This window comes from Giraffa tippelskirchi, chromosome 8 (genome assembly GCF_054371585.1).
Source record: "Giraffa tippelskirchi isolate mGirTip1 chromosome 8, T2T-mGirTip1v1.2.pri, whole genome shotgun sequence".
NCBI classification, from domain to species: domain Eukaryota; kingdom Metazoa; phylum Chordata; class Mammalia; order Artiodactyla; family Giraffidae; genus Giraffa; species Giraffa tippelskirchi.
In genome coordinates, this window is record NC_137282.1 from 141,626,513 (window position 1) to 141,745,510 (window position 118,998).

The window sequence follows — 118,998 nt, forward strand, 5'->3', positions numbered from 1 at the left end:
AACTTCGAGGTGTCAGGTACTATGCACACTTTTCCTTGTCTTACATTCTTGGAAGAAATCTCTCTGGTGGTGTTATATCCACTGTGTGTTCTTTTTCCCATGTCTCCTGTGTTCACTATACTAAAATATCTATTGCTACTCATCTCTATCTCCCAACCTAAAACTTCTAAATTTAGAAGCCTTTTAGAACATATCTTTCCTCACTTTAAAAAAGGCAAAATAATATAATCTCATGTACATTCTTTTGAAGAAAAATTCATTCTTATAAATTAAATAACACAATAGGAATAGAGCAGAGGTGTTATGTGGAAGTAAAGAGAGATCTAAGTCAAGGAAGTCTATCCTGGAGGCAACTGACAGAATTTCAAAATACCCAAATGTGACACACATCTTAGTGGTAGCATTCTATTCATAGAAAGGTTCTGTCTCCTTGATTGCAATGACTAGAAATATGAAAGAGGCAAAAATGGCATAAATGAATAGCAAATGAAGATAGGTAACCTGAGTTGGGAGGGTTACTGACATAAAACATGTAAAGACATGTCTCTGTTTGAGTTAAGGCAGGTGATCACCAAGAGTTTCAAGGTTAAGCGTTTCAAGGATACAAGAAACAGATGAGAGAATAACAAGGTACACAATGCAAGACATTATTGGTATTTACCTTTTTCCTGTCCACTCTTCTCTGAAAAGTAAAAAGAAGAAATAAACAATTCATTCCAAACAAAAGCATAATGTCAGGAAGGAAGAACAAAATTTAGACTCCAGTTTACTCTGTGGTACAACTTGACCATATTTGGGAAAACTGAAACCACAAGGTTCCAAAAGATATTTCATCAATCAGAAACAACATAGTTTTCTACATCCCTCCACCCCTAGTGCAAAAGGAACTAAATTAGGAAATGAAATCATAAGAAGAGGTAGGGTGGGAACTCCTCTGGAATGCACAATATCCATCTTTCCTCTTTCATTGGGCCATACTTTTGCACCTTAAAAGGCAAATGTACACACATGCACAAGACAGGTACTTAAAAAGTGATGAGGAAGTATACAGTGCAGGCACCCATCTGTGCAAATTGTACCTGCAGCAGTGATCATACATGCTGTTGGGCTAAATCACTTCAGTCGTGTCCAACTCTTTAGACCCTATGGACTATAGTCCACCAGGCTCCTCTGTCCATGGGATTCTCCAGGCAAGAATACTGGAGTGGGTTTCCATGCCCTCCCCCAGGGGATCCTCCTAACCCAGGGATCGAACTCACGTCTCTTACGTCCCCTGCATGTTTCTGCTGTACAATGCAGTAAAGCAGTTATGGCCCTCCCTCCCACCTATATAGGTCATCACAGAGCACCAAACTGAGCTTCCTATGCTTTATAGCAAGTTCCCACTAGCTACCTACTTTATTCATGGTAGTTTATATATGTCAGGAGCTTCCCTGGAGAAGGGAAAGACTACCCACTCCAGTATTCTGGCCTAGAGAATTCCATGGACTGCATAGTCCACGGGGTCGCAAAGAGTCAGACATGACTGAGCAACTTTCACTTCACTTCACTTCCCAGGTGGCACAAGTGGTAAAGAACCTGCCTGTCAATGCAGGAGGCATAAGAGACATAGGTTCAATCCCTGGGGCTGGAAGATCACCTGGAGGAGGGCATGGCAACTCACTTCAGTATTCTTGCCTGGAGAATTTCATGGACAGAGGAGCCTGGCGGGCTATAGTCCATGGGATCACAAAGAGTCGGACACAACTGAAGCTACTCAGCACATATGTATGTCAATTCTAATCTCCCATTCATCCCACTATCCCCTCCACCTTCACCAACTTTCTAAAGAAATCATAGCAAGTCCCTGCAAGGAAGAAGAAGCCAGTCTTTAAAAGGAAGTCATGATACAAAGTGAAAAAGGAAGAAATGGAAAAGTAGAGAAGGTAGGGAAATAGAAATGGACAGAATTAAGATGAGAGAAGCCTAACAAGAAAATACTTGGGTGGAACTAGCAGACATGCAAGAGAAAGATATGCCACCAAAAGGCATATAGGCTAAAAGTCAGGCAATGTTAAATGTTGAACCAGTCATTTTAAAGAGGATCTAGAGTAATGGGATATCACAAAATTTACCAAGTTTTTCCTGAAGTTCTTCTGAAAAAAAAAAAAGATAAACATAAGCGTCCTATGAAAGAACTACAAAGAGAATTCAAATTTACTGAAAAACTCATATTTAAAATTAAGCCTAGGCAGTTTTAGATGAACACACACACACACACACACACACACACAAGACACGCTATAGTAAATGAAAAAAGGGGAACTGGAGTTAATTTATTTGACAAATTTTTAAGGAATATTATATATTAATATAAATATTAATATTTATTAATTTGTAGAAGTGTTCTTGATCCCTTGGACAATATTTAGGCTCCCATTGTTCTGTTTGTTAGCTTTAAAATGATCACTGGCTACTGTTACATATACAGTTATCATTGTTGTAGCAACAATGTATTAAAAAGCTGCCACAAACACTGCATAAGGAAATACTGAAACTGTTGGTATAGGTAATACACTGTCAGGTTTCTGGATGCCTCTTTTCACAACATTCTTGCCACTGACTAATTCTCAATCTTTTTGTATTTGAGTTTGTTTTAACTCATGCATGAATGAAACTATGATAACTATTACACACTATTGTGTTACCTTCTGAATCCAGGAGAGAGGAATGGGCTGTCTGAGAGAGGTTCTATTTCCCACCAACCAACTGCCTCCTCCTCTCTGAGAGAAAATACCTCAGCATACAAATAAGAGATAGGTCTCTGTACACTATAAAGAAGCTTCAACCAAAGTTCTACATCTTCTAATGATTGTTTCTGCAACATTTTCCAGTCACAGTCATCATTATTATGGGTTTCCATGCCCTCCTCCAGGGTATCTTCCCAACCCAGGAATCGAACCAGGGTCTTCTGCATTGAAGATAGATTCTTTACCAGCTGAGCTGCCAAGGAAGCCCCTCCATTATTATTAGAATGAACTAATACTGCATGCATTATGTGATACAAGAATGCTGTAATACATGCACTAATCTAGTGGAATATCCACATTACAATGCTGAATTAATAAAGAAAAGTACCAATCATTGGGCATAAAATTATCAATTCCATAAGGATTAAAAAAAGTGTATGTAATCATCAAACAAGTATTCTTTATAAGCACAGAAAATGCCTGAAGATTACACAATAAACTGTTAACAGGAATTATTCTCTTCTAAAGACAGTAATTAGGAGTTAGGAAATAGGGGAAGATTTTTGCTTTTTAACTTCATGTGGTTCAGTTTGGTTGAATACTTTGCATTATGCATAAACCTTTTATGTAACCAAAATAAACAATGACAAAGAACCCCGAAATGACTCGGGAGTGTACACCCTGCAAATCTAAACCTATGAACAGGCAGCAAATCTCACATATCAGTTGTGCTACATAGGATCCACCCCACCAACCATCTCTGTGAATAATTCTACCAAGCAAACACAACTTCCTTTTAGAATGTGCAAAATGGGCACAGTCTGTTTGGATAATGATTTTTGCTATTGTTAAAGTTATGCTTTCTAACAGAGTGCATTCTCTGACAATATTAACTACTCACAGAAAAGCCTCAGCTACATTTCTTTTACTTGACCCTAAAAATTAGGAGAAAAAAGTGCAGTGTAGTACATATTAGTAGTACAGTGCAGAATAGTATAGTGTAATAGTTATTAATATCATAGGCATGGAGGTTGAATGAGATTGTATCTGGATAGTTCTCAGGATATGATTGTCTTTCTTCACAGAATTTCCCTTACTACCTGACACATTCTTACATTCTTACTACCTGACAGAACTAAAGGAAGTGACTGCATAATGGGACAAAGTCAAGAATAAAGTCATAGTGCCTTTATAAATGAGAACTTAAGAGTTGAAGTTTGAATATAGAAGATGGGAGAGGATTTTCTGGTTGCATGTCAGATTCATGTTTCTTATTACTGGAAAAAAGGTTGAGTGATAAAGAAATGCATGTAAAAATAAGCAAGAAAAAGAGATGAGAAAGAGGGAAAGCAGATGTGACTATCTAATTTAAATAATGTCATTCAAAATAGTGTCATAAATTTTTACAGAAAGACTGGGTATGAAACTGTATTCAAGTAATCATGGTATATAAACAACACTTATTACTATTATTATTTTGAAGGTCATCACATTTTCCCTTAAAACCTGAGATCTCAAAGCACTTACACTCTATTCCCTGCACCGTTTTTAACTCCTAGAGCCACAGCATGAATTGCATTTTCCCATGATTTCTTACTTATCTTTTTGTCCTTTCTCCAGATTTTGTAGATCAGCAAAGCCAGTGTGGGTCCCAAAATGTAAAGCTTAATTTTATTTAGGACTTGCATCCTTGCAGTTGTCTGAAAGGAAAGTCCACAAGTACATTCATCTAGATCTACATTGTACCACCATTATTTTAATGCTCTGCTTACATTTAACTTGCTCTTCTTTTTTAGCTTATTAATATATAAGTTTAGATGGTTGATTTTAGATCTTTCTTCTTTTCTAATACAAGCATTCAATGATATAAAGTTTCCTTTTTAAACACTGCTTTCACTGAACTCTCAAGTTTTAATAAGTTGTATTTTCATTTTTAAATAAATTCAAAATATTTCTTAATTTCTCTTGAGATTTTTTTTTTTGAACTATATGCTATTGGGGAACTAAGATTCCACATGCCATGTGGCATGGCTAAAAAAAAATTATATACACATGTATAGTCACAATTAGAATATTATGTGAACTATATTACCATATCATATTCTCCTTTACTCTCCCAACCTTGTTTGTGATAACTTGTACAGAAATCTCAAAGCTAGTGGCACCCCCATACTTCCCTAATCCATGAGCTCTCTCTTAAGCCCACTTCCTTCCCTGCTAACTTGAAACTTTTGCCAATGCTTGAATGAACACCTCTAAATTTCACTGTCTCATCCATCTCTGCTACTAATTCACAAAACTAAATCAATGCAACTTATTCTGAGCATGCAGTATACTATTCTTCCTGGAAACGAGAGAACTGAAAGGCTTTTAAAGTTATCCAAGACAGAAAAAACGTGGACTTTATTAATCTAGGAGACCAATATACACATCATGGGAGTCCCAAAAGAAAGAGAAAAAGGGAGTTCAGGAATATAAGATCAAAGGGATATACTTTTTAAGCTATTCCATAACAACATATAGACTTCCAGTGCTGACCAAGATGGAGTAAGATCACTACACCTATGTCTCCCGCTGGTTACAACGGAAATATCTGGATAAAATGCCGAAATAGACTAGTTGAGAACTTTGAAAAATAAACAATAGCAAGCTGATTATGGGGAGAAATCAAAAGAAGCCTGAATTGTAAGATGGTTCTTTGGGACTAGTACAGCATCTTCTCAGTCTTCTGACTTTCCAAAAGTTGCTATTCCTTGCCCCAACATTTCCTCCTCTTTGTTGTCCTGACATGCACCAGGCAATATGAGCTTGGACTTGGTGACAATCAGTCCCAATGTATCTTATTCAAACAGATTCTAACTTACTGAAACTTTTCTTTATGAATTAATTTTGGAGAGTTCAGTCATCTATTTCTGTTAATATATGAGTTAATCAAATATAGCTCCTGAGCTACCAAAGTTTAAAAAAACAAAACCAGACAAATAAACTACACAGGAGATACAGAAAACTATGACAACTCTATTTATCACTGGGTGCAAAAAGAGAAAAATACAAGTCATTTATAGTTCAGGCAATTGCATTGCCTCCAGATTTTCTATACTTTTCAACTTCAGAAGCTCAGAAGCTCTAAATCTGATAGATACGAAGTACTAAATTATTAACAAAGTTAAAACTACTTCAGGTCTTAGACAATAAAGAAGATAAGCATAGCTTAATATTTCTTTCTTCTTTTCCTGCTCATTACAAGTAGTTCTTCCCTGTGGTTGGAAATAGACCCATAGGCTTACCATACATAGAATTAATTTCTAAAGAGAAAATATTTCTGAGAATGGCCTAAACCTTTATACAGTTAAAAAGAAAATCATGCCACCTTTCAGCTAATAAATGTCCCATTTACTCACATGGTCAAAGTCCTTACATATCTCTGTTTTCCATGCCATAATTTTTGCCCTTCTCTCTGATTCAGTATATTCTAAATTATAACCAATTCTCTACTCACATTTTTGACGAAGAATCTAATTTGTTTCCAAGTCATTAAAAACTCATTTGAGAATAAATCTTGACTCCAGAGTTGCCTGATTCTGGTTTTCTACCTGTTAGCAGTAAAACTCAAATGAGAGAGTGGAGCAGAGCTGAGTCTATACTGGTTGAGATCCTAGCAGTTCAAGACCTTTGCACTGGGTGTGATTCTCAGAAAGACACATTTCATATTCTGAAATTCTGAAAAAGAAAGTAGATTTAGCTCAAGGTCTCCACAGTCTTTAAAAAATAAAATCTTCACGTGCATGGAGAATGCTCTGTTGACATACATAATGCAATGTTGATTACAAGTGCTGAGCTGAGGAAACATAACTTAGATGTGTGATAAACTATGCCCAGTTACAACACTGTAATTCTGTAAAGACTTCAAGGTTAAACTTGAATCATATAAGCATGGGAAAATAATATACATGTGAAGTGAAGTCACTCAGTCGTGTCCAACTCTTTGTGGCCCCATGAACTGTAGCATACCAGGTTCCTCCAACCATGGGATTTTCCAGGCAAGAATACTGGGGTGGGTTGCCATTTCCTTCTCCAGGAGATCTTCCCGACCCAGGGATTGAACCCAGGTCTCCAGCATAGTAGGCAAACACTTTACTGTCTGAACCACAAGGGAAGTTCATTGATAATTTAAGTGAAAAGTGTTAGTCACTCAGTCGTGTCTGACTCTTTGTGACCCTCTGAACGTAGCCTGCCAGGCTCCTCTGTCCATGGGATTCTCCAGGCAAGAATACTGGAGTGGGTTGCCATTCCAACCTCCAGGGGATCTTCCCAACCTAGGAATCAAACTCAGGTCTCCTGCATTGCAGGCAGATTCTTTACCATCTGAGCCACCGATAATTTCAGTAGACCACATCTAAAATGGACCTAATAGGGACTTCCCTGGAGGTCCAGCAGAGAAGGCAATGGCACCCACTCCAGTATTCTTGCCTGGAAAATCCCATGGACGGAGGAGCCTGGTAGGCTGCAGTCCATGGGGTCGCTAAGAGTATGACACAACTGAGCATCCTTGCTTTCACTTTTCACTTTCATGCATTGGAGAAGGAAATGGCAACCCTCTCCAGTGTTCTTGCCTGGGGAATCCCAGGGACGGGGGAACCTGGAGGGCTGCAGTCTATGGGGTCGCACCGAGTCAGACACGACTGAAGTGACTTAGCAACAGCAGCAGCAGCAGCTGGAGGTCCAGTGGCTAAGGCTCCATGATCCCAGTGCAGAGAGACCAGGTTCAATTCTCCGTCAGGTAACTAGATCCCACATGCCCCAACTAACAGTTTACATGTCACAATAAAGATCCTGGGTTCTTCAACAAACATCAAAGATCCTGTATGACACAACCAAGACCTAGAACAGTCAAATAAATAAGATAAATAAATATTTTAAAATGAAATGGACCTAATAATCCCCAATTCCTGTTCTTCATACCTTCAAGCAGTCTCCTCCCACATCATACCAAGATTGGTTTATCACTTACAAGATCTGACTTTATTTTTTTTTTCTTTTTAATGTATTTATTTTAATTGCAGGCTAATTATTTTACAATATTGTGGTGGTTTCTGTCATACATTCACATGAATCAGCCATGGGTGTACATGTGTTCCCCATCCTGAACCCCCCTCCCACCTTTCTCCCCATCCCATCCCTCACAGTAATCCCAGGGGACCTGCCCTGAGCACCCTGTCTCATGCATCGAACCTGCACTGGCAATCTATTTCACATATGATAATATACGTGTTTCAATGCTATTCTCTCAAATCATCCCACCCTTGCCTTCTCCCACAGAGTCCAAAAGTTTGTTCTTCACATCTGTGTCACTACTGTGGTCTTGCATACAGGGTCTTCATTACCATCTTTCTAAATTCCATATATATGCATTAATATACTGCATTGGTGTTTTTCTTTCTGACTTACTTCACTCTGTATAATAGGCTCCAGTTTCATCCACCTCATTAGAACTGATTCAAAGGCATCCTTTTTAATGGCTGAATAATATTCCATTGTGTGTATGTACCACAGCTTTCTTATCCATTCACCTGCCAATGGACATCTAGGATGATTCCATGCCCTGGCTATTGTAAACAGTGCTGCAATGAACATTGAGATACACTTGTCTCTTTCAATTCTGGTTTCCTCAGTGTGTATGCCCAGCAGTGGGATTGCTGGGTCGTATGGCAGTTCTATTTTCAGTTTTTTAAGGAATCTCCACACTGTTCTCCATAGTGGCTGTACTAGTTAGCATTCCCACCAACAGTGTAAGAGGGTTCCCATTTCTCCACACCCTCTCCAGCATTTATTGTTTGTAGACTTTTGGATAGCAGCTATTCTGACCGGCATGAGATGGTACCTCATTGTGGTTTCGATTTGCATTTCTCTAATAATGAGTGATGTTGAGCATCTTTTCATGTTTGTTAGCCATCTGTATGTCTTCTTTGAAGAAATGTCTGTTTAGTTCTTTGGCCCATTTTTTGACTGGGTTGCTTATTTTTCTGGACTTGAGCTGCAGGAGTTGCTTGTATATTTTTGAGATTAATTCTTTGTCAGTTGCTTCGTTTGCTATTATTTTCTTCCATTCTGAAGGCTGTCTTTTCACCTTGCTCAGAGTTTCCTTCATTGTGCAAAAGCTTTTAAGTTTAACTAGGTCCCATTTGTTTATTTTTGCTTTTATTTCCATTACTCTGGGAGGTGGGTCACAGAGGATCCTACTATGATTTACATCAGAGAATGTTTTGCCTATGTTTTCCTCTAGGAGTTTTATAGTTTCTAGACTTACGTTTAAATCTTTAATCCATTTTGAGTTTATTTTTGTGTATGGTGTTAGAAAGTGTTCTAGTTTCACTCTTTTACAAGTGGTTGACCAGTTTTCCCAGCACCACTTGTTAAAGAGATTGTCTTTTCTCCATTGTATATTCTTGCCTCATTTGTCGAACATAAGGTGTCCATAGGTACATGGATTTATCTCTGGGCTTTCTATTTTGTTCCATTGATCTATATTTGTGTCTTTGTACGAGTACCATACTGTTTTGATGACTGTTGCTTTGTAGTAGAGCCTGAAGTCAGGGAGGTTGATTCCTCCAGTTGCATTCTTCTTTCTCAAGATTGCTTTGGCTATTCGAGGTTTTTTTGTATTTCCATACAAATTGTGAAATTATTTGTTCTTGTTCTGCAAAAAATACCGTTGGTAGCTTGATAGGCATTGCACTGAATCTATAGATTGCTTTGGGTAGTATACTCATTTTCACTATATTGATTCTTCCGATCCATGAACATGGTATATTTCTCCATCTATTTGTGTCCTTTTTGATTTCTTTCACCAGTGTTTTATAGTTTTCTGTATATAGGTCTTTTGTTTCTTTAGGTAGATTCATTCCTAAGTATTTTATTCTTTTCGTTGCAATGGTGAATGGAATTGTTTCCTTAATTTCTCTTTCTGTTTTCTCGTTGTTAGTGTATAGGAATGCAAGGGATTTTTGTGTGTTGATTTTATATCCTGCAACTTTACTATATTCATTGATTAGCTCTAGTAATTTTCTGGTAGGGTCTTTAGGGTTTTCTATGGAGAGGATCATGTCATCTGCAAACAGTGAGACTTTTGCTTCTTCTTTTCCCATCTGGATTCCTTTTATTTATTTTTCTTCTCTGATTGCTGTGGCTAAGACTTCCAAAACTATGTTGAATAGTAGTGGTGAGAATGGGCACCCTTGTCTTGTTCCTGACTTTAGGGGAAATGCTTTCAATTTTTCAGCATTGAGGATAATGTTTGCTGTGGGTTTATCATATATAGCTTTTATTATGTTGAGGTATGTTCCTACTATGCCTGCTTTCTGGAGGGTTTTTATCATAAATGGATGTTGAATTTTGTCAAAGGCTTTCGCTGCATCTATTGAGATAATCATATGGTTTTTATCTTTCAATTTGTTAATGTGGTGTATTACATTGATTGATTTGCGACTATTGAAGAATCCTTGCATCCCTGGGATAAAGCCCACTTGGTCATGATGTATGATCTTTTCAATATGTTGTTGGATTCTGTTTGCTAGGATTTTGTTAAGGATTTTTGCATCTATGTTCATCAGTGATATTCGCCTGTAGTTTTCTTTTTTGTGGCCTCTTTGTCTGATTTTGGTATTAGAGTGATGGTGGCCTCATAGAATGAGTTTGGCAGTTTACCTTCCTCTGCAATTTTCTGGAAGAGTTTGAGTAGGATTGGTGTTAGCTCTTCTCTAAATTTTTGGTAGAATTCAGCTGTGAAGCCGTCTGGTCCTGGGCTTTTGTTTGCTGGAAGATTTCTGATTACAGTTTCAATTTCCGTGCTTGTGATGGGTCTGTTAAGATTTTCTATTTATTCCTGGTTCACTTTTGGAAAGTTGTACTTTTCTAAGAATTTGTCCATTTCTTCCAAGTTGTCTATTTTATTGGCATATAGTTGCTGATAGTAGTCTCTTATGATCCTTTGTGTTTCTGTGTTGTCTGTTATAACTTCTCCATTTTCATTTCTACTTTTGTTGATTTGATTCTTCTCCCTTTTTTTCTTGATGAGTCTGGCTAATGGTTTGTCAATTTTATTTATCTTCTCAAAGAACCAGCTTTTAGCTTTGTTGATTTTGGCTATGGTCTCCTTTGTTTCTTTTGCATTTATTTCTGCCCTAATTTTTATGATTTCTTTCCTTCTAGTAACCATGGGGTGCTTCATTTCTTCGTTTCCTAGTTGCTTTAGGTGTAGAGTTAGGTTATTTATTTGATCTTTCTCCTGTTTCTTGAGGTAGGCTTGTATTGCTATGAACCTTCCCCTTAGTACTGCTTTTACTGAGTCTCCTAGGTTTTGGGTTATTGTGTTTTCATTTTCATTCGTTTCTATGCATATTTTGATTTCTTTTTGATTTCTTCTGTGATTTTCTGGTTATCCAGAAGTGTGTTTTTTAGCCTCTATGTGTTTGTATTTTTCATTGTTTTGGGGTGAAATGTACTATAGATATCAATTATGTCTAACTGGTCCATTGTATCATTTAAAGTTTGTGTTTCCTTGCTAATTTTCTATTTAGTTGATCTATCCATAGGTGTGAGTGGGGTATTAAAGTCTCCCATTATTATTGTGTGACTGTTAATTTCCCCTTTCATACTTGTTAGCATTTGCCTTACATATCGTGGTGCTCCTATGTTGGGTACATATATATTTATAATTGTTATATCTTTTCTTGGATTGATCCTTTGATCATTATGTAGTGTCTTTCTTTGTCTCTTTTCACGGCCTTTATTTCAAAGCCTGTTTTATCTGATATGAGTATTGTTACTCCAGCTTTCTTTTGGTCTCCATTTGCGTGAAATATGTTTTTCCAGCCCTTCACTTTCAGTCTGTATGTGTCCCCAGGTTTGAGGTGGGTCTCTTGTAGACAGCATATATAGGGGTCTTGTTTTCTTATCCATTCAGCCAGTCTTTGTCTTTTGGTTGGGATATTCAACCCATTTACATTTAAGGTAATTATTAATAAACATGATTCTGTTGCCATTTACTTTGTTGTTTCAGGTTTGAGTTTTTAAACCTTTTATTTGTTTCCTGTCTAGAGAAGATCCTTTAGCATTTATTGAAGAGCTGGTTTGGTGGTGCTGAATTCTCTGAGTTTTTTCATGTCTGTAAAGCTTTTGATTTCTCCTTCATATTTGAATGAGATCCTTGCTGGGTACAGTAATCTAGGTTGTAGGTTTTTCTCTTTCATCACTTTAAGTATGTCCTGCCATTCCCTTCTGGCCTGAAGAGTTTCTGTTGAAAGATCAGCTGTTACCCTTATGGGAATCCCCTTGTGAGTTATTTGTTGTTTTTCCCTTGCTGCTTTTAATATTTGTTCTTTATGTTTGATCTTCATTAATTGATTAATATGTGTCTTGGTTGTTTTGACTTGGGTTTATCCTGTTTGGGACCCTCTGGGTTTCTTGGACTTGGGTGGCTATTTCCTTCCCCATTTTAGTCAAGTTTCAACTATTATCTCCTCAAGTATTTTCTCATGGTCTTTCTTTTTGTCTTCTTCTTCTGGGACTCCTATGATTTGAATGTTGAGGAGTTTGACATTGTCCCAGAGGTCTCTGAGGTTGTCCTCACTTCTTTTAATTCTTTTTTCTTTTTTCCTCTCTGCTTCATTTATTTCCACCATTCTATCTTCCACCTCACTTATTCTATCTTCTGCCTCAGTTATTCTACTGTTGGTTCCCTCCAGAGTGCTTCTGATCTCAGTTATTGTATTATTCATTGTTGATTGACTCTTTTTTATTTCTCTAGGTCCTTGTTAAACTTTTCTTGCATCTTCTCAATCCTTGTCTCCAGACTATTTATCTGTAACTCCATTTTGTTTTCAAGATTTTGGATCATTTTTACTATCATTATTGTGAATTCTTTTCAGGTAGACTCCCTATCTCCTCCTCTTTTGTTTGGTTTGGTGTACTTTTATCATGTCCCTTTACTTGCTGAATATTTCTCTTCTTTTTCAACTTGTTTAGGTTGCTGTGTTTGGGGTGGCCTTTCTGTATGCTGGAAGTTTGTAGTTCCTCTTTATTGTGGAGGTTCCTCCCTGTGGGTGGGGTTGGATGAGTGCCTTATCAAGGTTTCCTGGTTAGGGACGCTTGTGTCAGTGTTCTGGTGGATAGAGCTGGATCTCTTCTCTCTGGAGTGCAATGAAGTGTCAAGTAGTGAGTTTTGAGGTGTCTATGGGTTTGGTGTGACTTTTGGCCACCTGCATTTTTGTGCTCAGGGTTATGTTCCTGTTTTGTTGGAGAATTAGCTTGGTATGTCTTGCTCTGAAACTTGTTGGTTCTTGGGTGGAGCTTGGTTTCATTGTAGGTATGGAGGCTCCTGGATGAGCCTTTGTCAATTAATGTTCCCTGGAGTCAGGAGTTTTCTGGTGTTCTCAAGTTTTGGATTTAAGCCTCCTGCCTCTGGCTTTCAGTATTATTCTTACAGTAGCTTCAAGACTTTTCCATCCATACAGCACTGATGATAAAACATCTAGGTTAGTGGTGAAAAGATTCTCCACAGCGAGGGACACCCAGAGAGGTTCACAGAGTTACATGGAGAATAGAAGAGAGAGGAGGGAGATAGAGGTGACCAAGAGGAGAAGAACGGAAATCAAAAGGGGAGAGAGCAATCTAGCCAGTTCAATTCTCTATTTGGTCTCCACAGTCTGGAACACTCAAAGAGGTTCACAGAGTTCCACAGAGGAGAGAAGAGTTCCACAGAGGAGAGAAGAGGGAGGAAGGAGATAGAGGTGACCAGGAGGAGAAGAGGGGGAATCGAAAGGAGAGAGACCAATCTAGCTAGTGATCAGTTCCCTAAGTGTTCTCCACAGCCTAGAACACCCAAAGAGATTCACAGGGTTAGGTAGAGAAGAGAAGAAGGAGTGAGGAGATAGAGGTGACCTGGGGGAGAAAAAGGAGAGTCAAAAGGGGAGAGAGCAATCAAGCCAGTAATCACACTCCTACATAAAAATGAGTACTGAAGATTGGATTCTTAAAAGTGCAAAATTGATAACAAATACCAAAAAGCAAAGATTAAAAATCTAGAGTAGAGGTTAGATTCTCAAACATACAATAAAAACAAAACAAAACAAAATCGCAAAAGTTATAAAAAATATATATATGAAATTTGCTTTAAAAATCAGGTCTTTTTTTTTGCAAGGTAATAGTTGGTTTTAAAAATGAAAATTAAAGGAGTAATAAAGAACTTAAAAATTAAAAAACTTAAAAAATTAAAACATGATAATAGTAAAATATATCTAGGAATTTCTCTGGAACTGTTGAGGGCAGTGTGTGGTCAGTTCAGTTTCAGATAGTTCCTTGTTCCAACTTATACTTCTTCTCAAGGTCTATAGGTCCCTTCCAATGTAGTCAACGCTAACTACAGGGTTTTAATCTGTTGCACCGGTCACTTTCAAAGCAGTTCCCTCTTCTTTGTTTATTTTGGCTTCCTCTGTTTGCAAGTCTGTTCAGTATCTAACTTCTGCCCTGACACAAGGGGCAAAGGTGGTCATTTATTTAGGCTCACTTGTTCAATTGTGCTGTGGGGAGGGAGGAACACTGCAAACAAATATCACTGGCATGTGGGGGGAGTGCTCGCAGTGTCTGGGCCACAGTGGGTTTGCCCCCGCTCCCCGCATGTGTGCTTTCCCCGTCAACACTGCTCAGGCTCCAGGTTGCTCTTCAGGGGAACTGTCTAAAGCGGGCCCTGGGTTGTGTGCACTTCCCAGGTCTAAGCCACTCAGGTTCAGGTTTCTGAGTACTCCACAAAGGCCCAGACTTGGTTTGGCCTGCGTTTTGTGCCCTTCCCAGATCTGAGCAGCTCAGGTGACCAGGTGTTTGGTGAGCTCACTCTCCTCAAGTGCGTCTTATCACCTTCTGGTCCCAGCCGCTTGGTTTCCCAGGTGCACAGTGGGATCACCGTCTCAAGTGTGTCATGTGTCTCCTCTGGGGAGCTGATCTCTGGCTGCGATCCTCCTGGTGGATGTCAATCGTCCAGGATCCCAGGAAGACTTGGTTAGCAACTGGGAGCCTGCTCGCAGTTTGGTAGAGGATGCCATCTCTGGGGCCGAGTTTGCCCTTTGCCTTCCAGCCCAGCTCTGGCTGTCGCTTGCCTGCCTCTCTGCCTCTGTCGGAGGATGGGCCGGTCCACTGCCAGCTAGCTCTCCTCTGGTATTCGCTCATTCCTTTGTTCTGTGAGCTGCCCAGCAGTGCCTTAGGTTAGAGCTTTTCATGGGAAAGTTCTCTCTCTCTCTCTTTCTTCTCTCTCTCTCTCTCTTTTTTTTTCCCTCTTTCTCTCTGGCTATCCCACAGTTTGGGTTGCTTTCTCACATTAGCTCCCTCAGATTTCCTCAGGGCATTCAGGCCCGGTCCTTACCCTAAGCAATGCAGTCCACACCTCCCTGTTCAGCCCCCACTTGCTGGTGGCAGACGTGAGCATCTGGGCTACTTCTCCACTGGGAGTTGCAGTTAGGCACATAATCTGTAGGTTTCTTGGGGTTTTTTTTGTCCTTCTGGTTATGTTGCCCTCTGAGATTCCAAAACTCCCCACAGACACATTGGTGAGAGGGTTTCCTGGTGTTTGGAAACTTCTCCTCCTTTACGACTCCCTCCCCGGGTGGGTCTCCGTCCCTAACTCTTTTGTCTCTCTTTTTATAGTTTATATTTTGTCCTTCCTCCTTTCGAAGACAACGGGCTGCCTTTCTGGGTGCCTGGTGTCCTCCGCCAACGTTCAGAAGTTGTTTTGTGGTATTTACTCAGTGTTCAAATGATCTTTCGATGAATTTGTTGGGGAGAAAGTGGTCTCCACGTTCTATTCCTCCACCATCTTAGGACCGCCTGCCCCACCCAAGATTTATTTTTAAAAGACAGTGAGGCCTTTGTCTTATTGCTCTCTTAGTCTCTCTCTTGGATCACTCACAGAAGAAAACTAGCTCTCATGTCATGAGCAGCCCTCCTAAGGAAGCCCACATGGCAAGGAATCAAAGCCTTCTGCCAACAGCCATGAGTAAGATATCTTGGAAACACATCTTTCAGCCCTGATCAAGCCTTCAAATGACTACAACCCCAGTCAACAGCCTGACTGCAATTTCATAAAAGACCTTCAACAAGAACCACCCAGCTAAGCTACTCTTACCCTCAGAAAAATGTTTTTGACCCTCAGAAAATAAGTGAGATAATAAATGTTTGTTGTCTTGAGCTGCTAAATTTTGAGGTAATTTGTTTCTTATCAACAGATGTGATAATAAGACCAGACTGTCAGATAAAATAGTTAAGTAAGTTCACAATGAGTGAAGTCAGTTCAGTTCGGTTCAGTTGCTCAGTAGTGTACAACTCTTTGCAACCCCATGAACTGCAGCACACCAGGCCTCTGTCCATCACCAAATCCCAGAGCCTGCTCAAACTCTGTCCATTGAGTCAGTGATGCCATCCAACAATCTCGTCCTCTGTCATCTCCTTCTCCTCCTGTCCTCAATCTTTCCCAGCATCAGGGTCTTTTCCAATGAGTCAGTTGTTTGCATCAGGTGGCCAAAGAATTGGAGCTTCAGCTTCAGCATCAATCCTTCCAATGAATGTTCAGGACTGATTTCCTTTAGGATTGACTGGTTTGATTTCCTTGCAGTTCAAGGGACTCTCAAGAGTCTTATCCTACACCACATTTCAAAGGCATCAATTCTTTGGCACTCAGCTTTCTTTATGGTCCAAGTCAATCATCTTTAATGTCATACCCTCTAAGCACTACCTCATAATCCAACAACAGCATTTTCAAAGAATACATGCAGCTAGAACTCTTATACACTGCCTGTGGGAGTGTAAATTATTGTAGCCACTTTTGAAAACTATTTGGCAAGTATCTATTTAAGCTAAACATAGCCTAGCTATGACCCAGCAATGTCACTCCAAGATAAATACTGAACAGAAATTGGTGCAAATACTTATCAAACAATATGTATGAGTGCTCATAGAAACTTTGTTTATAAGAACCAAACATTATATATAACTCAAATGTTCATGCACAGAAGAATAGATAAATAAGTTGTAGTATATTTCTAAAATGGAATATTATGCAGCAATGAAAAAGAATAAACTACAGCTGCAAGCACAACAACATGGATGAATTTCACCTCATAATTTTAAGTTAAAGAAGCCAGACAGCAAAGAGTATATAATCTATAATTACATTTATATAAAGTCTAAGAACAGAGAAAACCAACCTTTGCATAAAAATCAAACCATAGGTACTTTTGGTGGGGGTGATATGGAAAGGGAACAAAAAAAGAGCTTTCTGGAGGGCTAGAAGTGTTCTATATCTTGATCTAGGTGGAGTCTAACTGATATACCTTCACATAAAAATACATTAAGCTGTGCACTTAAGGTTTGTGCACTTTTCTGCACATATATTAGATTTAACAACAAACTCTGAACTTTTAACATAGTTAAGATCCAGTTCCAGAATTACCAAAAGGAAATTTTTTTCTTTTCAGCTTTATGATTGTCTATAATTTTTATTTTTATAACAAGTATGCATCTTTTTTAATTTAAAAATGTCAGTTCAAAAAAACTGTACATTACAATTTAGCTGTCATTTATTACAACTATGAAATAGCCAAAAGACTAAGAGAAAATACACTGAAATGTTAAATGATTTTTCTCTCCAGAAAAAGGAATAATTAATTTTTTCTTATTTTTCTGTTTCTCTATTTTAAGCATGCAGTGTTGAGCATGAATTCCTTTAATAAGAGGGAAAAATATTTAAAGGTTGACTGGCAGAGCTGTCCTTTGCCATAACTGTTACCAGGAGCACCAGGACAGGAAGATGAGCCAAAACATAGTATTTCTGAGGAACTTTGGAAGGGTTTACTGACAGAGGGTTACATTTTTCAAGGTTTGTATTAGATTTTAAAATATGTTATTTCATGTCATTTTAAACAGGTATTACTTGACCTATAGGACATTGTATGCAGTAAGTATGGAATAAATGTTTACTTTATGAACAAACAGGAGCATTAAAGAAGTCTGTTGGCTCATGTGCATAATATATATTATGTACTAGTATAATCGACCAAAATGGTAAAGTCAACTGTTGTAGCCTAGTGAACCACTGTGAATAGAGTCTCCCAAGGCCATTCATCTCAGAGCATCCTTCTTATGCAATGAGACTTTCCCTGCAACACTCTAGGCAACTTTGGCCTATCCAGGCAGATACAAAACACAAAATCAAGCAGAGAAGACTATAAATGTTTCCCTATGAGAAATTTTATGTATCTCTCTTTACTTATGTATCTATCTATGTACTACTTTTATGATTTAAAAGGCAAAGCAAAATCACTGTGCAAACACAGAAAATATTAGAAAATACAAAAAATTAATTCTTCATAATACCACAGTGAAAGATCATTATAATTAATTTAATGCATGTTTTGACTTTCAGATTAATTTGTATTTTAACTTATTTGAGCTTCTTTTTTCCATGTAACTAATTATATCATGTGCTCTTCCCATGTCATTAAAAATTCTATAAAAACATGCTTTTCTGTGTTATGTAATATATTCAAGTATACAATAATTTATCTAATAATCCCTCTGTTTTAGCACATTTAGGTTTCTCTTTCTTTTCTTTAATTTCCCACACTGTACACTTCACCCTTCTGACTCATTTTGTAACTAGAAGCTTGTACCTCTTAATTTCACTCATCCCCACATCCTCTTTCCCTCCAGCAACCACTTGTTTTTCCTCTGTATCTGTTCCTGTTTCTATTTTCATATGTTTGTTCATTTGTTTTGTATTTTAGATTTCACATATAAATGAAATGATATGGTATTTTTCTTTCTCTGCATGACATTTCACTTAGCATAATACCCTCTAGTATTATGAGGCTAGTGAAAACCCTGGCTTAAAACTCATCATTCAAAAAACTAGATCATGGCATCCAGTCCCATCACTTCATGGCAAATAGATGGGGAAACAATGGAAATAGTGACAGACTTTATTTTCTTGGGCTCCAAAATCACTGTAGATGGTGACTGCAGCTATAAAATTAAAAGACACTTGCTCCTTGGAAGAAAAGCTATGACCAACCTAGACAGCATGTTAAAAAGCAGAGATTGCTTTGCTGACAAAGATCCATCTAGTCAAAGCTATGGCTTTCCCAGTAGTCATGTATGGATGTGACAGTTGGATCATAAAGAAAGCTGAGAGCCAAAGTATTGATGTTTTTGAACTGTGGTGTTGGAGAAGACTCTTGAGAGTCCCTTGGACTGCAAGAAGATCAAACCAGTCCATCCTAAAGGAAATCAGTCCTGAATATTCACTGGAAGGATTGATGCTGAAGCTGAAGATCCAATTCTTTGGCTACCTGATGTGAAGAACTGACTCATTGGAAAAGACCCTGATGCTGGGAAGGACTGAAGGCAGGAGGAGAAGGGGACAACAGAGGATGCGATGGTTGGGTGGCATCACCAACTCAATGGACATGAGTTTGAGCAAGCTCCAGGAGTTTGTGTTGGACAGAGAAGCCTGGCCTGCTGCAATCCATGGGACTGCAAAGAGCTGGACACGACTGAGTGACTGAACTGACTGAATACCCTCTAGGTCAATCCAGTTGTTGAAAATGGAAAAATTTCATTCTTTTACATGGTTGAGTAATAGTCCACTGTATATATGTATACCACATCTTCATTATCCATCTATCAATGAATAACAACTTAGATTGTCTCTCATAGCTTAGCTTATTGTGAACAATGTTACAATGAACTTGAGTGCATATACCATCTCGAATTACTGTTCAATCTCTGGGTTGGGACATGTCTCCTGCATTGGCAGGCAAGTTCTTTGCCACTGCACCATCTGGGAAGGGGTGGCAATAGTAACATTAAATTTTCTCATCTCATCCAAATGCCTAAAGTAAAGAACAAGTATCCCTTTAAGAAGTAATCTTTGATTATCAGGGTTAGGCTAACAAAGTGTACAGATCAAAGGTGACACTTGTTATTCATTACTGTACATTTCTTAAACTGCAAACTCTAACAAATGAAACCCATTGAAAGTTACATATCTGAACTCTTTCCACATTATTTCTTTCTCCTTGTTTGTATTTTAGAATTCCTTTTGTGTGTGGTCAGTTTTCTAAAATAGATCAAATGCTCCCCACCCCCACTGGAAGTATACAAAGGGCCCATATGTAATTTTTCTAACATGTACACTACATCATATTGACAATAATGAGACATTTAGCACAGGGGTGTATTAGTTAGGATTCTCCAGAGAAACAGAACAAATAAAGTATTAATACATCTAGAAAAAGAGATTTATTGTAAGGTATTGGCTCACAATTGTGACAGCTTGCAAGTCTGAAATCTATAGGGCTGGTGAGTAGGCTATAAGAGCACAAGAGAGTTGATATTTCAGTCTTGAGCTTGAAATCCACAGGGAAGGCCAAGCAAGTTGGAAACCCAGGCAAAGTTTCTATGATGCATTCTTGAGGCATAATTCTTCTTTCTTTAGGAAATCTCAGCCTTTGCTTTTAAGGCCTTCAGCTGATTGGATGAGTTCCAGCCATATTATGAAGAGTAACCTGCTTTACTTAAAGTCTTGTGATTGTAAATGCTTATCACATCTAAAATATACCTTCATAGCAACATCTAGACTACTCTTTGACCAAATAACTGGCACATAGCCTAGCCAAGTTGATATATAACATTAACCATCACAGGGGGTGTTTAGGTTTGTTTGGTTTAGTTGAGTTTGGGTTCAGATTTATGATGGTGGTAGTAGTTATAATGGTAATATCAAGTAACTATAATATTTCCTCCATTAGAATTTTTCTGCATGTTCACATTTAGGCTATGGTAAAATAGCTACAATTCAGAAACTAGGCTGCTGAGATATTAAGCTATTTTGCAAAATGTTATGCAATCAAATTCTACATAATTCTATTATGGTGTGCTATTAACATAGTCAAAATTATATGGTTAATATTTGTAGTTGACTATTGGATTTACAGTGATTCTAATAACTTTGTGATATAACTAGAATTAATCTATGTCAATAGATGAGTCAAAATATGGAGTAATTATTTAAATACTAGTAATTTAAATTTATATATGTAAAAATTTTAAATGACTCCTTCCTCATCAGTCTAGGTCATAAAAATAGGCTAAATAAGGATATCAACTATCAAAGTCAATCTTAGAAGACAAAGTAGTTAGGTGGAGAATCCTATAACTGGAGAGCATTGCTCTCTTCCTCTTGCACCTCACTGCTTAGTCTAAATTATATCACCATGGACAGTAGGCCTCCAAAACTAAAATGAAATGTGGCTTTGTAAACAGAATATGGACTCTGGAGTCAGAAACTCTGTTTGCTGGTTGGGCAGTTTCAGATGTCTCAGTCTTAAGGGATTTCAATGTGAAGGTTATTGGGAATTAAAAGTGTTGGTCCTTGGAAATTATCTACTACAGAGCTATATTGGGGAAGGAAATGGCAACCCACTACAATATTCTTGCCTGTGAAATCTCATGGAGAGATGAGCCTGGCAGGCTACAGTCCATGGGGTTGCAAGTCAGGTACTACTTAACTACTAAACCACCACAGAGCCTTATGGTTCCTAAACACTTAGTAAAAGGGGATTTTACTGCTCTCTTTGTCCTCCACAATGGCTTGTGAAATCCCATTCACTGGCTCATTCTTCCTCACACCGCAGATCTCTTAGCTTTCTCTTATTACATTTAACTCCATTGCCTCAGTTTCATGATTCACCCTTCATTTGTTTCAAGGAATCTATTTTAAAATATAGAAATGTTTTTCACTTTTAATCAGCAAACATTTATTAAGTCCCTAACTGCCTCAAGAGTTACAAAGATGAATGAAACACAATCTCTGGTCTCAAAATCCCTGGAAAATTAGAAAGTATTCCAGAGCCCAGACAGAGTAAGTTCCCTTCCAGTATCCTAAGTTTAAGAACCTCCAAAGTATTCTGAAATCTTTACAGCCTCTTGGTTCCCCTCTTCCTTTCCTCCTGCCTCTAAGTTCTAGTTCTTTGTTATGACACACATTCCAGAACTTTAACAGGCCATACTCCTGTAGTCTGCTTAGGTCTGATCAACCTGAGCCACACAATTCCTCTGTGACTCTCTGCATCCTTGTTTACAAGGGCCTCCCCCACATCCAAGTTCATACTGCTCAGAAACACTGAGCTTGGGGTATTTGTTTCATCTTGATTGCCCTCTGACAAAGAAATCCAGATGACACAGAACCCACTGAAGACAATACCTGGAACATGGCAGTCTTGGGTATGGACTGACGCCTTCTCTGAGGCCTCCTTGACCCTATTGGCTCACGAGTCTTTTCTTTGGGAACTTTAATACAACTGCTTTCCCTTCCTTGCCTGCTTTCTTTCAAATTCAATATCCTTTCTTTCACTCTCATTGATTCCTCTGGAAGCCTGAGGAAAACAAACCCACATTCAACCTGTAGAGTGAGTGCTGATTTCTCCTTCAGTTCCTGGAGATGGAATTGGTCAAAGAAAATAACTGTTTTCTGGAGAAACAGGAAGGTTCCTCAGTCTTTTATCTCACTGCCTATAATATTGCTCACTTTATAATCTTCCTCAATTCTTCCTCTTATTTTCTTCAGGAAGAGAGAGGAGCATTTTCTTAGTGGTCTAACATAAGAACATTCCAGGCACCATTCAAGAGGCTTGATCGAGTATCCTACATGTTTATTCCTTCCTCCCCTAAGGATTATTTCATATCAGATATGAAATTGTTACTTTCATGATAGAGGCCAAACTATTTGCTCTTCATTTTAGTGGTCTATTAAGAGTAAATCTCTGAAGGTTATTTGGTAAGAGAATTTTCTCTTCTGACCTAATACCTAAGAAGACTCAGCAGACATTTTCCTAATTTGCCCTAATTGGAAGTATATTGCTACATCTTGAGGTGAATTCACATATCGCTTTTTTGCAGTATCCTTAATCTTGGTGTAATTTTCTTAGCCCTTCAGAGTCCACTTTTCTTCAGCATTTTTCACAGTCATAGGCAGATTTTCAGTTGGTTCTTTAATTCATTCATTCCTCCCATTTTTTCTCCAATCCTTCCTCATTCCTACATTTGTTTTCTCTCTCTCTTTCCATCTTTCCTTCCTTTTTTTTCTTCTCCCAAAGCCTCCACAGTCTATGTTCTTCATAACCACAGCAATATAATCTAGTTAAGATTCTCTCTCTAGTGACACATAAACGCACACTAAGGTTAGAAAGTCTCACTGTGCTCTCTCCTACTGACCACAGTAGCAACCCTCATAAATATCTTATAATGAGGGACTTGGTAAGTGATGTTTGAAGGGTCTTTTTCAATAATAAATTTCTGTCCTCTGCTGTGACTTGCATTAATATGAACTGAATGACCTACAGTCAAATTTTTTAATCACGCATGAAAAAACTTTGAGCATTCATTTCTTATATATGTATAATGCAAATTTTATGAACATACTACTCTACTAATACATAAAGAAAGCAGAAAGTCTATAAAAATTTTTATAGACTTTAAAACAGAAAGCCTATAAAATTTTAAGTTATAAGTTACATAAAAATAAAGCTAATATTTCTTTCTAACATCCCAATGGATTTCTTTACATGCCACTAGTTCCCGCTAACCATCTCTTGCCCACTGAGTAAGGCATTCAATGAGGAGGAAATCTGTCAGATTTCCCACTCTAAACCAAGGGTACAAGCATCTGAGGGTCTTAGTATCTGACCAAAAGGACCAACAGAAAAGCCAAGAAATGGGAGGGAAAATATGTGGGGACAATAAGATGATAAAAAGGAAGAACAGAGTTGAGGTAGCACAGAAGAGGATGAAGGGGAAATGTCTATCTGTACGTAAGAGGTGCCCAGAAATTGTCTCTGATAATGACCAGGTCTAAATAAACAGGCTACAGGTGAGTTTTCATTTCAGAAATAGTTTTGGCTGTTATCCTGACTCTACTGGGATTTGCCATTCTCGCTATTTTGTTAACAAGATGGACACGGCGCAAGCAAAATGGTGAGTAACAATGAGTGAAAATGGAGATTCTCTATGAAAGCCACAGAGGTAGGAATGTCAAGATTCAGTCTGAGTTTGTTTCTATTTACCAGATATCTAGAGACTTTGCCAATATTCTGGAAATCCATTTCAATACATGAAATCTCTGACCTATTAGTGATTCCCCCTGCATCTCACATTACAGGAAAAAAAGATCACTTTGAGTTTAACAAGAGAAATAACATGAATAGTCTAAAAGAAAGTTATCTGAGCTCCAAGGGAAATTACCTTTGGAAAAGAAAACAGAAGAGAGAAGGCACTACACTAGTAGATACCACTGGTTAACATTATATGGAAAGAATTCAATATTTTTAGTGATCAGAGAGCTGATAAGAAGAAACAAATATAGAGTAATAGTTGTCAGTGAAACAGAGATATGGCTTAGATCTACATTGACCTATTCCTGTGCCATGAGACATCTTCAGGAATTTTCTTAGCATCTTTCCCACTTCCTTCTAGTCAGCTGCATCCCCTCCTTATTTCTCATATTCAATGCCTATAAGCTCTCAGAGAATAGTAAGTCATATGGAAGAATAAACAAAACAAGGCTGACTGGAGGCATGGGAAAAAGGTAGGAACCAGTAACGCATGATGTCAAGACCATTTGGGGAGCAAAGAAGCATGGTTTAGAGTGAGGAGAGTTGGAACAGGATAAAGAACACCTCTCACAAGTGGCTAATAGAAATATTTTTGCTTAATTCTTCCACAGAAATTGATATCTCAAGATACAGTTCTGAACAAAGTAAGTACTTATACCCATGAGAAAAAGAAAGTAAGCATTTATGAAATTTCCATAAATCAGGGACCAAATCTGTCTTGTTTACCATTGCATTTCCAGTACTTCGCATAGTGCATCATTCCGTGAACTGAACTTCTAAGTTACTGGGAGAATTTCACCAAGAGGAAAAAGCAACTTTAAGACCCCTTTTGATTATTATTCAGCCCAGATAATATTATGAAAATGGTGACTGGCATGGTCAGTTAGCATAATCTACTTCTGCTACTTATGCACAGTCCTTAGTTTCTGCAAAGTAAATTAATTCCCCATCGTTACCTGTTATCAGAAGTTCATGTCTACATTAGGTCTCAGAGTCTTAAAGCCCCACTAATTTTCAAGAAGCAAAATCATGGAGCTCTCTCTCCTTTTTCTTCCAGGTGCTGGTCTGCTGGACTATGAGGATGACAGAGGTAAATAAACTAGGAAATACTAGAGAAAAACTAGGAAAGTGTTCCTGAGGGAATAAAATGGACTCATCTCCCTTTGAGCATGATTTATTACATAACACATCTTTTGTTGTTATAATTTCCAACTGCCAAATCGCCTCCTTCTGCATATACAAATATGTGAAAGATTATATATTTTTTTCTGAGAAAAGACAAATATGTTCCCTTCTTAAGACCACTAAAAGAATTCTTTTCAGTTCCTGTTAATCCCAAGATCTTGGAAAGGTTAATGAACTTTTGAAATGAAACAATTACCTGGATGTGTAAAATGAGAATAAAATACATAATTCATGAGCTGTCATGAAGCAGCATACATGAGAATACTTTATAAGGTATAAAGTATAAGAGGTGAGCACAACTTATATTATTATCTTCATATTAGAAGATAAAATTGATACACAAAGGGTTAAGATACTTTTCCAAATTCACCTAGCAAAGGAAGGAGTTGAATAGTGAAGCCAATTTGTGGCCCTGAACTCAATATTCACACTCTTATATCATACTATGCCAAATTGATTTAAGACAAAAAAAGGCTTATTTTATACTGAGTATTTATTATTATAGAGTTACACTCTGTCCCTCAAATCAGAACATGTGGTCTGACATGAGTGATAAAATGAAATGATAAAGCTTATTTGAAATAAAACATTCAAAAATCCAATGATTCTAAAGAGATTCCAAGGCACACTCTACCTCTTTGTAGGGACACACAACACACACACACACACACACACACACACACACACACACACTACAAGCACATAGATTCATATCCCTAAGAGGAAAGAAAAGAGAAGGTAACTTGGTCACTTTGCTTGTCCCACATTTGGACTCTTGGCCCATTTCACCTCTTCTTATCTCTATGATTCATCTGTCTCAACCAACAAGATTGAGGAGCAAGGGGCCCTGACAATTTCCTCTTTCTTTTTTGAAACAGAATCCAAAGAAAATGAGAATATCTAGGAAACTAGAAAAATCTCTTAGGAGCTAGATTTAAACTAATGATGAAACATTTCTTGATGGGCTGTTAGTTAACTTAATCTGTTTTTCCCCCCAAAAGATTTTTCTTCTCCAAGATCTAAAAGAGGAAGAGGTAAATACATTTTCACCTAATAAGAAAATAATGTAGACATAGTTGTCAAGGTAGAATCTCATTATATTTTCCTCTTCTTTTTTAGGATTCCGGAATTTATACTCAACAGAAAGTGGTAAATAAATTAGATCCCAGCTTGCTAAGAAATTAATACAGAAATTGTTTATGAGAAATTAAGAATCTTTATTTTTTGCCCTCAATCCTCTAGATATTTCATATGATGATCGAGGTAAGTCTATTTAGAGATTATGGTAAAATTAAAGGAAAATCTATACTTGTTTCCTGTTGTATATGAAGGGCTATAAAACCTACCCAGGTAAAAGATAAGAAACCAAAGTAACATATAGAAGATTGTGACATTCAGAAATGTTCACCTTCACACTGTGAGACACTTTTTCCCAAGTGCTATTCAATTCCTCGCCTATTTACTTCCTAATTAGTTTAACAAAAGTAATCTGAGTAACTCAGGAGAAATTCAGTATCTTAGAGCTCAGAAATGCTAAATATTCAGTGAGACTTTCTTAATATAAATGCTAAGAAACAAAGGAATAAACCCCTGGAAATTCATCACATTAGAGTATGATCTGTGCATGGAATGCACTGAATTTATTTTTAATGTTATTAACTTCTACAGCAAATGTAGTGAATTTTCTATCTTTAAAATATCCATAGAACCATAAGAAACAAGTAGCATTAATGGAAAGCAGAGATTTTGTGTGTTTTAGTCTTAATTCACATTACAAAGACAACCAAGTATCTCCTCCAACAAATGAGCTCATACAAGTGCTCATACAAATGAGCAAAGCACTCATTTTCAGAAAAAGAGCTTGGAAAAAAAATACATGCTGTCTTCACAGTTCTGGGTGGATCTTTAACTACTTTAGTAAAATAACAAATGATCCCATTAAGCAACATAATTTAAGTCACTTCCAGAGTGCCAGTATTCTTTATTTTTACATTTATGAAAATAACTGATAATATGACAAGTTTTTGTGTAATAGTGATAACACGTCAAGCTTTGTATGTCTCTGGAGCTTTCATAGGAAGTCTGTTTCTATGAAGTCACTAAAAAACAAGTTTTAGATGAAAGGATATACATCCAATCACAATAAGTATATGCATATAGATTCATTATAATTTGCCATATCATCATTGAACTTGAATTTTCAATCAGCTGAGTAAATCTTTTTCCATTTTTTCTCTTATTTGGCCTCAACTTATTTTATAGCTAGTATGTACTGTTTCAGTGTTTCCATGTATATAGTTCATTATTTCTTCTCACTACACTTATTTACCTTAATTAACCTTTGCTGCCCTTTTTTTTTTTTCTTTTGGCTTGTTATTTGGCTCATAAACTAAGGCATGAAGAGATTTTGCCTTAGTTTCTTGCTTACTTGGATACTGAGGGTGTTGATTGAGTAATCCTCCATAATGATGTCAAAACTATAGAAACAGAAAATTCAAAATGACTTTTCTTTGTTTTGTGTTTTTAGAGAGATATAACAGAAATTACAGTGAGTATCCTCTTATTTCTCAACAAAAGTGTGTTTCCCATTAAGCAACATTTCCCTGGTTGTTAAAGGTTTGGGGAAAGAGAAATCCTATCGGTTTATATGACTACCAAGCATTAGACAAGATCACCCAGTGCTGGTTTAGGATAATCTGTCAGTAACACGTTTCCAAACTGACTGAAAGGAAAGGAAAAAAAATTAGAGAAAATGTTGAGTGTGAGAAAAAGGAAGTGATAGAAATAAACAGGGAGAAGAGAAAAAGAGAAAGGAGAATAGAAAAAAATGCAAGCCACAAGTTTCATAGGAATAGCATCCGTCTACTAAAACATGAAACCCTTTACAGAGATTGAAGGGATGAGAGATCGGCTGGACACAGTACCCACCACCAAGTCAGTGGATCTCCCTCAGCCAGGGCTTCATCTCCTGGAAGGCTGCAATGACTGAAGCTAATAGGCAAAGGTTAGGGATCCAAATTCTGATGATTTGCCTCCTGTGTCCCTGTGTTGTGTGTGTTTTAGCGCCATCAACCAGCTCCCTCGGTAAGTTCTTTGTGGCTTTCTTTCAATTCTACTGTCATCTGGTTTGCAAGTCCTGAAGTTCCTGTATTTGATTTTTTCTTTCTCTTAAAGAAGTTTTAAAAATAAAGTACAAAAATAATTAACACTTGTAAACCCATACCCTAAATTTGATAACTGGCATTATTTTTGTCATAATTCTTAACTGTCAGGTAGAAATCTTCTGTCCCCATTTGTAGATCTATTCTACTCTCTCCTCTTCCCAAAGAGTTATAAGTGTATTATAAATCCTTTGTTTATTTTCACGTATTTATATAATCTCTCTGTAACACTTAGCAACATATAGTATTGTCTTGTATACATTTTTAAAAATTTTACTAAAATGGCATCATTCTAAAACCATCATTACAACCTGTTTTTTTTCCCCAAAAAACATGGTAATATTGAGATGTATAGGAATCCAAATTACATATTTTAATCATTGAATGATATTCTAACTTACAAATATACATTATTTTTTATTTTTTCCCCTACTGATACATTCTTAATGTTTCCAATTTCTTCTGTCACAAATAATACAATAAAATGTCCTTCAGTAAGTGGAAAATAGTTTATTCAAGGTACCTACCCTGAAGTGAGATGAATGAATCACACTGTGTATGAATATTTACGTAAGTTAGGGACATTTTAAGTTTACTATTGTGTGAGTTCCATGGTAGTTACACAGGAAGCATAGCAAAATATATACAAGTTTCCCATTTCCCTGCATCAATTCAAACCTAGATTTTTGTCATACTTTTACACTACTGCCACTTTGATAAGTTAAATTACTTTTTTACAGTCATAGATGTATATAAATGTTTGGGCATTTTTTCTGTTTATCATTGTTTGCTTCATCCTGTGCCTTTCTTCTTTTACTTTGGCCCAAAGACAATCCCTCAGTGGTTCTTTAAGCCCCATGTGTGTGTAAAAAATTTTCTAAGCCTTTGTATGACAGAAAATAATTTTACTTCACCCTCAGCCTTAAACGAGAGTTAAGCTGAGTAAATAATTAACAATTATTTTTTTCTCACACTTTTAAGATTTATTCCATTGTCTTCTGTCATTTACTATTGTTGATAAGAATATGCTACTATTTTAATGACTGTACCTAAGAAAATATGGTTTAAAGATTGTATCCTTACAGTCTGCATTTTAATTTATATATATATATAAATTAAATATATATATATGAGCCATTGGCTTCCCCAGTGGCTCAGCAGCAAAGTATTTGCCTACAATGTAGCAGCTGCATCTATCTAACAAACTATAATCTCTTCTTCTAAAATAACTGTCAAATATGTGTAAAGATTCTCCTCACAGCTTCAGGTCTGGTAACTTCTCTTTCATATTCTTCATTTGCATTAGTTAACTCCAGCTTCTGTAATAGATAAATCTTAAAATTTCAGTGATTCTATTCATAAAATCCCTTTATTCTGTAATATCAAATATGCCTGGTTGATGCTTAGCTCTTCTGTCAGCAATGACTTAAGCATTCAAGTTCATCTTATATCTCCACCATCTCTACCTAATGGCTTCTAAGTTCATCTTGCCTGCCTTAAGTGAGCAGAGGGGGGAAAGCTTTTAGATCATGAGTGGGAGACTTTTATGGATAAGCCCGGATGTTGTCTCACACATCATTTCCAAATAATTGGCTAGAATTCAATCATATGGCTACACTTAATGGCAAAGGAATCTGGGGGCAATAGTCTAACTATGTTGTATTAATTTTCTATTGCTACTATAACAAATTGCCACAAACTTAACGGCTGAAAACAATACAAATTTATTATTTTATAGTTCTATAGATTAGAAATCTGACATGTCTCACTTGACTAAAATTCAAGGTGTTAGCAAGGCTGTGCTCTTTCTGGAAATTCTAGGAGTCAATCTGTTTCCTTGCTTTTTCAGCCTCTACAGGCTGCCCACATTCCTTGGCTTACAGTCCCCTTCCTCCACCTTCAAAGCTAGTTAAAATAAGCTAAACGTTCACATCATATCACTCTGAACTTTGTTCATTATTACATCTCTTTCTTTGACTCCCTTCAACTTCCTGCTTCTGCTTTTAACACTTCTTAATATTACACTGGGCCCATACAGATCATACAGAATAATCTCCCTTTTTTAAGATTAACTGATTAGCAACATTAACTCCATTTGCAACCTTGATTCCCTTTCTCCATGTAATCTAACATATTCACAGATTCTGGGCATTAGGATGTGACCATGGAGGACAGGGGAGTGGAGGGGTTCTATATCATTTCCTTATTTCTCAATGCTTGACCCTGGATATTTTCCTCAGATTATATCATTCACTAATTCTTTCTTTGTTGTTGTTGCTTAGTCATCAAGTTGTGTCCGACTCTTTTGCTACCCCATGGACTGTAGCCCGCCAGGCTCCTCTGTTCATGGAGATTTCCCAGGCAAGAATATTGAAGTGGGTTGCCATTTCCTTCTCTAGGGGCTCCTCCTGACCCAGGAATTTAACCTACATCTCCTGCATTGCAGGCGGATTCTTTACCACTGAGCCACTGAGGAAGCCCAATTCTTTCTCTGAGTCTCTTCTCTTTGTTTACCCACCTAATGATTTTTATAATTTAATGACTACATTTTCTACATTTGCTCATTCCATTTTATTCTTTATCAAATATAGCTTCTTCTGAATTAATGTTATTCTTGCTTTATGGATTCTATCCTTTATTAACTTCCCTTGTGGCTCAGCTGGTAAAGAATCCACCTGCAATGTGGGAGACCCTAGGTTCAATCCCTGGATTGGGAAGATCCCCTGAAGAAGGGAAAGGCTACCCACTCCAGTATACTGGCCTGGAGAATTCCATGGACACAGTCCATGGGGTCGCAAAGAGTTGGACATGACTGAGCGATTTCCACTTCACTTCACTATTTAAAAATTTCTTTTGAATTCCTCTTCCTTCATGTGTTGTCCCATTTGTTGTGGCTACTGTCTATCACAACAGTAGGTTTCCTCAGATGTATTCTGACTTCTGTCTGTGAGCTCACTGGTTATCATCTGTTTGAGTTTCTCATAAATCTTTGTTGTATAATAATCCTATTACTGCACAGACTTTATAGGCCAGTTTTTATAATAGTTTCTACATGCATAGTTTCTTCCCTACATGAGGGATTCAAATGTGGGCTCTATACCTGAACTCAGCTTACACTGAGGTTCTACCATTGCTGATGACTCTGTTTCCAACCATGGCCTAGTGCAAACAGGTCGCTTCCTGGCATACACCGCCTGATCAACAGATGAGAATTAATGGTTCCCTTTTCACAGATTGAGCTTTTGTGAGTCTTAGATATACAAGAAGACTAGTCCCAGGCTCTTATAATGCATAAAGCATATGGCCTTCATTTTTGTTTCTGATTGGCTGTTGACATCCCAGCCTCCTATTAAGATACACGAGTGATGAAACTTCCCATTCACTATCCAAAGTATGGATTACATCTTGATATATTATTCTAGGAGATTTTTTTCCTAGTTTTCAAGCTCAGCTCTACATTTTAAATTTTTAAGAAATATCATGCCCAACTTTTCCAAGTGATTACAGAAGAGGGTAAAATATCCATCTTGACAGTGAGCCTTGACATTTTATTTTCTAACGTTCAGGTACATCCTGTTTTTTCTTGTTATTCAACATTCCCATAGGACACAAGTGATTTTGAAATGGAAACCCTTTGTTGAAGCAGTTATATAGTAATAATTTGGTGCAACAAAGGATCTTTCAAAGGAGAAAATAAGACAAAGAAAATTAAGGAGAGGGAAAAGGAAGAAGATGAGAGACAAGAAGGAACAGGGGAAAGGACAAAAGCAGCAGGATCAGACATGAAAGAAGACATGGAGGCAGGAAAGTTTCCACAGTCTGAGAAGCTATTAATCCCCGGAACAGTGTTATTCCTTTAATAAAAGAAATTAAATGATGGATTGCATAGATCTTGCAATGCTGCCCTATCTTAAGACTATTACTGGTAGAATAAATAAAATCTGAAGTTCATAACCAAAAAGTAATCCATAGATGGATATCCATCTTCCCACCAGACTGCACTGCAACTGATAATAGAAAAGGGAATGTAACCTCTTTCCATAACCTTTTCCTAATATAGTAGCTAGAGAATCTAAGTTCTCCCTGAGACACACAGATCTTCTTTTTCTGTTTTCTTTTAGCACTGTCTCAATACAATATTAGTAAGTTTCTTTCAGTTTAGTTGCTCAGTCATGTCCAACTGTTTGCAACCTCATGGATTGCAGCACACCAGGCTTCCCTGTCCATCACCAAATCCTGGAGCTTACTCAAACTCATGTCCATCGAGTGGGTGATGCATCCAGCCGTCTCATCCTCTGTTGTCCCCTTTTCCTCCCGTCTTCAATCTTTCCCAGCATCAGGGTCTTTTCCAATGAGTCAGTTCTTCATATCATGTGGCCAAAGTATTGGAGTTTCACCTTCAGCATCAGCCCTTCTAATGAATATTCAGGACTGATTTTCTTTAGGATGGACTAGTTGGATCTCCTTGCAGTCCAAGGGACTCTCAAGAGTCTTCTCCAACACCACAGTTCAAAAGCATCAATTCTTCAGCGCTCAACTTTCTTTAGAGTCCAACTTTCACATCCATACAAGACTACTGGAAAAACCATAGCTTTGACTAGACAGGCCTTTGTTGGCAAAGTGGTATCTCTGCTTTTTAATATGTTGTCTAGGTTGGTCATAGCTTTTCTTCCAAGGAGTAAGTGTCTTTTAATTTCATGGCTGCAGTTACCAACTGCAGTGATTTTGGAGCCCCCCAACAAACAAAGTCTGTCACTGTTTCCACTGTTTCCCCATCTATTTGCCATGAAGTGATGGGACCGGACGCCATGATCTTAGTTTTCTGAATGTTGAATTTTAAGCCAACTTTTTCACTCTCCTCTCTCACTTTCATCAAGAGGCTCTTTAGTTCTTCTTCGCTTTCTGCCATAAGGGTGGTGTCATCTGCATATCTGAGGTTATTGATATTTCTCCCGGCAATCTTGATTCCAGCTTGTGCTTCATCCAGCCCAGCATTTCACATGATGTACTCTGCTTATAAGTTAAATAAGCAGTTTACATTTTCTTTACATCTACCATTTACATTTACCAGGTACTTTACATCTTCTTAATAATCCTATGAAGTAGATATTATTACAAAAGTTGTATTTTAAATGAACAAACTTAGGTGCAAAAAAAGAGTTAAGCAATTTGTGCAGGGTCACATAGCTAGCAAGTAAAAGAATGAGGACATAAATTCAAGCATTCTAGCACCTGATCCCCCACAGTACCTAAAGAGAACTAATTAGGGACCCATTTTAAAGAGTTTCATGAGAATTATGTGCTTTTTAAATCAATTAATTCAGACTTTAGTGGATTTTTATTATTCCTCATTGTCTATTCCAGGAATCTTCTTTAAGTCTTCTTTCTATTTCTCAGTTCAGGAAAGAGAAATGAGAGCAACTGAGTAAAAACAAAGGAGAACATAGGGCAACTAAAGAAAGTTTAGCTAAGACTAAGGTCTTCCAAGCTCCCTGAAGAGTTTCAACCTTTACAAAGGCTGAGAAGAAAGAGTAAATGGCCTCCATGCTCATCACTTGTCCTAAACATTTTTCTGGGCTTCAGTTACAGCACCAAAGCGTAGGATCTTTAAAAATCTGTGACCAAATCTCACCACAGATGGAACAGAGAATTGGGCCCTCCCTCAGGAGGGGAGGGTGAGAGTCTTTTTCTCATGCTTCTCATCAAAAGGGGAATTAACTCTGACGTTTTTAAGGAGTTGGCCTCAAGGATTTATCTGTGTGTCCATTTAACAGAGCTCAGGGATTGAGCATGTTCCCAGTTGTTGCTCCACCATGAGAGAAACAACCCTTTTGCTTCTCCATTATCTTAGATTTTATCAGTTAACGATGAAAGGCTCAGGAATATAGGACTTCAGTCTGTGAATTCAGACTAACTAAATGATTAAAAGTTGAGCCAAAAAGTGTTGTTAAACCCTATTATTTTAGAGATTCGTTAAATAAGGTCCTGAAAGATAATGAAAATTATCAAACTTCATATAGCAATTTAAAATTTAACAAGGCAAGTAAGACAAATGCTCATCTTTTCTGCACTGAATATAGTGGGGATTCATGCTACAGAAGTTTGTATGTTACTATTACTGTCATAATTATTATCATTAATAATTATCACAAGCTTTCTCTATAACTTATTTTATAAGAACACTACAAAGATCAATGGAAAAGAACAGAAAAAAATTGAGTTTATAAGTAGGAAAGAAATTACTTTTTAAAAGAATATTCCAGGAAGAATAGAAAGAGGAGAAAATTGAGTGGGGTACAGAGGAAAGTGCACTAACTTAGAGTCAGAGACACTGGAGGCTAAGACTGCCTATAATTTTTTGGATATTCAGGCACAGACCTTTGCCTCTCTCAGTCTTGGTTTTCTTTTTTATAAAAGTAACATGGCCTTTCTTTGGTTCTTGAAGCTATCACATTTTGGAGAGGATACTCTCCAAATTGAAAAGAAAAGGGTAAGGAACGGAAAATAGGGAAAATAACAAGTGCTGAATATTATCATTACATTGGGAATATAGTAAGTTTGAATTCTCTCCCAAAAATTTCCACTCCTGGATAGTGTCCAAGAGGAAAGAAGATTTGAGACTTACAGATTCCAGAGGTGTGTTAACTTGTACCTACTGGAGAATGGAGGGTCTAATGTAGTTTCTGGAAATACTTGGGAAATAGGTGGATTATTTAAATAATTAACTCTAGACTGATTTGAATATTTTCTATTGTTCTTTAGTTTTGCCTCAAGAATCTGTGAGTAAGTTTTCTTTTTGTTTCAAAATCTGGTTTGTAAGAATTCTATATAAAATGAGAGGAGATAAAATCATGTGAACTGAATTGCATCCTAGAGAATTTAGTGAACCTGTGATTTTAAAATGTTGTTCTGGGGACTTCCCTGGTGGTCCAGTGGTTAAGACTCTGCACTTTCACTGCAGGGGACACAGGTTCGATCCCTGGTCAGGGAATTAAGATCTTGCATGCCATGCAGCACAGTAAAAGAAAAAATTTAAACAAAAATAAAATTTTTAAAAAAATCTGGTTTGTAGGGTTCCTATACTAGGCAGAGGTAATCTCCCTGTCTTATTTGTTCTCTGCTTTGTCAGAGTGACCAGGCTTGAGGCTCACAATTCTCCGCCTTCTCTTTCATTAATTATCTTACCTATGTCACATAAAATGCCACCTGTAGATGTATTTTGTTTGAACAGCATAGCACTAAGTTTTGTATTTTGTGTTTTTAGATAGGGTGTGCATTTTTCAAATGGCCAACATCCCCACTAGCCCCATAACTAACATTCATAATTCATGAGAACTGCAAGCTCCTAACAGCAACTAAGTTTGTGATACCCACAAAGATAACCAGTATTGTGATTTCTGTCGAGTACTGAAAATTGAGTACTTTCTAAAAGAACTAATCCTGACATTTTCATTAAGAAGAGTAACCATTCTCAAACCGCATTCTTAATACAAAAAAGCACATAGTAGTACTTAGGCAAGATACTCATGTCATTTTTTAGCTGCTTCTCCACTCCGAAAGTCAGTAAGTGGTTATCTTTCACTGTCCTACTTATTGTCTTCATCTAGACAAGGCCACAAAACTCTGTTTAAAATTTTCCTGTCCTCATTATTCTATAGTACTTTAGGTCAGGAATAGAAAATATATGATATGCATGCCACCTCTGTTCACACTTTTGCCGGTGGCAGACTTCAATAATGGATCATAGTTCTCTTTCCTGCTCATTCCTGCTCACCCACATGCAACCTAAAATTCTCCCAATCTCCAGGGAGTTGCTATTTAGAATTAGCATACAACTCAAATGTGTTTGTCATTCTTAACAATATATCTATTTTTAAACTACCTTTATTTGGTAGTGGGCATGACATGTTACTTCAATTTACACCATTTAGAAAAACTGACATCTCTTCCCAAATGCTGAAGTAGATCTCATCATTTATGGAAAAAGCTTTTATTTTCCACCTAACATAAAAAACAAACAAAAACAGAGTCATAAATATGCAAATTAAAACAAAGATTTACTACATAGCACTGAGGATTATAGCCATTATCTTGTAATAACTTTTAATGGAGCATAATATGTAAAATACTGAGTCACTATGCCATACACCTGAAACTAATGTATTTTAAATCAACTATACTTCAATAAGTGTAGTTGGGCTTCCTTGGTGGCTCAGACGGTAAAGCATCTGCCTGCAACGCGGGAGACCTGGGTTCGATCCCTGGATCAGAATGATCCCCTGGAGAAGGAAATGGCAATCCACTCTAGTATTCTTTCCTGGAAAATGGAAATGGCAATCCACTCCAGTACTCTTGCCTGGAAAATTCCATGGACAGAGAAGCCTGGCATGATACAGTCAATGGGATCACAAAGAGTCGTACATGACTAAGCAACTTCACTTTATACTTCAATAAAAAAAGAAAAAGAAATTGTAAACTTTGCAACTCACAATATTTCCTACTAAATATAATTGTTTAAATAAAACTTCAGCACTCAAACAGTGATAAACAAAGAGAAATAAAAATACATAAAAAACAAAGAGCTGAATAGGTTTAAAAAAAAAAAAAGGACAAGGTGAGGAAAGTAATAGGGAGCAAGAATTTCAGTGAAAAACTCTAAAACAGGAAAGTTAAAGACCAAAGTAGGTTCTAAGTCTAAGTCATAATTTTATATATATGCAAAACCTTGGGGGGAAAAAAAAAAACCTTGGGAATTCCATGAGAAAATTAACTCATTTCATTAAAAAAAAAAAAAAAACTTGGTTCAGTAAAGAGACTTTTGGCATCTGAAAATAAGATGGGTTTTTCAAGCCAGAAACAACAGTTAAGAGACTGCAAGGTACTAAGGAAAACAAAAGGATAGTTTTTTTAAGAGTAAAATCACACAGATTAATAAATCAGAAAAACATACTGAAATGCTCATAATTATGTCCTGTCACCAACATTCAGAACTTTCCAAATGACAGTAAGAAATAAAAGAGAGAAACAAGAAAGTAGAAGAAAAGTAAAATAAAGCAGAGTACCTTAAATGCAGTGAAAACGTACTATTTTGCAGAAGAATTTCATTCCTTATAGTCACTGAATATTTCTTTCCATAACATTTCTATTAGAACTTTTCAGCTTTCCTATCCATTATTATGCTTGCTTTTTCACTGCAACATTGCAATGTAAGTAAGACAGGAGATATGATTTCCATTTTAAAGATTAGAAAATTAATGTTTCAAAGGTTTAGTGACTTACCCAGTCAAAGAGCTAGAAAGTAGCAAAGCTAGGACTCTCTAATATTGGATCTTTAACCTCAAGGGTATTTGTACCTCATGTCCTTTGAAAGTCTAAATCTAAGTGGGATTATATTTGTCAATTTTCTTTCTCTTTTAGTTAAACAGCAAACATTTATTTCTCAAAGTTCTTGTCAATTTTCATCACAGGTGATACAAATGACTTAAAAGCAACTCCAGAACTTTTATGTAAGTTTCCTCTCAACTCAGTTGTTTCCATCTTTTACAAAGTGCCTACTACTGTGGGACTGGGCTGGGGGCAGGGGGAGTGCCTACTACTGGGGGACTGCAGGGGATGGAGTTGAGGAGGCACATAAAGATGGAAGAAAGAGAACAATTACTCATTATTTTATTGCTCTCCTTTACTGGTATGACGAACTTGTTGATTTCAGAATCCCCCTAAGTAACTAATGATTTTCTTATTTTGCAAAGTGGAAATTCCACTAATAAAAAATAAAGTAATTAACCAAAAAGTAAAATAAAATCCCTAGTTCAATGGGTCATTTGGCAAAAACAAACTTTTAGAAGGATCTGACAGCAAGACGACTATAAAAATTGAGAATACAAAAAATAATTGGAGAGAATATGATCTTATTGGATTCCTAAGGAAAGGGGGGTGGGGGGGTGAGATGCAGATTCAACCTTCTCACTGCCCTCCATGTAAATCTGATATGTAGTAAATGCTTATTCTGAAACTCCATGAAATGTACATTCTTCAGTCAAACTTGTTTATGTTTACATTTTAGCTGGCACTGTAGGACCCATAAGTAAGTTCTTTTTCTATATTTTAATCCTCCTGTGTTTTGCATCAATATACTGTTAGAATACGTAAGATACTCCTATCCCTGGATGTTTTTAACCCCTCCTGCACAACTTGTCAATTCTTTTCTCTATATTCTCTAATATTATCTTAACAAGCTAGGTTCCTCTGTGAGGAAGTACTGTCAAGTTTTAATTATATAAAATTTTTGAGATTCGGTGGCAGAGGGAAGTGTTAGAAAAGCAGGAAGTTTCCTTTCTAGAAATCCCAGTAACACTCAGAGGATGAGGATAGTGAGTTCCAACTGGCTGACCTAGGATACCCAGGATATTGTTGACAGTTGTGTGGAATTTATATTCCCTGCTATTATTAAAGAGTAAATCTGGAAGAAGTGTCCAGATAGCATTTTAAATGATATAACCAAACATTTCTGGTAGAAGCACTGGGGGAGAATAAAGAGTGAAAGATGAGTGACAGGCAGTTGATTTAGAAATTAAAAAAAAAAAAAGGTAAAAGGAGAGAGCAACGTACAAATGCTCTGAAATTTTACCAGTCCTTTACAGGCTTGCTGTATACCTGTGTTGGCAACACCTTGGAGTTTATGAGAAATGCAGAATCTCAGCCTAACACCCATTCTCAGAACTATTAGATCAGAATCTGCTTTTTAACAAGATCCCCAAGTGATTTGTGTGCACAGTAAAGTTTAGAACTATTGCTTTACAGAGTTTCAATCCTTTTGCATTTGGCAAGGAAATAAAAAGTTGAGTGTACCTGACCTTAGTTTAACTAGTTCCTCTATTTCTAAAGATTCTCCACACAAAGAGTAGCCTTAAAGCCAATAATAATAAAGATGAAACTCAGAGAGGTTTGATTAATTTCCTAACACATCTCTATCCATCACTCCTGAAGATGTTCAGAACTTGAGCACTTGGGCAAGGAAAACCCTGAAGGGAGGAGGAAGAAGAACAATTTGAGGAGTTAGGGCTCATGGCAAATCACATCCTGTGTCTACTCCTCGTGGAGTGCTTATGCGCATGAAACATGATTAAGATAATCAAAATTCAAACTTCAAGCATAAATATTGGAGAGGTGCTACAAAAGTGCACCTAGGAGGTATAGAGGGGTACGTGTGTATGTGTGTAAAGAAAGTTCAGTTCAGTCGCTCAGTCATGTCCGACTCTTTGCGACCCCATGAATTGCAGCACGCCAGGCCTCTCTGTCCATCACCAACTCCCGGAGTCTACTCAAACCCATGTCCATCGAGTCAGTGATGCCATCCAACCATCTCATCCTCTGTCGTCCCCTTCTCCTCCTGCCCTCAATCCTACCCAGCATTAGGGTCTTTTCCAATGAGTCAACTCTTCGCGTGAAGTGGCCAAAGTATTGGAGTTTCAGCTTCAACATCAGTCCTTCCAAGGAACACCCAGGATTGATCTCCTTTACGATGGATTGATTGGATCTCCTTGCAGTCCAAGGGACTCTCAAGAGTCTTCTCCAATACCACAGTTCAAAAGCATCAATTCTGCGGCGCTCAGCTTTCTTCACCATCCAACTCTCACATCCATACATGACCACTGGAAAAACCATAGCCTTGACTAGACGGACTTTTGTTGGCAAAGTAATGTCTCTGCTTTTAAATATGCTATCTAGGTTGGCCATAACCTTCCTTCCAAGGAGTAAGCGTCTTTTAATTTCATGGCTGCAATCACCATCTGCAGTGATTTTGGAGCCCAAAAAAATAAAGTCTGACACTGTTTCCACTGTTTCTCCATGTAAAGAAAGAGAAGGCTGTTATTGCTAAGCATGGGTATGTCATGACTCAATCTATTTAGCCCCCAACTATACCTATGAATATCTTGAGTCTATCTAGAAGTTTCTATTCCCTCTTAGACACTAAGATATTGAAGACTAAGTTAATCTGTTGAATAAAGGAACCAAGGTCAATTAAAAGAGACAGAAATTTCCACTTCCTCCTTCAGAAGATGAGGCTATGGTTTCTAGCTAAACAAGCTCAAATTAACCCAGCTGGAGGAAGGACAATGGCCTGTAATCTACAGAGCTACAAATAGGGCACCCACTAGGGAAGGAACACTTACCACTGCACCCTTGAAGCTCCAGATGCCAGAGCCGGTAGTGCCAGGATCCTCCAAGATGGAAAATGAAGAATAAACTTCATTTACTTTTCCAGTGAAGTGGAAATTTTAGTCCTGGTGTCTGTACTTCTGATGTTTTCCCAGAAATAATTTCAATGAAAATTGCATTTTCCTATGCCAAAGAAACTTTCTAATTAGTTCTATCTTGTTTTTCTCATATTTTAGCTGGAACTATTGGCCCAATAAGTGAGTTCCTTTTCTGTTTCCTAATTCTGACACTCTTTGGTCTTCTGTGGGATAGGGGACCCTCTCTTCACCCTGTTTCCATTTCTACATTTCTAGGCTTTCCCAGTCATGCTTCTTGATTGCATTTGAATCTCCTGATGCCTAAGCTATCAGAAATAGATACCCTGAATTGTAACTGAGTTTAAGACAAGGGAAAGCCAAATAATTTGTATTAAAAATAATGACCAGGAAAAAATTCTCTGAGTTATGATAAAAATAATCAAAACTGTTATTTATGGGCTTTTCCTAAATTGAGGGAAGAACTACAAGAAAAACAAGTAGTTCTAGGAGAAGGCAAAAGAATAAGCATGGTGAAGACAAAGGAAGAGACAGTGATGAAAAAAAGATAAAGGAACTGACATCTACCAACTCCTAAAAAGTTAGAATCCTTTGAGACAGCTGAAAGGTAGAGAAAAGAGGAGAACAGAAGAGGGAAAGGGATGAGGGTGAAGGAGAAGAGATAACGACCTTCAGACTAGGTTCTATACATTCTCTACCATAGATTTATCACTTAAGATGAATGCTGAAAGATTTGATCCAGTGGGTGGATTATGGGTCTTCCTGGGCTCTTAAAAATAGTATTAGTGGCATAAGAATTCAGTTAATATCAAACCACACCAATTTTCTTCCTCTTTGTATTTCAGTGCAATTCACAGCACCTATTCGTAAGTACTGAACTTGTTTATCTACTCTGGTTCCTTTGACGTCTTTAGAACTACAGGTCTTTAGAACTGATCTGCCCTTTTTCTTGATATCATGCTTCTTGACTCCCTTAGTATTCTTATCACAGTTTCCAAAAAAGCTCTGAATGAAGTAGAGCTTCTATGGGCTAATGTAAAAAAGTAGAAAAGAAAAGAACCCTCTTAGAAGCAGTCCTAATGCCGTCAGCAAGGGAAGGTTCACTTTTCAAATAACAGTAAGTCCCTAAAGGAATGAGGAAAACAAGAAAAAATTGTAAGAAAAAAAGAAGCATTAGAAATTAGCAGGAATGAGTCTTTCCAAATTCTCTAAAGAGTTTCGATCATCACTGAAAAGGGAAGGCCTCCATTCCTGTAGGTCTCCTAGGTTGTGCAACAGGAACCCCTATCCAAGGACTGCCATACACGCAAACCTTTGATCTTCCTGGGGTTTTCATTATGACACTCCCTCTAGAGTAAGTGTTGGAGAATGAGTATCTCTTTCACAATTGTGCAACATACTGATCTCTCTCTCGCTCTCACTCTCTCTCTGTTTCTCAGCTGGAACTACAGGACCTATCAGTAAGTTTGCTGTCTAATTCTTCACTGTAGAGACTTTTAATTACCTTCAGTATATTAAGAATCTTCCCTTGGATTCCACCTTGGGACTTCAGGGGTTTGAGGGTCGACATTTTCTTGACCTTTCAATTTTCTTCTACCAAGTATTTCCGCAAGTCATTAATGATTCTGTGAATGTAAATTCCACTGCTAAATACAAGCTATAAAGTAAAAGACAAACACTTGTAGAAGGTTTCCAAAGACTTGTCAACATCATACAAAGGACTTTTAAAACCAGAATGATATGAAATGAAATGAAACAAGGGAGAAAGCAAGATAACCAAGTTTAAATGGAGAAGAATTTTTCCAGTCCTCTACAGAGATTTTAATGGACCACCAGGGTAATCTCTCTTTACTACTTATCCTATCAGTGGATCCATTAGATGAGGAGCTCTTATATGTAATCGATTTTCTTACCATTCCAGCAAGAAAGGCAACAGCCCCACTACCCAACTGCAGCTTTCCCCAAGTTTGGTGGTACAGAGTCTTACTAGGGAACACAAACCAGAACCTGAAAGCACTTCCTCAGTTTTTTTCACTTCTTTTCTTCTTTTTTATCCTTTTGTAGAGCTCTCTCAAAAGACCATCGGTAAGTCACCTAAGTCTCAAATTATAACACCTTTTAATCCTTTATAATGCTTAAAACATCAGTCTATTTTTATTTCAATGATTCATGCCCACAGACTCCAGGACCAAGTGTTTCCACTGCCTCATTATCACACCCAGAATTCCTAAAGGTTGGATTCACCCAGGTTCTGCAATAAAAGATACTAACTATGAAGCTGAAAAACAACTTAAAAAAAAAAAAAAGTCCCCTAAGGATGGTCTTCTGTGAGCTGTTCCCACTTAGTACATAATCTAGCTCTTTAAAACCAATATGTAGTAAAAATTTAGAACACAGCTTCTAAACTTCTTGCTTTCTGTGCATGTAATCTTTCATTATATAATCTTCATTTTGTTAAAAAAAAAAAAAAAGAAATTTTAAGATTCTTTTCATTTCTAACTACTCTGAACCTACTCCAGGATAGGCAGGTTCTATTTCACCAACTTTTAGCAACTTACCCTGTTGCATTTTTCCATGGAAACATTATAAGTAATGGTTAGGCTTCAAGATACAATCATCCATAATTATATGCTTATAAACAAGAGCAAACAGTCATAGCTTCACACACTGGATTATAGTATTCCTAGAGAAAACTGAAAATATTCTTAAATTATGAAATTAAAGAAATATGATTTTAGGTTCCTCTATGCTCATTTGACAAAATGAATATGAGTCTTGTATTTGTATCTAGTCACATTCTTTGAATGATTCTTATAATGCTTTATGACTTTTCTAAATCTCAAATGCATTATGTTGTTGAATTCAATGGTGGTGGGTAAAGCAGATATTATACCCATTCCTCTTCTGCTAGAGTAATCTTGACAATGGTCCATGCAGATGTCTAAAGCGATCCCATAAGAAAATGCCTAAACACATGGGCACTACACTTAAGGAAGCCCAAAGCCATGGCTTTCTAATAGGTATTTATAGTTCTTCCAGTTCAGATGCAGTTCAGTGTTCAAGGATCATCTTTATGTAAAACCAATGTTGCCAAGTAACATGGCAGATTTACAATTTTATCAGGTCACCAAAGGATCAGAGCTAGAAAATCAACTGAAGGCTAAATTCTCATTAAAAACTGAAGACTTTGTTGACCCTTTGTCCACAGACACTAAAGCTAATCAAAGCAGTCTTTGATCCTTTATCAGTCCCCAGTAAGCTGGAAGCTGTGAGAAGACAGGACCCTTATCTTCCTACCCTAATACCTACTCCTAGAATATATTAGCTGGTCAGAAATACTTTAGTACAGGGTGGTCCCTTTAAAAAGCAGTATCTTCTGTTACTGATAGGAAAGAAAAGTATAAAGTTTCACATTTCTCTACTGTCTCCTTGGTTGACAAGGATCCTAGGAAACCCTTACCTCAGGCTGAAATATTGCAGTATATTTGAATATCCCTTTTGTTCTATAGTTAACCAAGCTCCCTGATGTTCTCATTACTGATACAGCTTCCTCTCCCATACTACCTCTCCAAGTCTCATCCCTAAATAAAATTCATTAAAAGATGTATTCTTCATCTGAACACCCATTCTCATTTGTCAATTTGGATTTCTTTTTAGTGCAAACTCCAGGACCTATTGGTAAGTTGCCCATATGTATGTATATATATTAATAAGTTACATATGTACATTAATAAGATACATATGTTCCACTCTTACATATTACTCAAATTAATAACAGTGATAATTGTAATAGTGATAATAGTGGTTTGTCAATAATTATTAGAAGACCATTCCAAAGAAAATATGTAACAGACAGAATCTGGAGGAAGATGATGTAAGAAATGACAAAGAAGACAATAGAAAGATGGCTCAGAGAGAGATAAATAATGATGTGAAGAAAAAAAATGAGGCAAATGGAGAGAAGAGAATATAACTAAGATTTTACCTTAAACACTTGGAAAGGCAACAATGAAGTGGTTATCATTCCAACTAAAACAGGGTTACAAATCTCCTAGAGGAAGATGCGATTCAGCAGCAGTGCAGTAAAAAATATTTAATCTTGAAAATTGGGATTTAGTTATTCCAGGGAAACCATTTTCATTGCTCTCCTTTGGAAAACATCAATGGTACACATGTGTTTTTCATGTTTAACAAGTACAATAATTGATGTTTATTTCTGTTTTTAGTACAGTATACTGGACCCAGTGGTAAGTCCATTACCTATTTCTTTCCTCTGGTGTTCTACAATGTCTAAAGGGCCTGTTTCCTGTCTTAAATGTATCTATTGCCAGAAGGATGGTGGTTTTAGGCATGTTTTCATGCTTCCCAGTTTCTACCTGCCTAGAATTTTCCAGGGCTATTTTTTATAGAAAAAGAATAAGAAAATTCCCTCAATAATGATCAGTAATGGCTTCTAAAACAATATAAAATTTTCTAATGTGACAGAGGAAGAATAATAAGGATGACTTTCCAGTTCTGAAGTGCTTTGTAGTTTATTAAGGGCCTACTCAAAGAGAATGGAGACAATGAGAAAAGGCAGGCAATATTCGAAAAAAAATGTAAAAGAGGGAAAAGACAATCAAATGTAAACAGACAGAGGTCTTACCAGATTCCTTCTGGTTTCCAGGAATATTGCTCAGAATCTAGTCTACCCTGGGATCACTCATCTTTTCCCCCAAGACCTTTTTCTTTCTCAAGTCCCATCCTGCCCAATCACCTCCAAACAACCCTCAACACACACACACACACACACACACACACACACACACACAAGCTCAAAGAACAGGATATGACAGTAGTTGAGCTGCAATTACAGGAACTGACAGATTCATCAGGTACCTACAAACCGCAAGTAGAAGAAAGTGGAAGGTTAAGTTTGTACTGGAACTAGAAAGAGCAAAGTTGGTGTCAAAATCTGGAGTGTCAAAACCAACACCATGTGATAGAAAATTTTTAGTATGGAAATTAAGTAATAGCATCCCAAAGTTTAAGCCAAACAGGAAAAAATTATCAGCAGGCAAATCGGGTGTACTCAGACATTACTTCAACTAGCTGAGCTTCTACCATGTATCAGAAACTGATGAGCACCAGGGATAAAGTCATGAATAAGAGAGAGAAAGATGTGGTTGACCTGTGGTGCTGTGGAGTTTACAGTCCTCCAGGATGTCTTGGAAAAGGGAACTCAAAACATGGTGACTACAGGCGGTCTCCCACACAATCATACTATGACTGCTGAAATGGACGTTACCTGCCCTAAATGCTTCTTGTTGTGGATGAATACCAGCCATCATTTACTGACTGTTCCCCTAAATCAAGGCTGCCTTTCTCAGTACTTTTTACTATCACCAAGACTTACAGTCCTGAAAGTTCTCATAATTCTTATAGGGGGAAAAAAGTTATGAATCAGTTCACCTCAGAGGATCCCACTGTGGCTAAAGGAAGGGCTCCATTGGTCCAGAGTCCCCTAATGGTCACGTGTGCCAGAGAATCTATATAGGTACATCAATTCCCTTTCCCTTCTTTTGCTCCCTGCTTAATTCCCTCTCCCTATGTGTAAACACTTTTAAATATAGAGTAATGTTTAAATGAATTATATTGCTACATTCATTCCTTCCAAAGCTTTCCCCTAGATTACACATGATTTGGAGAATGCACAAAACACATTGATTAATTTTTTAATTAACAAAAACAAGTGTTTTTTTTGTTAATGGGACTAGGAAAGAGAAGCATTTGGAAGAAAACTTTTCAAATCAATTAAAACATCAGGAAGGAAAAAGACTAGTGAAAATAAGAATGGCAAAAGTATACAGAAGTGTAGAAACACAAGTTTAAGAGTTTATGAACATCTGGAAGTGTTTCTTCTATTTACAAGACCCAAAAGGAATGGAAAGGATGGCCACTTTTCTGTCCCAGGCAGGAGATACAGACCTGAGGATACAAAGCACAGGGGTGGGTGCTTAAGCCCAGACCCTCAGCTAACAGGCAGGTTTCAGAGCTCCCTGCATCCTCTCTGCAATTACTCTTTTTAAGCCCATAATGTGAAAACTGAGTTCTCTTGGTTCTACAAACTGATTTCTCTTTTTTTTTTTCCTTCCATCTTTCTACCAGCTGAAACTTCAGAAATGACCTGTAAGTTCCATGCCTGTTCTTACAGTTGCTTTCAGCTTCCTACAGGGTCTGAGTATAGAAATTTACGTTTCCCTGTCCCTTGCTCATTCCACTATCTAGTTGCACCTCACCCCAAGAATAAATGAATTGAAGGGACTACAATCCCACTTAATAACCCAAAATATATAATGTAATATATACATATATGTACATATATTATGGGCTTCTCCGGTGGCTCAGACAGTAAAGAATCCACCTGCAATGCAGAAGACCCAGGTTCGATCCTGGGGTAGGGAAGATCCCCTGGAGCAGGGGATCGTAACCCACTCCAGTATTCTTACCTGGAGAATTCCATGGACAAAGGAGCCTGACAGGTTACAGTCCATGGGATCACAAAGAGACATGACTGAGCAACTAACACATACACACACACATACATTATATACAAATATATACGTATATAAGGTGTATATATATATATATATATATATTATATTTCAAAATAGAGGGAACTATCTGAAGTTTACTGTGACTTGTCAGCAAGGGAGGAAGTATATTTATATGAGTGAAGGAGACCTTGAGAAGCCTGCAGAAAAAGGGAGAAGAAAAGTAAAGGCAATACAGTTTAAATTACCAACTCGACTGTAAGATTTTAAGCAGATGACCAGCCACTGCAAAAAGGGAAGAGATAAGTCATCTCCCTTTCCTGCAGCCTCCCAGACTAAGCAGAAGGCAGAATCCTACAAGTCAACCTACAAGGTATGATGGCAATTGTATTCCCCACCACAGTGTGCTTCAACACCTACAAGGATTTGATTCTATCTCCACAGATATTTCTGATATTCTCTCTCAGAATAGTAAGAGGAAAACTAGTTCTTATTTCATCAGCCTTTCCACACTGATTTCTCTCTTTGCTTTTCAGCTTCAAGATCACCCTGTAAGTCTGAATATCTCGCTTTCTAAAGGAACTCAGTTGTCTCCTGCAGTACCTAACAGATCTACCTGAACCAAAATTTATTCATCCTTATTGGGATTGCAATAACTTAAAACTCCCACTTCCTTGACCTTTTATTTTTCCATTATTCAGAATTCCACTAAGTTATTATTATTAATAAGTTTCCAGAATGTTCACCGAGTCATATAAAAATTAAAGAGCAGAAAAAAAAAATTCTCCATAGTTCTAAAGATTGTTAGTTAGGGACTTTCCATGCAGAAGTGAAAAATGAGTGGGAGAAAAAGATACAGATAATATTTCTATTTTCCAGCTAAGTCATTTACATCAGCAATTAGTAAATTGTTTATTTCTCTGCTGTGCACTTATCAAGGTCCAGCAATGTCTACTGGAACTTGAGTTCTGGTATAGGAATTTGAAACTCCTATTTTATTTTCCCTTTTGCTTCTCCATTAACCAGTATTCCATTAGCTGATTATAATTTTTCTGGAAAGTTCAAATGTCTGATCAGAAAAGCTTTTTCTGTCTCTGACAGAAAAAAATGAACAGAAGAGTAGACAAGAAAGGAGTAATAAAAAAAAATCTCTCTGCTTGTTTTCAGCGGGATCAACTCCTCATGCAGTAGATAAGTGTGTGTATTCATTTGATTGTTTGCCCCAGAGTTAAACTGATTTCTAATGGGGTCCAAAATTCTTTACCTGGCCATACTGGGGTACAAAGGCTTGAGGTACATCTTGGTCTCTTGCTACCTGGCTATCAAAATGCCGCTGGGTTATTTTGACCAGGAAAGGTCTGACACTACTAATTTATGTAAAAATGAAGAGGGGAGAAAAAAGTTTTGCTTAGTTATAAAGACCAACAAGAGACTACCGACAGACAATGAAAAAATGATGAGAGAGAAAGGAGGGGATAAGAACTTTCTAAGACAGTTTTCATTTGGACCTCCTGCCCTTTAGTCTGTTTTTCCAAATTTGAATGCCAAGATACTTGAGGAAACTTCCCTGACCATATAGGTATTTCAAAGGTTAGAAGTAACTGTTTCCTTCATGTCTCACATTCATATTTTCAATAAGTCTCTCAGCTTTTTAATAACTTTGTGGAAAAAAAAACAAACTTCACTGATTCACGTATAAAATAAAGAGCAGAGAGGAAGGTTCCCAGCAGTTAAAAGTGGTATGCTACGAGGGACTTCACAAAATGAAAAACATATTGAATGGGGAAAAAGTGGGGGGAAAGATAAAAATCCTCTCGGTTGTGTTTTCTAGATGGACCAGCTCCACAAGCCCTCAGTAAGCCGCTCCGTGTTTCTGCCGCTGCGGGGTCCTATGTCTCCTTCCCCCAGCTGTGCTGACATTTCTGGGCATAGGGTGCATGCTGCTTTAACTAACCACTTACCCTCTCATGGTCAAAATTCCATTGTTATAAATGATTTTTTGAAAAGTCCAAATCCTGCTGACTTATGTCAAAAGCAAATAAAGACCAAAGGTAACATTTTTTCCTATTGTTATAATGACCTACCAAGAAGGAACTCTCTTTTAAAAAGCAGAGGGAAATACAGTGGGAGAGAAAAGAGTTGTGACGATATTTTTCTGTCTTTCAGCTTGTCCACCTTCAATGCCCAGGGGTAAGTTTCCTCTGTTTTTCCACTATTTCCTATTGTTATTGTTCTCTACAAGGCCTAGGGACCTGACCCCGTCCTCCTGATTTCTAATTCTGTGTAGCGACCTAAGACTCATAGCTCTCAATTCCCTCTGCCTTCTGCTTATCCAGCTTCTTTCTCTGGGAAGTCAACTTATAGTTACTTAATTGCAAACATGTATTTTACTTTGCATCGCCTATGTGATCAGTATTATATAAGTGCTTTAATTATTAATACTTTACGCCATTTAACTCTTAGAGTAACTCCACTGACCTCTCTGTAAAGACTAAGAAAGTGAGGCCACATCCTGGCCCAAGAATACATAGTCATAGAACCATAATTTAAACAAAGAGCTATGGGACAAATAAGTTTCTCCCCTACACAAATATAATTCCTTAAAAAGAAAGTTGTTTTTTTCAAACAAATATCCACTGATATCTAATTTGTTTTTTAGGTCTGCCCCTGGCACCCATAAGTAAGTATAACATCTCTTTCTCTACTTTGGTTCTCTTTGGTCTTCAAAGTCTGAGGGACTTTTTTCTGTTATAGTGATTTGATTTTCTCATTGCTCTCTTATTTTCTTATTACTCAGCTTCCCCTACATTATTTTATGGGCATTATTATTAAGGGCTTCCCTGGTGGCTCATTCAGTAAAGAGCGTGCCTGCAATGTGAGAGAACCATGTTTGATCCCAGGGTCAGTAAGATCCCCTGGAGAAGGAAATGGCAACCCACTCCAGTATTCTAGCCTGGAGAATTCCGTGGACAGAGGAGCCTGGTGGGCTACAGTCCATGGGGTCACAAAGAGTTGGACATGACTGACTGAGTGACTAACACTTTCCCCTACATTATACATAATTTAAGAAAATACTGATTAGGGACTTCCCTGGCAATCTAGTGCTTAAGACTCTGTGCTCCCAATGCAGGGAGCAGGGGTTCAGTCTCTGTCAGGGAACTATCCTGCATGCCATGTGGTGCAGCCAGAACAAAAAGAAGGAGTAAGGTAGCATTTGTCAACAAAAAGCTGAATATTATGAAATAACAGAGATAGGCAGATTTTTTTGAGAGAGAAGGAAGGCCAAAATGATGTTTAAATGGAGACAGACTTTTGAGTGTTCCCTCAAAGAATACATTGCTATCCAAAGGAAACAGAAATATCCAGTTATCTTTGCCTGGTACTATACCCAAAGTTGTTCAGATCCAGTATATGAAGAAGACTTTTGATAAAACCCTGCTTTGACTTCATCACTAAATCATCACTGCTTAATCTCATATCTAAGTTTGCATTGCAACTGCTTTCTACGGCCATTTGCAATGCTTTCTTCTTATCCCCACCCAAGTCCTCCCCTCACAGACACAGACAGAATATATCGGATAATATTACGTCTTTTTGTATTTAAGAAAAATTACATGGATTTTTTTTGTTTATTTTTTAGTGATTTCACAGAGAACCTCAAGTAAGTGTTTTACTTATCAATCTGTCTTATGTGAGACTTTTTCTCAGCTTAGATGTTTCTATTTTAACTCGCCAAAAGGTTGAGACTCATGTTTCTCATATTCAGCTGCTTCCATATTACCCAAAGGCCTCAAGATTAGGAATGCAAAATGACCTTTTTGACACATAACTATAGGAGTTCCTATTATTTCAGTTCTTAACTTCTCAGATTACAAATACCAACAGTGACTTAATATTTAAATCAGATAAAGCACTGACCATGGTGATATTTTGGGGAAGGAAATAGCAACCCATTCCAGTATTCTTGCCTGGAAAATCCCATGGACAAAGGAGCCTGGCACGCTACCGTTCATGGGGTTGCAAGAGTCAGACATGACTTAGCGACTAAACCAAACCATGGTGATATTTAACATAGAATTCATGAAGCCATATTTTTCACTGTTCTAGTGTTCCATAATTTGAATTTGGTTCTCATAAGTGATTTTTATGCAAGCCCAATATCCCCTAGGGTTTCTTAGATTGAAATAAAATCACATTAATATTAGAACCCGAAGTGCCTGTCAAGGTTAAAAATTTAGATGCCAACAGAGCCCAGAAAGGTAATATAACTGAATGAGGTAAAGTACATCACCTAGGAATTATGGAGAGTTAGAAGGCCATATACAGTCTAAAGAACATAGCTGCTACTTAACTCTACCCAATTTTCCAACAAGTGGTAAAACTGTGGTCATCTGATACAAACAGTTGCCATGCTGCAGTCCATGGGGTCGCAAAGAGTTGGACATGACTTAGCGACTGAACAAAAACAGCAACTCGTAGAATACATGTTTTAGTTCTTGGAAGGAATCTACAAGAGCTTGCCCATTTCTAAGGGCTCCACCGCACTATCCTTGATGTGGAAGTACTGACTCCAGTCTGGACTATTTCAAAACCCCTTAGTTCTGTCCCCCTGACAGTATATCTCATAGCCTGTCATTGATGAGGTACCCTCATCAAGTAGGCCACCAACTTGAGTGAAATACCAGTACCAAAGCTCAAGCCTGGATATCTTCCACAATGCCCACCTGACCTTCAAGAAGCTCAAGTATCCTTGTCGCTAGAAAAAGGAAGAAGATGCGTGCTGCCAAGGCATCCTCCTCACTGGACACTCTTCCCTCTCTTCAATTTTCTTTTCCTTATACTCAAAATGCACAAAACAAATCAGCAAATCCACCAAGCAGACATTCAGCTAGGGAATGGTTTGTCACACACCTTCTCTCACAGACAATCCCTGCCCCAGTCTTCGTAAGCAAATCTCTTGAAGTCCTTCTCATTTGCTTTCAGGAAGGAAATCACGATACCTTCCTATCCCACATTGTTTCTTAGTCAACCACCCACAACACTGAAGATTGCTTTCAATCTCCTCCCTCTTAAACTTGTGTGCTTATGGAGGCTTGGAAGAAGGATGATATGTGGGACAGAAGAACTAACTTGGCCATGATTTGTTAAAGCCTTAGAGCAGCATCTCTGCGTTGCACAGCTCTAGGAATCCCTTTCTACTATGCTTCTGAGTCATGCAATCCTTCCTACGGGTTTGTCTCACCTAAGTTGGATCAGGAGGAAAATATGAGAAGTTACAGCCTCTTTTCCTTAGATTTTTATCTCAGTAGTCAATGTGTGGGGGTGATAGAGACAGTCCTACTTCACATCCTCTTCCCCTTGCTTTAGGGAGAGAGCAGGTGGAGAATGAACTTGACAAATTTAGTGTGGAGATAGCATTTTAAAATCACTGGACTAAATTTGATCTCCAATGGTGCCTGTAAAGATAAGAACACTAAGAATTGTGCTCAGGAACGTCAGTTTTGGAGGTTGCGAAGAAGAAAAACATCTAGCAAAGTATAGAAGGAAGGAGTGTGCAGGGAGGAAGTAGGAAAACCAGGAGAGTGGGTTATAGAATTCAAGAGAATAGTTCAAGATGAAAAGGGTGTATAAACAACGGCACCTAAAACTTTTAAGAAATAAAAATTTGGACCGAGAATTGATCATTGAATTTTGTAAAATGAGGGTTATTAGCAATCTTAATAGGGTAGAGGGGAAACAAGAGTCTAATTGAAGAGGTTAAGGAGAGAAAGAAAAGTTAGAATGGTAAAGCAGTTGATATGGCATATAGCATATGGTAGAGCTATGATAACATCGTAAGAGCAGCAAAGACGGGAGTTCTGATAGGTTGTGACTTCCCTCGTGGGGAATAAAAGATAGACTATCCATGTTTTAAAAAAGATAAAAGAAGAAGTTATATATATTTTTAATGCAGTTTGGAAAAAGAATAAGCAGATATAAAAAAGAACAAAGTTGAAATCTTTGAAATGAAAAAAGTTACTGAAATTGAAACAATAGATAACTAAACAAAACCAGACCCAGATGGGAAAAGAAAGAGTGAGCTCCATCACTAGCTATGGACCATTTCTTCCATAACATTTCCAAGGGAAAGTAGTCCTTGCAGAGTCTCTTTTTTTCTTTCCACTACTGTTCAGTCTATGATGCTTATCGTAACATCAATGAAAATGTGTTTCTGTTTCATTAGACAATCACACTAATTTGTTCATTTGCTTTTTTTAATAAAGCAAGACCTGAAAAATCTAAAGGTAGGTCCCATGTTTCTCTCAATTCTATTGTTATCACTGGTGTTTCATGGTATCTAGAGGCCCTTTTGTGCCTTGTTTTTAGTGTGAATGTTCACCAAGGCTTAAGATTTATATTTCTGACTCTATGGTTTATTTTTTTCTAGCATTTCTCTCATTCTAGCTTGTTTCCCTATTCGTATTTTCAGTAGCTTGCTTCATTTTGAACTATCAACATTCATTTGGAGGCTATAGTTGAAACTAATTTGTACACTATGGGGTACTATAATAACAAATACTAGTTGTTATGTACTTACAAGGTACCAGGCACTGTACTTAGCTTTATATACACATATACATTATATCAGATAAATACTGTTATTCCTATAAGAAGAAGGAAGTAGTAATACTAAGTAACTTGCTCATGACCCCACGACTATGAGCAGAAGAGGTTGGGATTCAAATTCAGGTTTATTTACCTGAATCTAAAAGCAAGTACTGCTTTCATTCCATTCAAATGGGGAGTCACCAGCCCTAAGATATCTATGTGACTGAGAAAAAGAGAACTTTTCTAAAATTAATCTAAAAAACAGTTATTAGCAAATAAGAATTACAGTAATGGTCATGATAAATCAATATGATCATTCTGAAGAAGTGACGAGAAAAAAAGGAATAATAATAAGGAGGCAATAAAGTGTGACATAAAAAGCTTACCAGAAAGTTTGAATTAGCAGAGAAAAAACAAAAGGAAGAAATAGCATCTTCCAATGATTCCTCTCTGATCCTTTCTTTCCAAAAAAGCACTCAAATTAAAAGGTACTTGAGCAGAATAATCTGAAGACATTTATTCTCCCACTAATTTAACTGATTCTAAATAGAGAGTTTGGTGGTCTCTCAAAGTCCTGTTTTTTAAAACTTCCGGCATAAAGAGTTTGAGAAGTAACTCTGTTCTTCACGTCTCATTCATTTAATTATTTTATTTCTCTTTCACAGTAAGGCAAGAACCACCAAGTAAGTTTTATATCTATCCATAAATTCTGGGGTTGGTTCCTTTATTGATTATATCCTTTTCTGAACAAGTAAGATTTTGACATTCAAGTTTTTCAATTTCTCTATTAATACTGATTAACTTCCTCTAGTCAATGATGAATATTTTGAAAGTATAAAACTCACAAATGGCAAACAACAAACAGGTTAAAGGTGATCTGGAGTTGGAAATAATGCTTTTGAACATTTGTTTTGGTAAACTGTTACCTATGGAAAAAAGTGTTAACTGTTAGTATTTTTATTAGAGTTTATAAGTTCTCTTTGGTAGGACATTTAAAAAGCATAAGGCAGAAATAAAGCTGAACTGGCAAAGTTAAATTCATTGAGATCTTACTCATTCAAAAAAATATAATTATTGAGGTCTTATCATGTGCCAGGCACTGGGAATATAGCAGGGACCAAAAATAGAAAAAGACACTCCAGTCCTAGAGTTCATATGTAAATTTGAACATTCTAGACAGGTTTCTCACACAGAGAAGTTGGGGAAAATAGGAAGAAAATGTAGCTTATTTCTCTCACTTCTAGAAATGGAACTGTTGTATCTGACAAATATGTTTCAATAGTATTATAGAGGATATTTCCATCTTTATTTACTGAACAATATCAATTAGATCAATGAGAGCCATGTTCTCTGTATCTACATTAATGACAACTGCAATTCTAAGAAATTTCCTTTCTGTTTGATATTTGTTATGCACTCACTGTGGGCTTTTTCCTAAAAATGATTGTTTCCTTTTCAAAGAAAAAATTGACATTTATATTTTTCACACCCTCTCCTCAGAATCCTTCTAGAATATTTATGATTCTATACAAAGCACAGATTACAACGATAAGTGGGAAAAATTAACATGACTGATTTTTTTCATAGTAAGTTAAAATGTCCTACTAAAAACAAACTAGACTTCATATATTTTAAGAGATTTATGATAAGGACATGACAGAGATTATATATTATTGCCCAAGGAGAAACACAGGGAAAGTGAAGTCAATCTTCATTTCTGACAGCTGGAATTGCTTATGTTTACTAATTTTTGCAAACACACAGACCAATTTCTTCCCACTTGGATTATTAAATAATATCTAGAAGATGAAGCTGATAAGCAGAAATAATTAAGAATGCCAAGAAAATCTTGGGATTAGCTCTACTGACTTTTCAAGAAAAGAATACGTTTTCAACTAAATGTAAGACAGAAATGACAGAGAAAAGTAGGAAAGCTCACATGAAAGAGTAAACAAAAGATATGAGACTTTTCCAGCTCTGTGGTATTTTAATTTCCATGAGAAATTAGATGATAAAAGGAAAATAACCTCCCTCTTTCTTACCCTTTTTAAATGACTGTGTTACTGTACAAGAAAGATTAAAGTAACTCATGTAAAAGGTTTGGAACTTACTCTTCCTTTTTCATCCCAGAAATTCTTGTCTGGAAACCATATTAGTAAGAATTTTATTATGAGTGTCAATTCTGTTATCAACATCAACCCATACTAATCATTTGTGTTTGGATTTTAGCACATGTAGCAGTACCTTACTGTAAGTCCTTTTTCATTTCATAAATTTGGTACAAATTGGGATCGTAAACTGACATATTTTTCCCAAATATGACCATTTGCATTTATTCTATTTATAAATAGTCTCTCTCTCTTTTACTTGGCAAACTGCTGTGTTATTAATTTTTCAATAAAAAGAATAAATATTTGATTGAGACTAAGTATAAAAAACATGTTGTTTTCTAAAACTATTCAAAGAGCTTTTAATAACAAGAACCTTCCATACTACAAAAAGGAAAGATATATAGGGGAGATGTAATAAATATGGAGATACCAATAAAAAATAGAGGGAAACTCAGTATGATATGTTAGGTGCGGGAAGAGGAAAGAGAATAATTGCAATTAGCATTTAAATTTTTTGAAAGTTCTCCACATGATTTAAATCCTGTATACTAGAGGAGAAAGAAAAAGAATGACATAAGCATTTATGTTATTAGCCCAGTCTGCCTCTCTACTACATTGAAATACACTGAAGACAGTCTCATCAGACTAGGACTACTACTCCACCACAAAGAAATGCTAATTCCTGTTATTCCATTTTGAATGTCTTTCTGGGGGAGGTTTAGTATCTTCTAAACATCTCTCTGTTGCCTTGGAAAAACAAGGAAGGTAACTATATTCTTGATTCTAAAATTCTGCTATTATATATTTGTTTCATGTTGTTCTGCCAGTTACTCCAGTACCTATTGGTAAGTTATTATTCATCTATTTCTTAATTCCAGTGTCTTTTTGAAAATTAGCCCTCAAGTAAAGGACTTCATATTCACATTTTCCAACCCACTTTGCCTCCCCATTATCTAGTACCCTTAAGTTACTGATGAATTTCAAAACTGTAGTATGCCTAATGACTGGTAAAAAAATAAAGGATAGAAAATTAAGACCTTGAGGTCGTAGTTTTTTTGCACCTAAAGAAGAAACAAATTTAAATAGAATAAGCAATGTCAGCATTGCTTTGGTAAGTATTATACACTGATATATCACCGATCCCATTTAAATTAATATAACCCTTTTAGAAAGCAAACGTGCAGAGGCAGTATATTGCAAGATATAAAGAACAGAATATCCTTTAAACTTGTAGTTCCATCTCCATATACATGCTCTAAGGAATTATTCTAAATATGGAACAAAACATTTGCATGATGCTAATTGGTTAAAAAAAAAAAAGGAAAGGTAATATAGTTCAGTGTTTAAGAAAGGAATCAAGGTGAGAGTGGGGCATTCTGAGAGAATAGCATTGAAACATATATATTATCATATGTGAAACAGAACGCCATTCCAGGTTCGATGCATGAGACAAATGCTCAGGGCTGGGGCAATGGGATGACCCAGAGGGATGGGATGGGGAGGGAGATGGGAGGGGGGTTCAGGATGGGGAGCACATGTAAACCCATGGCTGATTCATGTCAATGTATGGCAAAAACCACTACAATATTGTAAAGTATTTAGCCCCCAACTAAAATAAATAAATTTATTAAAAAAAAAAAAAAGAAAGGAATCAGACATACCAATCAAATTTCAGTTAAAATACTTACCAGCCATGTGGCTGTGGGTAAACTATTTAATGTCTCTTAAAATTTAATTTATATTTTTATTTGGTATTGTCTTTAATCATTTCTTTGAAAATTTGATGTTCTCATTCTCATTATTCCACATTACTGGAACAACAAATTTATTTATAAATTAGTGGAAAACATAAACCCCTACTGACAGAAAAAAAAAAAAAATAGGGAGAAACAGTGCTGGTGACAGTTTAAACATTTCATCAATACAAGTCAAGCTGTGAGGAAAATCTGATGATGAAGAGACGAGAGTAGGAAGTCAAATCTCTTCGCCAAAAGAAAGAGGCAGAAAAATTATGAGCTACATTCGAACGTGGTAACATCTGATACCTTTCTCCTACAATCCTCGAGGTCTACTTTAACATACTTTGCAGTGGAGAACTTTTAAGAAATAATTTTTCGAAAATTACCAACGAATGTGAAATTCTTTTTTCTCAATTTCCTAAGAAAAGTGTATATATACATACTTTACCCTCTTACCTATGTCTCCTAAAATAGACTTTAAAATGTCATGTTCCAGTTACTAGAGGATGATAGCCTCTCTAACTCTTTTAGGCAGAGAGACTACATTATTCTTTCAAAGTAACACCCCAGAGAGAGACCTATTTTTATGTTTTTGACACAGGATTTTGAAGTACCTCTAGGAGTTTAGTTCTTTATTTGGCAGTCACACGGAGCTTCTTCTTGGTTGACATTAGTTAAGCACCCTCTAAGTGTTGTGAGGAAACTGGCTATTCTTATCAAATGATAAAATGTTTGGCCATTTTTACTACTTTCAAGAGTAATAGCATTAATACAAACTCTGTTCAATACACTAGGTGGAAGTATGACCTTGACTTGGATGAGATTTTAGGTATAAATTCACCAGCTGCCTATTTTTCAGCAGCTTTTCATATCCCCTCCACATACAAGGCCAGTCATTCTATCTAATGACTGTATTTCAACTCTTTTCTAAATGACCTATGAGCAAAGAATAAATCTTTAACTTAGTGTAATAACAGTTTTTACAGTCACTATTAGCTTATGATTCATAAATAATGCTTATCTATAATAACTGTGAAATTTTAATATTTTATAATAATGTAGACTATTAATAATATCTAGATATTAATAACTTCTACCATAACAATTACTACATGTCATCTCCCAGCTTTCCTATTTATATGAAGCTGTGGGTATATTAATGCCTCCACATTTGTCCTTCAGCCCTCAATTATTGGACAAAAACAGTAGAGGGGCTGATTTATGATGTTTCATTGCAGCTTCCTTCTTACAAGAGAAAGTGGTCTCAGGAATTTTTTTCTTCTTCCACTACAGAGAATATGATTAGTAATTGAATTTTTGGAAGCTTGAGTTTTGTGTTAGGTTGAGTAGAGTTCTTTTCCAAACCCATCAACATGCTGTTTGGTTAGCAATCCTAGTGTCCTTTAGCCCCCACAGGGTTCCAGTCCCATACTTTGATTGGCTGTAATCACTTTTATTAATGCAAAATCTAAGTAGTATATTTCCCCATCTCCTTTGCTTTTAAATTTTTCTGTATTTCCCAAAATTATTGATATTAAGTGAGAAATATATTCATGCAAAGAATAAAGAGAACAGACATAATATGGCCTTATTTTTAATAGAAAAAAATGTCCTAAAATAGCAAAGGTTTTAGCTCAAATATTTTCAAGATAAGACAAGGAATAAGTAAATTAAGTGATGGACTTAGAAGAATTATATAATGGAAAGTGAAGAATAGAACAGACACATTATGAGATTAGATTCTGAAGTAGAAAAAAAATAGAAGGAGCAAAATTTAAATAAATACTTTAAATTTTCATAAAAATCGAGAAGAAAAGTAAGAGGAGCTTAACTCAACTCCATTTGCCCACTCTAAACATATGAAAGACTTAGGCCTATAAAAGATTAGGAATTGAAGCTCCTGAGACTTTTCATTTGTCATTATAACCGATCCTGGTTTTTCCCTGTCCTATACCCTTGAAAGATGTGCAAGTAAGAACTCTAATCTTAAATGGTTACATGTTTCACACATGTAACTTACTAAACCATATTTAAAATTTCTGATTAAAACCCAGAGGTTATCAGACAGAAAAAAAAAAAAAAGAGAAACATAAAATAGTAATCTTGAACTGCTGATCATTCTCCTAAAAGATTGTGACTCTTGCCCTAGTTAAGAATCTTAAAAACAAAAATTATTTCATTAGAAAAGTGAATTTCACTCATATAACCCATTAAACAGGCCTTCCTAAAGGAAACCCTAAAAGAAATCAACCTGGAATATTCACTGGAAGTACTGATACTAAAGTTAAAACTCCAATACTTTGGCCACTAATGTGAAAAGTCTACTTATTGGAAAACACCCTGATGCTGGGCAAGACAGAGTTCAGGAGGAGAAGAGGACAACAGAGGATGAGATGATTGGATGGCATCACCAACTGAATAGACATGAGTTTGACATGGTCGCAGAGTCAGACATGACTTAGCAACTGAACACTAACAAAAAAAAAAAAAAATGATCTCAATATTTAGGTTATTCAAGTGGAGTTAAGACTGAATTAATACAGAATAGAATATTGATATAATATGTAATGTTTCCCAAAAGTCCCTTTTGTAATGTTCCTAGTGGGGTTTTCAATGGGAACCAAGTACATATTTTTTTTTAAATAATAATTTGTTTTATTTTTCTTTTTTAGTAATTGGTCCAGTGGCAGCTGGTAAGTTCTAATCATCTTTCTCAGTTTCTTCTGGCCATCTGTAATACCTGTGTTCCTTTATTTGCCCTGATACTTTTAACTTCTGACCAGTCTGAACCCTGAGTGACTATTTTCCACCACTTTTCTTCTACACTTTTTAGTATTACTTTAGGTTACAAATAGTTTGGGGGGTTGTTGGGTTTGGGGGTTTTTAGGGAGGAGGGCTGTAAATTAAAGGCCTACAGAAATAGGAAACCATGTGTCAGGATAAAGAAAAAAAATTGTTCCTTTGGTTAGAGAATTAAGTTATAGAATAGAAACAAAGGGAAACAATGCTGGCAAAATATGCTGAAGCTAGATCACCAGAAAGACCATGGATATAACATAATAACAAATTTATATTTTAATCTGAAATATAGGGTCCCAAAACAAAATTCCAAAAGATGAAAGGTGGAAAAATAAAATTAGAAAATATGAGTAAGCTGAGAGTATAAGGAAGGACAGATGCCCAATGTAAACAAAGAAAAACAAATTAAAATAAGTTGAATATAGAAAGAAAAGTTGATCTTTGTCCCCTCCTTCATCTCTAAACCTGAACCCCCACTGCTGCTCAGAGAGTAAACGTTAGGAGCACTACTCTAGAAGCCTTTTCTGATGCTCCCTCCTTGAGAGAACAGAATAGGAACTTATGTAATACTCAGGCAAACTTTTAAAAAATGAAAGACACAGAATAGCCAATACAATATATTGAAGGAGAAGAACAAAATTGGAGGATCAACACTACCCAACTTCAAGATTTATATATAAAGCTACAGTAATCCAGACAGTGTGATATTGGTGGAAAAAACAGATAAATAGATCAGTAGAACAGAATAGACAGCCCAGAAATAGCCCTACTTGCACATACAGAGTCAACTCATCTCTGACAAGGGAGCAAAGACAATACGCTGGAGCAAAGATAAACTTCAACAAATGGTGTTGCAACACCTGCACTTGCAAAAAATGAAACTTGACCCCAACCTGACTTAACTCAAAATGGATCACATCCCTAAATATAAAACCCAAAACTTTAACAATCCTTGGAGATAGCATAGGTGTAAATCTAGATGATGTTGGGAATGGCAATAACTTTCTAGATACAAAACTAAGAGCAGAATTTATAACAGAAATAATTCATAAGCTGACTTCTTTAAAGTTTTCTCTTCTACAAAGGCACTATCAAGAGAATTAGAAGATATGCCATGGACTGACAAAAAGTATTCGCAAAGACACTGTAATCCAAAACATACAAAGAACTCTCAAAATTCAATAATAAGAAAACCAGTTAAAAAATGAGCTGAAGACCTTAACAGATACCTCACCAAAGAAGATATATGGATGACAAATAAACATTAAAAAAGATGTTCAACATCATATGTCACCAAGGAATGCGAATTAAAAATTAGATACCACTGCATACCTATTTCAGAGAAGGCAATGGCACCCCACTCCAGTACTCTTGCCTGGAAAATCCCATGGATGGAGGAGCCTGGTGGGCTGCAGTCCATGGGGTCGCTGAGAGTCGGACACGACTGAGCGACTTCACTTTCACTTTTCCCTTTCATGCACTGGAGAAGGAAATGGCAATCCACTCCAGTATTCTTGCCTGGAGAATCCCAGGGACGGCGGAGCCTGGTGGGCAGCCGGCTATGGGGTCACACAGAGTCGGACACGACTGAAGCGACTTAGCAGCAGCATACCTATTTAGAATGGTCAAAAATCAGCATACTGACAATACCAAATGCTGACAGGGATATGAAACAACGTTGCTGAAGGAAATGCAAAATGGTATAGCCATTTTGGAAGACAATTTGGCAGTTTCTTATAAGTCTAAACATACTCTTAACATACAGTTTGGCAATCATGCTCCTTGGTATATACTCAAAGGATTCAAAACGTATGTCTACACTAAAACCTGCACACAGATTTTCATAGCATCTTCATCTGTAATTGTCAAAACTTGGAAGCAAACAAGATGTTCTTCAAACTGTGGTACATCCAGGCAATGGAATATCATTCAACACTAAAAAGAAATGAGCTACAAAATCATGAAAAGACAGACAGGAAACTTAAATGTATATTACTAAATAAAAGAAGCCAATCTGAAAAAGCTATATACTGTATAGTGAAGTGAAGTTGCTCAGTTGTGTCCGACTCTTTGCAACCCCATGGACTGTATAACCTGCCAGGCTCCTCTCTCCATGGGATTTTCCAGGCAAGAATACTGGAGTGGGTTGCCATTTCCTTCTCCAGGGGATCTTGCCAACCCAGGGATCGAACCCGGGTCTCCCACATTGTAGGCAGATGCTTTTACAGTCTGAGACACAAGGGAAGTATACTGTATGATCATATACTGTATGATCCCAACTATATGACATTCTTGAAAGACAAAATTATGGAGACAGTAAAAATATCAGTCATTGCCAGGGGTGAGGTGTGAAGTGGGGAAAGGTGTAAGGAAACATGAATAGGTGGAGCACGATAATTTTGAGTGCAATGAAATACTGTGTATGATAATATACTGTTATATATGTCACTGAACACTTCCCCAAACCCATAGAATATATCACACCAAAAGTTAATCATATGCATGAAATAGGACACTCAAAGCCAGTGCATTGGGACAATCCTGAGGGATGGGATGGGGAGTGAGGTGGGAGGGGGGTTCAGGATGGGGGACACATGTACATCCATGGCTGATTCACGTCAGTTATGGCAAAAACCACTACAATATTGTAATGTAATTAGCCTGTAATTATTTTTTAAAGATATATATACATATATATATAATGGAATATTCAGTTCAGTCGCTCAGGCGTGTCCGACTCTTTGCAACCCCATGGACTGCAGCACACCAGTCCTCCAAGGGACTCTCAAGAGTCTTCTCCAACACCACAGTTCAAAAGCATCAATTCTGCTGTGCTCAGCTTTCTTTACAGTCCAACTCTCACATCCATACATGACTACTGGAAAAACCATAGCCTTGGCTAGACGGACCTTTGTTGGCAAAGTAATGTCTCTGCTTTTTAATATGCTGTCTAAGTTGGTCATAACTTTCCTTCCAAGGAGTAAGCGTCTTTTAATCTCATGGCTGCAATTGTACTCAGCCATAAAAATGAAATATTGCCATTTGTGACAAGGATGGATCTAGAGGCTCTTATGCTAACTGAAATAAATCAGACAAAGATTAAAAAAAAAAAAAGTGAATCCTAATGTAAACTACAGACTTTGGATGATTTCAGCTCAGTTCAGTTCAGTCGCTCAGTCGTGTCTGACTCTTTGCGACCCCATGAACCACAGCACGCCAGGGCCTCTCCGTCCATCACCAACTCCTGGAGCTTACTCAAACTCATGTCCATCGAGTTGGTGATGCCATCCAGCCATCTCATCCTATGTCGTCCCCTTCTCCTCTTGCCCTCAATCTTTCCCAGCATCAGGGTCTTTTCAAACGAGTCAGCTCTTCGCATCAGGTGGACAAAGTATTGGAGTTTCAGCTTCAACAGCAGTCCTTCCAATGAACACCCAGGACTGATCTCCTTAAGGATGGACTGGTTCGATCTCCTTGTAGTCCAAGGGACTCTCAAGAGTCCTCTCCAACACCACAGTTCAAAAGCAACAATTCTTCAGCGCTCAGCTTTCTTTATAGTCCAACTCTCATATCCATACATGACCACTGGAAAAACCATAGCCTTGACTAGACAGACCTTTGTTGGCAAACTAATGTCTCTGCTTTTTAATATGCTGTCTAGGTTGGTCATAACTTTCCTTCCAAGGAGTAAGTGTCTTTTAATTTCATGGCTGCAATCACCATCTGCAGTGATTTTGGAGCCCAGAAAAATAAAGTCTGACACTGTTTCCACTGTTTCTCCATCTATTTGTCATGAAGTGATGGGACCAGATGCCATGATCTTAATTTTCTGAATGTTGAGCTTTAAACCAAATTTTCACTCTCCTCTCTCACTTTCATCAAGAGGCTCTTTAGTTCTTCTTCAATTTCTGCCATAAGGGTGGTGTCATCTGCATATCTGAGGTTATTGATATTTCTCCTGGCAATCTTGATTCCAGCTTGTGCTTCCTCCAGCCCAGCGTTTCTCATGCTGTAATCTGCATATAAGTTAAATAAGCAGGGTGACAATGTACAGCCTTGATGTACTCCTTTCCCGATTTGGAACCAGTCTGTTGTTTCATGTCCAGTTCTAACTGTTGTTTCTTGACCTGCATACAGATTTCTCAGGAGGCAGGTCAGGCAGTCTTGTATTCCCATCTCTTTAAGAATTTTACACAGTTTACTGTGATCCACACAGTCAAAGGCTTTGGCGTAGTCAATAAAGAGAACGTAGGTGTTTTTCTGGAACTCTCGCGCTTTTTCGATGATCCAGCGGATGTTGGCAACTTGATCTCTGGTTCCTCTGCCTTTTCTAAATCCAGCTTGAACATCTAGAAGTTCATGGTTCACGTACTGTTGAAGCCTAGCTTGGACATATTTACATGAGACAAAATAAACTTTAAGCCAAAAACAGTAATAAGAGACAAACAAAGTCATTACATAATAAGGAAAGGGTCACTACAACAAGAAAATATAATCATTGTAAATATATATGCACCCAACATTGGCGCACCTAAATAAGTTATCAGTTCTAATATTGAAGGGAGAAAGAGATAACAATACAATAACAGCAGGAGACTTCAATATCCCACTATCAGCAATAGATAGGTCATCCAGAGAGAAAATCAATGAAGAAGTGCTGGAATTGAACTATATGCTAGATCAAATGAACTTAACAGACATATACAGAACATTCCATCCAACAGCAACAAAATACACATTCTTCTCAAGTCCAGTGGAACTCTCTCAGGGACAGATCATAGGATAGGACAAAAAGAAATAGAAGAAATCCAAATCAAGAAAGAAGTAAAACTGTCACTATTTATAGCTGGTATGATTTTATATATAGAAAATGTCAAAGATGCAACCAAAAAACTTTTGGAACTAGTCAATAATTTCAGTAAAGCTTCTGATACAAAATCAACATTTGGGAATCAATTGCACTTCTACACACTAATAATGAAACAACTGAAAAAGTAATAAAGACAACTTTCCCATTCACAGTAACATCAAAATCAATAAAATATCTAGGAACAAATTTAACTAAGGAAGGGAAATATCTGTACAACAGAAACTATTAGCAGTTTGCTAAAAGAAATCAAAGAAGAAACAATGGACAGCTATCCCCAACGTTCGTGGATCAGAAGAATTAATACTGTTAAAATGTTCACACTACCCAAAGCCATCTATAGTTTCAAAACAATCCCCATTAAAATGGTATTCTTCATATTCAACACAGAAATAGAAGAAAAAAAAAGTCTTAAAATTTGTATGGAACCACAAAGAACTCAAATCCTGATGGGAAAAAAACAAAACTAGCTATTTCACATTTCCTGATCTCAAACTATATTACAAAACTATAATAATTAAAACACTATGGCACTGGCATAAAAATAAATTGATGTAACCAAATAGCTCAGAATTAAACCTTTGTACAGTCAATTAATATTCAACAAGGAAGCTAAGCACACCCAATGGGAAAAAGATAGTGTCTTCAGCAAATGGTGTATCACCTCTCACCAGATAGAATGGCTATACTCGAGTGTGAGATAACACGTGTAACAAGGATGCACAGAGAAGGGAAACCTTGTACACTCTTGATGGGAATGTAAATTAGTTCAATCACTATGGAAAACAATAAAGAGATTCCTCAAAAAATTAAAAGTGGATCTACCAAATTATCTAGCAGTGCCTCTTCTGCTCTATACCTAAAGGAAATGAAATAGGATATCAACAAGATATATGTATTCCAATGTTTATTGCATCATATTCACAATAGCCAAGATATGAAAACAACCCAAGTGCCCATCAATGGATGAATGAATAAAGAAGATGTGGCATACAATCATTCCTCTGTATCCATGGGTGCAGCATCTACATATTCAACCAACCATGTATAGAAAATATTTGGGAATAAAAAAGCCAGAAACTTCCAAAAAGCAAAACTTGAATTTGCCACATGCAAACAACTACTTACACAGCATTTACACTGTGTTAGGTACTATAATAAATCTAGAGATGATTTAAGTATACAGGAGGATGTTCATAGGTTATATGCAAATATGACACCATTTTATAATAAGAAACTTGAGCTCCATGGATTTGGGCAGGGGGTGCAGAGAATAAAATATCTCCCACAGATACTGAGGGATGACTGTATGTATACAATGAAATATTATTCACAGTCATGAGAAAGCACATATCCCCATTTGCAACAATATGGATGGACCATGAGTATATTATGCTAAGTGGATAAGTGAGAGAGAGAGGAAGTAAAGTACTACATGTACTCGATATGTGGAATCTAAAAAAGTCAAACTAGTAAAAAACAGAAGTAAAATGGTGATTACCAGGGAATTGGGGGTGCAGGTATAGGAGAGATGCTTAAGGATACAAACTTGCAACAAGTAGTAAATAAGATCTGGAGATCTGATGCACAGTATAGTGAATATAGACAACAAAATTATAACTGTCAAACTTGCTAAGAGACTAGAACATAAGAATTCCAACCACTAAAAAGAAAGGATCATTATGTAATGTGATCGAGCTGCTAATGATCCTGCAAAGACTGTCATACTACAATATATAAAATATATCAAATTAACATGTGTATTTCAAATTTGCATAATGTTGGATGTCAATTATATATATTCATTAAAACATCTTTAAATAAAGTAGCTAATCACAATAGACCAAGAGAAGGGGGAAGGGAAAGGAAGGTTCTCCGTATTCAAATAAATAGAACTTAATTGTTCGTGACACAGATTGCAACCAGTGCAGAGGATTGAGGGTTGAAGAAGGGAAACCCAATACCTACTGCTGTGTTTATCTTTGTCTCTTTCAGTGGACAGTTCTGGAAAAGTCAGTAAGTTTGGATCATTTCCTTGCCTTACCCATTTCTGTGTCTAGATACTTTGAGTTTTTGTTCCCAGATATTTTTGTATTCCAAGTTCGACCTTAGAGTAATCAGTATTTCTTAAATAAGTGATTTTCTCTTATTTTTATTTCCTTTTCTCTATTTTTTCTTTGTCACCAAATATAATGGTCTTGTAGTTGGTCCTGATTATTTACTACCAAACATTATTGGCAGTGTATATTCCCAGCTAGTCTATCACAAAAGAATCTGTTTTCTTTGTGCTAAAATCTGGCAAAAGATAATTTTTACTTAAAAAAAAATCCCCTAGGATTGACATAATGATAGATGTCAGAAAAAGATGGTGATTTTGATAACTGACTAATGATACATATTTTTCAAACTGAAGTAGAGTGGGTAAAAATCTGACTTGTGAGAGAATAATGAAAGGTGGGAAATTGTTTGAATTTTGGTAGAATATTACTTACCCACAGATTCAAATCCACTAAATGGCTTTCTAAAGTTTGCATAATGTTACTTCTCTATGGAGTAGCATATGGAGTTTTGGCCACCAGGATTCCTGAGTATGAAACAGAGGGCTTTATACTCCCTGGAAGTCCTATTTCTGGATTCACCAACAAAGATGGTGAAGGACAGAGAAGCCTGGCATGCTAACGTCCATAGGGTCGCAAAGAGTCGGACATGACTTAGGACTGAACAACAACCAACAAAGTGTATCATTGAGAATTGGGTTCTTCTTGAGTTACAAAATTCCCACTGACTTCCTTTTGTGTTTCATTTTTAGCACTATCTCCTATGGGTAAGTTCATTATCTATTCACAACTCTGATATTTTACATTATTTATAGTTATTGTCTAGCCTGATTGTTTTTACTCCCCAAATAGTCTTGTGCTTCTAAGATCATTATAAATATCCCTATTTTCCAGAATTTTCCAACACTTTCAGCAACTATTTTTGGAGAGGTTGCTGTAGGGGAGATCAAGTTTACACAAAAGGGTGTGAAAAATTACTAAGTTGTAGGTATTGCTATTCATGAATACCACTGGAAAACACACTGGAGACAAATTTTGGTTTATGTCATATATCAGTACAGTTCAGTTACTCAGTCGTGTCTGACTATTTGCGACCCCATGGACTGCAGCATGCCAGGCTTCCCAGTCCATCACCAATGCCTGGAGCTTGCTCAAACTCATGTCCATTGAGTCAGTCATGCCATCCAACTATCTCGTCCTCTGTCATCCCCTTCTCCTAATGCCTTCAATCTTTCCCAGAATTAGGTTGTTTTCTAATGAGTCAGCTCTTCGCATCAGGTTGCCAAAGTATTGAAGCTTCAGCTTAAGCATCAGTCCTTCCAACGAATATTCAGGATTGATTTCCTTTAGGACTGACTGGTTTGATCTCCTTGCAGTCCAAGGAACTCTCAAGAGTCTTCTCCAACATATGTCATAGATATATGACACCAAGTTTTGAAACAATACTTCACTATTTTTAATACTATGTTCCTAAAGACAAGACAGACTATTTTCTATGCCCTCTAACTCTTATTTCAAATAAAAAATAATGGACTAGGAAAATAGAAAAAAAAGTTTAAGATTTTAAAAAGGGTGCTATAGTATCTGGCCATCTTCTAGGCTCTGAAAAAGAATCTCCTTACTGACTCCCAGGAAAATACAATGAAACATTGATTTCTGAATTCTGTTAGCTCTTTGCTGGTAATTTAGAATTCTATTTTAGTTATATGTGAAGTTCAACTGAATCACATTGATAAGAAAAAGAAAACTACTTAAAAACAAAATTTCATGGACTTCCTGTTGCCTTTTAAATAACTTTACCTTTGAGAGATATAGTAGGTACTGAGCACCTCTTATATACTGTGCACTGTGCTAGGCACTGGAGAAGGAAATGGAAACCCACTCCAGTATTCTTGCCTGGAGAAGCCCATGGACAGGGGAGCCTGACAGGCTGCAGTCCATATAGTCCATACAGGGTCGCACAGAGTCGGACATGACTGAAGCGACTTAGCGTGCATGCGTGCATGTGCTAGGCATTTTCAAAAACAGTATGTCTTATTTCTACTATAGCCTTGCCTGGCATCTATTATTATCCCCCACTTTACAGATCAGGAAAATGGTTTAGACGTGCCCAAATTAAAAGAATTTGTAAACAGCAATATCAGGATCTAAAACCAGGACTTCTTGTCTCTGAAATACACACCTTTTCCACATCAACACATTGCCTCCTATACTGAACCACCAATGCATTTTTTGTAATTAGACCTGAAACCTTATCTACAAATCAGATATTTTTAAACACAAACATATGCCTACTAGAAAAGCTATATAATTAAATGTGTAAAGAATCCTTTTAAAAATAGAAGACATCTCATTTAAATCGATTAAGCTTTTAACTTTTTTAAATTCAGATTTGTCTATATCAGCATTATTTAACTAAGAGCTCAATTCTTCAATGAAATCTTATAAAACAAAACAGAACAATAACTTAAAACTGTGGAAAATGTCACCATAAGAAACAACATTTAAATGTCATGAGATACATTTCAAGTCTTTCAAACATTCTAACCACTGGTAAACATAAAATATGTCTTTATATTTAATCATATTTAAGGCTTACTGTTCTTTCTCAGTTCACACTTAGAAGGAGGGTGGGTTTGTGGGTGGGGGAAGGAGGCAAAATTGAAAGGGACAATTGTTTTCTTTTGATTCACAGAACAAGAAACATACATTCAGACTAGTCCTGAGGTGTCTGTAGCTCTCAAATGCCCTCCCCACATGGGGAAGGTGATAATACTGTGTATGTTTTCCTAACAAAAAGAAAGTGGGCTATGGGAAGGGATTGCAGGGGGATTCATTTTTAATGAATATTTCTTAATTGCCAGCTTAATCTTTTAAATTATTTCTTGGTGAAAGATATGTTCTTATTGACAATATTTCAAACATATTCTTCCCAGTTGATATTTTCGGTGCAAAGAAGTTAAGATTCAATTCATAGTTCAAAGAAAGATTTAAGACAGATCAGCCCATCAAACTTCATCATACTCTCAAGCTGAGTTTATTTTCTCACCTCCACTTTCAGCTAATAAGTATATGATCTTTCAAACTTAACCTGAAGCCTGAGAACTATGATTCATCTCTCCAATACTTAAAAGATCTTTTAGAGTCTACATCTGATTGTGCTCTCTCTGACAATCACTAAATTAAAAACCTAATAAGATTAATACCCAACAGAGCCCATGATCTATTTTCTACCTTATTTAAGTATCACAGAATTAGAATTATTAATGTGACAATTGTTTTATGATATCACTTAGCTTTAGTAAAAATTAATCCAATTTAAAGTTTTTAATCAGCCTGAATACAATGATCACTAAAATTTTAATTAAGTCTTTTGATTGTACTATAATTTTGTTGTATAGGCTATTGCCTGCAATAAATGGACTTTCAACCAGGGCTTACAAATTTTTATAATACAGAGATTATGTGGTTCAAGGGAAAGAAAAGTTTTATGTATTATCTAGAAATTTAGGAGAAGGAAGAGACGAACTTAGAATTTGATGAAAGAATGATCTGTGGTTTACTTCTGCAATTCAAAGTTGAAATAGGGGTAAATTTCACTTTATGGGATAACTAGTTTTCTAAAAAATAAACCCTAGAAAATCTATTTCTGTTAATTAACTTTAAAGTAGAAAATATATAGCAAAGATATTAAAATAACCAAGGGTATGAAGATATTGTTAGAAGTAACTAAAAGGTGTTTTAGATTAGAAGGTTCAGTAGAAAAGCATGCTCTTTACCACAACACACCCCCAAACAAAGTGTCCACTGGTAGTGCTATCAAAATCAAAATATTCTGGATTTTCTCAATACAGAAATGCTTAAGATATATTACCACCGATTTTCATTAGAAAGTTGGAAATGTGTTTTTCTAGAATAAAATATCCGTATTAATATCTTGCTGAGCAGAACTAGGGAAGAAAATACACAAAAGGGCTCAGAAAGCATTACTGCAGGGTTCTTAATGTTATATTTATCTTGGTGTCAAAAGTTTTAAAATACCAAACAGGAAACACTGAATTACAATATCCTGTTTGATTTAGAGTTACATTCTTACTTAATTCAAGTATCTCACTTTTTTATAACTAGTAGAATTAAGTTATATATATATTAATTTTTCAAACATCAAACCCTAAATGTACCAAAGAGCTTCCTATTTTAAAAACTGAATAGTTAAATTTTAAGCAGTAAATCTTTCTGTAATGCAATTAACCATTTCTCTAAATTATTTGGTTGGAACTAAGAATATCTTGATAGATCAGACAGAGTTTTGATAGATCAGAGACAGAGACAGACAGACATGTGTCTGTCTCATGTGAGAGTAGTAATAGTCAACATTTATTCATTACATACTGTGTTTCCTGCACTGAACTGACTGCTTAACTTAGATATTATTGATATTTAATCCTCCTTATACTTCTGTGAGGTAGCTACTTATACTTCTGTGAAGTACCTGTTCTCATTTTACAGCTTAGAAAGTGAAGTTTCCCCAAGATCACCCAGCTAGTCAAGTGTGGAGTCGGATTTAAACCAGTCTGTCTCTAAAGGCTGTGCTCCTTAAACACTGTCTAGAATCCTTAAACAGCTGAACAAAATGGGCAGAAAAGACTAAATATGAAGAAAGTAAGTCTTTGGGGATTAACTGATTCCCCCAAATAAATCCAGCTAACAGGGATGTTTTTGATTTAAGTCTTAAATTCAGTATTCTTTCTATGCCATTAAATATTAAATATTGGACTTGCTCAAAGCAAGGCATGCCTCTGCTTCATGGCAAGAACCCACACAATTTTCCTTGGTACTACAAATACTGTTTTCTCTTAATCCAGGGAATCAAATCATAAAAAAAAAAAAAAAGGCAAAAACTAACAAATTCAAATTTATAGAACACACAGAAAGTGAGACACAGCAAAGTTGATTTACCTATACATGAAAATTTACCTATACAATGAAATTTCAAGGGACTTGAAATTTTTGCATAGTGCGTTAGCAGATGTCTAGGGTATTGGTTAAAACTGACCTTTGAAGTCTGACTACTCAGGTTCAAATCCCAGCTCCACCACCTACTAACTTCATGACCATATTCACACTCATTTAAACTTTCTGTACCTTAGTTTATTAATCTGTAAAACAGGAATAGTAATAGTATCTACCCTATATGGTTTTTGTGAGGATTAAATGAGTTAATACATACAAAGTGCTCAGAACATTACTGCCTGGTATATATATATGGTAAGTACTCAATAATTATCAGCTAGCACTAGCATTACTTTTGCATATTAATGAGATATGCTTTTATTCAATAGGGAAAGCATATTTTGAACTTCCTCTTTCTATTTTAAGAAACAATCATTGCTTTCTGTAATTTTTCTAAAATTAAAATCTATTTCTTTTTGGAATGCATCTTCCATTAGCTATCAAGTATTATTTATTAGACACAATATATTGAACAAATGCCAGTTCATTTTGAAAACATTTTACCTTTTCTTCTGTTAATCTTTGGATTTATTGAAAGAAGTCTGGAAAGTTATCAATATTTATATAATTTTATATGTAGAGTTCCACCATTTTATATTTTGAGGAAAATCTCAAGTTATCTCCACAAGTTATCTCCACTTGTCAGTTTTATGTAGGAATAAAACAAAAATACTTGATATCTGAATCATGCACTTTTGTTGTGTGCTCAGTTATATTTCCAGGTTACATGGATGGAGAACTTATAAAAAAATCAGATTCCAAAGCCCAGATTTTAAAAAGTGGAAGCACTACAAAGTTTCAGAGTAGCCAAGAAGAAAACAAGGAAGAACTACAGAAGAAAATCTCATTTACAGATTCTGATGAAGTCGTGGTAGCAGAGCACCAAAGAGAATCAAGCAATTTCCAAGATATTGAGTTGCAGAAAGGTAAGATAGAAATGGAAGTCAAGGCAAAGGACAGTAATGCTGAGATAATGAAAAGACAGGAATCCCAGGAAAAAGTGAGAGACATGAAAATGCCAAGAGAAGCAGCAGCCCAGGTAGAGAAGAGTGAGGCTGAAATACTGCAAGGACAGGAAGCCAAAGTAGAGAAGAATGAGGCTGAAACAGCGCAAGGACAGGAAGCCCAAGTAAAGAAAAGTGAAGTCAAAATACCAAAAGGACCGGAAGCCCAAAAAGAGGAGAGTGAGGTCAAAATACTACAAGGACAGGAAGCCCAAATAAAGAAAAGTGAAGCCAAAACACTAAAAGGACAGGAAGCCCAAGTAGAAAAGAGTGAGGCCAAAGTACCACAAGGACAGGAAGCCCAAGTAGAAAAGAGTGAGGCCAAAGTACCACAAGGACAGGAAGCCCAAGTAGAGGAACGTAAAGTTGAAATACCACAAGGACAGGACGCCCAAGCAGAGAAAAGTGAAGCCAAAATACCAAAAGGACAGGACACCCAAGTAGAAAAGAGTGAGGCCAAAGTACCACAAGGACAGGAAGCCCAAGTAGAGAAAAGTAAAGCTGAAATACCACAAGGACAGGACACCAAAATAGAGAAAAGTGAAGCCAAGATACCAAAAGGACAGGATGTCCAAGTGGAAAAGCGTGAGGCCAAAGTACCACAAGGACAGGAAGCCCAAGTAGAGAAAAATGAATCCAAAATACCAAAAGGACAGGACACTCAAGTAGAAAAGAGTGAGGCCAAAGTACCACAAGGACAGGAAGCCCAAGTAGAGAAAAGTAAAGCTGAAATACCACAAGGACAGGATGCCCAAACAGAAGAAAATGAAGCCAAGATACCGAAAGGACAGGGGCCCAAAGTAAAGAGTGAGACCAGAATACCAAAAGGACAGGGGTCCCAAGTAAAGAAGAGTGAAACTAGAATTCTAGTAGGACAAGGGTCCCAAGTAAAGAAGAATGAGGCCAGAATACTAATAGGACAGGGGTCCCAAGTAGAGAAGAGTGAGACCAGAATACCAGTAGGACGGGGGTCCCAAGTAAAGAAGAATGAGACCAGAATACCAAAAGGACAGGGGCCCAAAGTAAAGAGTGAGACCAGAATACCCAAAGGACAGGGGTCCCAAGTAAAGAAGAGTGAGACTAGAATACCAATAGGACAGGGATCCCAAGTAGAGAAGAGTGAGACTAAAATACCGATAGGAAAGGGGTCCCTAGTAGAGAATAGTGAGACCAGAATACCAGTAGGACAGGGGTCCCAAGTAAAGAAGAGTGAGACCAGAATATCAAATGGACAAACGGCCCAAGAAAAGGAGAGTTTAGAGGACAAAGAAAAGCAGGACAATGAAAAGAGAGATACAGGGAAAGATAAAGAAGAAAATGATGCCAAAACCAAGAATGGTCATGGAGAAAAGGACAAAGTTCAAGGAAAGAATAACTTGACAATCAAGGATAAAAAAGTGGAAACTTCACAAAGGCGCAAAACCAAGTAAAGCTTCCTTTGCTTATAAAGCACAACAAAAAGGAAGAGCAGTGGTAAATAAAAGGCCCATAAGACAACTGATTATTATGACTTCTGTCCTCCATATACAAGTCATATCCTAGCCATTACTTAACTGTATCATAGTAGATTGCCTTTAAACTATACATCTGCAAAGTTTCTGCTATTCGGAAGTTTAAACAGTTTTAGACCTCTTTAGTCACAAACCTCAGCTTCCACCTCTGTTATAAGTTGATACTTAGATTTACTCAGTCAAGAAAGACTGGATACTTTCTGAAATAAAACATTTCTATTTGAAAAATTAAAATAATTTCCTTTGACAAATATTTTATCTTTGTGATAGCCTGACCAATCAACCAACCAGTAATTCCTCCTGGTGGATCTGTGCAAGGCACTCTTCTAGCAATAAGGGGTGTAGAGAAAAATATGAGTCCCTACAAATCAAGTAAATTGTAGCATATACAATGACATAATATGTATATGTGTGACAGTTTTTTTAAGTAAAATCTAAGCATCAAAATGAAGTTTATATGGACAATATAATACAAGTTAGCAACCTCTTTGGATGAGAAGATGAGGAAGGAAGAAGTAGTATATGATGTATCTCAAAAGGGAGATGAGATGCTGAGTGAAGTAGAACAAGTAGAAGAAAACCAAAGGGATTAAAGACTGCCATGTTATGTTCCAGGGGAAGTAGGAAATTTTATTGTTGCAGTAGGCTCATAAGCATTTGGTGGTATAATTTTGAAAAGGAGGGTTAGAAGAAGATTCTGAAGGGATTTTAAAAGTAAACCCAGAATTTAGATTTTATTCATTAGGTAACTGGAAGCCTTCTTGAGTGTTTGAGAAGGAGAGTGAAGCAAATAAGTGTTAGTCGTGTTAGAAAGTGTTAGTCGCTCAGTTGTGTCCGACTCTTTGCAACCTCATGGACAGTAGGCCGCCAAGCTCTTCTGTCCATGGGATTCTCCAGGCAAGAATACTGGAGTGGGTTGCCATTCCCTTCTCCAGGGGATCTTCCTGACCCAGGGATCGAAACCAGATCTTCCCTGGTGGTTCAGAAGTAAATAAGGTTGCATTTAAAGAACAATACTCAAAATAGACTGAAGAGAAGAAACATCATAGATAGTAAAACTAGTTAAGGGGTACTTGGAGTAGTAAGTGATAGAGAATAAACAGAAGAGATAGATATGACATATTTTCTCAAAAAGAATCACTACTTCATAATGACTGACTATATGTAAGTAAGGAAAAGCAAAAAGCAAGATAATTGATGACTCCATGACTACTGAAACACAGTGGCAGACAATAACAACAAGGAGCTAGTTTGTGGAGCAGAAAGGGAATAACAGATATATTGAGTTTATAAGGGGACAAACAATAACACTTGTCACTTGAGGGGTCTGCAGCCAGTCCAATAGAGGTCACAGTTGAAGCCTTAAGAGTAAATGACCTCCCCAAAGGAGAAAGTACAGAGCTGGCAAAAGCACAGGTCTAAGAACTAACCTTGTTACTTATACTATGTTGAAGAAGAAAATTAAGGTATGGGAAGACGGAAGGAGGATCTATATAATGAGCATTATGATAATTAAGGAAGATGAGAATTTCAAAAATAAAGTATAATTAAAGGACAGCTGAGACTCCAAGAAGAGTAAGAACAGAAATAGACCACTGAAGTTGCTGTTTTGAAGATGACTGATAAACTTGTAAAAAGCACTTTGCAAAATGAGGTAGCCAGGAGAAGGAATGTAAGTAGGCAGAATACAGAGACAAATTAAGTAGTTACAGGATATACCTTACAATAGTCAATTTTAGTCTGATTAAAAGTATAGATTTTAGGAACTTTATTTTCATGCTACTATTATTCTGTGCTAGTTAACCCATACTCTGAATATTACATTCAGTTCTGTCATGGGGTGTGGATCAAATAGAGTGCCTTCAGAAGAGAAAGACTATGATGGTGTGTGTGCATGCTAAATCGCTTCAGTCATGTCTGACTCTTTGTGATCCTATGGACTATAGCCTGCCAGGCTCCTCTGTCCATGGGATTCTCCAGGCAAGAATTTTGGAGTGGGTTGCCATGTCCTCCTCCAGGGATCTTCCCGACCAATGGATCGAACCTGCATCTCTTTATATCTCTTGCATTGGCAGGCAGGTTCTTTACCATTAGTGTCACCTGAGAAGCCCATGAGGATAAGGGAATTCAAATAATTTCAAGTAAGCAGAAAGTTCTACAGTCTCACCTGGGGTGGTAGGAGAGGGACACACAAGGAGAAAATGGGAATTATTTTTAAATATATGAAGTTTCATCTTGGATTAGAATATTTTGTATAACCCCAAGGAAATAAGACCAGTGAATGGAAGATTCAAAGTAATGGATTTTTATGTCAGCAATAAGGAAAATCAGGATACCTAAAAGAGTCTGAGAAAGAGTTTAATATATACTTATGGTTGATTCACATTGTCGTATGGAAGAAGCCAACACAATATTGTAAAACAATTATCCTCTGATTAAAAATAAGTTTTTTAAAAAAAGAAGAAAGGAGTGCATGATTGATCAGTGGGAATGCTGCAGAGGAGATTCTAAGGAATCAGCCAAGTGGTTGGAATAGATTATCTTCATGGTTTTTTCCAGATATGAGTTTATATTTCAAAGTACAAAATTCTTTTGGACTAACTGGATGTCTTCCAAGGAAGTTTTTCAAACTAATCTAATATGCTAGGATTCTTTAAAGAGGTTTGACCAAAAACAGAGAGAAAGAAACCATACTTTAGTACCTGCCCAAAGTATAAAACATTACATAAATGGCTCATGCTATTCAACCGCAGCTGACAGGAGAAGCTCCACAAGTCAGACCACTGTGTGGACCCCTCTCGTGTGCTCAGAGCCCCACACTTGGTGTAGAATCCTAAGTTAATTTTAGAAATCTCAAAACTCCTTCAGACCTTTGATAAACCACATGGATTTATTAGCAAGACTGCATTGGAAAAAAAAAAATGGAGTGGAGGAGGAGAATAAATATTGAACATGAAATTTTTATAATGTAACTTAGCATACACACAAATATATGTCTCTGGAATATACATATTTAAATTTTTTTATGAATCTTGGTTGATATCTCTTGCATATATTATGCTAACCAGGAAAAAATGTAACCAGAAGGCTTTTAATATAGTTTAAAATATTTAGGTTTTCATGATCCTTATGTCATTTTTCTATAGCTCTCTGGGTTCATCTGGTAGTTTTTTTGTTGTTCAGTTGCTCAGTCATGTCCGACTCTCTGCAACTGCACCGACTGCAGAACGCCAGGCTTCTCTGCCTTTCACCATCTCCTGGAGATTGCTCAAACTCACGTCCATTGAGTTGGTGATGCCATCCAATCATCTCATCCTCAGTCAACCCCTTCTCCTCCTGCCTTCAATCTTCCCCAGCATCAGGATCTTTTCAAATGAGTCAGCTCTTCACATCAGGTGGCCAAAGTATTGGAGCTTCAACCTCAACATCAGTCCTTCCAATGAATACTCAGGGCTGATTTCCTTTAGGATTGACTAGTTTGATCTCCCTGCAGACCAACAGACTCTCAAGAGTCTTCTCCAACACCACAGTTCAAAAGCTTCAATTTTTCGGTGCTCAGCTTTCTTTATAGTCCAACCCTCACATCCATACATGACTACTGGAAAAATCATAGCCTTGACTATACAGACCTTTGTTGGTAGTTAGCTAGAGGATTTAGAAGGCTCTGACAAGTACAGTTTCTCTAGGATTCCTGCTAAGAAGCAGGGACTCTGCCAAGGCAACTACTAAAAAAAAAGCCACAGCAGACAGACTTTAGCAATCAGCTCAGCTAACTGCATATTGAAGAGTATATCCCTCTGAACCAAGGATTCAGAAGAGATGAATTCATAGAAACCTCCCTGTATCTTCTCCAAAATTTCTAGCTTGCAGTCAAAACATTTTTATACCCACTAGAGGTTTCTTTGAAAGCAAGTGAGTCATATAATAGAAACTCCAACTATGAAAATGGAACATTCTCTAAAGACCACCAAAAAAACAGACTAGTTAAAAACAATTGTTAATCCTCCCTTTAAGACACATATATGAAAATCTTCCCTGGTGGCTCAGATGGTAACAAGTCTGCCTGCAATGTGGGAGACTCAGGTTCAATTCCTAGGTTGGAATGATCCTCTGGAGAAGGAAATGGCAACCTACTGCAGTATTCTTGCCTGGAAAATCTCATGGACAGAGGAGCCTGGTAGGCTACAGTCCATGGGGTCGCAAACAGTCGGACACGACTGAGCGACTAACACACGTGAAAATCTTAGAGGACCCCAAAAAAGGAAGGGGAAAAAGGTGAGCTATCAAAATAGTGCCATGTTTAGCAAAATGATGCAAATATTAGTAAAATGAATATATGTACTTTCAAGATAGTTTAGATACAAAGGTAGGAATATAGGACTTAACAGAAAATCAATGGTGGTAAATTTTATCTTACAAGTAAGCTAACAAACGTTAAGTGCCTGGTTCACAAGATGAAGCAGGAACATACATCAAAACTGCAAGTTGGTTGCTAAGAGAGTAGATTTTAAAAGTTCTCACCACAGGGCAAAAAGAAAATTTGTAACTGTGTGAGGTGATGGATGTTAACTAAACTTACCATAGAAATCTATAATATATACATATATATCATATGTTGTACACCTTAAACTTACACAGTGTTATACGTCAATTTGGAGAAGGAAATGGCACCCCACTCCAGTATTCTTGCCTGGAGAATCCTGTGGACAGAGGAGCCTGGTGGGTTGCTGTCCATGGGGTCGCACAGAGTCGGACATGACTGAAGCGACTTATCATCATATCATATGTCAATTATATCTCAATAAAACTAGGATGAAATAAAGTATTGCACTTTAAGTATATACAATTTTTACTTGTCAGTTGTACCTTAGTAAAGATGAAAAGAAAAAAGAAATAAATGGAACCCTTACTATTAGTCATTTTACATTTAGAAGACAAGCATAAGGAAAAGAAAAAAGGAAAGTGATTTTAGAAACAACAAAACTAAATAAGAAATGCAAAGATATTGGGAAATAAATGATTCATGTAAAATTACTGTGACTCCTATCCCAAAAAACATTTCCTGGGTAGAATTACATTAAAAAAATACAATATCATTGTTCCAAAATACCTCTCACCAGGTAATAACTGGCATATCTAGGAAGTAAATACAGGGAGCTATTGAAAGAGGAAAAGTATAGAATTTTAAAACAAGATCCAAAGGAATAAAAGAATAAACTGAAAAACTGATTAGAATATTCAGTTTTATATTTTATTAAATTCCATTACTCTCCTCTTTTCAAGTAGTTAAGAGTAGAAAAAACAACCCCTGTCCTTAATCACTACTTGCTGCTGCTGCTGCTGCTGCTGCTAAATCGCTTCAGTCGTGTCCGACTCTGTGCGACCCCATAGACGGCAGCCCACCAGGCTCCCCCGTCCCTGGGATTCTCCAGACAAGAACACTGGAGTGGGTTGCCATTTAGTCTCTACTAAATGTAACATCCATAGAGGAATGCAAGAATATCTTCATCAGAAGATAAATAGGAGAATACTAAAACAATATTAAAAGACAAATATTAAGACATGATTCAGAAAGTCAAATACAATAGGAAAAATTCAGGAGAGAAAAATCTCTTTGAACAGAGGTAATACATGAAGGACTCTAATAGCCAGTAAAATCTGAGCTGGTCATCACAAAAAAGACAAGTAGGATTTGTATATTGTTTGAGGACGGTGGATTAGTAATTCCTCTAACAAAGTATAAACTCCTTGAAAGAAAAAGGAAAATCTGTATCTTACCATTATCTTCATCCTCAGTGCCTGCCACAACATTTACTAAATCGAATCGACTGGGAAAGGAAGTGAGGGAACAATAACAACAAAAAAAGATTAGACATGAAAAATATATTCTATAGGCAGGGAATAGAGTAGAGAATTTGTATATAGCAAAGCTCCCCAAAGTGTAGTCCCCAGATCACCACTAACATATAAGATGACTTCAGGTGGTACCCAAGTAAACATTGTAATAGTAACATTTAATATTTATCATAAGAATTAGGAAAAAAAAGTGTATCAAACACATCAAGCCCTTGACTTTGAAGAAATTATAAATTAGGATGAGACTCAGTAAAAAGGTGAGTTAATTTAAGGAAAAATATTGAATAGAAATTAGTACACATCTTCTTAGATATGGCAAAAAATATGACAAATGGTGGGATCTGAATGATTGAAATTTGGCAAACACTGAGGGTATTAGAAGAAAATAAGGTTGGAATTTAAAACCAGGGTTCTGGAGGGATTTGAGATTTTAATTTATTTATTTGATAGGCAACAGAAATACCAACATAAGCTGGGATGACTTTCAGAAAGAGTAATTTGGTAGTTTGGACAAGAGAAAGGAGGCTGAGAGATCAGTAGAAGACTACTGCAGTGACTGTTGTTGCTGTTGCTGTTTAGTCGCTAAGTTGTGCCCAGCTCTTCATGGTGTCATGGACTGTAGCCTGCCAGGCTCCTCTGTCTATAGGATGTCCCAGGCAAGAATGGGTTGCCATTTCTTTCTCCAGGGAATCTTCCCAACCCAGGAATCAAACCCACATCTCCTGCATTAGTGCATGCATGCTGTTGCTTTAGTCATAACTGACTCTTTGCGACCCCATGGACTATAGCTCCCGTGCTCCTCTGTCCTTGGGATTCTGCAGGCAAGAATACTGGAGTGTGTTGCCATGCCCTCTTCCAGAGGATCTTCCCAACCCAGAGATCAAACCCACATCTCATGTCTCCTGCACTGGCAGGCGGATTCTTTACCACTAGTGCCACCTGGGTAGCAAGATTCTTCACTGAGCCACCAGGGAAACACATATTATAGTGACATAGCCATAAAAAGATAAGAGCCTAAATTAATTTGGAAGTGATCAGATAAAATGAAAGAAACAGATGTGAGAATCATCTTGAAAAGGAAACGAACCTTACTTTGACAACTAACGGAATGTATATGACATGGATAAACTCAAAGAGGACCCCAGGTTTTTTGATACTGGATAACAGATAAGATGATGGCACCATGATCAAAGAAGGGGAATCCAGAGAAAGAAAGATGCTAAATTGTTTGTGAACCATTGAGATGTAATAAATAATGGCTTTGCACTATCCCTATAATAATTATACTGCATTTGAGAGACTTTCTACAATAACCATTATAAGGCCAATGTAGAGTTCATTTTTTAATTCTATGAGATCCAAGCTTATATTTCCAACTGCATACTTTAGTACTCCATTTTGATTGACTCATTGAGCAAACATATCAAGTGCCTATTACATGCCAAGCATTGCCTTGGGTGCTGAAAATGCAGTAGTGGGCACAATTCATGCCCTCATGGAAACTTACTCCAAGTAGAAAGACATTAATCCAATAATAAAACATGTAAAATTGCAATTCTAATAAGCATCATTCTTAAAATGACCTGTAATAGGAAGATTTCTACCTAGTCAACTAGGTCAAGGAAGGCATAATCTTGATAAAGCATTGCTTGACAGAGAAAGACAAATATCATTTGTGGAATCTAAAATATGATACAAGTGAACTTGTATACAAAACAGAAATAGACTCAGGGACAGAGAAAACAAGCTTGTGGTTACCAAAGCGGAAAGGGGCAGGGAGGGATAAATTTGGGGTTTGGGATTAGCAAATGCAAGCTACTATACATAAAATAAGCAAGGTTCTACTGTATAGCACACAGAACTATATTCAGTATCTTGTAACAAACTATAATGGAATATGAAAAAGAATATATATATATATATGCATATATATAGAACTGAATCACTTTGCTGTACACCAGAAACTAACACAACATTGTAAATCAATTATACTTCAATTTTTTTTTTTAATTTTAAGAGACTTATTTAAAAAAAAAAAGAAGAAAGTACTGCTTAAACTGAGAACTAAAGGAGGAATAGGAAGCATTAGAAACAGAGGAAAGAGAAGAGTAGGATAGGACTGCAAAGGCATCTTGATGAGCACAAACACAGTCAGTAACAGGGACTGACAGAAGCCCTGTGTGGCCGGAGCACAAAAACCAATAGCGAAGACAGTTCAAAACAAACCTGGAGAAGCAGGCCAGAAGGCACACTATTTAGAGCCTTTTAGGACATGTTAAAATTTTGTCTTTAATCTTTGACCAATTGAAAACCAACAAAAGGTTTTTAGTGAGACATGATTAGATTTGCATTTTGAACCAAAAATAACTCTAACTGCAAGTGAATGAGAGTTTGAAGAAGGGCCAAAGTGGTATGAGAAGACCAAATTGGATGTTACTACAATCATATGAAAGATGAAGGTAACCTTGTGGTGTTAGTGGAGATAGAAATGGATAGATTTAGGAGATATTTCCATTTTGCATATATTGAGCTTGATGTGCTTTTCAGGAGGAAATATCAAATAGGCAATTGATAAAGAGGTAAGAATCTCAGAGATGTCTGAACTGTAGATATAAACTTGTCATCCGTGGGATTGGTAATTGAAAAAGCAAATGAAAATTTTATAACTAAAAAATAAAATAACCAAAATGAAAAATCACTGGATAAGGTTACCAACAGAACTGAGATCACAGAAGAAGAATCAAGAGCAATTCAGTGGCGATTTTGGATCCTTTCAAAGTGGCATTTTCAATAAATGGTATGACTGAAACAACTGGACTTCTACCAAACAAAAAAAATTAGCTGCAACTTAAATCTCACACTTTATTTTTTTAATTAAGTCAAAATTGATCATAAATCTAAATCTAAAATGTAAACTAAAACTGTTAAAAGAAAATATAAGAGGAAAAATACTGTAACTTAGATATAACATGAAAAGCACAATCCATAAAAGAAAAATTAGATAAACTAGACTCTCAAAATTTAAAACTTTGATTTTCAAAACTTCCTGAGGAGGGAACTGTGCTTAATGTTATGTGGCAGCCTGGATGGGAGAGGAGTTTGAGAGAGAACAGAAACATGTATGGGTATGATTGAGTAGCTTTGCTATGCACCTGAAACTATCACAATATTGTTAATAAGCTATACTCCAATACAAAATAAAAAGTTAAAAAAAAACTTCCTGATGAGAGGATGAAAATACAAGAAACAGACTTGGAGAAAATATTTGCAAAACACATATTCAACAAATGACTTATCTCCAGAAAGTATCAAGAACTCTCTAAATTCAACAGTAAGAAAACAAACAATCCCATAAAAAACTGAATAAAAGATTTGAATGGACATTTCAGCAAAGAGGAAACAGAGGAAAAGATATTCAGCATGGTCAGACATTAAAGACATGCAAATTTAAACATAATGAAGTAGCACTAGAGACCTACAAACTGGCTAAAATTTTAAAAGTACTTATAATACCAACTGTTACAACAATTAGAGCAACTGAATCCTTTATACATTGCTATGGGACTGTAAAATAACACAGCAACTCTGGAAAACAGCTTGTCACTTTCTTATAAAGCAAAACTTACACTGACTATATAATCTAGCCACCATCATACTATTGGATATTTAGCCTAGAGAAATGTTTAGGCTAAATGTCCACACAAAAAAAAACTGTACAGGAATATTCATAGCAGCTTCATTTTTAACAGGCTAAAGCAGGAAACAATCCAAAGGTTCTTCAATGAGCAAATATATATGGTATATGGCAAAATGTGGCATATTCATACAAGGAAATATCATAAGCCATCAAAAAAAGGATCAAATTACTAACCCAAACACTAATCTGGATGGCTCTCCATGGTGTTATGCTGTTTGAATCTCAAGTAGTTATACATGTATGATTCTATTTATAACACTCTTGAAGTGACAAATTGATAGAGAACAAGTCAGTAGTTGTCTAGGGTTAAAGTTGGGGGAAGGTCTAACTAAAAAAAACAGCCTGAAGGAGAGTCTTTGTGATTATAAAACTATTTTGTATTCTGATAGCAGTGATAACTTCATAAACTTGTATATGTGATAAAATTTCATAGTACTATAGATTCAAAAAGAGTATGTAAAACCTGGTGAAATCTGAACAAGTTCTGTAGTTTTACTTAATAATACTATTCCAATGTCAGTTTCCTGATTTTGAAAAATCTATGATTATGTAAGATGTTATCACTGGGGAAAGATGGGTGAAGGCTACTTTGCCGAAGGGTGAGAGGTGGTAGGGTCGAAGCGGCAGTTGGGGGGCGGGGGGTTGGACACACTACTTTTGCCACTACTTGTAAATCTTAAATTAATTCAAAACAAAAACATTTTAAGAAGGACGGGAGAAAGGAAAGGCCGCAAAACGGATCATATTATACCTGCTGTTCTCGGAGAAAGTACAATTCAAAACGCATTGCATTTGTTCAGGTTTCAGTCAAACTGCGAGATATACCAGTGTATATGAGAGATGGAAAGTGGTGGGAAAGGAACTTAGCTCTTTGGAAGAGGCGAGCGCAATCTCTCTTCCTGAGGCTGATCCTTCAGAGAATTCCTTTTCAAAGCCAAGGCTCTTTTCAGTGGTGGGTCTAATGAGCGAGATCCCGAAGACATCCTCCTAGTAACACGGAGCAGAGCTCACACGGAGCAGAGCTCGGACAAACCGGCGGGGAACCACAGTCTCAGGTTGCAGCCCCTCCGGGTAGAGCTCCTTCTGGGGTTCGCAACTACAGCTGCTACCAGGCCCCTCGCCGGGCTCCTCTGCGTCAGGCTCCTTGTCACCTTGCCGACCTTGCGTCATCCTGTGCGGACCTTTAACCTCTTCTCTCAGTTTCCAGCTTTGATTTCTTTCTCATCACACTTTCTCATCTTCACCCTATTTCCCTCATTGCCGTGTCTCCTCGGTTTCCCCTTCACCGCCTTCTCTTCTCGTTTTCCTGACACCACCCTCTGTTCTCAGTTTCATCCTCTACACGTTCTCCCCTGTTTCCCCCTCCCTGCTTTCTCCCCTCACAGTTTTGCCTCACAGCCTTCTCTCCCCATAATTTCTCCTCAAGCCCCTTCATTTCAGTTTTCCCGTCACTGCCTTCTCCCCTCAGTTTTCCTCTCAGTATCTTTTGCCCTCAAAATTTCCTTTCACCACTTTCTGTCCTCAGTTTCTCCGTCACAGCCTTCTCCATCTCAGTATTGTAACCCTGCAGGACACTATAGAGAAGGCAGTGGCAACCCACTCCAGTACTCTCGCCTGGGAAATCCCATGGACGGAGGAGCCTGGTGGGCTGCCGTCTATGGGGTCGCACAGAGTCGGACACGACTGACGCAACTTAGCAGCAGCAGGACACTATGGGGACTTCCTGGATAGACACCTCTGACCCTGTTCTGTGCTTTAGTTCCTCTCTGAAGTATCTTGGTAATAATATCTGATGGACATTCCTGAGTTATTTTACAGATGGAGAAACCCTACCAAATCGAAGAAATTAATTACTAGACAACCTTGAGCCCAGTAGCCCCCTGACCTACTGGCGCCTAAGGATTGATAATATGACACTGCCCCCTTACCGCGCCATCTACCAGTCAGAGAATCGGGCAGCAGGTGATCCCACACTCTGGGAAGCCCATCCCTCAACTTGCCTTTAAAAATGAATTGCTGGGTTTTCCTGGTAAGTCAGTGGTAAAGAATCCCCCTGCCAATGCAGGGCATACAAGTTCCATCCCTGGACTGGGAAGATCCCACATGCCACAGAATGACTAAGCCCATGCTCCACAACTATTGAGCCTGTACTCTAGAGCCTGGGAGCTGCAACTACTGAGCCCATGTGCCACAACTACTGAAGCCCTCATACCTCACACCCTTTAGCCTGTGCTCCACAACAAGAGACACCACTGCAGTGAAAAGCCCTTGCACCACAACGAAGAGTAGCCCCAGCTCGCCGCAACTAGAGAAAAGCCTGCACGGCAATGAAGACCCAGCACAGACAAAAATAATTAAATTTTAAAATAAATCAAAAAAAAAAAAATAAAAATGCATTGCTGAGCCATCTGAGAATACAGCTTTTAGAGTACAAGCAGTCTGGAACTCCCTGTACCTCACCCTACAATAAACATTGCACTTTCCTTTACTACAACCCAGTGTCAGTAGATTGACTTTACTGCATTGGCAAGTGAACCCAAGTTTGGTTCGGTAATAATTTCTCCTCACTGCCTTTTCTGCTTGTACTGTATACTCATCACATTCTCAATTTCCCCTTCATAATCTCACCCCCTACTCTCCCCCTCCCTGCCTTCTCCTCTCAAAAATTTCCCCTCACTCCCTCTTCCTCTCACAGTTTCTCCCTCACTTCCTTTTCCCTTCACAGTTTCTTTCTCACCTCCTCTCCCCTCAGTTTCTCCCTCACTGCCTTCATCCATAATAGTCTCCCTCTCACCCAATTCTCCCTTCAGTTTCACCCTCATCATCTTCTATTTTCAGTTTCCCCACATTCCTTTCTCCCCTCACTGTCCTCCTCACCAGCTTCTCCAATGAATTTTCCCTCTCAGTACCTTTTTTTCAGTTTCTCCCTCAAAGTCTCTCCCCTCTTTGCTCCCTTCAACACGTATTTCCCTCTCACCACTTTTTCTCTTCACGTTTCCCCCTGGACTTTCTCCTCTCACAGTTTCCCCCTAACTACTTTCTCCCCTCTCGGTTTCCCTTCACTACCTTCTCTCCTCACAAATTTCCCCTCAGGCTCTTTATTCCTCACTGATTGCCCTTACTGACTTATACCCTCTGTGTCCTCCCCACGTATTCCCCCTCATCACCTCTCCCCTCAATGTTTCCCTCTAACCACCTTCTATTATCATAGTTTTTCCTCAACCTTCTCTCTTCAGTTTCCCCTCTCTGCCTTCTCCTGTCACAGTTCCACCTTGATAGCCTTGTCCCCTCACAAATGTCCCCCTCACTGTTCACCCTTCTAACCCTTCCCCTCACCAGCTTCTCTTCTCAGTTTTTCCGTTCACTGGGTTTTTCTCTCACAATTTCCCCTTCACTACTTCTCCCCTCACAGTTTGCCCTCACCTTCTCTCTTCCTTTCCCCCTCATTGACTTTTCCTTTCACAACCCCTTCCTCACAACCTTCTCTCCTCACCTTTGCCCCCTCACTGCCTTCTCTCCTCAGTTTCCCCATAACTACCTTCCTTTGTCATAGTATCTCTAAAAATAGAACTACCATATGACCCAATAATCCCACTCAATGAAGTCCAATGAAATATTACTCAGCCATAAAAAAAGAATGAAATAATGCCATTTGTAGCAATAAGGATGGACCTAAACATTATTACACTAAATGAAGTAAGTCAGACAGAGAAACACAAATATCATATGACATCACTCATACGTGGAATCTAATTTTTTTTAAAGATACAAATGAACTTGTTTACAAAACAGAAACAGACTGATAGATATTAAAAATAAACTTATGGTTAGCAAAGTGGGGAGGGAGGAGTATAAGTCAGGATCTAGAAATGAACATACACACACTACTATATATAAGATAAATAACCAATAAGGAGCTAATGTATAGCACAGGAAACTCTGTGCAATACTCCACAATAAGCTAAAGGAAAAAGAATATGAAAAAGAAGAGATACATATATATGTATAACTGAATCACTTTGCTGAACATTTGAAAATAAAACATCATTGTTAATCAACTATACTCCAATATAAAATTAATTTTTCTAAAAATAAATAAATAAACATAAAATTTTTGAAAAGATAGGGACTTTCCTGAGGGGTCCAGTGGTTAAGACTCCTCCTTTTCAATGCAAAGAATGTAGTTTCTATCCCTGGTTAGGGAACTAAGATCCCACAAGACACCTGGCACAGCCAAAAAATACATTCAGTCATTCATTAAATAAAAATTTTAAAAAGAAAAAATAAAGATAAATAACTAACAAAGACCTACCATGTAACACAGGAAAATCTCAATATTCTGTGAAAATTTGTATGAAAAAGAATCTAAAAAGAATGAATATATGTACATGTGTAACTGAATCACTATGCTGTATACCTGGAGCTAACACAACATTGTAAATCAACTACATTTCAATAACATTAAAGCATAACAAAAACAAAGTTTTACCTAAATGCCTACATCCTCTTACATGTTCTCAGTCACTAACTTATCAGTTCACACTTTCCCCTCAGGCTCCTTCTCAAAGTTTTCCCTCACTTAACTCTCCCAGTTACCCCAGACCAACTTATTTACACACATTTTCCCCTCATGACCTGATTTCCTCACAATTTCCATTACCACCATTTCACCTCATAGATCCCCCTCACCACCTGCTTCTCTGTGTTTCCCCCAACCATCTTTTTTCCCCAACAGTTTCCCCTCACCAAATTCTCTCCTCAGTTACTTGCTCACTGTTGTCTCCTCAGTTTTCACCCTCTCTACCTTCTCCCCTCACTATTTTCCCTCACTTTTTCTCTTCCTTTTCCCCCTCACTGACTTTTCCTCTCAAAACCTCTTCCTCAAGGACAGAAATATAGATCAATGGAACAAAATAGAAAGCCCAGAGATAAATCCACATGCCTATGGACACCTTATCTTTGACAAAGGAGGCAAGAATATACAATGGAGAAAAGACAATCTCTTTAACAAGTGGTGCTGGGAAAACTGGTCAATCACTTGTAAAAGAATGGATTCATGTCAATGTATGGCAAAAACTACTACAGTATTGTAAAGAAATTAGCCCCCAACTAAAATAAATAAATTTATTTAAAAAAAAAAAAAAGAATGAAACTAGAACACTTTCTAACACCATACACAAAAATAAACTCAAAATGGATTAAAGATCTAAACCTAAGACCAGAAACTATAAAACTCCTAGAGGAAAACATAGGCAAAACACTCTCTGACATAAATCACAGCAGGATCCTCTATGACCCACCTCCCAGAATATTGGAAATAAAAGCAAAAATAAACAAATGGGACCTAATTAAACTTAAAAACTTTTGCACAACAAAGGAAACTATAAGCAAGGTGAAAAGACAGCCTTCAGAATGGGAGAAAATAATAGCAAACGAAGCAACAGACAAACAATCTCAAAAATATGCAAGCAACTCCTGCAGCTCAATTCCAGAAAAATAAACGACCCAATCAAAAAATGAGCCAAAGAACTAAACAGACACTTCTCCAAAGAAGACATACAGATGGCTAACAAACACATGAAAAGATGCTCAACATCACTCATTATTAGAGAAATGCAAGTCAAAACCACAATGAGGTACTATTTCATGCCCGTCAGAATGGCTGCTATCCAAAAGTCTACAAGCAATAAATGCTAGAGAGGGTGTGGAGAAAAGGGAACCCTCTTACACTGTTGGTGGGAATGCAAACTAGTACAGCCACTATGGAGAACAGTGTGGAGATTCCTCAAAAAACTGGAAATAGAACTGCCATATGACCCAGCGATCCCACTGCTGGGCATACACACTGAGGAAACCAGAACTGAACGAGACACGTGTACCCCAATGTTCATTGCAGCACTGTTTATAATAGCCAGGACATGGAAGCAGCCTAGATGCCCATCAGCAGACGAATGGATAAGGAAACTGTGGTACATATACACAATGGAATATTACTCAGCCATTAAAAAAAATACATTCGCATTAGTTCTAATGAGGTGGATGAAACTGGAGCCTATTATACAGAGTGAAATAAGCCAGAAAACACCAATACAGTATACTGACACATATATATGGTATTTAGTTAATCAGTAAAGATAACGCTGTATGCAAGACATCAAAGAGACACAGATAAATAGAACAGTATTATGGACTCTATGGGAGAGGGCGAGGGTGGGATGATATGGGCGAATGGCATTGAAGCATGTAAATTATCACATGTGAAACTAATCGCCAGTACAGGTTTACACCCATGGTGGATTCATGTCAATGTATGGCAAAACAAATACTATATTGTAGTTAAAAAATAGATAAATAAACTAATTTTAAAAAAATAAAAAATAAATAATAAAAAAAAACCTCTTCCTCACTACCTTTTCTCTTCACAACTGCCCACTCACTGCCTTCTTTCCTCTGTTTCCCCATAACTGCCTTCCTTTGTCAAGGATTCTCCATCACTGCCTTCTCCTCTCCCAGTTTCCCTCTAGATATCTTTTCTATGATTCTCCCCCTCATTGCCTTCTCCCTCAAGGATTCCCTCTGCCTTCTCTTCTCACACTTTCCTCTCAGACCATCCCCTCATACATTCTCTCTTACTCCATATCCCTATGCAGTTTCCCCTTAGTTCAGCTCAGTTGCTCAGTCATGTCCGACTCTTTGTGACTCCAAGGACTGCAGCATGCCAGGCCTCCCTGTCCATCACCAAGTCCCAAAGCTTGCTCAAACTCATGTCCATTGAGTCAGTGATGCCATCCAACTATCTCATCCTCTGTTGTCCCCATCTCCTCCTGCCTTCAATCTTTCCCAGCATCAGGGTCTTTTCCAATGAGTCAGATCTTCCCATCAGGTAGTCAAAGCATTGGAGTTTCAGCTTCAGCATCAGAGCTTCCAATGAATATTCAGGACTGATCTCCTTTAGGATGGACTGGTTCTATCTCCTTGCAGTCCAAGGGACTCTCAAGAGTCTTCTCCAACACCACAGTTCAAAAGCATCAATTTTTCAGCACTTAGCTTTCTTTATAGTCAAACTCTCACATCCATACATGACTACGGCAAAAAACCATAGTTTTGACTAGACGGACCTTTGTTGGCGGAGTAATGTCTCTGCTTTTTAACATGCTGTCTAGGTTGGACATAGCTTTTCTTCCAAGAAGCCAGTGTTTCTTAATTTCATGGCTGCAGTCACCATCTGCAGTGATTTTGGAGCCCCCCAAAAATAAAGTCTGTCACTGTTTCCATTGTTTCCCCATCTATTTGCTATGAAGTGATGGGACCGGATGCCATGATCTTAGTTTTCTGAATGTTGAGTTTTAAGCCAACTTTTTCACTCTCCTCCTTCACTTTCATCAAGAAGCTCTTTAGTTCTTCTTCGCTTTCTGCCATAAGGGTGATGTCATCTGCATATCTGAGGTTATTGATATTTCTCCCAGCAATCTTAATTCCAGCTTGTGCTTCATCCACCCAGGTGTTTCTCATGATGTACTCTGCATATAAGTTAAATAAGCAGGGTGACAATATAAGCCTTCATGTACTCCTTTCCCTATTTGGAACCAGTCTGTTGTTCCATGTCAAGTTCTAACTGTTGCTTCCTGACCTGCATACAGATTTCTCAAGAGGCAGGTCAGGTGATCTGGTATTCCCATCTCTTTCAGAATTTTCCACAGTTTGTTGTGATCCACACAGTCAAAGGCTTTGGCATACTCAGTAAAGCAGAAGTAGATGTTTTTCTGGAACTCTCTTGCTTTTTTGATGAACCAATGAATGTTGGCAATTTGATCTCTAGTTCCTCTTCCTTTTCTAAATCCATCTTGAACATCTGGAAGTTCACAGTTCACATACTGTTGAAGCCTGGCTTGGAAAATTTTGAGCATTACTTTGCTAGCATGTGAGATGAGTGCAATTGTGCAGTAGTTTGAGCATTCTTTGGAATCAGAATGAAAACTGACCTTTTCCAGTCCTGTGACCACTGCTGAGTTTTCCAAATTTCCTGGCATATTGAGTGCAGCACTTTCACAGCATCATCTTTGAGGATTTGAAATAGCTCAGTTGGAATTCTATCACCTCCACTAGCTTTCTTCGTAGAGATGCTTCCTAAGGCCCACCTGACTTCGCATTCCAGGATGTCTGGCTCTAGGTTGGTGATCACACCATCATGATTATCTGGGTCGTGAAGATCTTTTCTGTATAGTTCTTCTGTGTATTCTTGCCTCCTCTTCTTAATTATCTTCTGCTTCTGTTAGGTCCATACCATTCTGTTCTTTATTGTGCCCATCTTTGCATGAAATTTTCCCTTGGTATCTCTAATATTCTTGAAGAGATCTCTAGACTTTCCCATTCTATTGTTTTCCTCTATTTCTTTGCATTGTTCACAGAGAAAGGCTTTCTTATCTCTTCTTGCTATTCTTTGGAACACTGCATTCAAATGGATATATCTTTCCTTTTCTCCTTTGTCTTTCACTTCTCTTCTATTCACAGCTATTTGTAAGGCCTCCTCATACAACCATTTTGCCTTTTTGCATTTCTTTTCCTTGGGGATGGTCTTGATCCCTGCCTCCTGCACAATGTCACAAACTTTCATCCATAGTTCTTCAGGCACTCTATCAGATCTAATCCCTTGAATCTATTTGTCACTTCCACTGTATAATCATAAGGGATTTGATTTAGGTCATACCTGAATCATCTAGAGGTTTTCCCTACTTTCTTCAATTTAAGTTGGAATTTGGCAATAAGGAGTTCATGATTTGAGCCACAGTCAGCTCCCAGTCTTGTTTTTGCTGACTGTATAGAACTTCTCCATCTTTGGCTGCAGAGAATATAATCAATCTGACTTCGCTATTGACCATCTGGTGATGTCCATGTGTAGAGTCTTCTCTTGTGTTGTTGGAAGAGGGTGTTTGCTATGACCAGTGTGTTCTCTTGGCAAAACTCTATTAGCCTTTGCCCTGCTTCCAAGGCCAAATTTGCCTGTTACTCCAGGTATTTCTTGGCTTCCTACTTTTGTATTCCAGTCCCCTATAATGAAAAGGACATCTTTTTTGGGTGTTAGTTCTAGAAGGTCTTGTAGGTCTTCATAGAACCGTTCAACTTCAGCTTCTTCAGCATTACTGGTCAGGGTATAGACTTGGATTACCGTGATATTGAATGGTTTGCCTTGGAAACAAACAGAGGTCATTCTGTCGTTTTTGAGATTGCATCCAAGTACTGCATTTTGGACTCTTTTGTTATCTATGATGGCTACTCCATTTCTTCTAAGGCATTCTTGCCCACAGTAGTAGATATAATGGTCATTTGAGTTAAATTCACTCATACCAGTCCATTTTAGTTCGCTGATTCCTAAAATGTTGACGTTCACTCTTGCCATCTCCTGTTTGACCACTTCCAATTTGCCTTGATTCATGGACATAACATTCCAGGTTCCCACGCAATATTGCTCTTTACAGCATCGGACTTTACTTCCATCACCAGTCACATCCACAACTGGGTGTTGTTTCTGATGTCATTCCCAACAGTTTTCCCTATCACAGCATTCAGTCATCATGGTACTCTCTGACTGTTCTCACTCAAAGTTTTTACTCTGCCTCCTCTCCTCAAACTTTCTCCTCAGACCCTTTCATTCTTCAAAGATTCTTCCTCACTGATTTCTCTACTCCCAGTTTCTCCTCATAATTTTTTCTTGCAAGTTTCCCTCAAGAGGCTTTTCCTCATAATTTCATTTCACCACATTTTTCCTTCATATTTTCTTTTTCACTTCATTTTCTTCTCACATGTCCCCCTCAATGTCTCCTCCTCTCACAAGTTCCTTGTCACTGACTTATGAGCTTACTTTCCCGTCAGCCTTTTTTACCTCAAAATTTGCCCCCACTGTCTTTTTTCCCTCAGTTTCTTTTCACCATCTTCTTTTCTCATATTATTCTCCTCATGTCCTGATTTTCTCACAGTTTTCTTCATTGCCAACATTCCTCATAGTTCCTCTTACAACTTTGCTGAGCTTCTATTGGAGTATACAAGGAGGGAAAATGATACTTTATATTCATCCAACAAATATTTATTAATTAGACATATATAACAGGAACTATAACCCCAGACTTTGGGGATACATGTCCCTTATGAGACTTACACTCTGGAGGAAACTCAGGCATCAATCAAGTAGTCAGGACTAACTGTAAATTGAAATAACTGCTCCAAAATTAAGAAAAGGGATTCTGTGAGACCAAATAATGAATGCATTCCATTTAGACTGGAGAGACAGCCTGAGCTCCAACTGAATGAAAAGCAAAGAACTACAGAAAGAACTCAAGATAAAAAATAAATTTGTTTAACTTATGGTTACCAAAGGGGAAACTTGGTGGGGAGGGGGGTGGCAGGAACAAATCAGGAGCTTGGGATTAACATACATCCTCTATGCAAGACACATTACTCACCTTGAGATCCAGAGCATCAAAAATGGTTGTAATTTCAAAATTGTCCACACTGTAGTATAAATTTTACAGCTCACAGACATCATGAGTTTAGATATCTTTGGCAATATTTCATTCAATAATATTAACCAATAAGAATGTGTAGAAATTTAACTTCTAATAGGAAGTCACAGTAGCATTTTTAATACAACCAAAATAATAAGCATTGTTCATGTTTTAAATTGTGAAACATTTTAATTGTCCAATTCATTAGGAAAAAATGTCACACACTTTTATCACCCCAGTGAGAACAAAGCTTCAGACAGTTGATACTGAGACACTTTGGACTTTTTTCTTTCTTTTTTTAAAAAAATTTCATTTAGCTAGGCCATTCCCTAGCTTCTTGGCTTACCAGCTTATAAACAGTACAGCAACGAGGCAGGATCGTATATGCATTAAAACCCATTTCCCCTTTATAATCTTTGGTGAGAAGACTCATGAAAGGACACTGACAGCGGATAAGGCATATCAGGCTACATGTGTTTCTACCTCACACATCACCGACCAGAAGGCTTGCATTATCCAAGTCCACAGGGTCATAATTTTGTTTCTGAGGGCCATTTTTCTTTGAGGTTTTAGCAGAGCTTGTTCTGCTACTTTGGAAGCTGGTTCTCTTAGAAAGAAAGTCTAGACCTTGAAGTCCCATGGCTTGAACTTGGCAAGAGATTCATAAAATCCTAGCTTCTCCATGGCAAAACTTGAGATCAAAGAGTAGAGTTGCTGCGAGAGGCTGTGGAATGTGGGGTGGCTGCTGCACACTGGCAGAGCAGAGAGCGTGTTTAGATTTGGAACGCTCCTGCAAAGAGGAGTGGTGGTCAGACACAGGTAATCATTAGCAATAAGGTTAGTAATTCAGTGTGAGACATTATTCTAGGGGACGCTGATCTGCCAGATCCCCGCTGTGCTACAATGGCACCTGAGGCTGCTTTAATCCCACTGTGCATTTCTTCAGGGCTATCAGCCTGCACATAGAAAGTTCCAGAGGATGTTACAATTTCAAAGAGGTTGTCTCTCATCATTATGTCACTTGGTTTACGTTCCTGGACTTTATGAACCTCTTTAAGTGGTATTACATGGAGAGGTTCCTTTTCCAGTTCAGATCTAAGGTAACCTGTTGTGTTTTTATCCAGTTGAAAATATCTTCTCTTCCAGTTTTTCATCACTGTTCCTTGTTTTACACAATATCCAGCTTTGATAACTGCACTATCTGAAGGTGGCTTAGGAGTAAATTAAGGAAGATAGATTTGTGACCGCTTCAAATTATTTCCGTCAATAGTTTTGCCACATTCATTTGCTTCCTTTTGAGTTGCAGTAATGATGACCACACTACCAACAGTGTCAGTTCTGTAAGACATTTGCTTCCTCCCACATTCACCTTGGTGACCTGTTATCAGAATGAGGCTATGAGACTGACTGCTTTGATATTGTAATTTTTATAGCTTTGTTCAACACATTTATCCATTCTACTAGGTCCTGCTGATCATTGGCTTATAGGAAGTAGTTCCTCATCCCTGCATTCATGACTTTGAAATGTGGGTAAATTAGAGAACTTCCCTGTTGCTCAGACAGTAAAGAATCCTCCTGTAATGGGGGAGAACCAGGTTGGATTCCTGGGGCAGAAAGATCCCATGTAGAAGGGAATGGCTATCCACCCACTCCAGTATTCTTGCCTGAAGAATTCCATGGCCTGAGAAACCTGGCAGGCTACAATCCATCGGATCACAAAGAGCCAGACACAACTAACACTTTCACTTTTTTTTAATGGCTCCACAATTACCGATCCAGAGGGAAGGTTCTGTGGATTATCCATGTATCATACAAAACTATCTCCTCTAGTATCCAGTATGAAGTACCTCCAAAGAAACTTCCCACTCTATTCATTTTCTTTAATGTCTGGAAAACCACAAACGCGATTCTGATGATCCATATAAGTCATTTCTAAGCTTGACCAGCACTCGTTGGTCCTTCCAGCCTCACAGCTCGCTTCAACCCGCGCCGTGCTCGCAGAACATGCCCACTAACCCTGCCCAGGCCCACGGTCCCACAGGACTGAGCTGCCTGAAGCGGCCTGTGCTTTTCCATTAACCATTACCATCGGACTTGGAAGTGCAGAGGGGCAATACAACGATAAGGGGCATACAATGACCATGGCTCCAGCTCTTGGTCGAAGCTTTTTGCAATTCACCCTGCCTCTGAAAATTCTCTTCTTCATTTACATCTTAATTCAGATAGCAGTTCTCTTATTTCCAGCTGCTGTTAACAGAAATGAAAAACCTAAATCCTTCTCCTTAACTCCCTAAATGAACACAACACAGGTTTTTTACAGGTAACAAAAATTTACTGAGATTTGGGGGAAACGGGTGTGTTTTATCCATTCCAGAATAGGAAATACAAAAAGTAAAATATTAGACTCCTTAAAACTCCATCAGCCACCCATTTCCCTGGAAATTTTTGGCTGGCCAGCTTTTCTGATTGGATAGTGTCCATCCTCCAAAATTGAACTGGGGACCAACCGTCACTCTCTGGGTTCTAGTTAACAAACTCAAATTGGATAAAGTAACACCACCAGGCTTCCCTGGTGGCTCAGCCTTAAAGAATCCATCTGCCAATGGAGGAAACCTGAGTTCAATCCTTGAGTCAGGGAGATCTCCTGGAGAAGCAAACAGCAACCCACTCCAGTATTTTTGCCTGGGAAATCCCGTGAACAGAGGAGCCTGGTGGGCTTCAGTCCATGGGGTCACAAAAGAGTCAGACACAACTTAGCAACTAAACAACAACAAAAACACGACATTAGTCTGCAGAGTAATTCAACCTCTCATCACTTAGCATATCCAAACAATATAAAAACTTCATGAAATATTTTTCATTACTAAAAGAAAAACAATGTCCCATAGTAAACTTCAGGCTACCCCCAAACCAGCTCAGAGAGTCAACTTTTGTAATCTGTTACCTGAGCACACAGCATGAACTGAAAATTCTTATAACCACAAGCCCAAGAGCCTGTCTCCAGAGCAGGAGGGCAAGACCCCCAGCCATCCAGGCTGCACCTCAGAGGCCTCTGTCACAAGGGGTCTGAAGCTCCAGGAAGAGCCACAGCGAGGGTCCAGGACAGTGACAGGCCCTATGGGGACACAGCCTCAGGGTTGCAGGGGAGCAATGGAGAATCGGCCCTGGGAGGACCATCAGCACTGGAGCCTGAGCTGAACCCCGCCCCTGGGAGGCTCACAGGCTCCTCCAGAGAAGGATTGCTAAGGGCAACAGGGAGCCCCTCAGACCCTCCCATCTTGGAGCAGATGGTGAAGGACACATCTCCTGACCTAATCATGAAATATGGAAAGAGGGTCCCAGAGAAGGAAGCCTGAGGGAAGGAGAAAATGTGGGAGCCATCAGTCATGTTGTAGAAGGAGATGTCCCCTCCCTGGTGGTCCAGGAATACCCCCACCTTAAGCCTGGGGTGTGGAGCCTGCATGCGGGATAGCAGAGTCTGAGGTACAGTACAGGCAAAATATCCTCTTTCAAATCTCCCCACAACCCAGAACCCCTTATCTGGGTTCTCTACGTACCAGTCCTTCCTGTTCACATCTTCCCTACAGACCCCCAGGGCCCACTCGCTTTGGTCTCCATTCCTAATCTCCACTTCCCAGTAACAGCGCCCTGATGTGATGCCCTCAAAGCCCAGTACACTGCAGGCATCTCCAGAGTTCACACAGAAGTCCTTCAAGGTCACATTCGTCTTTTCATGAGAGATGACAAGGTCTGAATGGGCAGATCCTGGATCCAGAGTGACAGGCCCTGCAGAGAAAGTTGTCTATCATTCAAGGTCCTCCCCTCCCCAAGAACACACAACCACCCCTCAACATGAAATCCCAGCTGCATGGGAGGGAGGCTAAGTACCCTGACAGTAGGAACTTGTGATTCAGGTCGATGGGCCTCCAAGCAGGAAAAGGACCCACGAGACTGATTTCAGGGTGAGATATGTCACAGAGTCCTTGAGGACCAGCCTGCTCTCCAAGGGCTGAAGGATGTCTATTTAGTATTCAATATCAGCCAAAGTCATCAGCCCCACCTGTGTGTGACTATTACCACCACATCCTACCCCACACTATTGATGGTGCCAGCATCTATATCACCACGGAGAACTGAAGGAGAGGCCACGGGGACAGCAGTAGGAAAATCCAGAAAAAACACAAAGTCACTCACATTCCTGAAACTCCTCCTTCCGCCAATCTACAAGGAAAACACACGTTTCATATCAGGGGTGTGTAGAGACTGTACATATCAAGGTCAGTGCTTAGTATCGTGAAGCATACTTTTGAGAGAGTTATGGGGGAAGTGTTTTGGAAATACTCAACTGATGCTTGTATTCCTTTTCACAAACACACACAGAAGCATCATGCTGCAACCTTACCATGAAGGCAAAGCCATAAATCTTAATACTGAGGAGTTGAGAGGCTTGAAATCAATCTGAACATGAAGATCATTGCCCAAACTTCACTATAAAATAACATATTCTCAAATCCTTAGCCACACATCCTTAAAACTAGGTTTTCTGGAGAAAGAATTGGGGAGATCAAAATTTCCAAGGCTCTTAAGCGATTATGAAGAGCTAATTGAATTGAGCATGCAGGTTACCTCTTAGTCAGTGGTAGAGAGAATACAACTTAGCCGAAGCAAACTCAGAGAATAACTGTAAGTCATTAGTGAAGAGAATTTGGGATACAGCATCAGAAAAATCTTGTCCAGTGAGGAGGCAATGGAGAGATTTCAAGGAAAAGAGAGAGATGTTCAAAGTGAGAAAGAAAGACATGCAGTGAGAGGAAAGATACTCATGAATTCTCTTCTGCTTTTCGCAGGATTAGTGGAACAAAAACATTTCTACCTGTAAGGGGAAAACCCAAAATATCAGATCTAGTCATCTTCCTTCTATAATTTCCCAGAGAGTTTGTAAGCTTCCAGGAGATCCACAACAAGAGGACCCCAAAGATGTCCATGTTCGAAACCTCAGAATGTGTGAATACACTGTGGTAAAGGGAACTTTACAGATGTGATTAAGAACCTTACAATGTGACCAAGGGTCAGGGAGAGATAACCCAAATACTTAGCCAAGACCTGCTGATCCTCGGCCAGCCTCAAACCAAGGATCTTAAGAACCAGATCAGACTGGTCTCCCCAGGGCAATGGCCTGATATGACTAAAGAAGAGCATAAGGACCCCTTTCCCAACTGACCCAAGGCCAAATAATTCCTTCCAACCTCCATACTCCCTTTTGGGAAAAAGAAAGGAAGCTCAACAACCAAAGCAAAGCAAAGCCTATATGTCACAAGACGCTGAAATATCTACACTGAGACAGCTGTTGCCTCCAACAGAGGGGAGACTGGGGAACAAGATTAGAACATTTATAGAAATTAGTAAATGGCTCCTTTTTTTTGCAATTTCGGGGTGTAAATTTGTGACCACCATTCCTGCTTAATACAGGTTCATGCAGAAATTGGCATTCCTTTTATTTGCCTGATGGAAATAAGATCACGTAAAGTAGCCTAACCCATGTGACCCTTTGAAAAAAATGGACTTTATGTGTTCTTCACCAAGACGCTAGTTGACCCCTAGCTATAAATTTCTATACCACAAGTGACAGAGATTAACAACAAGAAAAAGAGGGAGGAGAAAAAAGAGAGTTGGCATTTAATTGTGAGACTCCACATGCATCAAGTGTGATGCTATTCTTCACTTAATTGCTACAGCAAATCATTAATACAATTTTTTCCAGTTTTATGAATAAAAAGAGATCTGACATTTGACCACCTTCCACTTGACACTTGTCAATATGAAAATTGATTCTAGCTTAATGGAGTTTATCCTTACAAAACAGAAGGTTATACAAGATATATATTAAAACACACGCTTTTTAATCTAGTAGGTAAGGGAGAGATAGTATAAGAGGACTATCTGATCCTCATGTTTAACATAAATCCCAGGGTGAATCAGTAAGAATCCCTAAGGTGGGATCCTAAATCCTCACACATCTGGCTCCCAGGCATTTTCACCCTTGCTTTGCCCTTCTCTGTTTTTCACGATCTATATTCCTGTCTGTAAACAGAAACATTCCAATCAGGGAAAGGGTATGCTGCACAGGCCTACAGGATACAGATCAAAGCTAAAGGGTTCTCAGAACCACCTTACATTACATTAGGATGCCCCATACCACACTCCTGCCCTAACCACTACAGGAAGGTTGAGATGGTCTCATTATCAGAGGCAAACTGAATTACATGGTTACTTGAAAATGGCTTAAAAACAAATATGCCTTTACTGAAATTTATTAAAGAGATATCAAGGAGTTGACCACACTTTATGCACCCAAATAACTTGCACACCTTCGTGTGCTACCCAACAAACCACCACGGCTGTGACTTGTGGTCTCTCTTGCACCACTACAAGCCATTCCATCTCTGTAAGACAAATCTCAGACACGGCCCTTCCTCCTCATCTCCTCCTCTCTTCTTCCTTCTGGTCTTGTCTTCCCTGATTTGCTTCCCACCATTTCTCTGTGAAATGATTTTGTCTCCTCTACATTTCTTCTTTCCCCAGTCTTCATCCATGGCCCCTAATAAACCCAACCAATAATGAACCCATCAGCAAATACAGAATTCTCTGAAAAGGAAGATCATGGTTGTTACATTTTTGTCCCTGTCACACAAACATATACAGAAGATTTTGAATAGAATTTAAGAACTTTCAAGGACCCTCACCCAAGGAGCCCATAAACGTCCCATAGTTTTTGGACCCCAGATTCAGAATACCTGCTCTACAGCAACTAATTCCTCAGCAACCAAGAGGCTTGGAGGATGAAACCCAGCCTGGACACAGAGGCAGAGCATGAGGACATAGAGAGAGGATCAATATCTCAGAGGACCAGGAGAAAACGGGGCAAACAAAACTAGAGTCAAAAAGGGAAGGAATTTTGAAGCAAGACGGATCAGGAATCAAAGGCCCCCTTGGGAAGAACTGAGTCCTAAGTAGGCAAGCATGACTTCTGAAATCTTCCAGAGATGAGCGATTCCTGATCCACACAGTCATTCCCTGCTGCCGTCCCTCCTCACCACTGACCCCTCCACTGTCACTGTCACAAAGAGAAGTACCAGTTGCACCAGTTGTTTGGGGAGGGTGCTGCTAACCCTGACAGTGCCCTGCAGTAAAGGACGGGCAGGATGGAGGCAGATCTGTGTTCCGAGGAGGAGTCCCTGCAGTCTCCAGATGGAGGCTACAAAGGTGACAAGAAGACCAAGAATACCTACCCCACCCTGGGGTGGGGTCGCCTCATGGAAAAGGGGTCAGAGTCCAGGTTGGGGAGGGGAGGCCACAGGAACTCAGATCCACTTACCTGCAAACAGCTGGGCCTTCCTCCAGGCTGAAAGGGAACACACTCTGGTGAGACCTCAGCCAGAAGAAACCTGCTCCGTGTGAATCCACTGGCTGTTGCCTCCCCTCTGCTCGGCAGGTGAGACCACAGAAGGGGAGAGGCTGGAGAGGAGGTGACCTCCTGCCATGTGCAGACAGCCAGTGTGGTGGGGAATCCCCTGGAGCACAGGTCAGGTGGCCTGTGCACATTCCATACTGACTTCCACCACTGTCCCACTGCTGTGTGTGACGTTTGGCAAGTCACTTAGCTGTTCTTGCCTCAAAACCCTCAAAAATTCTGATTCTCTCTACATTCACTTTTGCTACTAAGGGTCAAAAATTCTACTATGTGTGAAAACATTTTAGGGAGTAAAATATAAATTATTATATAATTTTAAGAAAGCATTATCATATTCAGTTTTTCTCCTGGAAGAAATACATTTGGGAAATAACTTGACGTGGGAACTATTTTAAGAAGTGAGATGAGCTCTGGGTAAAAGTGGCTAATCTTTCTCAGATGAAATATTTCTAGAGATAAACACTATTCAGGGGTATTGACAGCTCATTCCATGGCATTTCTGTGCATGGTCACCTCAATTCTGCCCCATAACTTTTTGATCATCACCCAAAGAAACTAGAGGGAATGGACTCCTTCGACGGTGTTTTGGGATGGAGACAGGAGGTCACACTCCTAAACTTAATCAAGCTGGTTATTTGTATAGCTCCTTTAATGAAATCTCACAGCACATGACTTTTGCTTCTGGGCACTGACTGAAAACCAGATGCACAGGAGGATAGCAAACTATTAATATGGTGGGCCAGTCAGGGTTAGAATAAGACCCAGGGTCATCATTACACCCAGGATCCCAAGAAATGGGAGGGAACCAGCCGTCCAGACCTGGGAGAGCCTAAGCATGGGTTCTGCCTCCTAGAAGCTTCCACGTCTGTCCCAGGGAAGCGGGTCCACATTTCTATGCCTAGACAGAATGGAGGAGAGGGACGCCTTGGCACAGGTAGGACAGGAAACCCAAGGACACCAGAGAGTCACTCACCAGCCAGGTAGGCGGATTTCCTCCTCTCTGAAAGGCAAAACACAGGAAACAGATGAGCTAAGAACCAGACTGTCCCCTATGAAGGGGATGCAGAGAGCTCAAGAGGAAAAGCAGAACTTACCAAGTTCTTCCTGAAGTTCAGCTGAAAGAGAGAGAGAAAAAAAAAAAAAACAGCATGAACTCCAATCTCTAAGAAAAAGAATCCACAAAATACCACCTCTCTGTGTGTAACCTCTGGAGAAGATGTTCCAACTACAGACCCATTGGAGCCTCCACGGCTCCAGCTGTCCACCCAGGTCTCCCCAGCCACCTGCTCTGAACTGGGATTTCCCCAGAGCCCTTTACCCAGGCCCTGTGGTCAGTTCCTCCCTCTCAGCACCAGCTGCCACATTCAGACCCATTGGAGCCTCCACGGCTCCAGCTGTCCACCCAGGTCTCCGCAGCCACCTCCTCTGGACTGGGATTTCCCCAGAGCCCTGGACTCAGGCCCTGTGGTCAGTTCCTCCCTCTCAGCACCAGCTGCCACATTCACCAGCCTTGACCCCTGTCCTGCCTTACCTACGTCCTTCAGAACCTTCTCCTTTGTCTGACGGTCCTGCTCTCTAGTCTGGCACAGAGTCTCCTTTTCTCGCATCTCCTGCACCTTCATGGAATGTTCTCTCTGGGTGTAACATCCAGCCCCAAGGAGCAAGATCGCCAGCACAGTCAGGCTCACCGAGAAAGCCACCTTCCAGGGAGAGGCCTGGGGGAAGAAGGGCTCTGCAGCCCAGCCAGACACCCCGTCAGGGCCCCTACCCAGGACAGCCCAGCCCGGAACACCCAGGAACACCCGGCCCCCTCCTCCAGCCCTGCTGGAAGCCAGGAGCACCTCTGACCTGGGATGAAAATGGCCATGGCCTTCTCCTGGCCCAGGACAGGGTTGAGGATGGAGCAGGTCACGTTCCCCACAGAGCTGTCTCTCACCACCAGAGCCGCCTCCACGCTGAACAGCCCTTCAGCATCCTGGGCGTGGGCCTCGGAGAACGCCAGGAACTTCTCTCCACTGAGGTCTCTCCACTGCACCTGGGGCTTCGGGAACCACCCCGAGACCATGCACACCACGCGGACCCCATCTTCCTCAGGCCCTGTGATGCGCACCTGAGGGGCAGAGCCCACACCTGCAGGAGACAAGATGTAGAGCCCAGGGACCAAGCAGTGCCTATGTGTGCACAACTCTAGGGGGCGCCCTGTACTTGGCATTATGGGGGCTCCGGGGACAGTCTGCTCCCACAGGGAGCAAGGAGGCGGCCCTGCCTCAGGGAACAGAAGGAAGAAGCATGGGGACCATGGGCTCAGAGCGCTAAGTCCCTTCTCCCCAGCCATGCAGTTGGAAGGGCTGCTGCCATGTAAACCGGGGGAGGAATGTGGTCCCAGGTCCACCCTTATCCTCAACTTTCCTCAAGTCACACTCTCTCCCTGGGCGTCTGCTTCCACACCCACTGCCTCTCTTTGTAAATCACCACCAAAATTAGGTCATCTAACAACCCTGTATCCTGAACTTCTCTTCCTTTTATCCACAGGTTTACCTTTACCCAGATTCCTCACATATACTTCCAACTCATAATTCTAGAAATGAATATGTGATTTGGCTCCATCCGTGATGGATTCTGCATAAAAATATTACCAACTCTTCACTCCTCTTTATATCCAGCTCCCTGTCTGCTACAGTTTTTGGTGCTTCCACACTCTGCCTCTGGGCCAATCCTGTGACTCAACTAGCCAATAAGAGATTAGGTCATGTGACTAGGTTGTAAAGTCCTTGTGTCATTGGGCTGCTCTCCACCAGGGGGAGGACATGTTTGCTCTAGTGCAGCCTTTCCTGCTGAAACTTTCCTAGATCAATCAATAGCCAGTTAAACAAACCCATATGAACAGACCCAGCAAAGGTTCTTATGTGACCTCCTCAGCTGACTGTAATGGCAAATAAGAATTAAAAATAACAGGCTTCATTCTCCCTGTTGAAAATAAGGGAAGAGATTCCCCTTCCCTGTTTTTCTTAGAATATTTACTGGAGAAAACCTGTAATTGTATGTATTTTCTACCCAGTTTTAAATGTATATAAATCCTTTTTGAGAACTAGATAAGAATTTTGACCCAGGAATGTCTTTCACTAGGACCTAGGAGCCATCCGTCAATATAAGGTTCAAGGGAAACAGCACCCCACTTTCCCTTTCCCTGTGGGAGGGTAGGAGCCCAACTTCAGCCGTCACCAAGCTACAAGGTGTAAAAATACCTCCTGTCATAAAAACATAAGAATTTGTTTTTCCTCTGGCTTAAACCAATTAGCTAACATAGATGGTCACCTCAATTACTAGGAAAATTTAGAGTGAACTGTGTGACAGATGGTGCTATCAAGTCCTCCAACATGAGGGATAGTTATTGTTCATCTTAAAAACAAGTATATAATGGGTTGTATCTGCCTGGCTTTATAAAAGGGGGGAGATATCTTTCTGTCTTTGCAATCTCTTAGTAGATTGCCTGTGATGTCTATCACATTCTGGTTTAATGCCCATTCAGTAATAAAACTGTGTTCTTTCTCTACTAACTGTGAAGATGATTTCTGGTTTGGGAGATTTTGTTTTTGTTTTGTACCCAACATGACCAAAGAGGTATGAATAAACCCAGATAAGATTAGTCAAATACAGCCCAGACCAGCTGTACTCCCTTCATGCCCAAATTAAATAAATGGTTATTGTTATATGCCACTGTGATCTTTGTGACTGTTTATTACACAGCATTATCTTGACAACAGATAACTAACATATGTAAAGCAAAGAATCTTGCCCACCATCCAATTCTACAAGAATCAAGTCATTAACCACTCAGTCACTCACTGACAGTACACTCTGAAAGGAATTCAGGGTGAAAATAGGGCAAGACACTCTGTGCTTTGGAAAAACAGGCCCCTTAGATACTTAGAGATGTCTCAGGAAAAAAAATATTTAATGAACCTAGATTCTTGCATCTTCCTAGAAAAGTGCTAATATTATTAACTGAGATATCTGATCCTTGTGACAAACAGTAATCTTTTACCGAAGTGTATGCTGGACTTCTGGGCTTCCCCAGTGGCTCAGCAGTAAAGAATCTACCTGCAATGCAGGAGCAACAGGAGACTCAGGTTCAATCCATGGGTTGGGAAGATCCCCTGGAGGAGGAAATGGCAACCCACTGCAGTATTCTTACCTGGAGATTCCCATGGCCAGAGGAGCCTGGTAGGCTATAAGTTCATGGGGTTGCAGAGTCGGACACGACTGAAGCCACTTAGCATACTAAGCATGCTTGACCGCACCTGTTCCCTAGCCAAAATCCTGTATAAACTGGCTTCTCCCCCTACCTCATTGGAGCAGTTCTCAGAGCTACTGAGAAGCTATTTCTTGGATTATATACCCCTCAGTAAGACCCTGAATAAAACACAGCTCACAGTTCTTAAGTTGTGTGTTTTTCTTCAATCAACACATATAATTTTCAATATTCTTACCACTAAGCAACAAATAGCCAATGCAAAACCCTCAGAGTTTCTGCAGTCTCCTCTTTCCCCCAAACTCTGTGTCCCCAAATCCACTCACTCAGCTTGCTCTACTTTCTAAATATCACAGATATCTGATCCCCTCGTCCCTCTATGTGATCCCATTGCCTCTTCTGGGGATCATCCTGTGACCCTGTGACCCTCATAACTACATCCATGCCTTCAGCCTGGCTCACCTTTCATCCACCCTCTTCATAGCTGACCAAAGAAATGTCCCAGGAACTGCTCTGTTTAAAATTTCCTCAGTGGTGCATCAACACCCATAGCACAGCATGCAGTCTTCTACAACCTAGCATCTACCTTGCCCCTCAAATTCCTCTCCTCTTCCCCCCAGCTTCCACTGTCTGTGCCCCTCAGGGACCACACATTGCAGCCCCAAGGACTCTGGTTAACTGCTAGCAACTGCAATCACCACACTCTATCTCCTCTCTTCTCTCTTCCTCTCCTTTCTTCTCCTCTCCCCTGACTTCTCATGTTCCAGTCCCTCAAACTCAAGGGCTCTTTGCAGCCTCATCCAGTGAACGCAGGCGACTCTTTCAGTGTATATTACCTGCGAAATTCTCCTGACCACCAGAGAGAGCATTAATCAATCCCTTCTCTGTGCACCCCATGCCAAGAACATATCTTTATTCAATTGTTGTCATCTCTTACCACCCTCCATTTACTCATCTTATCAACCATGAGGGCTTCCTGCTCCAGCCACTCCTCCTCCAGCCACACTCCTACCTCAGGGTTTCACACCAGGTGTTTCCTCTGCTGGGAACTCTGGTCCCACATATATCTACATGGCTAAATCCATACTTCCTTTGAGCTTCTGCTCAAATTGTCAAAAAATCCCAGCCTGAGGCCCCACATAACACAAGCCCACCCCACCCCCATCCTACTCCCCTTCCACTGTTATATTTGCCATTTTATCATAAGTATTAATACTTACCACCTCCTAATTTCCTCTATAACCTATTTATCAAAGTATTTATGTATTGCCTCTAGAATATAAACTCCACAGAACAGGGAACATTGTTTGGTTCATTGATGTATACCAGGTGCCCAGAACAGGATGTGACATAGAGTAGGGTTTCAATACGTTTGTACCAAATAATGGAATGAGTGGATGAGCCTCCTGTTCCATATCTATAAAATGAGGGATTGATTGCCATTATCCCTGAAGTTCCTCCCAACTCCAACACTCCAGGATTAAAAATGTCAAGTCACCAACCTGCCACCTTCAGCTCCAAACTAGCCTCTTCATAGAAGCCTCCCTTTCTGAAGAAGCAGGTGTACAGCCCATTGTCAGAAACACGGACATTCTGGATATGCACGGCAGCTTCTCCCTGGTTGAGGAGGTCCCTCACCAGCGAGGTCCGCCTTGCGTAAGGAGCCATCTGCTCCTCTTTCTGCTCGAGTCGATCTTGGTAGATGAACACGGCTTCTGAAAACTTGGAGCGGAACCACCTCAGCTCCATGTCTTCGGCACTCATGGCTGGAGATACACGACAGGGTAGCAGGACTTCCCCGCCCAGCACTGCCACAATGGGATCCGGGGGGGCCACCACGATGAACTCCTCTGTGGACACAGACACAGGAGTGAGAGAGGAGGAAACATGGAGGGCAGAACACATGCTCAGTCTGATGGAAAGACCCGGGCAGGCTGGGGACAGGTGTTGGGTGGGATGAACCCTGACCTGATAGGTTGGGCTGTGATGACTCTGAATTTGAGCTAGTCTGATGATAATTTTGTGACCCAGAAAATATGTCAAAAAGAGTCCCTCATCCATCTGTGTTGCTGTCTTCACACCTTTCCGTGAAAAATTCTAACTCAATGGTTTCCACCTTCAGCATGCAGCAAAATCAGCAAGAGGGCTTATAAAACCACAATGTTGGGCCACTTCCCCCAGAGATTCAGTAAGGTCTGGGGTGGGCCGAGGATGTGCAATTCTAAACAATTCCCACAAGATGCTGGTGCTGATGTTCCAGGAGGGGGCTCACTTTGAGAAGCACAGCTTTATCCTGCCCCTCTTGGGCAGGACTGAACCCTGACCAAAGAGAATACCTGTGGTCAAAGTCAAAATTCCTTGATCATTCAGTCACATCCTATTGTAGCCACACTATTCTATTCCAAAGCTAAATTTATCTGTGTTCATGACTCTCTCTGGCTCAAATGTGTGCTAAAAACTTGACACAAATACTGTTTCCATTAAAAGCCTACCTTCACTTTTTTCACCCACAAGTGCCCATATTCACCCCACTGACATCTTCTCAGAGCCCTTGGCCTTCTGAGGCCTGGAGAATGGGCCACAATCTGACCCTTGTGCAGGACAGCCCTGTTGAATCTACAAAGAATGACTTCTCAGCTCCTGAGCTGCTCAGAGTTGATCTGAGTCACCATGGTCTCTCACCTGGAGGACAACAGTACACTGGCCTCCCTGGGTCTCCTCTCCTCACTCCCAAGTCTGCAGCTCTTTCCACCTGTAAACCATGTCCCTACTCTACCCAAAGATTTGCTGAGTCTCCTCAGTCCCTTCAGTGGACCAAAGTCCCGATGGGGATGACATCCAGGGCTTCTGGACCCAAGCTACTACTTCTCACCCTCTCCTTCACTTTGCTCTAGCCAAGACTTGCCTCCACAGTCCCTTGAACATTCCAGGCCCACAGGAAGCTTTGCACTGGCTGTTCTCTCTTGCAGAAGCCATCCTTCCACCGGAACCCTCACAGGCTCACGCACTTCTCCAGGTTTTATTCTTATCTCACTGTCTCACTGAACACGTCACTGAACAGCGCTGCCCACTTCGCACCTCCGCATGCCTGACTGCCCTCTACCCCATGCTGCTTCACTGCTTCTCCTCTCATTGCTTGTAAAAAACTATTCATTATACTGCTTTCATGCATTTATTGTTCATGGCTCCCTGCTACATTGTAAGATTTTACAAAGACACGAATCTGCCTGGTTTGTTTATAAAAAGCACCCACCACATGTTCAACATTCTGTAAATATATGAGAAATGGAAAAAAAATAACTAATGAATATGTTAAGTAAAATAAAGATACTACACAAAAAAATGAGGTGAAAGATATTGTCACATATGTCATAGTTTAATTTTTAAAACATCATAAACACCTCATTGGATAACTATCAAGGCATTTTGATACTGCCTTGGGGCTTAAAGACTTATAAAGCTTATAGTCTTTATACTGAGGCTTAGTGAAGTCGCTCAATCGTGTCCGACCATTTGCGACCCCATGGAATGTAGCCTACCACACTCTTCCGTCCACGGGATTTTCCCAGGCAAGAGTACTGGAGTGAGCTGCCATTTCCTTCTCCAGAGGATCTTCCCGACCCAGGGATCAAACCCAGGTCCCCCGCATTGTAGGCAGACACTTTACCATCTGAGCTACCAGGCTTAAAGACTCTCAAAAATTGAATGAAAATTACTGGTTTGGGGAACATCATAATTTTTCTAGAGAAAGGACTTCTCAAATAGCAACCCACTCCTGATGGAGAGAACCAGCCCAGCTCCCAGGAATCCACACAGGAAGAGGGGTGGGGTACACTCACGTGCGAAACCCCCAGTGGGCAGCTGCGTGAAGAGGAGCAGAGAGGTGAGATGGCAGAGCACAGAGCCGTGGGAGAAGTCCTCCATCTCCTCAGAGCTGGGGAGACACAGGGAGGGAGGCAGGGCTGGCCCAGAGCTCAGGGACCCCGGTGGGGAGGAGGGCTCAGGGCCAGAAACAGTCCTGCACAAGCAGAGCCCCCCACTGGATCCCTGTGCTGATGAAGTGCTGGGCTCCCCACAACTCTGACACCCAGAAATCACTGATCCTGGGCTCCTCCCAGCCCTGTAGGAGCCTCTATGGGGCTGCACAACCACAGGGTTTGCTTGGGAAAAATGCCCTCCTTCCCTTCCCACCCCAATGGCACCCACAGCCCAGCCCACTCTGCCCAGACCACCAGGTGCTTCCTTTCCCAGCACCGGGGCCCCCAAGCTGGGACCATCCTGCATCTCCTCATTATTCACACCCACCAGCGACGCCTGTCCACCAGAGACCCAGACAGAGACCCAGGTTCAGCTCCTCACTGTGAAGTACAGGCCAGCTCCCACTTGGGGCCCCACAAACATCCTTCCTCCTCAAGGGGACTGTGGGTCCATCAGAGGCACCGTGTGCTGCTTTTGCTGCTGCGTAGTTCACCTGGATTTCAGCCCCACCCAGCCTTTCCTGCAGGACCAAGGACATGGCCCGCTCCCAGGTGCCCAGTCAGTCCCCACAGACAGCTTGATCCTCATCCGCACTGTCTTTAAAGAAGATTCCTGCATTGGGGTTGGACATCTCAGTGGAAACAGAGCAGCCAAGAAGAAAAAATGAGTTCTCATCAGAGAAAAGACCCCAAATGACTTCCTGTCAAAGTAGGGGAGGAGGCAGCTTAGGGTCCTGGGAAGGACAGACTCTGGAGGCAGAGTGCTGAGTCCTCCCCCAAGGCTGAGCCCCTGTCTGTGTGATGACCTTAGTCAAGCTTCTTAATCTTCTGTGCCTGTTTCTTCATCAACAAATTGGGGATATTAACAGCAACTAGATCCCAAAGTTTTCATGAGAATCACATGAATTAGAGTCACTACAGGGAATTAGAACAGCAGCAGATGCTATAGCAATCACACTGAAACAAATGAGTGAAGGTACACCCCTCACCGTGGTGGTCCTGGGTCTCCCTAGAGCCACTCCACCATCCAGCACCACCCACCCTGCCCCCAGCCCGACCACCTGCTCAGCCTCCTCCTCACACCCTGCTGCTCCCTGCTTGCTCTTCTTGTCCACAAGTGTCTTCAAAACCCACTTACCTGCTCTGAAAGGCCGGGATTTCAGAAGTGTCTCTAAACTCAGCAGCATGAGAAGGTTCGGGACCCTGGCAGACCCCAAATCTGCCCTCAGAATTTGCACCTGAAGTTAGTCACTCAGAGCTCCAAACCTGATCCAGATCCAAGTCTGAGTTCCTCATGTCTGGGGGCAGGTGGTCTCAGGAGAGTGGAAAAGCAGCAGAGCCCGGCCCAGGGGTGTCTGCCGAGACCAGACTGTAGGACCCTCGGAAACGATCCTGGACAGCTCAGTCCACCTTCTCTGGTTCCTTCACTATTGGAAAGTGAAACCTGGAAAAAGCAGTCCCAGCAGACTCTGCCCTGCCCTCTGAGTAGTCACCCAGTTATCAAGAAGAAAACAGCCTGATCGGAGCAGCAACAGAGAGTGGATTCAAGCAGAGCTGAAACCACCCTGAGGGGGACAGATAGACACACAGACTCAATAACCATAATCGACAAGTGCTACACTCCAGGCTGTACATGTGTGCTCAGTCACTCAGTTGTGTCTGACTCTTTGCGACCCCATGGACTGTAGCCTCTCAGCCTCCTCTGTTCATGGAATTTTCCAGGCAAGAATACTGGAGTGGGTTGCCATTTCCTACACCAGGAGATCTTCCCAACCATGCAATCAAACCCACATCACTTGGGTCTCCTGCATTGGCAGGCAGATTCTTTACTACTTGTCACCTGGGAAGCCATACTCCAGGTTGGCAGCCTTCTAACCTCGGAAGTGGGGACTGTGTGCAGCACACAGTCTGCACAGACTAACATCTAGCCCTCGCCTGGTTCCATGTCGGCTAGTAAAGTGCACAGGGCACAGCCCCCAGCGTGGCTGCTTTCTTTTCTTCCCCAGCAGATGACCCAGGAACTCCCACAACCTGGCCCCCCAGGGGCTAACCCCCAGGCTTCAGTTTTCAGGATTAACTCCAGAACCTGGCTGAATGGACAGTGCCCTAAGGCTTGTTAAGATTGTGTATCATCCACAGCTTGGGTACAGCCATTCAGACCCCCTTTCTGCCAGGCCCAATGAACACCAGGAAAGGCCTGATTCTCTGGTCTCAAAAAAAAAAAAAAAAAAACCAACAGGACTGGCTCTTCCTCTCCAGCTCATCCCTTCCTGAATTTTCCTTACCAAGTAAAGGTCACCTGTGCTCACCCAGTTTTCTCTGCCGGAAACTTGAAAGGCAACTTTCACATCGCACTCTCCCATGAAATGTGCTTCCAAAACATTCAAGATTTTTCACAAATTCATGTTAATGGCCATCACATACTCTTATTTCTCTGCTGACACAAACAGTTTTCCTCGTGGGTCTCCCTCCCCAACTCCAGCCTCACTCTGCAAGGGACCCCTCTGCTTCAACCTCTCCTCCTTGGCTCCAAGGCCTCCAACTTCCTGTTTGACCTCATCCCATGCTTCTCTCAGTTGCCCCCTTACTGGTCTCACCAGCTACTGGATGATCCTGCCCTTCCCCTCCTCCCCCACATTCCTCACTGTCCACTGTACAGCTCCCACCTCAATGACCTTGCTCAAGGCACGCTTTGCTGACCTCCTGACCTCCATTACACAAGCCTTTTGGGGTTTTGGTGGCACCCTGTCTCCTCCACAGCCCTGATCTGTGTTCACCTGAGGAATGTCGAGGGAATCCAGGAGAGGAGGCACTCTTTCCCAGCATGTAGGAAACACTCCATAAACACTGGTTGAGCTGACTGGCAGGAGTCTCTTCAGCAGCACATGGGCTACTCAGCCTCGTCCAATTTCACAGAACATTCTAGTCCACCGAGAAACAGGAAGACTGCTAACTCTAACTAATAGAGTCAGCCTCTGGAAGGCTACAACAGCCCCACCATCTGCCCATCTCTGCTTTCCTGTCTACCCCAGACATAAAGACTTCACTAGTTACAGCCATGGACTGGCAACACCAGGTTCAATCACCTCTAATGCTCCCTCAGGGCTTCCCTGGTAACTCAGACGGTAAAGAGTCTGCCTGCAGGGTGGTAGGCTGTGTTCAGATCCCCTGAAGGAGAGCATGGCGGCGCACTCCAGTATTCTTGCCTGGAGAATCCCATGGACAGAGGAGCCTGGCAGGCTACAGCCCATGGGGTCACAAAACACAAGCACAATGCTCCCTCAAGCCTGCCCAGTGTCACAGTATCAGTGGTTCAGGTCTGAAGTGACTTGGGCTAGTGTCTCTCCCTCCTCACCGCTACCTGGTGGTTGTCACTATTATCTTCATTCTACAGATGAGAAAACCAAACCTCACAGATTCACAACCACACACTCGGCAAATCTCTCTCAGCCTGTGTTCACTCTGGGTTGTTCCGAATGACCCATTATATTTGTCTCCACAGAGTAAGGACCGGCGGACCCACAAAGCCACAAATTGTTGATTTGTGCCCAGAAGTCTGGTCTGAGATGTTACAGCTCTGGGCAAACCCAGAGTGTCAGAGTGTACCTGAACACATCCCACTTTATCTTCCCCAAAAGGTCCACTCCCTCTAATATCCACCTGGACTCAGGAATATTTGGAATATTTATATTAACCCCAGGAAATCTAATGAGACAAGTTCAAAAATTAGTGTCCAGAGCCCCCCTAATCTCTATGCCCCACTTACATCACCAATCCCTTCACCACAAGGAGACGTTTTGAGGTCTCAGAAACATTAGAGGAATTTTATGACAACCATATTTTATTGAATACCTCCTATGTGCCAAGAACCAAGCCACACAAATTCCATTTATGCTACTTCGTTGTCACACGTGCAGACAGACATGAAATAAGACATGAGTGCTGCCATCGAGGACACTTAGTCCAAATCCCTCACAGAGGAGGGAGGGGTTAGAGCTGCAGGGAGACTGCCCCCTGAGGTCCTCCCCAGCCCTCAAACCCAGCCCAGCCCAGCCCCAGCTCCACACAACTCCACAGGAAGCAGGAGCAAGCAGGGACCTTGGACTCAGACATGCCCCAAGATGATCTGACCAGAAAGCTTATCTCAACCTGAATGCTAGCCCTTTGAGTCCGTACTGGGAGGAAAGAGGCGGGAATGACAAAGTACAAGAAAGATTTTTCTGGAAGTACACTGGAAGGACACTTGAACACACTGGCAAGGTGGACAAAACAGCCAACTTCACCGACCTCCCCCCCACCCACCCCCAGGCATCAGGGTCATGTGCCACCTGCTTCTTGCTCACTGGCCACAAATGACTTTTCGTCCTCAAAATATAAATTATCCTAATGCTAATAGGGTTAATATTTAACAGTCATAGTATCCCTTATCTTTAATTTGCTTCAAGAGCTTTCGAAACAGTTTCAGAAAAACTTCTAATCCATAAAACCATAGTGATATAAAATGAATTGTGACTTTTAAAATGTTACAGTAGATGAAAAGAATTAAACTCCTGTTTTAAGTAATATGCAATCTGGTAAAGCTTATTGTCCTTGACATTGTTAAGTTGAATGGTTCACTAGATTAATTTATACTGTAGACAAAGTTTAAACAATTCCTTTGATAGTTATTTTTAGAAAGACACACACACACACACTCCAGAGGCAATGATTTTATTTCAATCTTAAAAAGTTTCTTTTGTTCTCTAACCATGATATCCTGGCTGGTGGGCAAAGTCTATGGAAGCCTGCTGGGCAGAGCCCAAGGGCACACTGGGAGCCATGACCTTCCTCTGAACCTGCACTTCCATCCCTTGGCTGAGGAAGGAGAGGCCCTCCCACCACAGGCTGTCATCGCCAAAACTGGAATATTCAGCAAAGGGGGCTCAGGACACCCTTAGGCCCCTCGGTGCTTCCCAAAAGTGGGTGCTGTCCGGCCCACCCAGAGGTCAGCTGCAGAGTCCACCCGGTCCATGGCACTGACTCCATCACTCTCTGAGTAGACAATAAACTCTAATTCCGAAGTCTGAGATTCCTTCCAAGAACATGAAAAGGCATCACTCCCACCCAAACCCTGAAATTGTTGTTGTTGATCAGTCCCCAAGTTGTGTCCGACTCTTTGTGATATCTAAAGGTAAAGGAGGGAGACTGAGGAGTCACACAGGCTGACAGAAAATATAATATGCTTTATTTCACCAGTAAAAGATTATGATACCAGATAGGACCTCATAGGATTCCTGGGCACAAAAGCCTTTCTGTGCCCCAAATTTCTCTGATTACAGAAAATAGAATTCATTCAACCTCCAGACCTTCCCTGAGTCCAACAGGCAGGTTCAAGTGGTTGTTAATTAAGGAAGGGAGGGGATGTGAGATAAGAGATGAACAGTCAAGAGATACAGTAATGCAGCCTTGGGGCAAGGTCTGATTCCCCATCAAAGGAAACACAAAAAATACCTTTGCGTTATTTTGGAGATACTGAAACCCTCACCAGGGGGAGAAGTTAGCATTTAACAAGGATGGTATGCCGACCACAAGCACAGAGACCCCAGATCAGTTGGAACCAGAAGGTTGGTGATGCTGACTCCCACTCACCTCACCACCAACCCATCAGAAGAATCTCCGCGAGCTGATCATGCTTTTTTTGAAAGCATTACTATAGAACTCCTCACTACCCTCTTCAGGGAGGATCACACGGTTTTGAGGGCATTAGTCCACTGTGGCCGCCTTTGCCTGACAAAGCATAAAGCTACTATTTTCTACTTCACCCAACACTCTGTTTCCAAGATTTAATACAGTGTCAGGGTACAAAGGCTAGATTCAGGTTCAATTGTAAGGTTCTAAAGGGAAAGAAGGCAGACAGAAAGAGAGTGTAGGAAAGGAAAGTGCAGGGGAAAAGGAAGTAAAAAGGGAGGGAGGGAAGGAGAAAGGGAGAGAAGAAAAGGACAAAAAGGAAGGGGTAGGACCCCCCCTACATTTACCCTGGCAAATGTGGGACCAGACACCAGAATGGACACGTCTGCCCAGAGTGTCTCATGCATGTCCCCAGTCACTGAGATGTCAGAGTATGATTTACAATGTGAGTGTTTGTACTGCCCACATGGCAGTGACCTGTGTATGTGCCCTGAGTATAGGACCTGAGTATACGTCCACTCAGTGACCTGGGAAGTATTTACTCACTCTCCCAATCCCATAGTTCAGGTCCATCCATGGCCAAGGGTTAGTCAGGCAAGTCCTGCTCAGAGGGATTTGAGTACCAACATCTGAGAACCACTTGAAGTTCTGACACTTTGGCCTCCATCCATGAGAGAATCAGAGAAGAGAGGTCTGGGGCAGGAAAGGCAGGAGAGGCCTGAAAGGCTGGCCCTATTTGGGGAAACATAATGACTGAAAACCACCCACTCTGGCCAGGCACGCTAGTAACCATTTGCATGAATTGTTTTATGACAGGAGGTCCTGGTAAGGAACATGGAATTAATAGGCCACCACCAACCACAAGAGTTTAGGAAAGGTCAAAAGTTGACACACGTGTCCAACTACCTCCCAGAATCCTTCTTGCTGGCTGAGCAATGCGTGCGCCACCAGGAAGGACTCTGAATCAGGATGATTGGCCAAAGACAACCTGGAAACTAATCCCATCCCCATAAAACCCGAGACTGCCAGCCCGTGGCAGAGCAGTTCTCCTGGGTTTCCTTACCCTACTGCTCTCCACTGGGGTGCCCTTTTCCAATAAAATCTCTTGCTTTGTCAGCATGTGTGTTTCCTCAGACAATTCATTTCCGAGTGTTAGATAAGAGCCCATTTTCGGGCCCTGGAAGGGGTCCCTCTTCCTGCAACAGTTCTAACAGTCCCTAGGATGCCCACCCTGTTCCTTCATGTCAGGAGACTTGTCTCCACAAGCTGAGCTGTGGGCTAAAGCCCTGAGGCCAGGCCCTGCTCTTTCATGATGTCACCAAATACTCGGGCACACTGTTCACCTAGTGCCATTTTACTCTGAACATCGCATACTTCATTATAATCCTCAGAGGAAAGTCTTACTTTCTTCATTTTACAGCTGAGAGACAAGAGATTCAACAATTTGAAGGGACCTGCCCAGAATTATGTGTGTTAAACCCACAGGCTCCAGGCCTCACTAAAGCTCAGCTGAGCCCTAAACAGGGGCCGCCAGGTAGGGGTGAACCAGCTCCATGGTGCTCCAGGGATCTGGGGGCAGGAAGGGAGGCAGAAGAAATGTTAGAATACTTTTCATCTTAACTCTTTTTTAATGTGCTATTTGTATTTGTTTTTATAATCTGTACAACATTTCCACATATTTGATAGCTGCTTGTTGAAAATACATTACTGAAAGGAGTGCATGATCCAGAACTGGAGACCAAGCTCCAATCTTCCACTCTAGAAATCCTCTCTGAAGCAGCAGGTATCAGAGAGGGAAGCAGCAGGATCAACCTGCTGCTGCTGCTGCTGCTGCTAAGTCGCGTCAGTCGTGTCTCAACCTGCAGCAGCTGCTTGAGAGGCAGCCCAGAAACAGGGTGCTACGGGGATAGGAGAAACCCAGGGGCCAAGAGAAGGGCTGATCTGCTGGATCAGCCCAGGTTCCACCGGGTTCTGCTGCCCCCTTGTGGCCAGCGCTGTGGACTGGAAAAAAACGGCTTCCCTGCAGGAGGTCACGACGGGAGGGAAAGGAGATGCAGACAAAGAATGTCAGAAAAATGGACCTGAACACAGGAAACCACACACAAAAGACTGCAGGCTACAGGATTCCTCATATATGAAGTTAAAGCACAGGCAAAATGCGTCTGTGGTGGCAGAAGTCAGATGAGAAGGTCCTGGAAGCTTGAGGGGACACAGAGAGGGACACCAGGGAGCTATCAGATAATATGATCTGGGCGTGGTTACTCAGCTATGTGCATACGAAAAAATTCATCACATTGCACACTGGACATCAGTGCCCTTTATTCCATTTGTTTATTATCTTTTGCTCCCCTGGGCCTCCTTTCAGCCTCTCAACTAAAACAGAAACTTCTGGGGAGGAGGTATGTGACATTTGGAAAGAGAGAGATGACAGAGATGACACTCGAAGTGATAATTAACTCTTCTCAGGGAAGAGTCTCAGATTTCTATCTTGGGCGCATTCATCAAGAGAATTCAGAGAGGAAAAGAACTTTCTGCAAACAAAAACGAGAGGAATCTGTGACATTTTCAACAACTTTGCATTGAATAGCATTGTTACACAAAGAGGTGATTCTCAAATTTACATAAAATTTGGAAATGTTTACTAATTAAATTAACTTCATGGGAAATAGATGGGGAAACAGTGGAAACAGTGGCAGACTTTATTTTGGGGGGCTCCAAAATCACTGCTGATGGTGATTGCAGCCATGAAAATTAAAAGACGCTTACTCCTTAAGGCAATGGCACCCCACTCCAGTACTCTTGCCTGGAAAATCCCA

At 39.3% G+C, this 118,998-nt stretch overlaps 2 protein-coding genes, 2 long non-coding RNA genes, 1 other non-coding gene and 2 pseudogenes across 25 annotated transcripts in view; 2 read left to right on the forward strand and 5 right to left on the reverse strand.

The window, feature by feature from the left end:
* Nucleotides 1-676, reverse strand: part of LOC145518292 (butyrophilin subfamily 1 member A1 pseudogene) — an 8,688-nt pseudogene extending 8,012 nt beyond the window's left edge. The window contains exon 1 of the transcript XR_014062814.1: nt 662-676. The product of XR_014062814.1 is annotated as a butyrophilin subfamily 1 member A1 pseudogene (transcript). The remainder of the gene's footprint in view (nt 1-661) is intronic.
* Nucleotides 677-21,837: 21,161 nt separating this feature from the next.
* TSBP1 (testis expressed basic protein 1) lies at nt 21,838-74,997 on the forward strand. Of its 19 annotated transcripts, XM_081522341.1 has the most exons (33): nt 21,838-22,055; nt 23,718-23,804; nt 24,553-24,585; nt 24,999-25,031; nt 26,128-26,160; nt 26,246-26,275; nt 26,369-26,389; nt 27,654-27,674; nt 28,190-28,210; nt 35,050-35,070; nt 37,755-37,793; nt 38,351-38,371; nt 40,683-40,703; nt 41,387-41,407; nt 41,981-42,001; nt 42,606-42,626; nt 44,199-44,219; nt 44,768-44,788; nt 46,689-46,709; nt 47,611-47,625; nt 48,242-48,271; nt 48,906-48,929; nt 49,241-49,264; nt 49,734-49,754; nt 50,715-50,735; nt 53,338-53,358; nt 54,328-54,345; nt 55,892-55,912; nt 56,601-56,618; nt 60,185-60,205; nt 67,174-67,194; nt 67,988-68,002; nt 72,959-74,997. In XM_081522341.1, the coding sequence occupies exons 1-33, from the start codon at nt 22,043-22,045 to the stop codon at nt 74,680-74,682; spliced, it is 2,514 nt and encodes an 837-aa protein (XP_081378467.1). In that variant the 5' UTR covers nt 21,838-22,042; the 3' UTR covers nt 74,683-74,997. The 19 variants fall into 19 exon arrangements, with proteins under 19 accessions (XP_081378467.1, XP_081378468.1, XP_081378484.1 ...); XM_081522342.1 differs by lacking the exons at nt 47,611-47,625; nt 48,906-48,929; nt 67,988-68,002 and having other exon boundaries at nt 46,689-46,724; XM_081522358.1 differs by lacking the exons at nt 48,242-48,271; nt 56,601-56,618; nt 60,185-60,205; nt 67,174-67,194; nt 67,988-68,002 and adding an exon at nt 23,051-23,087 and having other exon boundaries at nt 48,906-49,125; nt 72,971-74,997.
* TRNAE-UUC (transfer RNA glutamic acid (anticodon UUC)) lies at nt 35,206-35,278 on the forward strand. Its single transcript has one exon. It is a non-coding gene; the product is annotated as a tRNA-Glu (tRNA).
* On the reverse strand, nt 36,262-87,585 carry LOC145518295 (uncharacterized). The gene is made up of 4 exons (XR_014062817.1): nt 87,513-87,585; nt 42,046-42,198; nt 40,461-40,629; nt 36,262-40,124 (listed from the first exon to the last, which is right to left on the reverse strand). It is a non-coding gene; the product is annotated as an uncharacterized LOC145518295 (long non-coding RNA).
* Nucleotides 55,372-74,018, reverse strand: LOC145518294 (uncharacterized). Its single transcript, XR_014062816.1, has 2 exons — nt 72,922-74,018; nt 55,372-56,634 (listed from the first exon to the last, which is right to left on the reverse strand). It is a non-coding gene; the product is annotated as an uncharacterized LOC145518294 (long non-coding RNA).
* A 7,714-nt stretch (nt 87,586-95,299) lies between the features above and the next one.
* Nucleotides 95,300-97,162, reverse strand: LOC145519023 (pleckstrin homology domain-containing family A member 1-like; annotated as a pseudogene). The gene is made up of 3 exons (XR_014063490.1): nt 96,587-97,162; nt 95,674-96,358; nt 95,300-95,605 (listed from the first exon to the last, which is right to left on the reverse strand). The product of XR_014063490.1 is annotated as a pleckstrin homology domain-containing family A member 1-like (transcript).
* Nucleotides 97,162-108,443, reverse strand: LOC145519024 (butyrophilin subfamily 1 member A1-like). Its single transcript, XM_081524269.1, has 6 exons — nt 108,041-108,443; nt 104,135-104,416; nt 103,818-104,018; nt 102,191-102,217; nt 99,010-99,036; nt 97,162-98,601 (listed from the first exon to the last, which is right to left on the reverse strand). The coding sequence occupies exons 1-6, from the start codon at nt 108,441-108,443 to the stop codon at nt 97,931-97,933; spliced, it is 1,611 nt and encodes a 536-aa protein (XP_081380395.1). The 3' UTR covers nt 97,162-97,930.
* Between the last annotated feature and the right edge of the window lie 10,555 nt (nt 108,444-118,998).

Bases quoted from the DNA above. Each gene is read 5' to 3' on its own strand.
- LOC145519024 (XM_081524269.1), bottom strand. From the start codon at position 108,443: ATGTGTTCTGCCCTCCATGTTTCCTCCTCTCTCACTCCTGTGTCTGTG. The intron at 104,019-104,134 runs GTCAGAGGTGCT...GCTGGGCTGCAG, and splicing joins CATGGCCATTTTCATCCCAG to AGCCCTTCTTCCCCCAGGCC. The intron at 99,037-102,190 runs GTAAGTGGATCT...TTTTCCTTGTAG, and splicing joins GAAGGCCCAGCTGTTTGCAG to ATTGGCGGAAGGAGGAGTTT.
- TSBP1 (XM_081522341.1), top strand. The intron at 26,161-26,245 runs GTAAATACATTT...CTTCTTTTTTAG, and splicing joins AAGATCTAAAAGAGGAAGAG to GATTCCGGAATTTATACTCA. The intron at 50,736-53,337 runs GTAAGTGTTTTA...TTTTTAATAAAG, and splicing joins GATTTCACAGAGAACCTCAA to CAAGACCTGAAAAATCTAAA.